At 43.2% G+C, this 144,179-nt stretch overlaps 1 protein-coding gene and 1 pseudogene across 1 annotated transcript; one reads left to right on the forward strand and one right to left on the reverse strand.

Moving 5' to 3' along the window:
• Positions 1-1,574: 1,574 nt before the first annotated feature.
• Positions 1,575-105,482, reverse strand: LOC124775225 (diuretic hormone 45). The gene is made up of 4 exons (XM_047250063.1): positions 105,252-105,482; positions 37,147-37,406; positions 3,491-3,570; positions 1,575-2,616 (listed from the first exon to the last, which is right to left on the reverse strand). Exons 1-3 carry the CDS (start codon positions 105,480-105,482, stop codon positions 3,492-3,494), a joined length of 570 nt encoding a protein of 189 aa, XP_047106019.1. The 3' UTR covers positions 1,575-2,616; position 3,491.
• Positions 63,330-63,447, forward strand: LOC124778563 (annotated as a pseudogene).
• Positions 105,483-144,179: the final 38,697 nt, after the last annotated feature.

Genomic DNA, 144,179 nt, shown 5'->3' on the forward strand with positions numbered 1-144,179 from the left:
CAGGTTGTCTAAGGCATGAAGCCTGACCGGGTTGCCTCCAAACACGTCTCTGACAATTATCTGGTTGAAGGCATATGCGACACTCACTGGCGAAGAGAACAAGCTGCCAATCCTGAGCGGTCCATTTGTTGAGCCCATCTGTACCACACTGCATGGTGTCATGGTTGCAAAAATGGACCTCGCCACGGATGTCGGGAGTGAAGTTGCACATCAAGCAGCCTGTTGCCCACAGTTTGAGTCATAACATGACATCCTCTGGCTGCACGAAAAGCATTATTCAAGATGGCGACGTTGCTGTCAGGGTTCCTCTGAACCATAATTCGTTGGTAGCGGTCATCCACTGCAATAGTAGCCCATTGGCAGCCTGAGTGAGGCATGTCATCGACAGTTCCTGTCTCTCTGTATCTCCTCCATCTGAACAAAATCACTTTGGTACACTCTGAGATGCCTGGACACTTCCCTTGTTGAGAGCCCTTCCTGGCATGAAGCAACAATGCGGATGTGTTTGAACTGCGATATTGACCATCTCAGAATGGCTGAACTACAGACAACATGAGCTGTGTACCTCATTCCTGGTGGAATGACTGGAATTGATTGGCTGTCCGACCCCCTCCATCTAATAGGCACCGCTCATGCATGATTGTTTATGTCTTTGGGCAGATTTAATGACATCTCTGAACCGTCAAACGGATTGTGTCTGTGATACGATATCCACAGTCAACATCTATCTTCAGGAATTCTGGGAACCGGGGTGATGCAAAACTTTTTTTGATGTGTGTATTTATTTAAGTCATACAATAACACATGTAATATATTTAAGTTTCTCTGTTATCCAGTTTATTCTGTTTGTCTGACAGAATTTTCCAGTCATCAACATTCTAAACCTTAGACTCTGGATACTATTAAGATGTGCAAGGTACCAAATATATGCTGGTACTTGATGAGTTACATGCGTATATTACTTTGCTCGTAATTTTATAGGAATCGCTACTAAGGCGAAGTTCCAATACAGCAGCAGAATTTGTATGATTAGCATATAATGAAAATTGTCTGTTTTTAGTGTCAGTTACTGGAACTGTAGTGCAATAGTTCCAGACATGAATTTAAATCTGCCAATTACTAAGTATTCCTTTATTGAATAATTTGTTCATTTATTATTATAGATACAGAATTTGTACAGACTGAGATTTCAGTATTTGCAATGTGCATTACTAACTTAAATAAAGATTATCAAAAACAAAGTATACTACTTTAACTAAACAGATGTAAATTTGTAGTATAACATATACAGTTACAGAAAATTTTCCTTAAAATGTCATTGCTCAGTCATTCAGAGAAGTCATATTATGCAAGTTAACCAATATCTGTGTGCATTATTTCAATTATTGTCCATTATTAATTCAATAGTATTGATAGAAACAAGAAATGAAAACCTCTTCATGGAAAACATCAATTAATAAGAACAACATTGCATACTGAGCTGGGTCCTTTCAGGAAACTGAAATGAACAATTTTGAAATGTATTTAAAGGAATATGGTGGAAGAAGGAATTTGTAAAATAAATAAACTGATGGTTGTGATGAAGACAAATAATTTTTATTTGAATTAGAAGACTTTTAGTTTCTTTGCATATGCTATAGTACCTGCATTTCTATTCTGTCAGACATCCAATCTCCAGATATTAAAACTATGTGAGGTACAGTAGGTGAATACTGAAGTTAACATTTCACTTACATTACTAACATTATTTGACACAAGTAATTTACAGGTACTGTGAACTGTACACTTTGACTGCAACTTTGCTTTGCCTATTATATTTCTGTGGAATGTTTCACTAATTTTGAATGAGGAATGTGGATCAATAGGAGATCTAGCTGATAAGCACACTACTTTTCTTGTCTGTAAACTAAATAGTGTGAAAGAACTGTACAAGTATAATTGTTGGTACTTTTTCATGTTAAAGTTACTTTCAACAGAGTTCTGTAACAAGAACATACCTATACATTTGATACTAAAATAGAACATTTTACAGTATATTATACATCTTAATGCAAATTAAGTTACATCTTTATAGCAAAAAACATCTACGGAGGGTGTTTCTGCCTGATTTATGCTGTTGATAAGTGAACTGGAAAAAATAAGACCAATCAAACCTATTGAAATAAAATATTGTAGGCCAAATTCAGTTGTAGCTCATAATTTGCATAGATTTTCATTGACAAAATGCAACATAGAATTTTTCTTTTGAATGGGATCTACAAAGCTACTTATGTAGTATATGTAATTAACTTCTTCACAACATACATGTTTTACAGTGTTAATACATGCAAGGCTTACGTACAATAATGCCAAAATGTTGAACTACAGGTATTTATTTACATTTTTCCCATTACAATGCTACCATGGCAGAATGATTTTTTTTTTTTTTTTTTTTTTTTTTAAGTGAAGCATGTTACTGCAAGAAAACACCCTCACAGTAGTGCCTGAAATACTGCTTGTAAGAAGTAGCTCCAGCAGTTAGGGCAATGAAGTAGCAAATTTTATGAGATCCGAGTTGACTAGCTGAAAACATGAAAGAACATCCAGCAATCCCATCTGTGGCAGATTTCAAGAATGCTGTAAAATTCAGACTGATATAAATATTGTTGTTAGAACATACACATTTTAAATAGTCACAAAAATTTTATACTGAAAGAAAATATTACTTGAATATATTACAAATGAACATAAAAACTGAATATTAATGTTAATAGTGGAGAGAAGAATCTGATTGCCGATGCTGGAACTCAGGCATCTGAAGTAGAGCTACTACAGGTAAATTAAATAACATGGTTGAATGTTTAGGCTCCAGGATTCAACACAGAAAATTATCCTCACAAAAGATAATAATAGGAAAGAGTTACATCTAAATTGCACCACATGAAATTAACTATATTCACTGTTGCTTTAAATCATTTGTGTCAGTTAGAGATTCAACTTTTTATGTCTTTCATTATTTTTTTATTTTTTTTTTGGGCATCCTGGCAACTAGAGATTCTTCTCCCATGTGATTTATTTTAAAATTTTCTTCACATAAACAGACAATATCATCTTTATATTAGAAGGTGTATCATAGATTTTGATTCATTTGATTCTCTGTTTTTAATGTTGAAAATATTACGTGAAGTTCGTTTTTTACTTTTTTTTCTAAAGCAGGAATTGAGAGTAGAAATTTTTCACAAGTGATTTCCTTATAATGAACTGTCCAAAATTTTTCACCATTTCTTGGAATATATTTGTTTATTCACAAGTTAACTTAATTTAAAAATTATTTCACACAGATGTATCAGTTCAGAATATTTATTAGTTAAATGTGGCACGTCATTTTAAAAATAAAAACTCTAGTCAGATTAATGCTATTGAAATTATAAAATTATAAAATTACAATTACAAACCATTATTCTGATACACATCTTACTGAGTAAACTGAAGAAAGTTGCTATAAACCCACCTTACGACTGGCGCACTGTGAATTGGTTGTTCCAGCGCGAATCTGAACTGGCCCAGTCCTTCGAAATATCAGATGCAGATCTGTAACATATATCATAAGTCTGTTCTAGTACATATTTTACAGTGCTGTGAATACATTGGACATTACAAACACTATGAAAGTATTTATGTCATCAATGTTATTATACCTTAATATTCTTTGAATCATGTGAATTAGTGATGCAAAAGTGTAGTGACAGTGCCACGACATTTAACAGTGCCGCCACGACAGTACGCGCAAACGGTGATAGAGACGCTCCACAGCTCGGCTGAGCGCAGGAGTGCCACCTAGCTACGAATGGCACTGGCCGCATCTCACGGCACGGCAGTCGAATGAGAGATACTGAGTTGTTATCATGTAACCAGCTATTGTTTCTAAGTGAGTGTGTTTGAATAACCATGCAATTATTGGAGATTAAAGGTTATAACAGTTTTTGGCGCCGAGGTCGGATATTTTCACTGTGTTGTGGATTTGTGTGTTCATGATGGGGCAGACATGGAACAGCTTATGCAAGCGCTCATTGAACAACAAACACAGCTGACGGCTGCTATTCAGGCGTTGTCGACGTCGCTTACTCATCGTCTGGCTTCCTCTTCTCCGCCTCCATTCCCTTCTTACAACGAGGCCGCTGAACACTGGGAGGATTATGAGAAGCATTTGCGGCAACACTTCTTGGCTTTCGGCATTGTCAATGCTCCTATGTGTAAGTCGTTATTTCCATCTTGGATTTCCCCACGGATCTATCAGCTGCTATCTCAGTTAGCCCCTCTGCAGGAACCTGCCTCTCTGTCCTTCCAAGAAATGTGTGACTTATTGTTTAACTATTACCGAAAAAACACCCACGTCGTTGCCGCCCGCGTGGCGTTCTACCAGTGTTGTAAACAGCCCCATCAATCTTACCGGGCTTGGGCGGCAGAACTACACGGTCTGAGTAGGAAATGTCAGTTTGTCATGGACACTCATCATGAGTCTTATGCTGATTTAATGGTTAGGGATGCTATTCTACGGCATGCTCCTGATAAAGAAGTTCTAAGCATCGCTCAATCCTTTGAAGTGTCTCATGCTGCTGGCACACAAATAGACGCGTGGTGTGATGTAGGTGCAGTACAGTCAACTTTCGCCACGGACAATTTGCCTGTTTCACAGGAGAATGAAGATGTGGTGGCGGTTCACATGCGTAAACAACGTTGCGTTGGGCCACAATGCTCGCAGCGACAACAGCAACCACAGAAGCAGGTTCGTTCCGCACTTCTTGTCCACGTTGTTTCGTACAGCATGACAGGGCCGCGTGTCCAAAACGTTGGGCCACATGTAATTCATGTAGGAAAAAAGGCCACATTGCTTCTGTGTGTCAGTCCCCTAAAGTTCCTGTCGATGAGGACGAGGCATTGGACATGGATGTTAACTGTGTGCTTTCTCAAACAAATAAGTTGTTTGTTACTGTTTGTGTTCTGGATAAAGACATTCGCATGCAAGTGGACACTGGCTCTGCAGTAACTCTCATTAATTCTCGCACTTATTTGGAGTTGGGCTCCCCTCCCTTGTCTCCAGTTATGCAAAATCTGAGAACTTATACTAAACAGAAAATTCCTATCATTGGCCAGTTTGATGCTTCCACTGCCTACAAGTCTGTTGTTAGGCACCTCACGTTTTATGTGATGGATCATGCGGGCACTGAAAACCTGTTCGGTTATGATGCTTTCCAGTTGTTCGGGTTCTCCATTGATGATGATGTGCACCTCATATCTGAGGATATTCCGTATCAACAGCTGGACGGATTGTGTTCTGAATTTTCATCCGTGTTCTCTGCTGGTCCGGGATATGCCAAGGATTTTGAAGCCCACATTACTCTTAAACCTACAGCTCGCCCTAAGTTTTTCTGGGCACGCCCTATTCCGGTAGTGTTGCGTGCACCTGTCAAGGCTGAGATAGACAGGTTAACAGCTTCAGGGATTCTCCTTCCTGTTACCTCCAGCGAATGGGCATCGCCAATTGTGGTGGTTTCTAAACCAAACGGGAGTCTGCGATTGTGTGGTGATTTTAAAGCCACTGTCAATGCTCAGAGCCTCATTGACACTTATCCTCTTTTCCGTCCTGAGGAGTTATTTACCAAGCTTGCTGGGGGCCAGTTCTTTTCCAAACTTGACTTATCAGAGGCGTACCATCAGTTGCCGTTCGATGCTTCTTACAAGGATTTTCTCGTCATCAACACTCTTTGTGGGTTGTATCAGTACCAGTGATTACCATTTGGCGTCGCTAGCGCACCGGCCATTTTTCAGCAGTTTTTGGAACAGCTCACGGCTTCCGTTCCCGGCTACATAAACTATCTGGATGACATTGTTGTCACGGGGGCCTCCACTGAGGAGCACCTTCGCAATTTGCGTTCACTGTTTCGGGTTTTGCATTCGGCTGGGTTGAGGTGCAATCTGGACAAGTCACAGTTCTTCCAACCCTCCATTGTGTATCTTGGTTTCCACTTGTCCCGTGAGGGTATACGTCCTCTACATCAGCACATTGCGGCCATTAACGCTCTACCCCAGCCGTCTACGGTCAAAGAACTTGAGGCGTTTCTAGGCAAGATTGCTTATTATCACAAATTCATTCCATCCGCTGCGGCGGTAGCTCATCCTCTGCATCACCTGTTACGAAAAAACGTCCCTTTCTGTTGGTCCGACAAGTGTGAGCAGGCTTTTGTCCACCTGAAGGCTCATTTGCAGTCGGCGCCTTGTCTTGCCACATTCCGTCCGGGTCAGCACTTGGTTCTGGCGACTGACGCGTCACAGTATGGCCTAGGGGCTGTTCTCGCCCATCGGTATGAGGATGGGTCGGAATGACCCATCGCCTATGCTTCCAAGACCCTTAACGATGCGCAACGGCATTACTCTGAAATCGAAAAGGAGGCGCTCACTATCATTTATGCTCTAAAAAAGTTCAGCGTTTTTTTGTATGGTTCTAAGTTTCACCTCATCACCGACCACAAGCCGCTGGTCTCTCTGTTCAGCCCATCGGCGTCGCTTCCGGATAAGGCAGCTCACTGCCTGCTACATTGGGCCTTATACTTGTCTCATTTTCAGTATGAGATTCACTATCGCCCCACGGCCCAGCACGCCAACGTTGACGCATTGTCGCGATTGCCGATCGTGATGAACTACTCTGTTTCCACATTGATGAGGAAGAACGTCGTGCGGTTGAGGGTTTTCCACTTACAGGTTCGCAGGTCATGTCGGCTACTGTGCGGGACCTGGTCCTGAGTCAGGTGATCGGTTTTGTTCAACGGGGTTGGCCGGACAGGACCCAGGGCCGGGCATCTGATCCCCTTTGCAACTACCATGCCTTGCGCCTTCGTCTGTCTGTTCATGATGGTGTTACTCTTCTGGCAACGGATGGTGCATCTACACGGGTCGTGGTGCCAGCCTCTCTTCGCAAAGATGTTCTCAAACTGTTGCATGAAGGCCATTGGGGGATTTCTCGGACTAAGTCCCTGGCCTGCAGGCACGTTTATTGGCCCGGTATTGATTCGGACATCGCCCACATGGTTGCTGCGTGTGGTCAGTGTGCTCAACAACTGGCTGCACCTCGTACAATGCCCTTTCCGTGGCCTGATCCGGCTCAGCTATGGGAACGGGTGCACACTGACTTTGCCAGCCCCTTCCTCGGTACTTATTGGCTACTGTTGATTGACGCCTTCTCGAAGTTTCCGTTTGTTGTTCGATGTCCGTCACCCACCACTGCGTGGACGATGCTGGCTTTGTCCAAAATCTTTGCGCTAAAAGGCCTTCCATCCACGATCGTCACGGACAATGGCCCTCAGTTCTCTTTGCAGGCCTTCCGTGATTTTTATACTGGACAAGGGATTCATCATGTTACAGCACCGCCCTTCCATCCGCAATCGAATGGAGAGGCCGAGTGCCTTGTCCGCACTTTCAAAAGCCAGATGAAAAAATTCCTTAGTGATTTTTCCACAGATGATGCTCTGCTGCAATTTCTGAGTTCTTATCGCTTCACGCCTCTGGGTGATCGCAGCCCCGCTGAACTCTTGCATGGCCATCAACCGCGCACTCTACTGCACCTGCTTCACCCTGTCAGGCCTTGTGCTGTGTCCCCTAGTGCGGGAAAATACTCAGTGGGCGCTGACGTGTGGGCACGAGGGTATGGATCTCACGCTAAATGGATTCCAGGGGTGGCCAAGGCTCTTCACGACCGCCGGCTTTGTGAAATACGTACGGACGATGGCATGGTTGTTCGCCATTACGACCAGATGCACCCATGAGTGGTGGCCACGCCGGTGCCACCACCCCTTCCTTCGCCTCCACCAGCCCGAGAAGCCAGTCCTGTTGCTGCTGCCGATCTACCGTACGTGTTGATGCAGCCACCGTCGCTACCGTTTCCGAGTACGCCGGAACCGGCCCCAGTCGCGACGCCGCCTTCTCCGGGACCCATCTCGCTGGAGCACACCCCCAGGTCCACGACACCTGTGGATGCTGCTCCGGAGTTTTCACCCATCATCTGGTCCAGGAGGCATGTTCCACGCACGAGCATCCGTCCTGGACATTGTCGACCATACTCTCGTGTCTCTCCGCGGGATCTTCTCGGGGCCTCACAAGAGGCCATGGATGTCTCCGCACTGTCCATGTCTCCAAGGAAGTGAGTGTTTTTTTTTTTCAAGGGGGGAAAAGTGTTGTGACAGTGCCACGACATTTGACAGTGCCGCCACGACAGTATGCGCAAACGGCGATAGAGGCGCTCCGCAACTCGGCTGAGCGCGGGATCGCCACCTAGCTACGAACGGCACCGGCCGCATGTCACGGCACGGCAGTCGAATAAGAGATACTGAGTTGTTATCATGTAACCACCTATTTTTTCTAAGTGGGTGTGTTTGAATATCCACGCAATTATTGGAGATTAAAGGTTATAACAGAAAATATTTGGCATAGTTCTAGTACTTCTGTTGTTGATAAGCATGAGCTGTATCAAATCTCATTGTAGTGTCATGGTTCTGATGAACAAAATACTAATTTTACCTTTATTGGTCTAAGGTATTTTAATATTTAGCAGAATGTGGTTTCTTGATGTTTGGCAGTAATAGAGTGCAACAGTTAAATGTGACAAACTAGTTGTACACTAGGGGAGGGTTTTGCAGTGTGGTGGTTGGAAGACTATGATGCTTGGAGATGATTAACAAGATACAGTTTAACTAAGGCCTGGAGAAATTCTTTGTGGAGAGCAGCAGGGTGGGACGGAATCAGTTGTAAACGACCTGGATACTGAGGCCAGGAAAATTATTTTGCTTATTTGTACTCCTACATTTCTCCAGTTTCTGTTGCTATATCTACATAGGAATTCACCCTCTTCTTTCACTTCTTTTTCCTGTGGCCCCTCTTTAGCTACAAGAGAAAGAATTGTTATGCCACTACCTTTTTAAGCTGGCTCCACAACCTGCACCCAGGCAGTTTACCAAATTGAGTTGCGGGCACTGGAAAATTTTGAGCCAGCATGGTGAAACCCTCTGCTCTGCTCCTCTGGTAAATGACAGTTATCTCCATCTGGGCTTCAGATGTGACTGGAACTGATGCCTTTTCGTAATAAAACTAATGAGCAACAGCATAAAGGCTGGCCACCCAGACCCAACCACACTACCTACATTGAGAGGCACTCCATGCCAGTTTTCAGTCAATGTGGATTATCCAGTCCCAGCTACAACTATTTGTTGTCTCTACTCTATCCGATTCCCAAATGATGGTGGTTCATGCAGGTTGAGGCACAGACAGGGAGTGCAGCACATATGCGTGCTTGTGTTTGTAAAAAGCATGTCTGCTGCAAATTATGTTTCTCACTTGCTTGTGTAGAATTTTTTGCTTACCCTCACTATCAGGAGACAATGAGCAACAAATGGAATAAGAATTCACTAAATAACTCACTACAGTCAGTTGTATTGGCTATGGTGTTCAGAATACTACTGAATAATGTGATGTAGGTGAGCAGGACAAGCCTAAACTCAACCATCATCATTCCTGACTCCAACTATAGCTGCTGGTCTCTGGGCTGGGCCTAGCTCTAATCCTGCCATGAGCTGAACTGGTGCCTCCCAGTCGGGGCCTAGTGCTGGCTGACATGAACAGACTCCAGAGCACCTTCCAGTGGGCCATTGATTCACAGTCCACTCTCAGGTGCTGCCTGCACCTGACTTTCTACCAAGCCACCACCTGCCCCCCCCTCTGCTGCCACAGACTCGCATCTGTGGGCCACTGTTGCTGTGTTCTTTGCTGGGATCCCAGGTTTAGGGCACAGTGCACCTAGTCTCCGTGATACCATATGGCACATCAAGCTTCATTCTTCAGCACATTACACAACCAGTAGTGCGACCGGCACTGGGCTGTCTGTATTGCATCAGCACCTGAGGTAACACTAATGCTGAGTGGCCCGGGTTACAACATAAGCCCATCACACTGGTGTGAATTGCCAATTGAAATTACTATGATTACCACCACACGCTGCCTTGTTTTGTGGTGTTCACTGCCACAACCCATTGTCAGCAAATGACACTGGTATACTGATTACATTGGCTGTACAGAAATCTGCTAAATTAATTGCATTAATCCGTGAAATCTTCTCGGGTGATCAGCCGAGTAAAGGCGTCGTCTTCTCGCAACGTTTCGAAGGGTTTCGTACCCATCATCTTCTTGAAGATGATCGGTACGAAACCCTTCGAAACGTTGCGAGAAGACGACGCCTTTACTCGGCTGATCACCCGAGAAGATTTCACGAATGGAATACGCCGAGAAAGTCTCAAATCACATTTAATTGCATTAATGTTTCTGCTGCCTTTGTGGTTCCACAGTGTCCAAAGACCTGGTTCTTAATACCTGCACACAATTCAACCTTCCTGCATCATCATCATTATCATGGCCTGTTATGACGTCAATAACACTTAGACCATTCTAACCATTCTAACAGTTACTGTCACCAGAAGTGCCCCATATTTTGTGTGACGGCATACAACATTGTCAGTGCAATAGGGTGAGCAGAAATAGGGTGTTTGTTTCTGAATTTTCTACATTGAAATAGTGTGCAGTGGTAAATAAATTATACTGAAGGCCTGGGTTCAAGGTCAGTGAGAAATAATGAGGGCATAGTTGTGTACAAATAGAAAAGTAACACATGGGAAGAGAGTGGGTTTGTATTCTGGTATATGAATTCAGTGTAATTTATTGTGTCTTAGTGCCTCTCATACACAGTCATCTCCTGTAACATATCTTACATGTGGCAGATACAGACATTATGCCAGGCAGTTCGACAAGTGAGCATGGTTGGTGCTTGAGTTGTGTTACAGTAGTTCTAGAATTAAGTATCTTTGTGTTTAACCAATTGTTTTTATCCTATTGTTTGTTCTAGTGTGTTAGGCAAAGGCTTCACAATGAATGAATCAACATGTGTGGTTGCCACTCTGGAAATGGACCATAAGCAGTGAGATGCTGTGAAGGAGGATGGAGTCTTGTCTAATTTGTTCTACATGCAACTAATGCTAGCTTAGTTGACTATTTTTCAGAAAAAAACAGGAGAAGATGTACACTGCCTGACAGAAAGAATGAAGCACTCAGAAGACATTCTCAGTTGTCAATGTAACTTGGTAAACATACACGCAATGGGCAGGAACTTAAATGATTAGAATTGCAATTCTTTGTGCAAGGTAGAATGACCACCAGAGTCATTAGACTAGTTTGTGTTTAGTGGTGTTACCAGGTGTGGTAGAGTATAAAATACCCATGAATGGTGTCAGATATTGAGGGTCATTGTGAAGGACACTGGGATACCATGTTCTCATATGAGACAGTGATATCAGCAGCTGAGTGAGCTTAAAAGCAGACTCATTGTGGGTCTTTGTTTCAAAGGTAGATCGTTTTGTGTAATATTCGGAGGTGACATTGACCCATTGTTGGACAATTTGGGAATGTGAGAGCTTGTATACTCATGAAGTTTACAGTTGACCACATTTGACCAACACAAGAGAGGATCACTGTATTGTGCAGCAAGCACATCATGCACATCACAACACCTTCACATCCACATCCTCCATATGAGAACAAGTAATGGACTCCATGCAATATTCTGCACCGTATTGCACTATAGGTTGGAGACTATCAGCAACTGTCCATTGGCCACAGTTAACACTATAATACAAATAGCTGTGCTTGGAATGGTGCTATGACCAAGTGGTTATCATGAATTGCTATGAGAAGGGGTGACCTAAGGGTGCAGAATGGTTGAAGTCGCAAGGTAGTGGTATATTGATAAACGGTGCAACTTATGACATTTTGGGACCAACTTTTCAGCTCTCAGCAACTATAACAGGGGTACAATCCTAAACATAACACATGTGATACTGTACCTGACTAACAGACCTTTGGATTTTCTATCTACCCAAAACCTGACCTTCCTGAACAATTTCTTGGATCCAGCCTACTTATCTCTCTGGATGAGTTGATAGTAGTGCAAAAGGGTCATATTAGCATGGAGCAAATGATACAGCATGTGTGACAATATCACAGAAATTACCACCACAAAATTGCAGTGATTATTTTCTTGATTTTGAGTACCATTGTAATTTTTGTTCTCATTTGTGCATCCTAAATGTACAGTGCAAAACCACCCATTATCTGGAAATCCTTGCTCACCATACAGCAACTGAGTGGGTCATTTGAGAAAGCACATATTTCTTAAGCACAGCAGCCATCAGACATCATAATCAGGACTGGGTTAGTGTAAGAACAGTTGGAATGAGAGAAAGGAAATTGTAAAAGTGTAAAGTTTAAATGATTTACAGAGGTAATACCAGACTGAAATCCAGTGGACTGGGCCTTCTGAAGAAGGGAGAACTCTTATGTGACTACCTTCCTAACTCAACTCTGCAACCTGTGACCTGGCAAGCCAGCAGGCTGCTTACCAAATTCCACTGCTTGTGCCAAATGATGCTGAACTGGCATGGCAAAAGCCTCCGGTCTCACACTTTGGTGAGAACAGGTTACCACATGCTGGTCTCTGACCCTATTACTAGTCCTTGAGCGTGACTGGAAGCAGTGAGTTTTTGTAATAAATCGAACACATGCCAGTACAAATGCTGGTCAGCCAGACCCAATGGCATCTGTCATTGACTTTTGTGTACACCAAGAAGTACTCTGAGTCAGCCATCAACGTAACATGGTTCAGCCAGTCGCAGCTACAACTAGACACTGCCTCTGCTAGCTGCTGGTCTTTGTATAGCCCTACTGCTGCTGGGAGCCTCCCAGGTCAGGCCTACTGCTGTCTGACATCAACAGACTCCAGGGCACCTTCTGGAGGCCATTGGTTTGCAGCCCACACTCAGGTGCTGAAATGCTGTCTGCCCCCATTCCACTTCTGCAGACTCACATCTGTGGGTCGGTTTGCTGTGGTTCCTGGTTCAGGGTGGGGTATGCCTAGTCCCCGTGCTATCACCTAACATCATGGGCTGCATCTGCCAGCAGTTGACATTGCCACTAGTGGAGGCAGTCCTGGGCAGGGTGTATTGCATCAGCCATAGGGACATAGTTTCCAAATTTTGCAGCTCACTTTTGGAGAGTAAAGTAGCATGACAACCAAAAGCCTCAGAAATGGCAAGAAATTCTTGAAATTACAAGGTATGTTTTATGCATGACAGTTTTCAGTTGCTTGTGGCAGAGTGTGCCCATGTGGGTGGGCTTACAATCTGACCAGTAACTTTCTCAGGTTGACCATATCTGCTATCAAAAACAAACCTTTCATGGTTTTTGTTCTGATATTAATTGCATGGCACATCTTTTGAAATTTTTGAATGAAATACTTTTCAAATACTCTATTTCTCTTAACTGCGAATTTCTTGGATGGTTTGCTAAAGCAACATATGAAGTATGAATGTAGACAAATAATAATAATAATAATAATTTAATTTTCTTACTGACCAATTAGGGTCATGTAACAACTTCAATTCCTCTTCTTTCTTTGTTGCTGTTTCTTATATTTCCAGTACTCCCTCATTCTCTCCACACATCATTGTTCTCGATTTCTTATTTCTTCTTCATTGAGAGCCTTCTAAATTTAGTATCTTTTTTTTAGAGATGTTTCTGTCTATTTTTTTTGCAATTCTTTGGTGTTGTTTCTTTCTAGTTCTTCCTGATTTTTGTAATCAATGCTATTGTTGATTTCTTCTTCCAGAAATACAGGAATATTTGTTTCATTAGCCTGATCTCATTAATTTGGTAGAGGTGTCCAAATAAGATTAGTCTTCTTTTAGCCATTACATCAGATATTTTCCCTTATATTTTTGTAGATCTCTCTGTTCCTTCTCATTTTCCAGCTATCTGTAGTTTGTATTGTACCAATTATTTTCTAATAATCTGTCTTTCAAGTCCCTCTGTTCTGTTAATAACAATAATAACACCAAGAAAAGCAAAGAGATGGATATCTCTGAATATAATTCTAGGGAGTTCCATATGGATCACATGGCTATTTCTCAAACCAGTATTAAAGAAACTATGAATGTAAAAGTAGAAAAGAAACAGGGAATTTGATTCTGATAATTAACTGACTAAAATTAAATAGAAATGTCTCCCTAATAAAAACCAAAAGAGACAGCAAAAATTGATTAAACATAACACAGACAGGCCGACATCACAAAAGAGGCAATAAAACAGTTTCAAGAGAAATTAAAATAGCTAAATCAAAGAAACAGGAAGAATTATTCAAAGAAATCAACAGGACAGCAAAGAATGTATTTGGATCAACAGAAATGAAGAAGAAAGTCTGGTGAAATTAAAGCTGTGAAAAAGCAATTGCAAAAAGAACAAAACAGTGGAAGAAATAGAAATGTTCTGGGAATGATGAGTGCCTTGATGAATTTAAAATGAAAAGGAAAGCAACAGTATGAATAATAAAGAGTGGTAAATGATCTTCCAAGAAGTCACAGCTTCTTAATATACAAAACAGCTTTGTTAAAACTAACAGCTGGAATTCCTATCAGATGTTTAAAAATCATCTAAAGGGCTACCAAGCTCCAAGTATTTACTTCAAAGATGAAAATGGTAAATTAAGCCTAAGCAGTATCCAGAACTGTATAACACTTAGAAATTACTTTGAACAACTCTTGAACTGTCAAGAAGTGAACTGTAAGCTACAATTTCCAGATATTTATGACAGCACAGAGGCAGATCTTCCACCTACAGTTGAAGAAATTAAAAAGCAATAAATACCCTGAAAAACAATGAAGCCAGTGGAGAAGACTGTGTTACAGCTGAACTTATAAAATGGTCTCAGCCAAAGATTATAACTAACCTTAAAGTCATGTTTGAACAAATATGAGAAACTGAAAAGATGTCAGAAGGCTAGAAAGTGGTTCTTATCCTCCTGCACACTAGAAAAGTGACAATCATGATGTATATAACTACAGAGATATATCTTAGTTGTCATTGGGTTACAAAATATTTTCAACAATATTACTAAACAGGACAGAAGAAACATTTGATAGCCATTTGGGCAAATATCAGAGTGGATTTAGAAAGGACAGATCTTGCTCAGAATAGATTTTCAACCTTAAGTCCATAATCTGCCACAGACTCACAAACTCTAAAGATATAGTTGTAATATTTGTAGATTTTAAGAAGGCATTTGATTCAGTTGAGAGGGAAATACTACATAAAGTGATCTGAGAATTTGGCATTAATCTTAACTAGCAGACCTTATTCATGAAATACTCACAGACACCAAATCAAAAGTAAAGTTTTGGGATGATATATCTAAGGTATTCAAAATAAAAACAGGTGTAAGGCAAGGTGATGGCCTGTCTCCACTCCTCTCCTGTGTCCTAGAGAAAGTAAGAGAATGGAAACAAAAACTCAAAGAACATTAGCAATCACCAGTAAGACTGGCGACTAAGAACAAAGGCACTGAAATTCACTGTCCAGTATTTGTAATCATTTGCAGTACCACCATGTACCAGCAGTGGTGCAGCATGCTATGAGTGGTTTTCATGAGCAATAAGAAGGGTGGATATGATGTTTATGTTGATCTCTATTCAAATTTTCTGTATGGGTTCCGGAACTCTCGGAACTGAGGTGATGCAAAACTTTTTTTGATGTGTGTGTTTACTGGACAGATACAGGCTATCCATTGGCTCTCAAAGACAAGCCCTGTATATAAGTGTCACTGCCTACTACTATAACCTGGGTAAAAAATTTAATATCTCAGTTCCTTAAACCTTGTGAGGGCTATAACACGTGTTTATGTTAACTGCTTCCGTGGGTGGAACTCGGTTAGATGCACAATGATCTGGGCAGGTGCCCGGTAAACTTATTAACTTACTTTGATTTTAGGCAAGTCCCATTAAAGGTTTCCTAATGCCTTCTAATTTAAATTTTGCTTACTGCTTGGAATTTTTGATGATCTTTCCTTGAATATTGTTAATGGCCTTGCTACAGTGGTAGCACCAGTTTCCATCAGATCACCAATGTTAAGTGCTGTTGGGCTTGACTAGCACTTTGAAGAGTTACTGTCTGGTCTGAAAAGTGCTATTGGCAAGTGGGGTGCACTCAGCCGTTTTGAGTCAAACTGAGGAGCTACTTGACTGAGAAGTAGGGGCTCTGGTCACGAAAGCTGACAATGGCAGGGAGAGCGGCTTGCTGACCACATGCCCCTCCATTTCCACATCCAGTGATGCCTATAGGCTTAGGATTACACAGTGCCATTAGGGTCTTCCAAGGCCTGTTTGGACAGAGGTTAGAGTGAGTTTAGTTTCTCTGAATATTAATGGATTGGTCTTGGGGGCTGTACGTGTGTTAATGTTAGTTAAAGACTAGAAATTCAAAAGGGGCAAAGTACAATTTTTTGAAAACTGAAATTTTGCTGTTGATAGGCGGTCTGCATCAAGGCCATTACCTGACAAGAGCTGTGATGTCCGTACATGCTCTAGTTAGTTTTCTGTGGCCGTTCGTTGATGGCGTTCAACCCATGAGGAATGTTGTCAGGCGCTAAGTCTACGTTCTATCACTGGTGCTCTGCTGTTCACCAATTGACATTATTTTGTTAATGAGTATGGCTGAGGTTATGATGAGTTGTGAGTCTGAATACTGTAGTGGTCCAAAAGCAATGAAGAGACATTGTGAAAGTGAATAATAAAAGAGTGTCTTATCATACAAGACAGGAAAAGAAAGATGTCCCAAGCAACAGCCAAGCATGCAGGTATGGGATCAATACATCAAATGTCAATGCTCCACAATAAGAATATCTAAGTGAGGCACTTATGATTGCAAACAAATTACATAATATTGCAATATTGTAAATTGTCCCACTATTTGGTTTTAGGTTACCGGCAAATGTGAGTATTATTGTCACTCCTTGTCAGAGGAACATAGACAAACTTGTTTATGACACTCTATCAGCAAGATGAGCAAGCACAACATATGTTCTTAATGGGGCTAATGGACGTTATTCCAGTAGAATGCCGACAAAATGGAAAGGACGCCCACAGAAAGTCGCCGCCAGTGTACATTGATTTTCATGGTTCCTGATGATGAGGGTGCACATAAACAGGCATGTAGGAAGACATTTATGGATGTTTTCAATAGTTCAAAGAAGAAAAAATAGAGATCATGGCACCGAAGAAAAAGATCAGTGACAATGTTTTCGAAGACAAAAGAGGTGGAGCATTTAACAGAAAATACACAGATGAAGATCAGCATATTGTTTGGGCCCACATTCACATGTTGCCTAGAGATGTGAGTCACTGCAGTAGAAATCAAATAAAGAAGGTATGCTTAAGAGCTGATCTCACTGCGTTCAAAGTAAAATATCCCAATAGTACTGTGACATATAAATCTTAAAGAAAAGTTTTCCTTGAGGATTTTCCGAATGTAACCTTCAGAAAGACACAATCAGATACATGCCAAACATGTGATCGAATAGTTCTAGAAGGTAAGGCAAACCACCAGAATGCTGACAATGCTAAGCAAGAACTTGAAATGCACCATCGCAAAGCAGAAAAGCCACAGTACAGTTAAGAACTGACACATTTGTTGCAACATTACCAAACAGTGATACTTGCACGCTATCCATGTATCCTCCAACATTATGTTGGAAGCTTTCCTTACACGTTCAGATACATTCTATCTGATGCAACTCTCATGTTACAGTTTTGGTATATGTACGCATGACACTGGTGTTGCAACAATGTGTATGTGGAACGAGACGGAAGGTGGGAAGGAGTCAATGAAATCGCATCCCTGTTTAACTTTATTTCTAAATCAAATACCTAGCGTCACAATGGAAAAAAAATTTGCGTATGGAGTGTTCACCTGCTTAGCTGGGTGGTAACGTGCTTGGCTCCCATGCAAGCAGGCCTGGGTTTGATTCCCAGCTGGGTTGGAAAATTCTCTGCTCGTGGACTGGGTGTTGTGTTGTCCTCATCATCATTTCATCCTTGTCACCAGCGCACAAATCACACAATGTGGCGTCGAATGAAATAAGACTTGCACTTGATGACCAAACTTCCCCGAATGGGGCCTCCCGGCCAACGATGCCATACGCTCATTTCATTTTTGCATGGACTGACAACTGCTGTGTGCAAAATAAAAACAAAATTCTTCTTTTCATGTATGTCTTCTAGTGTCTAGTGGAATGTTTGAATGTGTAAATCATATAATCTCATTTCTGAACATAGCTTTCCGGGAAGCGATCGAGATTTTGCAACCACTAAAAAGAGAAAGAAGACAGTGAGCTGATGAAGTTAGTGCCTTCATCACATCATGCAAAGACATTTGAAGTTCTGGAAATAGATGACTCACACTTGCTTGACGTTTACACAGCAGCAAAAGACTTGATCACAACCAACAGACTCTCGATATCAACTGCATCTGGGTTTGAATAAGTGCTCCTGCAGAGATCAAAATACGAAGAATCCTTAACGAGGTGGAAGAGTAGACAGTGTTCAATGTCTTGAAGAAGGGCAAACCAGTCTCTGATTTCCAAAATATGGAACTAAAGTAAGTTGACAACCACTGGTGCTTATCATGAGGGAAGAAGGACCTGTTAAGTATGATACCATATTTACCCAAAGAACACAAGAAGTTTTACCAGGACAATTGTGGTTAAATGTGTTTAAAATGTCACAAGGTTGTATTTAGTACTCTTATTCCACATCGTCTTGCTATAGTAATTGTTGCACAAACAACCGAAGAACAATGGACTTAGCCCTTTTACCAAATTGTCATTTTCTTTGTGATAGGGGAAGAGTGGGAACAGTGAGACAGTGGGAACAATGAGACATTAGTTTTATCTCTGGAATTTTGGTTTCAGTTGTTGGTACCTGCTGTGAATGTGGTAACCATTATTATTTAGTCTATGGATTTCCATGTTTCGTACTTGACATTCTTGTTGTGATTTCATTGTTGGTATATTTGTGCTCAGAGGTAAGAAAAAGTATCTTTTTATTAAATTTACGTAGCTGGTTTCTTAGTAGACCATTGGTATTTTCAAATAATTTCATTAGTCACTCAAAACTATGGTTTTTTCCAAGACATATAAATCCCCTTTATTGAAATGTTGCTTTAAGCTGAATGTGTTTGGAGCCATTTCTAAAAATGTTTGCAACTGGGAACAGTGAGACATGAATAATGAGGGTACAGTGAGACATGTCTCACTGTTCCCAGTGCTTGTTCATAGTGTCTGAAAATGCATGCTTGCTGTATAAAACAGGGATTTCTGTAGATTTTAATGTGCAAACTTTTCTTTTAGGTTATAAAATGCACAGGAGAAAGAAGACTGATAAGGAAATAGGAAGGTTTTCAGAATCTTCAGTGACGGAAGCTGTCATGCTGGTAATCAAAAATAAAATGAGCTTCAGGAGTGCATCTAAGCTGAAAGGCTTATCCTTTCAAACAGTTAGTCAATACGTTAAGAAATATCGTGAGGATAACACTTCAAACATGTGTACCAACTAATCAGTGAACCACTTTTTTCCACCAGAATTGGAGCTTAGTTTGTGTGAATATCTAGTTATGTGTTCTAAAATGTTTTTTGGACTTACTATGAACGACTGCCGTACCTTAGCTTATGAATTAGGTATTAAAAATAACATTGTTTTACCCAAAACCTGGACTGAAAGTGAGAAAGCATTGATCGACTGGATGAAAGGTTTTCGACAGAGATTCCCTCAACTCTTTCTTCGTACCCCGGAAGTGGGCAGCTTAACTAGAGCTACAGGCTTTAATAAATTTAATATGTCAAATTTCTTTGATAACTGGAAGAAGTAATCAAACATCATCCAAATTTTGCTGTTGGATCACGTTTTTTCAGTCTTGATGAAACTGGAACAACGGTCCAGAAGTCACAGAAGATTTTGGCCTTAAAGGGCATGAAACAAGTTAACAAGGCAACCAGTGCAAATGTGGAACACTGGTTATGACATGTTGTATTATAAATGCTCTCAGTAACAGCCTACCATCCTACTATGATATTTCCACGTGTGAATTTTAAAGATCATATGATATTAGGAGCACCTGCTGGCGCATTAGGTCTTGCTGTTAACGGCAGGTGGATGAACTCAGAATGTTTTGTGAAGGTCATTCATCACTTCATCAAGTTCTCTGCCAGCTCTAAAGAAAATCCATCTCTGTTACTGATGGATAATCAGAGAGCCACCTCTCAATAGAGGCAATAGATCTGTACAAAGAGAATGGGATAATGATTCTGACAATTCCACCTCACTGCACCAATTAACTGCAGCCTCTTGATGTCAGTGTCATGAAACCTTTCCATACATTTTATGATGCTGCTGTAGATACATGGATGATGTCTTACCCAGGTGAAACATTTTCTATTTACAATCTTGCTCACTGCATGGGGATAGCATATCCCCGAGGAATGACTCCTGTCAACATCATCGCCGGATTTAAGAAGACAGGAATATTTCCTTTAGATCGCCATTTGTTCAATGAGGATGATTTTCTTCCATCCTCTGTTATTGACAGACATCTAAATGAAAGCCTGGAAACACACATATCACCCGAAAAAGACCTTAAACCCGAAACTGATGTGGGACACCCATCATATGATGAAAGTGAAGCACAGTCTGTAGCATCCAGTTCTTCACAACTACATGGAAAATCTGCACCAATGTCTTATCTCTCTCCAGAAGACATATGTGGTTTCCCAAAGGCAAAACCAAAAAAAAGTTGCAGTCGCCGACGGCCTAAAGGAAGAATGATGATTGCAACTGACACACCAGAAAGGAATGAACTACAAATGAAAAGGAAACGAAAAGACGTTAAGGGACCTAAAGCAAAGCGAGCTTTATTCCTGGTTAATGAAACTGATGCTGACGAAAGTGAATTAATTTTGCAAGATTCTTCAGATGATGAGACCTTTGATCAGACACAACTGATTCTATAACCGGAAATGGTTAACTTTGAAAACTTACAACGCTCATCCAAAGTGGGTGGCTTTGTTTTAGTAGAGTTTGGGGCAAAAAAGAAAATATATTATGTAGGAAAATTTCTTTTCATTGTAGAAGAGTCATCTGAGTGCAAAGTTACATTTCTTAGGAAAAGTTTGAAACTAGAGAACAAATTTGTGATGCCTGTAGTTCCAGATATTTCGCTCGTTGACACAAAATGCATAAAAAATGTTATTGCCTAACCCTACTACAACACATAGCAAGACAAAAAGATAACAATCTGCTGTTTCATTTGAGATTAACTTTGCTTCTTATGATGTTCGTTAGAATTTAAGGCACTGTTACACTGTATCCACCATTAAAAATTCATGGGTACAGTGACACACTTTCACGATTAATTTTTTTTTAAGGAAAAGACAGTACATTAAAATACTATTGTACCACTTTGAACATACTTAAGCACAGTGTTCATGGTTACCATAAGATATTAAACCAATAAAGATTTTCTTAAAAGTGTAATTTGGATTCCAATTTTTGCGTCTCACTGTTCCCACTCTTCCCCTACTACGGGGGTACCAAAGTGTGCGTCATTTATGACGGCGGAAAGTTTAGGTTCGTTCTGTGCATCTGACGTCACAAAACACAGTCAGCCAATGAACACAGAACGACTTTGCCAGAGCTCGACAGCAGTACAGAGCACGGGCGAGTGTCTTCAGTTTTAGAAACGTTCAGTCATAAATAAAGTAACTGAACAAAAGCAATATCTTGATAGCAGAATTTCTTTTATAGAAAGTTTGGAAAAAGCATTCTTTATACCAATTGCTTCATATTCTATTAATTAAACCAAACAAGCAATAAGCCTCCTAATTCAGGCGATAGCAAGGAAAGGTGTTTGTATCATTCTCACTACCCGCTTTTTCGCAATAAAGAGCAGCGGTAATTGTTTATTTTCTAGTGTACTTCGACGAAACGTGAGTAATTCATAGTCATGCCGGCCGGAGTGGCCGTGCGGTTCTAGGCGCTACAGTCTGGAACTGAGCGACCGCTACGGTCGCAGGTTCGAATCCTGCCTCGGGCATGGATGTGTGTGATGTCCTTAGGTTAGTTAGGTTTAATTAGTTCTAAGTTCTAGGCGACTGATGACCTCAGAAGTTAAGTCGCATAGTGCTCAGAGCCATTTGAACCAATTCATAGTCATACCAACAGTGTTTGTCGGTATTTTGCGTCCTCGTTTAAAGTCCTCCAGGAACTATATCGAATGATGAGCTCCGTTAGTAGTTCCGTTTCAGCCGCGCTCGCGAGTGGCCGCTGTTAACTGTTGCGCTGTACTTCAGTGTTTACATCTCTGTACTTGTGCTTCGCCGAGTGCCGTCCGTCCGTTAATCTCCGTGTTCGTTCCTGTTCCTTGTGATCTGATCGCTCTTTCTGGTCTTGCTGCTGCTACTTGGAATTTCGATTGTTTAACCGAAATTGCCTCGCTGGATTAACCATGGCAACAAACCTCAGGAAGAATACTCTGGTATTTGCTTTTGACAAGGAATCCCGTCCTGTTCAGCCGACATCCCTGGAAATAGATGACTGGATTACACAGGTAATTGGTCTAAATTCTGAAACCGTTCATACCTGGCAACTGGATCAGGAAAAATACTGTGTTTTTGTCAAGTTAATCAGTGATTCGACTGTTGATAAAGTGTTACGAAAGTGGGGCTATGAAGTAGATTTTGTGCATAGAAATGGTTATAAAAGTAAGGTTTCCATCTATAGAGCGGACATTCATTACAAAACCGTTCGTGTCTTGAATCTTCCCATTGAAATTGAAAATGATAAGATTAAGGAAGCTCTTTCAAACTACGGAGACGTTAAATCAATTGCAAATGAAAGATGGTCGCCTCGCTTTAAACTGCAGTGTTTTAACGGGGTCCGCTGTGTAGAGATGGACGTTACAAGACGAATATTCCGTCTCACATAACTGTTTGTGGGTATAAGGCACAAATTGTTTATACAGGTCAGGAAGCTACATGTCATATATGTAACGAAACCGGCCACTTCAGACAGGAATGTCCGCGGCGAACTGTTGTTCTTAAAAGTAATTTGATACAGCGTCAGAAGCTTACCTTAAATGATCTGTTACCAAAGAATAGCCCGGAACAACTGGTTGAGGATGTTAACGCAGCCAAGCTGATGTCTCCCTTCACGATAACAGTCGATTTCCCCCGTTAACAACAAAAGGAAACCCTGTTGCCACTACTCGTGAAACTGAAACGCAACCGAAAAAACGACCTCTGGAGATAACTGATAGTTGTTCAGAGGACGAGCTGTCTTGTCCCACTCCCTCACTTCGCAAGCAAAAACAGTGCGATGAGGAGGCAGAGGAACCTGAAGGCAAAAAGCGAATGGAAACTAATGAACAGAAAGATAATACACATACGGTACCAGAAAATGAAGGGGGTGTAAGCAGCATTAATTTGCAAGAAACAACAGGTGCAGTTGCCGATTGCAAAGATCAGAATTTATCTGTTAATAAACAAATTCAGGGAGAGGTTGCAAAACTGCAGTCTCCATTTGTTTCCCTCGATCAGAAAGTGAGTGAAATTAATAAAGAACGAAGTGGTGGCCAAACTGAAATCACGGTCAACACCTCAGGGCAGGCGCCGGCAACCGAAATTGCGAAAGCGTCTGCTGCTGCTCCAGATAAGCCGCGAAGTAAAATACCGACGCAACCAAATGAGAATGTAGCTCGTAACCAAGGGAAGGGAAAATCTGGTAGGGGGCGACCCAAGCTCAAAGAATGTTCAGTCCGAAACGGTCGTACACGAATCAATGGAGGAAAAATCAGAAAGTTTACCAGGAAATCAGTCTGCTTGCGTTACAAGAGAAAACATCAGAAGTAGAAAAAAACGAGACAGTAACTAATAAACTGATTAAAGTGTTATCCCATGTTCAGCCTTCCGAGAAAACTGTTACAGCTTAACTGAATCCTGAACCACAGGAAACTAAATTAGTTCATCAAAACAACTACATAGTGACAGCACAATGACGCAGTCTTATTCTGTCACCACTATAAACATAAATAAAATCACGACCGGTTTGAAATTATCGGCCCTTAAGGAATTTTTGTACGAATCCGCGACTGATATTGCCCTGTTACAAGAAGTTCTAATTTCGGATTTGGTAATTCCTGGTTTTGTCAGTTACATAAATGTGTCTCCCGAAACAAGTGTTGGAACAGCTATTTTGGTGAGGGAAGGGATTACAGTAAGCGAGGTAGAACGACTGGAATCCGGAAGGGGAATAGGACTAAATATCTATGTCACTATCATCAACTTGTACGCCCCTTCAGGAAGTTCTCATCGAGCTGACAGGGCACGTTTCTTCAAAGATGACCTGATATACTTAAGGAAATCGCCAAGACTTGGAGGTGATTTTAATTGTGTTTTAAATCGAAAAGATCAGTTACCTAATTTTAATTTCTCAAGTGAACTAAAACAACTAGTTACTGGTTTAGAATTAAAGGATATATGGGAAATCAAATACCCCTCCACTGTCGAGTTCACTTATGTCACGGCAACATCATGTAGCAGAATTGATAGACTATATATTTCTAAAAATCTTGAAACTTCCGTGACAAAAGTAGAAACCATTCCTACGTACTTTTCAGACCATTCAAGTGTCTTAGCTTGGATAAATCTATCAAGACAGCCGGTTCGCCGATTCAAGAATCAGTGGAATTTGAACACTTCATTGTTAGTAAATCATGATTTAGAAGATCTGGTTAAAGAAACATGGGCAATATGCCTGCGAGCCCGTAGTAGATATGCCACTGCTATTGACTGGTGGGTTAAAATAGCAAAGCCAAAGTTGAGGAAAGTTCTTATTCAATACAGTGCCCAGAGCGCAAGGGAAATGAAATGCACTATAGAGTATTACTATTCTGTTTTGAGAGATCTATATGATCAAGTCTCTGCAGGTTCCTCACTTCGGATAGCAGACATCAAAAAAGTCAAAGCCAAGTTACTTAATATCAAGAGAAGTCAAATGGAAGGGTTGAAAATAAAATCGAAGGCAAATTCGGTGTCAGAAGATGAAACTACTTCCCTATATCATTTAGTGAAGCATACGAAAAACGGGAGAAGGATTTTTATTGATGAAATTCGAACAAAACAAGGTACGATTCTCAGAACCCAGCAGGATATCATGGACGAGATTTATCGCTATTATTGCGAGCTATATTCTGTACATCAAAGTAGAGATGCTTCCTTGGAAGAATTCCTTGACATCCTAGCCCCACAGATGACAGAAGATGACAACGAAAATTTTCTCGAGGTTGTCAGTAAAGAAGACGTGTATGAGACTGTGCGCCTCACCACCAAAAAAATCCCCAGGACCGGATGGTCTGCCAGCAGAGTTTTACATCCATTACTGGCCAATAGTAGGTGCGAAAATCACGGACATTGTAAATGAGGTTATTCAGGGTAAAATGATTCCGGCTGAGTTTAAGGAGAGTAAAATTGTTCTGGTGCCAAAAAATAATGGAAACAAAGATTTAAATAATTTTCGTCCAATTTCACTGCTAAATTCTGATTATAAATTAATAGCTAGAATAATAAACAAGGGAATTTCATGCCTTACAGATAAAATTATTAGTCAACATCAGAACTGTGCGCAAGGCAGAACCATTTTTCAAAATCTAGCGGAATTCAGAGATATCATTGCAATAACTTCTGTAACAAATATACAGTGTTCCTTATTGTTTTTAGATTTTTATAAAGCTTTCGATGTAGTAAATCATGAATACCTTCTACAGACATTGAAGAAAATAGGTTTCAATGATAGGGTCATACAGTTGATTAAGAACATAGCAACTGGAATAAATGCTAAAATAGCGGTGAATTGTCAACAATCCAGGCCGATGCAAATACAACGAGGTGTTCCTCAAGGAAGTTCTCTGTCCATGTCGCTCTTCGCCATTTCGCTGGAACCTTTCCTCCGACATGTCCATGCTAGATTAAAAGGCTTAACATTATCAGGAAATAAAACAGTTATAAGAGCCTATGCTGACGATATAGGGGTCATTATAAGGAATAATGACGATGTAACCACGCTAGCAACAGTGATTGATTTGTACTGTAGAGCATCTGGAGCCAATGCAAACGAAAAAAAAGTAAGATTTTAAATCTCAGAGGTTTTGATAATATCAACGTCGAGTGGGCAAAATTAGTCCGACAACATAAAACACTTGGGATCACCCTGACAGCATGCCCTATGAAAATGACGGCTTTAAATTGGAAAGTTGCAGCAGATAAAGTGCAAGGAGCCATTGTAGAGAATTTAACTAGATATATGAACCAAGTTCAAAGAACACAGTATATCAACTCATGCATCCTTGCTAAGGCTTATTATACTGCCCAACTGTTCCCAATACCGAGAATGATAGCGAGGAGAATAATGTCCAAAATCACCAACTTTTTGTGGAGAGGTGAAGTGTTCAGAGTACCTGCTAAAGTAGCCACTTTAGATCCTAAAAATGGTGGACTAGGATTAACTGATATAACTGATAAAGCCTCTGCTCTTTTTATCAAAAGGCAAGTTAATTTAATAAGAGACTTGCGAGAAAGCATAACCAGCCAACTTTTCGAGATCATTAAACCTCCAAGCCTGCTTCCCCCGATTGACGTGCAGAATATCAACACTCGCTTACAGCACGTGAGGATTTTCTATGTTGAGTTTCGTTATGTCAGTGTCGCACTCAGGCAGTCCCGACACTTAAAATCGAGAGCCATAATGCGGGAACGAAAGAAAAGCGAAGGAAGAAACAAAATAAAACAACGGTTTCCAAACATTGAGTGGACTGAGATTTGGAAAAACATTAGTTCTAATGTGCTCACGTGTAATATAAAAACGTCATGGTACAAGACAGTTAACAACATAGTTGGCACCAATGAAAGACTGCACGCAATCGGACTCTGTGAAACAAATTTATGTCAACAATGCCATCTAGTTGACACAGTAATTCACAGATATACTTGCAGTGGTCACATGAATAGTTGGAGGTGGATCTGGGAGCAAATAGCTCTGATTACAAGAACATCCCCTGAGTATATATCGCTGTCATTGATACACAGGCCTGAAGCACGCTATTTCCCAGAAGAAGAAAAAAATAACGCTGTGTACTGGTTGCTGGGAAATTTTGGTAACTACGTCCTTAACAAATTAGGATCCGATAACATCATAGAGTTCAAGGTACACATGCTGTGTGAGTTCCACAAAATTAGAAGCTATTCGAATCATAAGAAAAAGTTCGGCAATATGTTAAAAATTGTATTTGACAGTGTTGACAGTGATGTATTGTAGTTACCTTAAGGATACTACTTAAGATTTTACAGTATATTTATGATGTATGCCTTTTCTACTTCAGAGAGTAGTTTTTGAAATATATAAGCTAATGTACAGAACTTATGTGACATTGAGGTTGAGTGTCTAATAGTGTCAAAACACAAAACATTAAAGGTGCATTATTGGCTCATACTAGAAATTTGGAAATAGACAGTTTTTATGGAAATGTCCTTGTCGATTGGTTAAAACCGTAAGATTCTATTTGATAAACGTAATATTCAATGGCTGGCACATTGCCCTGTTCATTTTTGCACTGTGATGTGTAAGTCAGTTTCGCAGTGAAAGACTGATTATATAGATCTGATCACTTCAGATACTTAAGATTCAATTAATGTCCAGAAAGTGTAGTTGGAAGGCTAGTCAACTTTATTATACACTCCTGGAAATTGAAATAAGAACACCGTGAATTCATTGTCCCAGGAAGGGGAAACTTTATTGACACATTCCTGGGGTCAGATACATCACATGATCACACTGACAGAACCACAGGCACATAGACACAGGCAACAGAGCATGCACAATGTCGGCACTAGTACAGTGTATATCCACCTTTCGCAGCAATGCAGGCTGCTATTCTCCCATGGAGACGATCGTAGAGATGCTGGATGTAGTCCTGTGGAACGGCTTGCCATGCTATTTCCACCTGGCGCCTCAGTTGGACCAGCGTTCGTGCTGGACGTGCAGACCGCGTGAGACGACGCTTCATCCAGTCCCAAACATGCTCAATGGGGGCAGATCCGGAGATCTTGCTGACCAGGGTAGTTGACTTACACCTTCTAGAGCACGTTGGGTGGCACGGGATACATGCGGACGTGCATTGTCCTGTTGAAACATCAAGTTCCCTTGCCGGTCTAGGAATGGTAGAACGATGGGTTCGATGACAGTTTGGATGTACCGTGCACTAATCAGTGTCCCCTCGACGATCACCAGTGGTGTACGGCCAGTGTAGGAGATCGCTCCCCACACCATGATGCCGGGTGTTGGCCCTGTGTGCCTCGGTCGTATGCAGTCCTGATTGTGGCGCTCACCTGCACGGCGCCAAACACGCATACGACCATCATTGGCACCAAGGCAGAAGCGACTCTCATCGCTGAAGACGACACGTCTCCATTCGTCCCTCCATTCACGCCTGTCGCGACACCACTGGAGGCGGGCTGCACGATGTTGGGGCGTGAGCGGAAGACGGCCTAACGGTGTGCGGGACCGTAGCCCAGCTTCATGGAGACGGTTGCGAATGGTCCTCGCCGATACCCCAGGAGCAACAGTGTCCCTAATTTGCTGGGAAGTGGCGGTGCGGTCCCCTACGGCACTGCGTAGGATCCTACGGTCTTGGCGTGCATCCGTGCGTCGCTGCGGTCCGGTCCCAGGTCGACGGGCACGTGCACCTTCCACCGACCACTGGCGACAACATCGATGTACTGTGGAGACCTCACGCCCCACGTGTTGAGCAATTCGGCGGTACGTCCACCCGGCCTCCCGCATGCCCACTATACGCCCTCGCTCAAAGTCCGTCAACTGCACATACGGTTCACGTCCACGCTGTCGCGGCATGCTACCAGTGTTAAAGACTGCGATGGAACTCCGTATGCCACGGCAAACTGGCTGACACTGACGGCGGCGGTGCACAAATGCTGCGCAGCTAGCGCCATTCGACGGCCAACACCGCGGTTCCTGGTGTGTCCGCTGTGCCGTGCGTGTGATCATTGCTTGTACAGCCCTCTCGCAGTGTCCGGAGCAAGTATGGTGGGTCTGACACACCGGTGTCAATGTGTTCTTTTTTCCATTTCCAGGAGTGTATATCTCCTTTCTGCCATTCTCAAGTATTTCAGAAATTGTCTAATATGATTATTAAATTGTTTTATATTTAAAATTATCCCACCAACTTGCTGATATCCATCATAAAGAAATTATGCTTCTGTAAAGATTGCAGTTCATATAATTCAAAGTGCAGATTTTACTTCTTCAGGTTGAAGATTGAATGTCTTTAAAAATTTTTTTCTTGATGTTTAACTTAATTCTTTTTGGTAATTAGTCAGTAACACAATCTTCTGTTATCTTTCCTTAACGTCAGCGTAATTGAAATGATCAAACCGTTTTTTTTAAAATAACTTCATGTATGTATAACTTAGTATGTCTCTGGAATGTGTAACATTGTTTTTTTTAATAAATGTTTTATTAAAAAAAAAGTTAGCGCAATGGTTAAAGTGTTTGGCTGATGAGCGAAAAGTAGCGAGTTCAAACCTTCTTCTGTGCTTAATAATTTCTTTATTTAAAAACAATATCGAAGTGTCTTACTTCAAAAATTTTATTCGTTTGAATGTAATTTTTTGAAATTTCTAGTGGCAACTGAAATCAACCATACGGAAAATATATGCTATGGACTTTAACCTCTGCAAACTCTTCAAAATTTCGTGCAGTGATTTACTACATTTAATGCTGTACAATAACTGCGTTGAACATCGAAACAAAATTAAGTCATTTATGGGAGAAAGGTATCAGTCAAGAAGGGTGTAAAAATCAAATTTTTGAGCCAAATAGTTTTTGTGAAATCGAATGATAAGTGTGTCAAAGCAGTCGCAACACCATGTGTCTGAACAGGCGAGCAGAGCAGTGGTGACAAAATCCAGACAGCGCGGAATGCGAGGAGCACGTCTCTGTAGCAGCGAAAGGGTCAATGCGGCCATGGTGGCTTTACTTCATGAATTAAGCGCCCCCTAAACGTAAGTTTGCTTGGCTTGTGCAACTGGCAACGCAGCGATCTCCCGCGTCTGGGCGGGCATACGCGAACCGCCAAGATAAAAGAATTGAACTGTAGTCGTTCAGTTAAGTCTCTGTGTTACGTACCAGACCATAGTGGTCTACATTTTGACTTACTAACGTATTATTTGCAGCAAGCCACTCTACATGGGATAAATTGTTTTTTTTTTTCAGTATCTCAAAACATTCAGTTGTTCATGTGGGCACAAGCCCAGTGGGTGCGACCAACTGTCGTTTGGTTATTAAAAAAAAGTTCAGGAGTTAGATTAAGTTTCTGACTGCTGAAAAGGCAAGGCCCGACAAAGTTTCCTAATTGCTAACCTAAATGTTTGAGGGCAGAAGCTCGGTAACTTGTTAAAAATACTGGCAAGCTGCGAGTAGGACTCGCACTCTGAGCTTCCGTATTAGCTTGCTTATGTACACAAACAGTTCACACGTCCCAGGAGTAGAGAAGCTCTACGACTTTTACCTGGTATCGACAATGATACTTGCAAGATACCGGCCCTGAGAATTCCAAGATTTCCGAGAATGTTGGAAGTTTGAGGACGAGTGACAAATGACAAAAAGAAAACTTTTTTCGTGTTATATAATTACAAATTGACTCTTTCCAGATCCCCCCCCCCCCCCCCCCTACTTTTACTTTTAAACCTTGCTGCTTGTCAAATTTCATGATTCTAGCTCAACAGGAAGTGACCTACAACCATTGATAATTGGGTTTGCGAATATCAAAATATGTGACATAAATGGCCATATCTTTTGATTGCACTTACTTAGAAGCTTCAATTTCTTACAACGCCAAGAGACCATAAATCTTAGTACGTGTCATAAAATTGAACATGATTCGTGTAGCTGTCCCTGGGGAAAAGAGTTTTTAACAGTCGGAAAGACAGACAGGCAGGCATACTGACTGGGCTAGAGACCTCCGAGTGTCTTTTTTAATTGTTGCGTTAATAAAAGTGAAAAGCTGATGTTTAAAAAAAAAAGTTCAGTGGCTTTCCACTTAAGGGGGGTAGGACGTCAAACGGGCCGAAATGGAGCAGGGGAGGCACTACAGAACATTTTAATTTCCACTGTCTATACTTTTACAAATAAACTCTTAAAACTTTGTCGGTATGACCAGGAAGGATTCGGGATTCACACTCATAGCAGCGGAAGTTCGAAAACATCACAAAATAAATTTCTTTTACATGTGAAATTTCATCGTTTTTTCCACTTACTATTGGCTGCATTTGTTGCTACAGGTACACTTTTCTTCATAAGTAAGAGTGATTCCTTGACGAATTTTGCACAGCATACAAACCATACTTACAGGTGTATGAAACTCTAGAATTTATTTATGAAAAAATAGATGAGCTGTTACATTTGAAATAAAAACTCGAATTTTATAGTTACTTATCTGAATGTTTACCATAGTTTTTAAGAGATTTGGAAAATTCTAGGGTTTTGTACACCCGTAAGTATGGTTTGTATGCTGTGCAAAATTCATCAAAGAATCTCTCTTACTGATGAAGGAAAGTGTATCTATAGCAACAAATGCAGCTAACAGTAAGTGAAAAAAATGATGAAATTTCACATGTAAAAAAAATATTTTGTCTTATTTTTGAACTTTCACTGCTATGAGTGTGAATCGTGAATCTTTCCCGGTGATGCTGACAATGTTTTATGAATTTATTTGTAAAAGTATAGACAGTGGAAATTAAAATATTCTGTGGTGCCACTCCTGCTTCAAATCGGCCTGTTTGACGTCCTACCTTCCTTAAGGATCATTGTATCCAAGCAAACCCACTCTATGGTTAATCCTTTATCATCATTTTCACCTCATACGCTGATGGCACGTACCTCTGCTTCCATATTGTCAACTGACAAAAGTGTCATCCATGTATCACAACCGACAGCACTGGTGGGTTTGCTCAGAATATCGCACGAACAATCTGCCATTCATCCGCCTTTCTCTCTCCTAACAGTATTTGTATCTTGGGTGAATAAAATCAAAGGAATGTGGCTTCGCTGGTCTTATGACCCCATTAGAATTGCAATATATAGAAGGAAGCACTCTCCATTTGAATCAGTCTACATTCTGAGGAAGGCACCTGCAACGCGGCCGAAATGTCTGTTACTGTTAGTATTTTATAATTTTAATATTTTACGCTGCATGACAATAGTTAATGGAAACTGGCACTTGCTATGGAACAATCGACAATTGGAACCGATTAGTGTGACATTCTGTATTGTATGTTAACGTATCTACGAGGTATCATTTGAGTGATTACGATTTTGGACGAGGAATTCGACAACTCGAAGCCGGTTAAAGTTTCATTCTCGTAGCCACAGTAATATGAACTGCGACAATAAAGTAATGAAAGTGATTTTTTTTGCAAGATGTGGCAACCGTGCAGGCTTGTGTAGGCACAATATCTTTGACCTTGATCTATAAGCTGCTTTTAGTCCAAGCGGCACATCAATGCAACTGCTTAGTCATGAGCTGTGCTGTAGTAAATTAACACGTGTTTGTGTCTCACGTCACAGAAATGGAATCGCATAATGTTGTGCAATGGTATGCCATTTCTTTTTGCGTTAAATTGGGCGAAAACGCTATGACAACTTACGGTAAGCTTCAGAAGGCTTTTGGAGAGGAGGTTATGTCAAGACCTCAAGTTTTTCGTTGGCGTAGAATGTTTAGTGAAGGCAGAACGAATGTTGAAGATGAAGACCGCAGTGGACGACCATCAACCTCATGGACAGATGTCAACTTGGCCAGGGTGCGTGAACTCGTACGATCTGATCGAAGATTATCCGTGAAAATGATTGCAGAAGAACTGATCATCAGTCGAGAAACAGTTCATCTAATGATACTGAAGATCTTGGTATCAGAAAGATTTGTGTAAAAATGGCCCCCAAAATCCTCACACCACAACTGTGAGAAACACAGAAAAATGTGGCAGCCGATCTGTTAGAGCAAACGGAAATCAATCCAGAATTGTTGAGCCGTGTTATCACTGGTGATGAAAGTTGTTTTTTTCAGTACGATCCAGAGACAAAACGCCAAAATTCGCAGTGGTGCTCAAAGGGATGACCTAGACCAAAAAAAGTCAAAAGTGAAATGCATGCTTGTGCGCTTCTTTGATTCCAAGGGAATTGTTCATAAAGTGTGGGTGCCTCCTGGACAAACAGTTAACCAATATTACTACAAAGAAATTTTAGAAAGACTTCGTAAAAGGGTTCTTTGTGTCTGTGCCAACATTGCTGATAATTGGAATCTGCACCACGATAATGCGCCATCCCATACTGCTCTGTCAGTACAGCAATTTTTAACCTCAAAATAAATTCCAGTACTACCACAGCCACCTTATTTACCAGATATAGCTCCGTGCGACTTTTTTCTATTTCCAAGAGACAAAACGGCGGTCAAGGGACACCATTTTCAAACAACACAGGATGTCCAAAAAGTTGTGACGAGGGTCTTGGAGGATATTACAGAAGATGAGTTCCAGAAATGTTACCATCAATGGAAGAAGCGCTGGAAAAAGTATGTGCAATCAGAAGGTAACTACTTTGATGGAGACAACACTAAACTTGACTAAATCGGTAAGCAATTTTTTTTTCACATCACTCTCATTACTTTATTGTCGCACCTCGTAGGTGTGTCCAAAAGGGCCAGCTCGCGATTGAAAAATGCCTTTATAGATGATATGCTATGAAAAAGAATGCTGGTGGTCGTAGACGGACCACCGCACCGCAAGCATAGTGCTAGTGGCGAAAAGTAACAGACATCTCACTCCTATAGGCAGATCTCTACAGGCATTGCAACCGCTACCGGTACATACGTCTCCGCCAGAAGCATATCACCGTAATTAAATCGCGCTGGTCTGTATGCTCGGATGCCTATTAAATGCATCACACTTCAACCACGCCATCGTCAAGAAACAGTGTGTTGGTGTAGGTCATCAGTCCCCTAGACTTAGAACTACTTAAACCTAACTAACATAAGGACATCTCACACATCCATTCCCCAGACAGGATTCGAACCTGCGACCGTAGCAGCAGCGCAGTTCCGGACTGACGCACCTAGAACCGCTCGGCCATAACGGCCGGCAGAGTGATGTTCTCCGACAAATCCCACTTCACTGTGGCAAGTAATTCTGGCAACCAGTTGGTGTGGAGAGAGAAGGGGACACGTTATACACCACAGTATGTTCATGAACGTTATCGATATGGCCTAAGCTTTATGATATGGTAGCCGTTGTGCACAATGGTCGAACACCACTGCATGTCTTTGCACGAGGTACTGTCACGTACAGCAGTATTGAAAGTGGATTATTCTGGATCATGTACGTCTGTTTCAGGGTGCGATTTGTGCTTTTACCAGTGGGGGGGGGGGGGGGGGATGTCTTAGGGGGTTGGTAGAATTAAATATGTTACTAGCTTGGACCGTGGCGTTACGCATGGTTAAACAGCATTTATAAATAGATGTTAATGCCGAAACTCACTATTGACGCGTATGCGTTATCAGAAAAGCCATCCCTTGTTATATCTTGAAAAGTACATTATAGGTAAAGCTTATTTACAAAATCATCTACATACAGGTACAGATATACGAGGGGAATTCAAAAAGTAGAGACACATTTGTGAAAAGTTGTACTTATTCTGATGATAGAAAACTGAAACATATTAATAATATTAATAGTAAGACTTATTAAAAACTTTCAGTGTTCGTCTCCACAAACTTAAATTATATGTAAAGTTTTACTCCAGTGCTTGGGAAATAAACACCCCAGGTTGGGATGCATAAACTAAAACCAGAGGAGGGGATGGTCTGATGCAGAGGGGGGGGGGGGGGAATCCCCCCCATCCCCCCCTGCAAATCGCACACTGGTCTGTTTAGTGGTGCAATAGGTCCCGACTTCCTGTTTGTGGACTACAGTGTCTGCCCACGTAGGACCGCTGAAGTGTCGGACACAGTGGAAAGAAGATGGTATGGCCTGCATACTCCCCGGCCCTAAAACCTATAGTGCATGTCTGAGTTGCGCTTGACAAACGTGTTTCTCAACGGACATCCCCTTTGCGAACCATTTAAGAAGTGAAACAGGCTTGAGAGAGGAGTGAAACATATTCTTCAAGGACTTCTCTGTTGTTTGGTAGCAAGCACGAATAACAAATCAAGATTGTCCATTAGTGCCCGAGGAGTGTAAGGGGTCCGTAGGCTCTTACTATAAATTTGCACTCGGCACAGGTCGATAGGGCGAACAATCGATTGTGTCGTGTTGCGAGAGCGAGTGTGGAGTTGAGCCAGTGCCATGTTGCGGGTAGAGGTGTGTGGAGGCCAGTTGTCGAAATACAAGGCTCTAACGGAGAAGGGGAGTCGCCATCGCCGTGGTTAGACCCCTTTGTACTAGAATAATGCCAGGAAGGTGAAGAAGTATTATTACGAAAGTGATCAGTGACATTTCTAGGACCGATATTTGGTTTCGCGTCTACCGTGCCGGCATCACCTTGGATTGCAGTGTTGGATTGCAGCGTTGGATGCAGTGATGGATTAGCGTGTGACGATAATGGAAAATGAAGAAGCCTGTGCTGAGATTAGCCGTAATTAGATATGTATGACGAAGGCAGTGGCTGTCTCCTTTTGTGTGTTTTTGAGACGAATATAGGTTCGTAATTAGTGAAACTGTGTTGGTGCTTTTCTTGTTACCAGACATTTCATTATTACAGTATTGAACAGGACGAACTGGAAAGTAACAACTTCCGTAGCAGTCAATTCCGATTACCAGCCCCATTAGGTACACGGTCATATTAATAATAAATATTGGGCTGCTATTCGATCAGATCAGGTCGGGATAAATAAACGGAGGTGTTACAGGAGGACATATTAAAATGTTTTTTATTCCAGTCTTTGATCACAATATCAATTCTTTTGACGATGACCGGTTTCAGTCAGTAATGACTATCCTCAGATCTTTTCTACTCCATGTCCTAAAGTGATAAGGCCGTAATGGCATCGTCAGAACATATAAATATACTCAGCACAGCATCGTCACATAGATCTATTCTACACCTTATTTTAGATCTATGTGACGATGCTGTGCTGAGTATATTTATATGTTTTGATTTTAGATCTATGTGACGATGCTGTGCTGAGTATATTTATATGTTTTGACGATGCCATTACGGCCTTTTCACTGTAGGACATGGTGCAAAAAAGATCTGAGGATGGTCATTACAGACAGAAACCGGTCATCGTCAAAAGAATTGATATTGTGATCAAAGACTGGAATAAAAAAAACATTTGTCAGTGTTGGATCACTGTCATATGCGCGACTATGTCGCAGCTAGTGAGGACATATTCGTCATTTTGGGAGTCTGACCTGTGTCAGACATGACATTTATGTTGTCCTGCTTTCCCATGTGGTGAAATCTGTACCATTTTTCATTATAAATATACCACTCTACCTCTTGTTACGTGTGTACTGTGTGTTTCATCTCGTGCTCCATTGTCCGTGGTTATTCCTGTGCAAAACTATCTCTATTCAAAATGGTTCTGAGCACTATGGGACTTAACTGCTGTGGTCATCAGACCCCTAGAACTTAGAACTACTTGAACCTAACTAACCTAAGGACATCACATACATCCATGCCCGAGGCAGGATTCGAATCTGCGATCGTAGCGGACACGCGGCTCCAGACTGTAGCGCTTAGAACCGCACGGCCACTCCGGCCGGCTATCTCTATTCCTTAGCAATTATTAAGCAGTGTGTAAGATGACGCCACATTACGCCCAGAACGATTTTAATAAGACGATGGTACGTTCTACACATACTCGTTAAAACTACCTGCACAAGGATGACACTAAGACACATGACATGCAAGCTGCCCAAAAGGTATCAATAAGAACCGCTTCTAACAGCTCCTGAACCACACTAGGCTATCACCATAAGCAGTGCGAATACATCCAACAGTTTCAAGCTTGTCGTACCTGCATGTGCGCAACTGAGAGAATTTCACAGCGAGAACCGTGCCGCGCTGTACGTGCGCTCACCTCTCTGCAGCGGCTCGCAGGCCGAAGGGCGGGGCGTCGGCGTCTGCGTCGTTGGCGGCACCTCCTGCGTGCGGAGAGCGCTTGCCGATCTGCTGCAGGAAGTCCTTGTTGGCCTTGATCTGTTCCTCGGCGTCACGCAGCCGCCGGCGGGCGATCTCGAGCAGCAGCCGCTGGCGCAGCACGTCCATGGGGTTCACGATGGACAGCGACGGGCCCATTCCCATGCGCTTCACACGTCGTGCACCGTCCTCCTCTTCATCCTGAAACCCCATTGGTGCGTTATTACACGTCTGCATGCCACTGTCCCATACAACCGTCCGCAACGTAGGGAAAATAACACTGCACAAAAAAAGAATAACCACCTTCAAACACCATTAGGATACATAACGCCAATACCGTGTAGAAATCACGTCTAGCTTTTAAAACTGCCTCAATTTGGCGAAGAAGAGAGTCCAAAAATTTCTTCAAGTATGCCACATCAAGTCGTGGTTCCAAAATGCTGACAACAATTCTTTACGGTCCAATGAAAAACTGGTAGAAGCCTGTGGTATTTTAGCACGATACCACTCTTACTAGCGTCTCACAGTTAGTAATGGAAATGCAGCTTTCCAATAGACGCCGAATGCAATTGCGCAGGGCCTGACGGATCCAATGATGCGCGCCCGCTAAGCCACTTTTAGTGACTTCGACTACGAGCGCTCTCTGCCGCTCTGATATGGGATGGACTGTGGCACCTACGCGGCCCATACTTCGTCGCAGTCTTCGACAGCGTCCAGTTTTAATCAGCCTTCGACTGTTCGCTCATGCATTACTATTGGGAGCCTCACACTCTTGTAATAGCTGGACTTTATTACTGTTTGCTCTTTGTTTTCTTTGCAACACTTGGAGAAAACTACAAGTGAAACGTCTGTTTACTGTGTTCGCTAATGATTTCTGCTCCTGTCCAACTTTCCTACGACGATAGCTGCTGCACCACTCTGTAGCTAACTCACTTAACCATAGTGTACGAAGTAATACACAACAAACCGATCTCTGGGAACATCAGCTTCCCTGGATTCGCTAATTCCGTGCAACAATCACTTAAAGCTTGGATACCGGAGAAAAGTGGGAACACTTAAAGGTAATACTGACTCTACCACTTCTCTTGGAAGATGGGTTAAGAAAGGCAAACCTACATTTATAGTGTTTGTAGATTTAGAGAAAGCTTTTGGCAATGTTACAGGAATACTCTTCGAATTTCTGAAGGTAGCAGGGGTCAAATATAGGGAGAGAAAGGCTATTTATAACCTGTACAGAAACCAGACGGCAGTTATAAAGAGTTGAGGGGGATGAAAGGGAAGCAGTGACTGAGAAGGAAGTGAGAGAGGATTGTAGCCTATCCCCGATGTTATTTAGTCTGTACATTGAGCATGCAGTAAAGGAAACCAAAAAAATTTGCGGTAGAAATTAAAGTTCAGAGAGCAGAAATAAAAACTTTGAAGTTTGCCACTGACCTTACAATTCTATCAGAGACAACAAAGTACTTGGGAGAGCAATTGATTGGAATGCACAGTGTCTTGAAAGGACGATATTAAATGAACATCAACAAAAAAAGGATAACAAAATGTAGTCGAATTAAATCAGATGATGCTGAGGGGTTTAGATTAGGAAGACACCTAAAGTAGTAGATGAATTTTGCTATTTGGCGGCAAAATAACTGATGATGGCCGAAGCAGCATACAAAATGTAGACTGGCAATGGCAAGAAAAACGTTCCTGAAAAAGAGAAATTTGCTAACTTTAAATATAGATAAGTGTTAGACAGTCTTTTCTGAAGGCAATTGTGTGGAGTGTAGCCGTGTATGGAAGTGAAACATGGATGAGACACAGTTCAGACAAAAAGACAACAAAAGCTTTCGAAATGTGCTGCTACAGAAGGATGTTGAACATTAGATGGGTAGATCACGTAACTAATGAGATGGTACTGAACAGATGTGGGAGAACAGAAACTTGTGGCACAGCCTAACCAGAAGAAGGGATCGGTTGACAGGACTTATTCTGAGACATCAAGGGATCGCCAGTTAAGTACTGGAAGGAAGTACTGGGGGAGGGGGGGGGGGAGAAGGGGGGGGGAGGGGTAAAATTTTAGAGGGAGATCAAGAGATGAATACAGTAAGCAGATTCAGAAGATTTTAGGTTGCAATAGTTGATCGGATATGAAGAGGTTTGCACAGGATAGAGCAGCTTAAAATAAAAAAAGAGCTGCATCGAACCAGTCTTCAGACTGAATATCACAACAACAACAGGGATATCGAGCTGAAGCCACGCATGTACATCTCTGTCCCATTCGTGATTGAGGCCTGAGAAGAATGACTGTGGGTAAACTTCTGTATGAGCTCTAATTTAGCTGAACTGTTTCTTCGTGTTCATTTTGCGACACAAATGCGGGATGAAGTCATACGTTGCCCAGTTCTCCTTCGGACGTACGCTGTCGGAATTTGAACAGTAACCTTGTACGTGATACACAATGCATTCTTGTAGAGATTGCCACTGGAATTCCATCTCATGAAGAAACGTGCCGCTCTTCTTTAGATCTTCTCATCTCTTCCGTTAGCCCTACTTTTAATGGTTCCAGCCTGCCAAAGAGTAGTCAGTAAAGTCGAACAAGTATTTTGTAAGCAACTTTGTGTGTGGATGAATTATATTTCGGTAAGATTCTTCCCATGGATCTCAGCCTAATATCTACTTTTCTGCAATATGTTTTCTTGGTCATTCCACTGTAGATCGCTACAGGCGGTTACTCCTAGATATTTCACAGTTGTTACTGTTTCCAGTGATTTACCACCAATAGCGTAATTGCTTATTTACGTGCAATACGTTACATTTATTTACGTTCAGGGTCACCTGCGAGTCCCTGCACCATTAGCGATCGTCTGCATGTCAATCGGTACTTCCTTATAGTCTTCTGGCATTGGTACCTTGCTGTAGACAAAGACATCGTCTGCGAAAAGTCTTATACAGTTTCCGAAGTTGTTTAATAAATCAGTTATACAGTATGTGGGGTGTCTCTCCTAAGAATCGTGAGACACATTTTCTCTGATGTTTCGGTAGACATTTTCTATTTCGTTTCTGTAATGTTTAGTTGGAGTCGTCTCATACAAATACTGCTGTTGAAGTCTATCGTGCTACATCTGCGTTCGACGGAAAGCGTCAGTTTGTTTCTCGTTACGAACAAAATGATTTGTAAAAGGGAATTTTACGTACCCAATAGACAGAGCGGTTCCAAGGTAGTCTAGTGCGGTAATCGTTTTACCGGCAAGCATGAACAGGGACAGTAAAACACGAATAATAACCAGTACTTCATCAGCAACTGAGCAGTGCTTCTGAAGGTCGGTAGCAAGCAGCGCGGGCCAGGGCGGTGTTGTCGCTGCTGAAGTATTACACTGAAGCGCCACAGAAGCTGGTGTAGGCATGCATATTCAAATACGAAAATATGTGAAGAGGCAGAATACGGCGTTGCGTTTGGCAACGCCTATAGAAGATATCAAGCGTCTGACGCGGTTGTTAGATCGGTTACTGCTGCTACAATGGCAGGTTATCAAGATTTAAGTGAGTTTGAACGTGGTGTTACAGTCGGCGCACTAGCGACAGGACACAGCATCTCCGAGGCAGCTATGAAGTGGGGATTGTCCCGTACGACCATTTCACGAGCGTACCATGAATATCAGGAATCCGGTAAAACATCAAATCTCCGATGTCGCTGCGCCCGGAAAAAGATCCTGTAAGAACAGGACCAACGACGACTGAAGAGAATCGTTCAATGTGACAGAAGTGTAACCCTTCCGCAAGTTGCTGCAGATTTCAATGCTGGGCCATCAACAAGTGTCAGCGTGCGAACCATTGTTCAAATGTGTGTGAATTCCTAAGGGACCAAACTGCTGAGGTCATCGTTCCCTAGACTTACACACTACTTAAACTAACTTATACTAACAACAACACATAGACACACACCCATGCCCGAGGGAGGAATCGAACGTCCAGCGGGAGACGCCGCGCAATCCATGACATGGCACCCAAGACCACGCGGCCACTCCGCGCGGCGAGAACCATTCAACGTAACATCATCGATATGGGCTGTCGGAGCCCAAGACCCACTCGTTTACCCTTGATTAGCGCATGACGCCCATCAACACCGACTTTGGACTGTTGATGACTGGGACATGTTGCCTGGTCGGACGAGTATCGTTTCATATTGTACGAGCGGATGGACGTGTACGGATATGGAGACAACCTCATGAATCCATGGACCCTGCATGTCAGCAGGGCCTGTTCAAACTGGTGCATGCACTGTAATGGCGTGGAGCGTGTGCAGTTAGAATGATAAGTCTAGATACGACTCTGACAGGCGATTAGTACCTGAGCATCCTGTCCATTGTGCATTCCGACGGACTTGTCAATTACAGTAGAACAATGCAACACCTCACACGTCCACAGTTGCTACAGAGTGGCTCCAGGAACACTCTTCTGAGTTTAAACACTTCCGCTGGCCACCAAACTCTCCAGACATGAATATTATTGAGCATATCTGGGCTGCCTTGCAACGCGCTGTTCAGAAGAGATCTCCACCCATTTGTACTCTTACGGATATGTGGAGAGCCCTATAAGATTCATAGTGTCAGTTCCCTCCAGCACTACTTCAGACATTAGTCGAGTCCATGCCATGTCGTGTTGCGGCACTTCTGCGCGCTCGCGGGGGCTCTCCAGTTTCTTTGGCTTTTGAGTGTAGTTACTCTTCGTTTGGCGTCAATGTGTCTTCTGTCGGGGGCTATTGGAGGAATGGATTTGTGTCAAATTCAGAAAGAGTTGACCACGTGCTTAAATGTCCATTTGTATGAAATTTCGTGTTGTTATTCTCCTTTGTATTCTCTGCCAACAGCTTTTTAATTGTATTTCTCACGACACACTGTGCAAGTACTCAACCGTTAATTAAATGTGGCGGAATAGTTTGCACCTCGGTAACGGTTTTATCGTAAATCACTTTGTCGCTGCACATCACGTACTGTAAGGTCACAGATTCCAAAATTCGAAAAGTTATCGTCACCGAATGACGCTGAAAACCAGGGTACCGTAAAATATTGCAGTACAATGTCTGAGACGCTGCGTTGACGGTCAGCAGTCGCATTAAATTAATGATTGACTCGCCAGTCGTGGTTTGGTTCCTCGTCAGCTGTAGAATATTTCAGAACAAATGGAAATTTGTGCTGGACAGGGACTGGAAAACGGATTTCTCAAGGGAAACATTGCTTGCAGAAAAATCCGAGAAAGTCACGACGTCAGTTGACTGTGCAAGTGGGAAATAAATTATCGCCGTGTCAAATCATTGCCAAAAAGCGCCTGTGACTTTGTCCTTACAAATTTTCGGCGGCGTGTGATCTGCTGTTTCAGATCCAACCAGCTCGTGGTCAGCTCCTGTGGTGTTTTTTGAAAGAAATCGGAAAAGTTGGATCCTCAGTTTTTCATTTCTTCAGATGAGACGTGGTTCAGCGAAGTCCAGGCATGTAACCACGCAGAACATGTATCATAATGCATCACCGAACGCTCGTTACTACATTGAATAGCCATTGGAGAATGTTAAAATGGCGCAATTCCCGGGCCAGTTTTATTTCGACCACCCTGTGTAATTGTCTGAAAGAATTAATGGCTATTAGAATCTAGCATCTCATAGAGGACGACGAATGTTCAGCAAAAACGAAAATAACATTCAGTTTGCCCTAAAAAAAATGAGAGGATGGTGCTCTCGTCAATAAATGTAAAGAGTTTATTGTGTAGTATCAGTAGCGCCAGAAATACTGTCAGATTGGTAGGAGATGATGCTGTTGTCTATAAGAAAATATCGTTTCTACGATATTGTAGTGCTAGTGTTGTTCAGAAATACGATGCAATCGAAGGAACAGGCACTGCGGCGACTACAGCCGTTACGAAATACATGAAAAGTATTCGCAGTTGCGAATAACGGCAACCATGAGCTATATAATGGAGTGACGACAATGAAAATTTGTGCCGGACAGGGACTCGAACCCGGATTTCCCGCTTATCGCGAGCGGCCACCTTATCATTTGTTTTTCTTTTCATTTTGTTCGATATAGTTCGTTGCGTTTGGTCTGGGCGGACGTCATAAGACATCCGTTGAAGTTGATCGTTGATTCCTTGGCTGTTGTTTTTTATTACAGAGAGCACGCAGCCCTCTATCATTAGGCTATCTGAGCATGTTTAACGGCCAGATACAAACTTCAAAAAAATGGTTCAAATGGCTCTGAGCACTATGGGACTCAACTGCTGAGGTCATTAGTCCCCTAGAACTTAGAACTAGTTAAACCTAAGGACATCACAATCATCCATGCCCGAGGCAGGATTCGAACCCGCGACCGTAGCGGTCTTGCGGTTCCAGACTGCAGCGCCTTTAACCGCACGGCCACTTCGGCCGGCATACAAACTTCCATAGGTCCTCAACCATGTGTCTGCAATGGATGTACGACTGCAGGATGCAGACATGGTTGACGATAAACGAAGTTTGGATCTGGCCGCGAAACGTGGTCGGATAGGTAAGACGACCGCTCTTGATCCGCGTTCAACTCCAGGTACGGCACACATTGTCATTGTCATCATCCCGTTACACAACTGATGATTGTTAATATTCGCAACTAAGAATAAATTTCATGTGTAACATCGTTTGTAGATTATAAAGAAATGCATGAAGACATTAGGTTATATTTTCATTCAATGTCCGGAGCGACAGCTCTCTTTAAATGTGAATAACTGGCAAACAGTGCTCATTAACAAGAAAAAGAAACCTAGTAAAACATCAGCTGTACATTTTTGTCTTGTCATACCGTATAAATACTTAAGGGTAGTAGTAAGAACCGATGAAGCGACATAAAAAAAGCCAAAACGTTAAATATGCACTAGAGCATGCAAGTGGAAAACTCAGATTTGAGGGGTAGATTCAGAAAAAATGCGGCAAACCTGTTAAAGATACGGTGTGCGTGATCTCGTTTTTATGTACTTTAAGGCTTTGCTCGAGTATAATGGGTCCTCTTCTAGCGAATCTGACAGCTGACGTCAAACGATAAGTGAAGCACTGCTAGTATTTTAACAGATTAGTATAACACACGGAAGTGCAACAGAAATACTCAAAAAACGTAAATAGAAATCGTTGCAAGAAAGCGGCGAAATACTGTTTGGTAATTAGGACAGGTAACGGTTAATGTTTATATGAAGTGGCCTCCGCAACGCCGTATAAAGAGACTTGCAAAGCAAATCTGTAGATCCAAAGTTTGATGAGGTCATTAAAGGGATTGTAACAAATTCTGCACGTCTCTTTGACAGAATGGCTTCTCTCTTGCCAAACAGCATGGATTCCATAAACGTCGATCGTGCGATATCCTCTCGCTTTTGTCACATGACGTCCCGAAAACCGTGGATGGAGGCAGTTAAATGACGCAATATTTCTTGACTTTAAGAAAGCATTTGATTCAGTACCACACCACTGTGACTGGATTGAGAATTTGTGATAGGGAGGACGCATCACGTTATTCTAGACGGAGAGTTTTCAATACATGTAGAAGTAACCTCAAGCGTGCCCCAGGGTAGTATGTTGGGATCATTGTGTTCATGCTGTATATTAATGACCTGACAGCAATATTGAAAGTAAGGTCAGACTTTTTGCAAGTGAAGCAGTTATCTGTAATGAAGTAGCCTACTGTCTGGAGAAAGGACTACAAGCATCTTGTCAGATCTAAAAAAAATTTAGAAGTGGCGAGAACATTGGCAACTTGCTTTAAATGGTCAGAACTGTGAACTTCACAAAAATTCAAAAATGTAGTGGCTTGTGACTACGATATCAATGGCAGTGCTCACATAGTCTCAGCTGTCGGGAGAGTACATGGCAGACTACAGTTTATTGGTAGGATTCTGGGAAAATGCAAACATCTACAGTGCAAAATATTTACACTGGTGCGACCCATCCTAGGTGACAAAAGTCATGGCATTCCTCCTACTGCCGTGTCGGACCTCCTTTTTCCCAGCTAAGTGCAGCAACTCGACGTGACGTGGGAATCAACAAGCCGTTGGAAGTCCTCTGCAGAGATAATGAGCCATGCTACCTCTGTAGCAGTCCATAATGGCGAAAGTGTTGCTAAAGCAAGATTTTGTGCACGAGCTGACCTCTCGATTACGTTCCATAAATGTCTGTTGGGATTCATGTCGGGCGGTCTGGGTGGCCAAGTCATTCGCTCGAATTGTCCAGAATATTTTTCAAAGCAACCGTAATGGCAAAGCAATGGCGCAGTAACAGTTTCATCGTCGTTTGGGAACATGAAGTCCATGAATAAGAGCAAGGGGCCTCAAGGTAGTCGAATATAACCATTTCCAGTGAATTATCGGTTCAGTAGGACTAGAGGACCCAGTTTGTTCCAAGCAAACACAGCCCACACCTTCACGGAGGCACCACCAGCTTGTCGGTGCCGTGTTGACAAGTTGGGTCCATTGCTTCGTGGGGTCTGCGCCACACTCGAACCCTACCATCAGCTCTTACCAACTGAAATATGGTCTCATCTGACCAGCCCACTGTTTTGCAGTCGTCTAGGTTCCATCCGTTATCGTCACCAGCCCCGGAGAGGCGCTGCAGCCGATGTCGTGCTGTTGGCAAAGACACTCCAGTCGGTCATCCGCCACCATAGCCCATTGACGCCACATTTCTTCGCACTGTTCTAACGGTTACGTTCGTCGTACGTACCGCATTGATCTCTGCGGTTATTTCACCCAGTGTTGCCTCTCTATTAGCGCTGACAGCTCTACGCAAAAGCCGTTACTCTCGGTCGTTAAGTGGGAGCCGTCGGTCACTGCGCTGTCCGTCGTAAGAGGTAACGCCTGAAACTTGGTATTCTTGGCACACTGTTGATACTGCGGATCTCGGAATATTGAAAGATTTCTGAAACGGGATCCTCCATGCGTCTCGGTCCAACTACCATTCCGCCTTCAAAGTCTGTTAATTCCCGTCGTGCGTCCATAATCACGTCGACAACCTTTTTCACATGAATCATCTGAGAACAAAAGACAGCTCCGCCAATGCACTGCTCGGTTATACCTTGTGTAGAGGATATTACCGCCATCTGTGAGTATGCATATCGCAATCTCGTGACTTTTGTCGTGTGTTGTATTGCTCAAATGTGTGGGACCAATACCAAATAGAGGTAACGTGGAAAACTGAACATGCCCAAAGAAGGTCAGCAGGCACAATTAAAGGTTCGTTTGACGCGCGAAAGAGCCTTACTGGAATGCTGAGGACCTGAAATAGAAGACACCTGTTAAGACGTCAACGCACGAAACGCAGGTTTCGTGGTGTCGGGAACCATTATTAAGTAAGGAATCTACGAATATAATGCGATCGCATATGTATCGTTCCCGTAGGTACACTGAAGACTGTTTTAAACTAATCACAACGGGCACAGAGGTATTCAAGCAATTGTTCTACAGGCGCTGCATAAACGGATGGAACGAAAAAAAAAAAAAGGTTGAGATAGCATGCAAGTACCCTCTGGCACGAACTTCACAGAGGTCTGAAGATAATGGAAGTAGATGTAAATGTAGCCCGCCCGGTCAGACGAGCAGTCTAAAGCACGGCTGTCCAGATAGGGAAGGAGCGCCTGGTCCCTGGCGCGAATCCGCCCAGCGGACTTGTGTCGAGGTCTGGTGAGCCAGCCAGTCTGTGGATGGTTTTTAGGTGGTTTTCCATCTGCCTCGGCAAATGCGGGCTGGTTCCCCTTATTCCGCCTCAGCTACACTATGTCGGCGATTGCTGTGCAAACAAGTTCTCCACGTATGCGTGCACTACCATTACTCTACCATGCAAACATAAGGGTTACACTCGTCTGGCGTGAGACGTACCCTGGGGGGGGGGGGGGGGGGGAGGGGGTTACACCGGGGGCCGAACCGCACAATAACCCTGAAAGAGTGGTTTGGTGTGGGGCGGCGGAGGGGTGAAGTGGACTGTGGTAGTCGTCGTGGGGTTGTGGAGCACTGCGGCTGCGGCGGGGACGGAGCCTCTCCGTCGTTTCTAGGCCCCCCGGTTAAAATAAAGAAAGAAGATGTAAATGTAGATACAAAAATGAGTGGTGAGGTTCGCGATGCCCTGTTTGAAGAGCGGCTGCCTTGGTGACTGTGTAAATGTGATAACGATGATAAGCTTAAGGAAGGCGACAGATGAAGCGAAGTGCTTTTGCGCTAACCTCTCGTTAATATTTCCAGCCCGGGCGGAATCACCACAGGACAATAATCTACTTCCGAGTAACTGAAAATCTTATACGTTATAAGAAGGGCTTTTTCATAGCAATTCGTCAATCCCGTTCTTCACCACTTTAAAAGATTTATGCGTTTTCAGAAACGCTGAAGTAAAGGGAAATAAGAACGTACTAAATTAGTAACATGTCTGATGTAACTCTCACGTTCTACAGGATAACGTATAGATAAGAAAAATAGTGCTGGTCATTTTAAAGGCTTCCGACTTTAAAACTGTACGGTTTTAGTTTTTGATCTTCCCAGCAGCGAATATGGAAAACTATCAGCTGTGCAGTGAATGACGACAAAGAAAATTTGTGCCGGATCGGGACCAGAACAAGAATTTCCCGGTTATAGCGAGCGTTCATCTTACCGTTAAGCTATCCGAGTACAACTTATGGTCAGACCCAGACTTCCATATGTCGTCGATTGTGTGCCTACAACCTACCCGTACATCTATTATGTATATTCCTGTATAAGGACGACATTTTAACTGCAAATCGCTTGCCAAATGCCGGCGGATAAATACCATATTGCAGTGCCTGTGTTATTCCGAATTACAATGCAATGTTCCTGCGGACATTGCATCGTATTTATGAACAACACAGGCACTGCAAAATCTTATTACCTTCCACGCATCCAAGAGCTGCAATGACTAGAAGTAGTCGGAGACTAACCGAGAATTGTTTTGTAGACCAGCAACCACATGTAGAACTGCTTCTGAAACTGCAGCACAGCGGCGCTAGAGACTGGGATGTGTAATTCCATGGAGCATAATGCGGGCTTACGGCTTGGTTACGTCATGGCGCAATTAGGAGCGAGGGAGCGGTGTTAGCCACTGCAAACTTACACAAGCCAACAGTTTACAGCTTCATAGGGAAGTGGAAATATCGTGGAACGTATAAAGGCCCAACGGCGCTTAGTATGCTAATTCTGAGCACACAGGCTGAAACCAGTGAATCTTCATCAGACGCGAGTTCCAGACGCCGGCGAAGTAAGGATGATCCAGTGTTCCGACTACGTAATAAGCCAGCTATGAGCACTTCTCAGTCGAATATATGTCTTTCACAGTCGCGATGGTGAATAAGTGTTCATAGCTGTTAGGGAATGCGTTTTAGAGCCCATGTTTACTGAGACATTTTTTCTTCTAGTATCGTGTACTTTCAGCTGATGCGTTTACGCGATTCATTACGATACATCCTGGACAAGTGTTATAAACAAATGTAACAGAATTATAAGCGAAATAGATCGTGAGAAGAGTGTGACTGGGAATCTAGTTACCTCAGCAGTGTGGATACCTTTCCTAACAAACTTGCAAACAATAAGGAAGTAGACACAGCAGACACAGCACAAAAAGGCGGTTTTCCCCCCCCTTCCTTTGTTCTGCGGTACAGCAGTGAGCTCAGTAATATGGAAGGGAAAATGGTTTACAAACGAAAAAAGACTGACGTTCAACAGGCTTGTCCCTTGTGTTACCCTTCATCACTACTAAAAAAACCATCTTATGGCATTGTTGGCCGGGAGGCTCCATTCGGGGGAGTTCGGCCGCCGTATTGCAAGTCCTTTTTAGGTGACGCTACATCGGCGACTTGCGAGTCAATGATGATGAAAGACACACAACACCCACAGTCCCCTGCCGGAAATCGAAACCGGGCCTCCTGCGTGGTAGGCGGTAACGCTACCGCTACGCTACAGCGACGGACTTCATCACTACTTTCTAACAGAGATTCTTCTCGTGATACATATAAACCGAAACTGGCCGTTCTTAAATTCACACTTTTTTAAAAAAAGTTTATCAATGGTGTGAAGTGGGCTTCTTCCGCGAAGTATGGCTCCTTCCTGGGTTCTGGGGGCACCCCCTCCCCCCCCCCCAATTACTCTTCCTATATCGGGAAAGTATAAACAATGATGTCTTCTATTCTAAATATAGCGCAATGTTCCATGTTCCTTAGGAAGAAAATAACGGTAAAAACCTTAAATAAACCAGACATAATAAAATTTGCAGCAAGTAGTAGGGAGCCCACAGTATTCTTATTATTTTCAATCGTTTCTCATACCAAATTTCGAATTTACCTATTCACATTTTCTTAGTGATTTATTCAAATACATTTAAGTCAATATATTTTATTATTTTCTGTCATTGTTTGCTTGAAACTCTCACCTTACTATTAATAAATGGCACATGCCATTCACGATTTTCCTTTTTTTGCCTTCTTCATCAGTACAACATACTTTTCTGTTTGGATGAATACTTTTCTTTAGGTAATTTCATATTTTCTCTATTTACATATAGCCTTCATTTTCTATGCTACTGAACGTGTTACTTAATTTAATCTGGAATGGTTTCCTCATCTTCAATAAATTCTCTTAATCTGAATTTGTGACGTCCCGCCTAATGAATACTTTACTTTCTGGCTTCGTAGCTAGTTTTAGTCATCAGTGCAAGTGTCTATGGGCACTTGAAGTACCGCTCATACACTGAGTGACACAAGTCATGGGATACTCCTAATATATCGGATCTCCTTTTGCTCGGGGTAGTGCAGCAATTCTATGTGGCCTGGACTCAACAAGTCGTTGGAAGTCCCAGGTGGAAATATTGAGTCATGCTACCGTCCATAATTGTGAAAGTGTTGACGGTGCAGGATTCTGTGCAGTCACTGACCTCTCGATTATGTCCCATGTGTGTTCGATGGGATTCATGTTGGGCGATCCGGGGTGCCAAATCATTCGCTCGAATTGTCCAGACTGTGACATAGCGAATTATCATCCATAAAAATTCCATCGTTGTTTTGGGACGTTAAGTCTATAAATGGTTGCAAATGGTCTCCCAGTAGCAGAACATGAACATTTCCTGTCAAGGATCGGTTCAGTGGGGCTTAGAAGACCCAGTATATAGTAAACACAGCCCACACCATTGTGGAGCGAAGTGCTACCAGCTTGCACAGTGCCTTGTTGACAAGCTGGGTCCATCACTTCGTGGAGTCTGTGGCACTTTCGAACCCACCGTCAGCTCTTAGCAACTGAAATCGGGACTCATTTGACCAGGCCAAGGTTTTGCAGTCATCTAGGGTCGAACTGATGTGGTCACGAGCCCAGGAGAGACGCTGCAGTCAATGTCGCTGTGTTAGCAAAGGCACTGACGTCGCTCGTCTGCTGCCACAGCCCATTAACACCAAATTTCGCCTCACTATCCTAACGCTTTCTCCGTATGTCCCCCATTGATTTCTGAGGTTATTTTACGCAGTGTTGCTCGTCTGTTAGCGCTGACAGCTCTGCGTAAACGCCGCTGCTCTCGGTCGTTAAGTGAAGGCCGACGGCCACTGCGTTGTCGGTGGTGAGAGGTAATGCCTGAAATTTGGTTTTCTCTGCACACTTTTCACACTGTGGATCTTGTAATATTGAATTCCCAAACGATTTCTCAAATGGTATGTCCCGTGCTACTCGCTGCAACTGCTATTCCGCGTTCAAAGCCTATTAATTCCCGTAGGGTGGCCATAATCACGGCGGAAAGCTCTTCACATAAATCACCAGAGTTCTAATGACAGTTCTGCCAATGGACTGCCCTTTTTACTTCGTGTACGCGATACTGCGACCATTTGTATATGTACATATCGCTGTCACAGGACTTTTGTCACTTCATTGTAGCTTCGTAGCTAGTTTTAGTCTGCATTTTAGGTGTATATGAGCACTTGAAGTACAGCATATAGTATGGTATTCTACTGGACAGTAAAATTGCAGCAAATGGTGCAAATGGTTCAAATGGCTCTGAGCACTATGGGACTTAACATCTGTGGTCATCAGTCCCCTAGAATTTAGAACTATTTAAACCTACCTAACCTAAGGACATCACACACATCCGTGCCCGAGGCAGGATTCGAACCTGTGACCGTAGCGGTCACACGGTTCCAGACTGAACTGCCTAGAACCGCACGGCCACACCGGCCGGCAAAATTGCAGCACCAGGAAGAATTTGAAACTACGGAATTTGAATTAGTGTGCATATAAAGTATAATACAAGGACTACCTTAATAAATTTGTAGGTGATTTCTAGATATACAGGGTGGGAAATTTAGTAACACATGCGTGCCACTTCTGGCAGCAACTTAGCAGTAATACGGCTGGTGATCGAGTCGAACTTGGATGATATGGATACGTTATTCCACGCTGATTCAACTCTGTGCAACAGTTCATCAGCCGTAGTGACTGGGCAGTGGCGGCGTGTTGGTCTCTCAGCAGCAAATGGCCGGATGTCTTCAGTGGGTGGGAGATGTGGAGAACTTGCCGGCCAGGGCGACAGTCGAACACCCTCTGCATCAAGGCGGGTCAGGACAGCAAGGGCAATATGTGAGCTAGCGTTATCTTGTTGAAATATAAGGTCATGGAGGCCTGGAAGATAGGACAGAGCCACCATCCTTAACAAGTCAGAAAAATAACAACTGCTGTCCAGATTACCAGCTATGCGAACTAGAGGTTGTATACCCAATGGCAACCCAAAGAGTCATACTTGTCATGGGCCTGTGTGAACGATTATGAAGGCAATGTGGAAACATTGCCTTGGAGCCTCCACACATGGATACATTCATCCCAATCCTGGTACACAGAATCACGATTTCTCTGAAAAGACGACTTTATCATACCCCGAGACGACAGTTATCACTGGGTGAACCACACACAGCGTGCCTCTCTGCTTTTGCATCAAAGTATTATACATCGACGATAATCGACACCACACCAAGGGCGTCAGAGTTGGCAGCAGAATTGCAAAAATTCAAATGGTTCAAATGGTTCTGAGCACTATGCGACTTAACTTCTGAGGTCATAAGTCGCCTAGAACTTAGAACTAATTAAACCTAACTAACTTAAGGACATCACACACATCCATGCCCGAGGCAGGATTCGAACCTGCGACCGTAGCGGTCGCTCGGCTCCAGACTGTAGCGCCCAGAACCGCACGGCCACTCCGGCCGGCGCAGAATTGCAAGTCTCCGTCAGATGCTGACAGTAGTCACAGGGAACTGGCGGACCCAATGGGGCGCATGTGCTGGGCCGCGCCTCCAGCGGCTCCCTACCAACAGCGCCCTCCGCTGCTGCGATACAGGATGGCCAGCGGCAGCCAGACACCCCACTCGCGCTCGGATCCGCTTCACAATGCAGACGCCGCCTAGTCGTGGCTCTGACAATATCGTTCGTGCTTAGTTTACAGCGTCGCAGCCTTGCTAACATTGTGACTGGTGGGCTCTGTTTCGTGCTGCATTATTTGTAGATTAGATTAGTTTTTCGTTCCATAGATCCGTGCTGAGGAGATCCTCGTGGATATGGAACATGTCATTTTTTTTACAGTACTAATAGTATGAATATATACAATACATCATTTTTGAAGCTGAAATAATAATACTAATAGTATGAGATATACATCATTTGTTTCTATTAAAATATTCGTCAATGGAGTAGAAGGAGTTGGCCACTAGTAAGTCTTTCAGGCTTCTTTTAAACTGATCTTTATTTGTAACTAAATATTTTATGTTTGCTGGCAAATTATTGAAGATGAGTGTTCCTGAGTAGTGGACCCCTTTTTGAACTAAAGCAAGTGCTTTTAAGTCCTTGTGCAGATCATTTTGTTTCCTGGTATTGTATGTATGAACTGAGCTGTTTGTTGGAAAAACACATATATTATTTAGGACAAATTTCATTAAGGAGTAAATATACTGAGAGGCAGTAGTTAGTATACCCAGTTCTTTGAAGAGGGTTCTACAGGACGTCCCTGAATTTACTCCACAAATAATATGTATTACACGCTTGTGGACTCTGAAAACTTGTTTGAATTGAAGAGTTACCCCAAAATATTTTGCCGGCCGGTGTGTCCGAGCGGTTCTTGGCGCTAATGTCTGGAACCGCGCGACCGCTACGGTTGCAGGTTCGAATCCTGCCTCGGGGATGGCTGTGTGTGATGTCCTTAGGTTAGTTAGGTTTAAGTAGTTCTAAGTTCTAGGGGACTGATGACCTCAGAAGTTAAGTCCCATAGTGCTCAGAGCCATATTATACCATATGGAATGAAAGTAGGCAAAGTATGCAACCTTTTTCATTTTTATGTCGCCTATGTCTGCTAACACTCGAATTGCAAATACAGATTTGTTAAGGCGTTTCTGCAGTTTCTGTGGTGTGCTCCTCCCAATTGAATTTATTATCAAGTTGTAATCCCAGGAATTTGAGACTGTCAACCTCTTCTATCTGCTCTTCTTCATACTTTATGCATATGCTGGGTGAAAACCACTTACAGGTTCCGAATTGCATATAATGTGTCTTTTCGAAGTTTAATGTCAGTGAGTTGGCTTTAAACCATTTATTAATATCCATGAAAATATCATTAGCAGATCTTTCTAGAACTACACTCGATATACTATTTATTGCAATACTTGTGTCATCTGCAAACAAAACTAACTCTGCTTCTGGCAGTGTAACTGATGAGAGATCATTAATGTAATCAAGAAAAAGCAATGGCCCTAAGGTGGATCTTTGTGGGACACCACATGTAATCTTGTGGGACACCACATGTAGTGAGTCTATCTACACTTGGAGGACGACAAGTTAACTAAATCTTCTGTTTACTTTTTTCAATTGTTCGCTAATCATTTCTGCTCCCGTCCAGCTTCCCTACGTCGACAGATGCCGCACCATTCTGTTGTCTACCTCTTCTTACCGTACACAACGAAGCCGTACACAACATGTGCACTCCTGCACGGCCGAGTGAACAGTGTGCCTGTCCTCTCGGGCGCTGGTCGGTGGGGATCAGTATGGCCCTTCTGAACACATCGACTTCGTATTCGTATGACAACTGTGGCCGAAGACTTCCGACATAAGAAGTCAGCCTCATTTTGCCAACGATCTTGTCAAAGAGGGCGGAGGAGCGGACAGAGGTTTAGGGCACTCTTTTGTCCTTGGGGCGACAAACTACCCCTAAAGGCGGAAGAATTAGCAATGATCAGCGGCATGAGGGTGCAGAAGGCAATGGAAACCACTGCGTTAAAGACACGTAACATGTATCCATAGGACATTTGGCCTGGAATTGAAAAAGTGTCATGATGATCTCTCCATTGGCAAAAGATTCCGGAATACTCCCTCATTCTGATCTCCGGGAGGGGACTACCAAAGGAGGTGACCATGAGAAAAAGACTGAATAACCAACGAGAGGGTAGCGTTCTACGAGTCGGGGCATGGAATGTCAGAAGCTTGAATGTGGTAGGGAGGCTAGAAAATCTGAAAAGGGAAATGCAAAGGCTCAGTCTAGATATAGTAGGGGTCAGTGAAGTGAAATGGAAAGAAGACAAGGATTTCTGGTCAGATGAGTATAGTGTAATATCAGCAGCAGCGAAAATGGCACAGCCGCGCGGGATTAGCCGAGCGGTCTACGGCGCTGCAGTCGTGGACTGTGCGGCTGGTCCCAGCGGAGATTCGAGTCCTCCCTCGGGAATGGGAGTGTGTGTTTATCCTTAGGATAATTTAGATTAAGTAGTGTGTAAGCGTAGGGACTGATCACCTTAGCAGTTAAGTCCCATAAGATTTCACACACATTTGAACACTTCTAGAAAATGGTACATCGGGAGTAGGATTCGTTACGAAGAGGAAGATAGGGTAGGGAGTGGGTTACTGTGAACAGGTCTGTAATAGGCTTATTCTTATAAGAATCGACAGCAAACCTACACCGACAGCGATAGTTCAGGTATACATGTCGACGTCGCAAGCTGAACATGAAGAGATGGAGAAACTATATGAGGATATTGAAAGGGTAATACAATATGTAAAGGGAGATGAAAACCGAATAGTCACGGTGAACTGGAATGCAGCCGTAGGGAAAGCAGTAGAAGAAAAGGTTACAGGAGAATTATGGGTTCGGGCAAGGAATGAGAAGAGAAAACCTAACTGAGTTCTGTAATAAACCTCAGCTAGTAATAGCAAAAACTCTGTTCAACAATCACAAGAGGAGGGGGTATACTTGGAAAAGGCCTGGTGATAAGGGAAGATTTCAGTTAGATTATATCATGGTCAGATAGAGATTCCGAATTCAGATTCTGCATTGTAAGGCGTACCCAGGAGCAGATATAGACTCAGATCATAATGTAGTAGTGATGAAGAGTAGGCTGAAGTTTAAGAGATTAGTCAGGAAGAACCTATTCGCAAAGAAGTGGGATACGGAAGTCCTAAGGAATGACAATATACGCGTGAAGTTCTCTAAAGTTGAAGATACAGCAATGAAAAATAATCCAGTAGGCAGTACAGTTGAAGAGGGCACTCACAGAAGCTGGAAAGAAAAACATGGGTACAAAATAGGTAACTGCAAGTATACCATAGATAACAGAGGGAATGCATCAGCTGATAGATGAAGAAAGGAATTACAAAAATGTTCAGAGAAATTCAGGAATACAGAAGTGCGAGTCGCATAAGAATGAAATAAACAGGAAGTGCAGGGAAGCTAAGACGAAATGGCTGCATGAAAAATGGGAAGAAATCGAAAAAGGAATGATAGTCGGAAGGACTGACTCAGCATTTAGGAAAGTCAAAACAACCTTCGGTGAAATTAAAAGCAAGGGTAGTAACATTAAGAGTGCAACTGGAATTCCATTGTTAAACGCAGAGGAGAGAGTCCATAGGTGGAAAGAGTACATTGAAGGCCTCTATGAGGGGGGAGATTTGTCTGGTGTGATAGACGAAGAAATAGGAGTCGATTTAGAAGAGATAGGGGATCCAGTATTAGAATCAGTATTTAGGAGACCTTTGGAGGACTTAAGATCAAATAAGGTAGAAGGGATCGATAACATTCCATCAGAATTTTTAAAATTGTTAGGAGAAGTGGCAACGAAACGACTAATCACGTATTCACGTGTAGCATGTAGGGGCTGGTAATATGCCCTCTGATTTTTGGAAAATTATTATCCACAAAATTCCGTAGACTACAAGAGCTGACAAATGCGAGAATTATCGCGCAATCAGCTTAACAGCTCATGCAGCAAAGTCGCTGACAAGAATAATATGTAGAAGAATGGAAAAGAGAATTGAGGATGTGTTAGATGACGATCAGTGTGACTTTAGGAAAGGCAAAGGCATCAGAGGGGCAATTCTGACGTTGCGGTTGATATTGAAGCAAGACTAAAGAAAAATCAAGACACGTTCATAGAATTTGACGACCTAGGAAAAGGTTTTGCCAAAGTAAAATGGTGCAAGATTTTGGAAATTCTGAGAAAAGTAGGGGTAAGCTGTAGGGAAAGACGGGTAATATACAATATGTACAAGAACGAAATGGGAATAATAAGAGTGGACGACCAGGAACGAAATGCTCGGATTAAAAAGGTTCTGAGACAGGGATGTAGTCTTTTGCTCCTACTGTTGAATCTGTACATCGAAGAAGCAATGATAGAAATAAAAGAAAGCTTCAGGAGTGGAATTAAATTCAAGGTGAAAGGGTAACAATGATACGATTCGCTAATGACATTGCTATCCTGAATGAAAGTGAAGAAGAATTACATGATCTGCTGAACGGAATGGACAGTTTAATGAGTACAGATTATGGATTGAGAGTAAATCGAAGAAAGACGAAAGTAATGAGAAGTAGCAGAAATGAGAACAGCGAGAAACTTAACATCAGGATTGATGCTCACAAAGCAGATGAAGTTAAGGAATTCTGCTACCTATGCAGCAAAATAAACAATGACGGACGGAGCAAGAGGGACACCAAAAGTAGACCAGCATTGGAAAAAAGGGCACTGCTGGCTAAGAGAAGTCTACTAGTATCAAACATAGGCCTTAGTTTGAGGAAGAAATTTTTAAGAATATACGTTTTGTAGTACAACTTTGTATGGTAGTGAAACATAGACCGTGGGAAAACCGGAACAGAAGAGAATCGAGGCATTTGAGATGTGGTGCATCAAACGAATGATTAAAATTAGGTGGACTGATAAGGCAAGAAATGAGGAAGTTCTGCGCAGAATCGGAGATGAAATGAATCTGTGGAAAACACTGAAAAGAAGAAGGGACAGGATGATAGGACATCTATTAAGATGTGAGGGACTGACTTCCATGGTACTAGAGGGAACTGTAGAGGGCAAAAACTGAAGAGGACGACAGAGATTGGAATACATCCAGCAGATAATTGAGGACGTAAGTTGCAACTGCTTCTCTGAGATGAAGAGGTTGGCACAGGAGAGAAATTCGTGGAGGGCCCCATCAAACCAGTCATAAGACTGATGACTCAAAAAAAATGACTATTGTGGTTCCAGACCAAAGCGATCAGAAACATCGGGGAACGATAAGTCGCAGTCCCGACACGTCACGGCCACTATGCTGCCGCTGGTAGACGCTTCTACTTCTTACACAAGGTGTAAGACGATCTTCTTACTAACGACAACATTGACATGCGATTTCACAATGGCTAACCCGTTGTGTATAGAACGGGCTATTACGCTGAAATGCTAATTATGTCGATATCCAGGCGTACTATACACTTTATACCAAATTTGAAGTTTTTTGCATGCCATGTTCATGTTGCTGCGTTTTTAATAGCCGGCAGCATAAATTCTCTAAGTAATATAACCCTTACGAGTATAAATTGACGTTTTTTCGAGGAAAATTAAACATGATTGTAAATATAATCTAAACAAGAACCACGCTTTTGTATGAAGGCAACAAACATCAGTCTGACTCTAGATAGTTTATTAAAACTGTGGTGTCACCGCCAGACAACACACTTGCTAGGTGGTAGATTAAATCGGCTGCGGTCCATTTAGTACATGTCGGACCCGCGTGTCGCCACTGTGTGATCGCAGACCTAGCGCCACCACAAGGCAGGTCTCGTGATACTAACAAGCACTCGCCCCAGTTGTACGGACGACCTAGCTAGCGACTAGATGTACGAAGCCTTTCTCTCTCATTAGCCGAGAGACAGAATAGCCTTCAGCTAAGTTAATGGCTACGTACTAGCAAGGCGCCATTAGCCTTACAGTGATTGTAATTAAAGTCTCCTGTATATAGTCAAGAGCGATGTACCACAATGATTGATTAAAGATAAGTATTAATCCAGCTACGTACTTTTCTTCATAGCATTAATTACGTAGCCTGTTCCAGTACTTCACGCCTGTCTGCGTTAGTCTAGCGTGCATTTTCAGCCATCTCGATCTACAAGGTGTTGGCCCAGCTGCCGACACATCACATGGCGACGATTTAAAGAGGTTCTTTCTGATTGCTTACATTTACTTGTGTCATGGCTTCGCCAGATGTACTGTCCGAATTTTATCGCTTGCAGAATCAGCAGACGCAGGCGTTATTGGATGCCCTTGGACAGCTCGTCCAGGGTCAACGTGCCATTCAAACCGATGCGGCCGCCGCCGCTTCACCGGTACCGCAGCCACAACCTGCCGTTGCACCACCATTTCGAAGTTTTGATGAAACCCACGAGACTTGGCGGGAATGGTCCCGCCAGTTTGCCTTCCACCTCGCCGCCTACAGAATTCAAGGTAATGAGTGGCAGCCGTTTTTGCTTTCTTGTGTCGGTGTGTCCACCTACCGTGTGATAGTGAAATTGTTTCCCCGACGCGACGTAGCAACTCTGTCCTACGAGGAAATTTTGTCTGCTTTAGATGCCTATTTCAAAGAAACAGTTAATGTGGTTGCAAAACGGTATACATTTTTTCGTACAAAACGTACGGCCGGTCAAACTAATAGGGAGTGGGTAGCGACATTGCAAGGACTTACTAGGGACTGTGCCTTTGACTGTGACTGTGGTCTTTCTTATTCAGATACAATGGTCCGTGATGCAATTGCACAGAACGTTTCTGATGTTCGCATACGGGAGCAAATTTTGAAACTAGTTAATCCCCCCCTTCAACAAGTGATAGACATACTGGATAGACAAGACACACTTGACTGTGCTCAGGAATCTTTTGAAACTTCGCCAGCAGTGTGTAACATTAACCGGCCCGCCGGGCGAGCTGCGCGGCCCGGTCAACTGCCATCGCACAAACAAACGCAGCTGCCGCCGCGCTCTAAACCAGGTGTGCCGCGCCAGCCCACAAATGCAGTGAAATCATGCCCGCGGTGTGCTACTAGACATTCGCGTGAACATTGCCCGTCACGCCAAGCTATTTGCTTTTTCTGTAATAGGAAAGGACATGTTCAAAGTGTTTGCCAGAAAAAGCTCCGATCAGACAATCACAATCATTCCAGGCCCTTTGCTTCGCGCCGGAATCGAACCAAGGACACTCGGGATCGTGGACCTTCGCCCATGGACATTCATGTAGTTAATTCCGATTCGTCCAGTGCCACTTTCTCTAACAGTGACTGTGTTCGTCCCACAAAAACTGTGCGTCGACGTCGCCGGAAATCACGTCAATTAGCAAGTGATTCTGTACCAGTGTCTATTCAACTTGCACAAAACAGTCGCTCTTGTCGTCAGCAGGACAATAAACTTTTTGTGGACTTAGACTTTGAAGGCAAAGTGATACCATTCCAGCTCGATACCGGAGCTGCAGTTTCATTGCTCAATCACGACACGTACAAACAACTGGGCGCACCTCCGTTGCGTGCCGCAAATGTTCAGTTAAAACGTTATTCCGGACAGACAATTCCTGTGTTAGGACAGTGCACTCTTTTTGCAACATTTAAAGGACAAACAAAACTTGTGTCGTTTTACGTTCTTCGTTCTTCTACTGCAGTGAACTTGTTTGGTTTAGATTTGTTTCAGTTGTTTAACATGTCTATTGTAAATCAGGTGCTATCAGTGAATCAAACTGTACCTACGGACAGTGTTTCTAGAGTATGTGAAGAATTTGCAGACATTATTGCACCGGGCTTAGGTTGCGCTAAAAACTGTGAAGCACAATTGGAACTGAAGGTCAACGCGCAACCGAACTTTTTCAGAGCGCGCAATGTTCCTCACGCATTGCGTCGTGAGGTCGCAAGAACATTCCACGATTTAGAATCACAAGGTGTGAGTGAATGTGCGCAATGCCTCTTCTCTTTCAGCTCCGCTTCATCGCTTACGCCGTGCAGGTGTTCTGTTTCTCTGGACGACAGAATGCGAACGCGCCTTTCGCCAGTTGAAATCGACGTTGCTTTCTAATACTTGCCTCACGCCCTTCGATCCCCAGAAACCCCTTTTGTTGATGGTAGATGCATCGGATTTCGGGATCGGTGCTGTGCTTGCGCACAAAGTTGGCTCCCATGATCGCCCTATTGCCTTTGCGTCAAAATTGCTCTCATCTGCGCAAAGAAATTATTCCCAGATAGAGAAAGAAGCTTTGGCTCTCGTGTTTGGTGTTACTAAGTTCCATGATTTCTTGTATGGTCGTCCCTTTACCATCATCACAGACCACAAACCTTTGACATCGCTTTTTCATCCGACCAAGCCTGTACCTCCGCGTACAGCGCAGAAATTCATTCGCTGGTCTATTTTCCTCTCGCAGTACCACTACGATATCTTGTACCGGTCCACTGCTAAGCACGGAAACGCCGATGCGTTGTCCCGTTTGCCTGTTGCTGAGGATAAAGCATTCGATTCTTCCGAACTTGCTTGCATGTTCATTGATTCGGAAACTGATGACGTGGTCGAATCGTTTCCGATTGATTTTCGTCGTGTAGCTACAGCCACAGCTGCTGACCCTGTCCTTGCTACTGTTTTGCGTTTTGTTGCTACGCAATGGCCTTTGTCAAAGTCTCGGATCGAGGATCCGTTGGTTCGCCGATTTTTTGCTCACAGGGAGAGACTTTTTGTTCGACGTGGTGTTTTGTTGTTGCGTTCTGATAATGATCAGTCCCGCGTCGTGGTCCCACGTTCGTTACAGTCCTCTGTTTTACGGCTTCTTCACCAAGGACATTGGGGTATAGTGCGAACGAAACAACTTGCTCGTCTGCACTGTACTTGGTTCGGAATCGATGCTGCGATTACGAATATGTGTTCTTCTTGCATGGCGTGTGCCGAACACCAATCCGCACTGCCGCGGAAAATCTTTGCATGGCCAAAAGCCACTTCCCCTTGGCAACGCTTGCACATTGATTTTGCTGGTCCATTCTGGAATGCTCGGTGGTTGGTTCTGGTCGACGCCTTCAGTAATTTTCCTTTTGTTGTCCGGATGTCTTCCACGACGTCCTCCGCCACCATCGAAGCGTTGTCTGCTATCTTTTGCATTGAAGGTCTTCCGCAGACTATTGTTTCCGACAATGGCCCACAATTCATGTCCGCAGAATTTCAGTCATTCTGCCAGGCCAATGGTATTCAACATCTGACATCCGCGCCGTTTTCGCCTCAGTCAAACGGTGCCGCTGAACGATTGGTCCGGACTTTCAAGTCACAGATGTTGAAGTTGAAAGAGTCGCATTCTCGGGAGGACGCATTGTTGCTCTTTTCGTCTTCGTATCGCTCTCAGCCCCGAGATGGTCGCTCGCCGGCTGAGTTGCTCCATGGTCGTCCTCATCGAACCTTGATGTCTTTGCTGCATCCGCCGCATCAGGTTCCTTTGCAGCGGCAGACTCCTGCTTTTGTTCCTGGCGACGTTGTATTTTATCGCAACTATCGAGGTTCACGGCGTTGGCTCGCAGGGCGCATTCTTCGCTGCCTCGGCCGCGCGATGTATTTGGTTTTGGGGGCCTCTGGTGAGGTGCGTCGGCATCTCAATCAGCTGCGCCTCTGTCGTCGCACGGGATCTGCCGCTCCCCGTCTGCTTTCAGCGACGGTGCCGTCCGGTCAGCGCTCTGGGAACCCATCTACTGGCTCGCCTCATCCCCAGGTGTTACCGACGATGCCTTCCATTTTGCCCCATGGCGACGCGCCGCCGCAGCAGCCGCCGCCGCCGCCGCCGCCGCCGCCGCCGCAGCCGCCGGTACTCCGGCCGGCGCCGCCCGCATTCGACGCTTCGCTGCAGCCGCCAAGCGCCTCCCAGGGTCACGCGCCGCCGATCGCTTCCCGTGACCAGCTGTCCTCCGCCATGGAACTCCCGCCCGCTCCGGACCACATGACGTCATCGCGCGTCGGCTACCCCGACGCAATGGAGGTCGACCCTTCGGCCTCTCCTGTCTCTTTACAGGCGCATACACCGCATGTTGACGTGCACCCTGGACTAGGTTTTCAGGCGTTTCCTAGCTCCCCTCGGACCGAATGGCCGGGTGCGGGTGGCACCGCCTCGCCTGTTGTTAGGCTCCCCACCTCATCGCATACGTCAACATGGGGTCCTCCCCACGGCGGGCGGAAGCCTTATCTCACGACCGTTCGCCGATTTGCGGGGGAGGAATGTGGTGTCACCGCCAGACACCACACTTGCTAGGTGGTAGATTAAATCGGCCGCGGTCCGTTTAGTACATGTCGGACCCGCGTGTCGCCACTGTGTGATCGCAGACCTAGCGCCACCACAAGGCAGGTCTCGTGATACGAACAAGCACTCGCCCCAGTTGTACGGACGACCTAGCTAGCGACTAGATGTACGAAGCCTTTCTCTCTCATTAGCCGAGAGACAGAATAGCCTTCAGCTAAGTTAATGGCTACGAACTAGCAAGGCGCCATTAGCCTTACAGTGATTGTAATTAAAGTCTCCTATGTATAGTCAAGAGCGATGTACCACAATGATTGATTAAAGATAAGTATTAATCCAGCTACGTACTTTTCTTCATAGCATTAATTATGTAGCCTGTTCCAGTACTTCACGCCCATCTGCGTTAGTCTAGCGTGCATTTTCAGCCATCTCGATCTACAAGGCGTTGGCCCAGCTGCCGACACATCAAAAACCACGACCAGTTCCACACCGGTTTAGGCGCACCCTCAGCTGATCTAAACAGGGACCAAAAAGGAAGTATTTTACAATTTTTTCTTTTTTACACAGGCTTAATGGTTACTGCGCCAACGGCCTTGCCGCAGTGGTAACACGGGTTCCCGTCAGATCACCGAAGTTAAGCGCTGTCGGGCTGGGCTAGCACTTGGGTGGGTGACCATCCGGTCTGCCGAGCGCTGTTGGCAAGCGGTCTCCACTCAGCCCTTGTGAGGCAAACTGAGGAGCTACTTGATAATAGCGGCTCCCGTCTCGTAAAGTGACATACGGCCTGGAGAGCGTTCTGCTGACCACATGCCCCTCCAAATCCGCATCCAGTGACGTCTATGGTGTGAGGATGACACGGCAGCCGGTCTCTTGTTTGGTTGTAGGAAATCAAAGAAAACCGCATCTGGCGACACTGTCTCTGGCGAGCCGCATGAATTTGCAGGCGCGACGACTTGATTGGCTAACTTCAATGCTAATTAACTCGAAAACAGCGTAACGTATCGAATTCTTTTCCTTCCAATTATTTCTTAGCACAGCCTACCCTGTAACTCCCTTATAAGCTTTTCAGACTGTTTCTGACCATCCTGTATGTGAGAGGAAGCGATTCATTGGTTTATTTTTCTAGGAATATACACTGTCGCAACTTTAATAATAAACCAAGTGATGCTCTGAGGTGAAAAGTTTGGCACAAAATAGTAATATCTGACAGATCGCATCAGACCAGCCAGAAGACTGACGACTAAAAACGACAATGTGACTGAAACAATTAAAAAATCAACTGTGATGGATAATTTAAAGTCTTGACTAATGTTTATTATGTTAGTCATACCGTGGTTCCAAAATCAAGGTGCATGGCATCTGTTCGTGCCTAAAGGAAGGACACAAAATTTTGTCAGACAATACGTTCACATATTATTTGGAAGTAAAGTACAGTTTGTGATCGAAAGTATCCGGACACCTGGTTGAAAATGACTTACAAGTTCGTGTGGCGCCCTCCATCGGTAATGCTGGAATTCAGTACGGTGTTGGCCCACCCTTAACCTTGATGACAGATTCTACTATCGCAGGCATACGTTCTATCAGGTGCTGGAAGGTTTCTTGGGGAATGGCAGCCGGAGTGCTGCACTGAGGGAAGCTATCGATGTCGGTCGGTGAGGCCTGGCACGAACTGGGCGTTCCGAAACATCCCAAAGCTGTTCTATTGGATTCAGGTTAGGACTTTGTGCAGGCCAGTCCATTACAGGGATGTTACTGTTGTGTAACCATTCCGCCACAGGCCGTGCATTATGAACAGGTGTTCGATCGTGTTGAAAGATGCAGTCGCCATCCCCGAATTGCTCTTCAACAGTGGGAAGCAAGAAGGTGCTTAAATCATCAATGTAGACCTGTGCTGTGATAGTGCCACGCAAAACAACAAGGGGTGCAAGCCCCCTCCATGAAAAACATGGCAACACCATAACACCACCGCCTCCGAATTTTACTGTTGGCACTACACATGCTGGCAGATTACGTTCACCGGGCATTTGCCATATTGCCAACGGATCGCCACATTGTGTACCGTGATTCGTCACTCCACACAACTATTTTCCACTGTTCAATCGTCCAACGTTTAAGCTCCTTACACCAAGCGAGGCGACGTTTGGCATTTATTGGCATGATGTGTGGCTTATGAGCAGCCGCTCGACCATGAATTCCAAGTTTCCTCACCTCCCGCCTAACTGTCATAGTACTTGCAGTGGATCCTGAAGCAGTGTGTGACGGTCTGGTTAGATGTCTGCCTATTACACATTTCGACCCTCTTCAACAGTTGGCGGTCTCTGTCAGCCAACAGAATAGGTCGGTTTGTACGCTTTTGTTCTGTACGTGTCCCTTCACGTTTCCACTTCACTATTACATCGGAAACAGTGGACCTAGGAATGTTTAGGAGTGTGGAAATCTCGCGTACAGACGTATGACACAAGTGATACCCAATCACCTGACCTCGTACGACGTCCGTGAGTTACGCGGAGCGCCCCATTCTGTTCTCTCACGATGTCTAATGACTGCTGAGGTCGCTGATATGGTTGGTGGTAGCACAATGCACCTAACATGAAAAAAGTATGTTTTTGGTGATATAAGGATACTTTTGATCACATAGTGTAATACAGTTAAAAAAATATGAATACAGTTAACAAACTCGGGCCCCAAAGTGCACCAGTGCTACGGGCCTCATGCGACTTTTAACCAGCCACGAATGGAACGCAGAAGATGCGTCCTTCTCGCGCACTGCTCAGACAAAATTTGAACCGTACTCATTTGCTTGCGTCCCTTTGAGATTGCGTTCTGGGTAGGGGCGCTCTCCTGCAGAATGCTGCAACTTGCGTTGCGAGCCTTGCAGCCAAAGACTCGACCCGGCCTCCTTCGCTGCTGCCTTTCGACGGCCCATTACCCATGCGCCGCTCTTCTCCGTGCCAAAGAGCAATGCTTTTCAGCGCTTGCGGCGTTTTCAACTTCTCTTATTCTCGTCTCACTGGTTTTCCTCGTCGACTACCCAGGCATTCGGAACCTGACCTCATACACTCTTGTCGTTTCCTGCTGACCGACACGGTCTAGAATTCAGTGCTTCGTATGTTTTTCTGCTTTTGATATGTGTACTGATGAACATTAAGACCCCGGGATTGGTGATTTTTATATATTTTACATTTCATGGAGAGTGGTCTGTAGTATGTGGAAAGAAGTCAAGGATGTGTACTCCATTTAATTTGAGCGTAATGCAGTGAAATGACAATGAAAAGACTGTGTTACAATGCTAATTTTAATTATCAGATACCCTAAAACACTAAATTTCAGAGTTTCTATGAGAAAACTCTTCTATGGGGTACAAGAGGTTACCTAATAGAAAGGTCTTTAATTCAGTCTAAAACTCCATCACATTATCTTCATGATATTTAATGTGGTCTAGCAGGTTCTTGAATACACGATTAGTCGTATAACTGACTCCTTTCTGTACCATTGCTAACCCCTTGAAATCGTTGTTGGTATTTTTGTTCCTAGTTCACTATTCTGTGTGAAAAGAGAAATTGTATATTAGCTGTCAAAATACCCGGTTTTTTGAAGAGGACACTGCAGAATGTTCTAGAGTCAGCAACAGATTTTGTAATACTTATATCCACATACATATGGTGCATGGTGGAAGGTACCTTGCACCACTGTTAATACTGTGTATTTCTCTTGAAAATTATTCTACACTTCATTAGTGGAAGGGAATATGCAAAATATCTAGTTTCTTCGTTTTCAGATCACCTGTTGTGCTGATCAAGCGTACTGAAAGCATAACTGAATTAAGGAACGTGATTAATTCGAGCCAGTAGTTTTTCCAATTAAGTATAGTCTTTTTACAGTCTAAAAATGTGACTCCACTTGCTGCATTTCATTGTCTGAAAAAATTATTCTTATGCCTTGTGGAGAACTGTGAAAAGTACTGAATGCGTGTTTTCAATCTTGTCGGAAATCAATGACAATCTGTTCGCAATGAACCATCTGTTGATGTTTTCGAGTATTCCATCAACTGCCTATTCAGAACAGGGACTGGTGCTACTTTTTACTCTCGTATTTGTATCATCTGCAAAAGAGACTAAATTTGTGTCTACTGAAACTGGAAGAGGGACATATTTACATATATCAGGAACAACACAGGACCCAAAATCGAACATCGTGGTACATCATGCATGATTGTTTCTAATTCTCAGTGCCTATTGTTACATGTTTGACATGGAACTGATACTTATTGCTTTCTGTCATTCATATGAGATAAAAACCATGAACCTTCTGAGCCTTCTGTTCTGTAATGTTTACAATTTTGCATTATGGTATCATGGTGCACACTGTCAAAAGCATTAGCTCGATGGTATTGTGGCAGCACGTCCAAGTGAACGGTGTGCAATTGTGTCATGTTGTCGTGTGGAGGAAACAGATGAAACAGAGGAGTACAGGAAAAGAATGTGCATCGCCTACCTTTTTTCAAAACTTTTGCTGTGTATGCTATGAAATGTACGATTCCGTGTTGTTTAATACTGTTAATCGACCACTGCCATAATATGAATTGTACATGTTCCATAATCCATTTTAGGTTAGACATGCAGGGAAAGAAAGTGCTACTCTGTCTGTCTATAAGGAACAAATGTGCTTAGTCCAGTGTTGTGCGTTCAGTTTTAGATTGCTGGTGGGTTGGTGAACAGCGTTAAAGAAGCAACAGAAAAAAAACAACAGAGAATTTTCCTTTATTGCTTATTTTAGGTACTTGTGAAAACCGTTGCTTCAGTTTGAGCATTTTGTTTATCAGTGCAGGTGTTGTGTGTGATACACTACAGGCTTGATAGTTTACTATCTAAAATAAATAATGAGTACTTCATCTGACGATGAAAGACAGAGATTTTATCATTCTAAGTGTGTTACGAAAAGGCAAGTACGAGGGCGAATGGGTACATTCATAAAGAAATTAAGGGTTCGCTCTCACGAACTAGGAGAAAACTACCGCTGTAAGTAAAGGTGTTTTGAGCAAGCACGTGCTGAAGAAACATCAAATATTGTAAGAAAATTTAACGATGTGGTAGACTGGAATGAACTATCATTGCATGTAACAGGCCTCAGTTTACAGAAGGGGATTAACGAAGAGTGAAGATGAAGTACAGCTTCGAGAGTGTAATTTAACTACAGTGTGAGACTGAAATGTGACAACACTGAGCATGAAATTCCCATATGCAGAAAATCCTTCGTAGCAGTACAAGGAATAACAAAGCGACGATAATTGACAATTCAGAAACTTACGAAGTTGGGCGAGTCTCCTAGCGATGGATAGGGTAAGCATGAAAATAGGCCATGGAAAGTTAAGGAAGAAGTAGGAAATGCAGTTTATGATCACACTGATTCATGTAAGGGTAGATCAAGCCATTTAAGCAATGACTAGGCCAGAAGTTGTATCTCCGAGAGGAACTTTTGGTGAAAAAAATGAAATGTTCCAGGAAAAATAGCCGAACTTTGATATTTCATATGAAACGTGCAGAACAGTCTTCAGCATCAAATTAAATATACCTTTTGGATATCCAAGAAGTGATACATGCTAAACCTGTGACGTGTACACCACTGAAAACAATGTGCTGAATGCAAAATATTGTGAAAATTTAGATGATGACATGAAGACACAAGTATTGAAAAAAATTTGAGGTCACCAGTGACCACAAGGTACACAAAGTCAAAGCTGAAACTTTTATTTTAGAAAGAGAAATGCTCGTTCAAGAATACGAAAGTCTAATGGAATAGAAGCAATCTACATGGACTACCAAAGAAATTTATGCTTACCAAACTTAAGTACTAATGTTGTTTAGTACAAAAGGCACTTGCCTGTTTACTTTTTCAATATTCGTTAGCTTTCAAATGCAGCTTCGGTGTTCTATACTTACAGTGAAAGACTGGAAGAAAAGGGGTCAATGAAGTTATTTCCTTTTTAAATCTGTTTGCGACAAAATTATTGGACAAGAGAGTCAAACTTCTTTAAGTTTTTTATGATTCGTGTTCAGACCAGAACGGTTATTACACTGTCTAGGGGATCTTAGTTATGTTGTGAGTGAATCGAAAGTTTTAGAGGCAGTAAGAGTAACTTACTCTGTTAAATGGCACTCTTATGGAGTGTGACAAGTGAGTGATCTACGCAGAAGCAGTAACAGAAATTGTAATGGACTGAGTATGGTTCATGGTTGCAGGTCGATGTAAACCTAAGTCTTTGATATTATGATGGTCAGTCAAGATACGATTCAAAACTGAGAGTCATTTTTGGAAAAGGAATATTTGAGGAAATGAACATTCCTAACAAGACCCATCAGAGAGAAAATCATAAAAAAACATCCCTGCCTCATTAAACATCGAGAAACTTATGATGGAGACTGGATTCCATTGGTGGTGAGAGTTTCTTAGCAAGAGAGCAAAATTATGGAGTATACCCATCTCCTGCATACAGAGATAATTAAATATTATTTTAGAATATTTTCATAAAATGCTAATAATAACAATAATTATAATTATTATAATAATAGTAATAGTCTTTACAGGTCCTCTGGCAATATCGAAAAAGAAATATCAGCAGCTCCATGTTTTGAAGGTTTATTGTGAATAAGAAGCTAGAGTGTTTTACACAAATCTTCTACACTAAGCTGAGAAGTGCATGTTGGAACAAAGTGAGATTATATTTTATTCTCAGTGCCACATTATCAGATAAATTTAAAAACGACAAATTATCTAACAAGATGTATCTTTATCATTTCAAACAAAGTTTTTCACTAGAAAATATTCTGATACGTAATGTTTAACAAAAAATACAGTTCTATTTGCAATAACTTCCATTCCGCTATATACAGTAGCATGTTTTTCCCTTGTAATGCATAACGTTACTTTAAATATCAGACCAATAAACTACAATTGAAATATTTAAGATGTCAATTTATATTAAATTTAATCCTTGTAACATGTCCTTACATATGACTTAGTATTCATTAATTTTATCCATTAGTACCTATGAAATTCGGTTTTAAACCTTAAAATTGCTCGCCTGAACATTTTGACAATGTGGAAAAGCACGTTTTTGTCCCTACGCTCATCTGGCGATGAACAATTTGCTGGCCCCTGCAATAGGAAGCTGTATTATTTGATGACCGATTTTGTTTTGATATCTACCTTTGGGAGATGATTTACGTTAATTGCATTTGTTAATTATAGATAGTGCAAGTAACTGTGGCAAATTTCAAACAAAGAGACTAAGTAAAGCAATTCCTTTAAGCTGAAATTAAATGAACGAAATAGCTGTACCTGCCGGGAAATTGTAGTTAACCATATAGCGAATGTTCTTATTTCTGTAATATTCATTTGGTTAAGTTTACTGTTAAATTTATGATGATTCTCTTTTAATAAATTACTTCTTTTACTAAATTACTTACGAATGTTTAAGGAAAACGTATTTCTACCACACACTAAGATTTAAAAACAGTACTATGCCCTTTTAATAATCGGTGATCACAGGGTCACTTTCATGGTGTTAGTTATTAAGGACCCTGAGACAAAGTGACGATTGGCAGGTAGGCGTTTACTGGTGTGCTTTAGCGAGCTTAATTACTCTGTGGTATGCTACATTCAAGCGACTTGTGGGTTTCACGCTGCAGGTATGAAAGTACAGGTAACAGAAGTGTGTGTGTGTGTGTGTGTGTGTGTGTGTGTGTGTGTGTGTGTGTGTGTGTGTGTGAGTGTGTGCGTGGCTGGCTGTGGCCCAACTGTGCTGGACCAAGCATGTAACTCTGTTTGTCGTTTCTTAGGCTTACGACCAAAACCAGTTTCCTGATTCAAGGTACATGGCGTCGCTGAAGGATCCTGCTCTGCCGAGCAAACAAGACGTCTGCACTCTCAGGTGCTAGTCGCATGGAGCCGTTGAAATCCGCCCGGAAATTGAGTGTGGTCGTTCTGAAGCCATCGATTTCATATTCGCATTAGTTTCGAGAGACCCCAAACAATACGAGCAGAAACATCGTGGAACAGTGAACTGCAGTCTCGATAGGACACAAAACTGCTACTGTCTAATTTCAACACTTGCTGATATACGTATTTCCTGAAGAAAGTCACTAACAACTACTTGTTTATAGGAGAGCTACCAAAGCGACAACAAACCGAAGCACGAGTCTGCTCACACCTATTGTCCTGTGCACAGTTGACACATCGCTCTGCTATCTCAGCAGCTGGCTACCAGTGACCTCCACGCGACAATTGCGGTCTATAACATAATTGTTGTGATTTGTTCTGATGCGCTTTCTCCATGCGGTGTTTTTCTTTTATGCTATATGTGAAATTAAGTATAGAATTACCTAATGAGAGTGATAACACTGTTATGATCTTACAAAGCTATCTCAACACTCCATGTTAAGGGCAAACGTACAAACGTACTCAGCACGGAAATGCACGGCTGCTGTTACCGTAACCATATTGCGCTTGCGTGAAACGACGATTCAGTGACATCGCCCCCTCCCCCCTTTCCATACTCAACTGTCTATTAGTTCGTTATTCTGATGCAAGTACAGTACATATCATGCCAATCTGACTTGTGTTGCAAGCCACCTTCATGGTGTTGCAGTTTTTGTCGGTAGATGGGTAGCAGTGTATTTACATACTTCAATGAATAATGAAAACAGCTATAATTAATAATGTATATTCAGTATTCAGTAAATAGCATTTATTTGCACCACATAATTAAGAACTTAGTAAATTCCTTTTGTAATAGTTGTTGAACTACTGGATTCATCATAATTATAATCTCAATATTTATTTTATTAAAACACAGGCGCTACGAGTGATTGTGTGATTGTGGTAGAGGAATGGGACGCTTCTACCCAGCTCATATTAAATAATAAATATGACCCAGAAGGTACCCAGACACTGAGGTAGGGAGAGGGAAACTCATGTTACTTTCGTGGTGAATGACGAAATAGTTTTGAGATTTTAGGGCTAATGTGCACTTGCTACTAGCCACTGCCCATTGAATGTTCTGGCATGGTTAAAATTATAGTGAGGTAATACGTCCGTCTATTTGGTGGAGCAGGATGAGATTTCTGTTAGATTTTTTCTCCCCTAGGGATGGCACCTTTTCTCCCGTCTCCTTGTTCTGTAATTCTTGAAAATGACTAATTAGTCACATCTCGCGTGGTAACAAAGATAGGCGTGATTCCTGGATTTTCAGAGAGCAGTATTCCAACGACCCAGCTCTTTCCACGTTGTTTGTTAATGCCTAGGAGGATATTACTAGCTGAAAGCTCATCCTGTTCACATGCTAGAGATATGTCCGCGGATGTTTTATGCGAAACTTTTTTCGGAAATGTCCAGCCAGCTAATGACAAAATATTTCAAACTGTTAAAATTGGTATTGGATCTAAATGTTGGCAACTTCAGGAAAAATTAAAAAAAAGAAAAATTTCTGCAGCTTTTGACAGTCGAGTTTTGGACCCGCAGTATCAAGTCATACAAAACTTTTGGGTGTAATAAACACAGGGCACTATCCCTTGTAATCAGTCATGGGTGGATCAAATGGCTCGCTTCGATACATCAGTAGGGTAGTGGGAAACTAAAAGTACTAGGAAAGTAAAAGTAGTAGGTATGAAACTGTTTATCAGATGTTTCTATTATGAATTTTTCACTTTAGTTGCAGACTGTGCGCTGCTTGAAGCTTACTGACAGGTTAAAACTGTGTGGAGCAAAGGACTCGAACCCGGAAGGGTATGTGTTGACTGGATATATTACTGTGCTTTTCATAATTCCCGGATTGTATCTCTTTAATATTTTTGTTAAAAATATAGATCTCTTTTAGTTTTCATTCGTTGTGTGTCTTCTGCGATCTGAATCTCACGTTCAGTGATTATGTGTGGGATCTATTTATGTCCGCTTGCCCTCCAGTTTTCATAATTTCTTGATAATGTCTACGATTATTCTTAGCAAACAGAGTGCGTTTTTAGTTTTTATTTATTTCTTGTCTTCTGCGATCTTAACATTACATTCAGTGAATATCTGTGTGGTGTATATATTCTCGCGGTTACGTCCGCGTGCCGTCTGAAAGTTAGCTGCCCAGCTCATCGGAGGAATTTTCCAGCTCGCGTACAGCAAGGTAGCAGGACCCTGCTTGATAACATTTTTTTAGACAATGTTGAAATTTCTCATACTTAGAGTTTGGAAGGAGCGATATGTATTTACTTTTAAGACACTTTTAATAGCCAAGACCGCATTCAGTACTATTTATAAATGCTGTGTATATGACAGATTTCAAGTGTTTTAGACCGTCATTTTCTGATCTCACAAGAAACTTGTTATGGGTCCTGTTCCATTAGGACTGTATCACACATGTCATACTGACATTATAGTGGGATAGTGTGAACCACATTTCACACTGATTTGCTATGAATAAAAACAGGTTTGTCAAACAATATAATTGAAAAGCACCTTGTGTGATATCCAAATATTAATTTATCAGTCAGTCAGCTGAACTGTATACTTCAAAGAGTGTAGAGCCATGATGTATTTAACTCGTCATGTAAACTTTCAGATGTGCACAAATGTGCACTGTTACCCTATTCGACGTCCAACAAGCATCAGTGGAAGGCGTGTGTGGTACAGTCACGTTTATTGGGTTAGAGCCGGGATAGAGACAAACAGTCTTGAAAGAAATTATAACAAAACAGGAATTTAGCACATGTAAGAGTTCATAGAAAAATATAATTAGTTTTAGGGGGCTGATAACCAAGATATATGAGTCTCTTCCAAGTCTAGGAGGTGTGGAAAATTCTGAAATGAGATGTCCTGTGACTTTCTGAATATGATGCAACCACAGTGGTAGAAAAGATAAATATCAGGGTTTATAAACTAACATCATTTTCGTGTGGGGCTAACATGGAAGATATGTAAGACCTGTATACATTCCAAAATACTGATACAAGGAGTTTTCTGTGGATCGGCACCAAGAAGCACGTGCTTGTGACTTATGACTACAGAATACTCCCTCTAGCCAACTTTCAGCTATTTATGAGAAATCTAGATGCATTATCGAGCAAACTGCTAGATAATAAAGAACAGTCAATAGGTTGTGGAGATTTGAGTGTAGATTTCTTAAAAGATTCTGTCGGAAAACATGAAATCGAATCTTTATTTGGTTGTTCCAATCCGAATTCAGTACTGAATTTTCCAGCTCGCGTACAGCAAGATAGACAATGCTCAGGCTGAAATAGTTGTACCAAATTGTTAATGATGCACAACTAATGATAATAAACAATGTAGCGCCTTACAGCTAAAAGGCATGTTTGTACAAAGCAGTGAGGCTTATTAATGAGAAAGTATTCACTGTTTCAAGAATAAGTTAAAAGAGGTGGCACTGATGAGGTATACATAAAAAGAGGTACCAATGTAAAATTCAATATTTTCTACAGTAAATTTATGTCTGCATTTGAAAGCAAACTTCTTAAAACGTCACCCAGAAAATCCATTAGAAAAAACAAGTAAGCCATGGATAGATGAAGGGATTAAAATCGCACGTAAGAGGAAAAGGAAATTTATATAAAGGCTAGAATAAGTCAAGATCCAACAACACCTGCATTCTATGAAAAATACAGTAATATTTTAAGGAAAGTCATTAAGATGTCGAGAAATACGGATGTCCAGACAGAAGTCAATAATACAGATAATAAGATAAAAACTATGTGGGACATTGTGAAGCGGGATACAGGACAACTATAATTCCCAAGTTGTGAGTATATTTAACAATCACTTCCTAAATGTAACAGCAAAAATAGGCTTAAATGGTTTAATTGAACAAACAAGAGAACATATTGAAAGTGTCATTCCCAAAACGTTAAGCAACAAGAAGTAGCAGTAACTCTGAAAAACAACAGGTCATACGGTGTTGATGGAATTTCAGACAGAACTCTGAGAAGTTGTTCTTGCATCACTGGCACAGTTAATCTTTACAGACAGATTACAACATGCAATTGTTAAAGTTCTTCAGTTTCTTTCCTGACATCTTTTTCCAGAATATTCGAAATAGTAATGCACTCAAGAGTAGTCTCACATTTCAACAGAAACAATTGACTTAGCATATCACAATCTGGATTCAAGAAGGGTTGCTCGACTGAAAACGCTATTTATACATTCAATCACCAAGTGTTAAAATCTTAAATATTAAAATATAGCCAGTTAGTGTTTTTGTGACCTTCCTAACCCGTTTTTATTGTGTAGATTATGTTACTATCTTAGAAAACACAAGTTTTACAGACTTCTGGATTTTCAGGAAACTGGTTTGAATCATACTTAAACAGAATGTAAACAGTTGTTCTGAATTGTAGATATAATATTGGAAAAGCAGAAAATATTAGTGACCATGGAGAAATCGCAAAGGGAAACCCAAAAGTTTCGATATAACATTCCACTTTACATTAATCAAGCAGAATTGGTACTTTCTGCGGGCAATAACAGTGTCATAATAAATCCCATTAGAGAGAAAGCAGTGGAAGAGATTGTTAATGATGTTTTCCAAAGAATTTTAAGTGGTTCTCTGTGAATGTACGCTCCCTTCATTTCGAGAAAAGACGCTATATTCTCTTTTGTACAGTAAACAGACTCATACCAACAATTAATGTAGTACATGAAGAGCAGTCACTAATGAGGGTAGATTTCTCCAAATTTTGGAATATACACACTGATAATACTGACCTGCTCAAATAATTACGTTCAAATACTTTTTCTCTTAGTGTAATTGCTAGTTTTCGAATCAACCTCCTGACGTATTTTGCACATCTCCACTCAGTAACGTCTTATGGAATAATTTTATGCGGTAACTCATCGCTTAGAAAGAAGGTATTGATTGCATAAACCGTGTAGTAAGAATAACATATGATATTCAACCGCGGTCGTCGTATAGGAATGTCTTCAAGGGGGCAGGCATTTAAGTGCGCCATCACAATACATACAGTCGTCAATGACATCCGTCATAAATAATTCACCACAATTTGAGAAGAATAGTGATATCCATACCTACAAAATTAGAGGAAGAATGACCTTTAATGTCCATGACTAAAGCTGTCAGTTGCTCAGAAAGGACTTCAATAAGCAGCAACAAAAATTTTGGCCATTTACCCAACAACATAAAATGTCTAGCAGGTGGTAAAGTTAGTTTTAAATCTAATCTAAAAGCATTTCTTCTACACAAATTCTTCTCGAGGGACGATTTTTTAGTTAAAATCGGGTAGCCTGAAACTAGAACCCTACTCCTTAAGTGTACCTGCATGAGTGCATATGTAGGATTAGGAAATAATATTTTCATTAACATTAACACTAATGATGTATACATATCCCGTAAACAGTCTCGTTCCGTATCATTTCGATAACAGAATCGTTCAAACGATGTTTGGAACACCGCGGAAGATCAGTTTTTTTTTCAACCAGAAAACAGACCTTTAAAATTCTGTAAGGATAAAGCCTGCTTGTACATTCCGATACCCTATGACCTGTGAAGAAAGAATTAGACTATTAACAACTCGAACAGCTGCATAAAATCAAAGATTATATAATAGCTGCTGCCTTGAATGTGAATGGAAGGATACTTAAGCCACAATAAAAATTAACCTTTGGCGCGTACTTTTTGTTTTTGTAAGTGTATAATATAAATTCAGGCGTTTACGTAGATTCGATTACGTGAAGTGGAACTCGCTGCAAGAATTCGTTTTGCTCCTCTGCCACAGCGGCGGATGGAGTCAATCTTCACACAAGGGAAAACTCAATTTCTGTCTCTTGTGGAAGACTGTGTCTCACTAATGAATTACAAATGGTTACACGTTGTATGACTACATGAACGCGTCCCACGAGAACGATTCTATTTTTGTCGGAAACCGCCTCTCACGCGATCCTGTAGTTAACGGAGCCATCATGGCTATCTTCCACCATTTTCCTTTTTGTTTTATGACGTCACGCTTCTGTGGGGAAATTAAGGAGAACCGTTCTTACACAACATGAAAATTTGCACGAATCACGAAAGCGCTGTCCCTGAGACATTAATGACAGCAGTGTATTGTACAGGAAGAAAAGCATTAGTTATTCTGTTCTGTGACGGGTATCGTACGTCCGGCGACTGCTTTGCACAGCACATACTTTTCCGTCGTCCACAATCTCGCGTCATCGTCTTTAAGTCTGCGTATCTATTTTGAACAACAATTACATAATAGTAATCTCTTATTCATATTTTATTCATTTTCGTTAGTTTCTTCTTTTGTTTTTCACTTTCAGCACATTTAAAATTTGTTGAGCCTTGATGCCAAGTAAATCACCCCACGTTTTCCCTCTCTTTTTGTTTTAAGCCCTTGCTCATCAGCCTTGTTACTGGTTTGATACTGTCCGCCACGATATTTTATCCTCTACGAACCTCTTTATCTGAAAGTAAGACCTACATCCGATGCTCTCGGTTATTTGTTGGAATGTTGGAAGTTAAGTGGACCGATAAGGTAAGGAATGGGGAGGTTCTGGGCAGAATCGAAGAGGAAAGGACTATATGCAAAACACTGACAAGAAGAAGGGACAGGGTGATAGGACGTCTGTTAAGACATCAGGGAATAACTTCGATAGTACTAGAGGAAGCTGTAAAGGGTAAAGAGTGTAGAGGAAGACAGATATTGGAATGCATTCAGGAAATAATTGAGGATGTAAGTTGCAAGTGCTACTCTGAGATGAAAAGTTTACACAGGGAGAAATTCGTGGCGTGCCGCATCAAACCGGTCGGAAGACCGAACTGTCTTCCCCTACAGTTTTTGCCTTCTGAGGCTCCCTCTAGTAGCATGGAAGTTATTCAATGATGTCTTAACACATGGCCGACCTTCTTGCCCCTTCGTCTCCTTCTTCTCAGTGTTTTCCACAGGGTCCTTTCTTCACCGATTCTGCGGAGAACTCCCTCATTCCTTATCTTCTCAATCAACCTAATTTTCGACATTTTTCTGTAGCACCACATATCAAACGCTTGGATTCTGTTTCGTTCCGGTTTTGCCACTGCCCATGCTTCACAGCCATACAGTACTGTGCTCCAAATGATCATTCCCAGAAATTTCTTCCTCAAATTAAGCCCTATGCTAGAAGCCAAAAGATTTACTTCGTCGAGGTATTCTCTCTTTACCTGTGTTAATCTGCTTCTTAGACCCCCTTTGCTTCGTCCGTAATGTGTTATTTAGCTTCAAAATGGTTCAAATGGCTCTGAGCACTATGGGACTTATATCGGAGGTCATCAGTCCCCTAGAACTTAGAACTACTTAAACCTAACTAACTTAAGGACATCACACAGATCCATGCCCGAGGAAGGATTCGAACCTGCGACCGTAGCGGTCTCACGGTTCCAGACTGAAGCGCCTAGAACCGCTCGGCCACACAGGTCGGCATTTAGCTTCAGAAGTAACATTATTGCTTCACTTGGTCTAGTATGAGAGCTCCAGAAAGAACTTATTCAAGGTATTCCTCATTGTGTTAATTATTTGGACGACATCATTGTCACGGGTGGAGCACCGCAGGAACTGCAAATCCCTCTTCAGACGGCTCCAGGAAAAAGGCTTATACTGTCAGTAGAGAAAGTGCAGTATCTTCACCCAAGTGTCAGTTATCTGGGGTACATTCTTAGTCACAGTATCACGTCAACATGTGGCAACACTGACGCAATCACAAGTATGCAAACCTTTACTAACCTTAATCAGTTGCAGTCGTTCCAGGGTAAAATCACGTACTGTGCCAAGTCTATTCCCTAGTGGCGCTAATGGCACACCGCACAAGTTAGCTGCTCAGGTAGGGCATCAGATTTGTGTGGTTCGCCGCCTGTAAACAGGCTTCCATTGCCTTAAGGATGGTCTCAAGGTGGCACCATGTCTGGTTACATACGCACTGTGTCTGCCGTTGACACTCGTGACGGATACGTCCCAGTATGGAACTGCGGCGATTTTGTCCCACATGTTGTCAGGTGGTTCTGAACAGCCGATCGTTTTCGTCTCCAAAATGCTGACTCTAGCGCAGATCGAGAGTTCACAAAGTTACAAGAAATATCATGTGTATTTGTATGGCAGTAAATTCCACTTGTGACGGGCCACAAACCCTTGATTTCGTTGTTCGACCGTCGTTCTAAGATCCCAGAAAAGAAGGTACAGCGTCTGTAGCGCTGGACGCTGTTTTTAAGTGGGCCCCACAATAAAATCCACTTTCGCCTCACTGCTCAACATGCCAATACAGATGCCACCATCATCTCTGCTAATCTTAACGAGGACGTGGAATTGGATCACCAGGAAAGGGTTTGTTTCGTTCTGGATCAATATCTGCAACAAACTCTGAACGAATTCCCACTGACCATGCATAGTGTGGCCACAGCATCGTCCCTTGACCCGGTCCTGTAGAAAGTTCTGTCTGCAGTACAGAAGAGTTGGTTAGAGCATCTTTCCAGTCAGACCGACTCAGTCTTTACTCATAATTTCGGGTTTCGGTATCGACTCAGTGACACACGGGGTGTCTTAACGTCGGTCACAGAAGACTCTTCATGCTGGGCCATTATTTCGCCACCTCATCTCGCTCTGGCCCCACATCCTTCAGCCCCATCATTCTTCACAATGGGGGATCACATGCACGGAGGCACTGTCCCAGCAAAACGTATCCAGGCCTGTTGTCAACGCCGACAGTGAACATGCATGCCACTCCTGTCGTGCTGCTTCTTCAGTCAGGTGGCCTCTGCTTATTACTACTCACCATGGCCCCACCCTCAACACCCAAGAGACAGCTGTCCGCGTTGATTTTTCCAGTTCGTTAGCAGTGTGGCTATTAGTGCTGGACAACTTCTCTCGGTTTCGTGTACGTGGTGCAGATTGCGCCCACTACCATCTATGCCGTCTTGCTGATATTGCCATCGAGGGACTGCCATGAACCCTGGTATAAGTTATCGTAGTTCCAGGTCTTCTGTCGCCGTAACGGCGTCAAACACCTATCCATTGTCCCCTTTCAACCTGCCTCTAATGCAGAGACTGAGTGGATTGTTCGTACATCCAGAACACAGGTGCAGATCTTGTAAACGTTATCAACCTAGAGTATCCCACTCAGTTTTCTCGCAAAGTATCAGTCCATCCTCATCAATGGGGCCAAAATGCTGCAAAGGTGCTGTCATAACACCATTTTCTACCACCTACATCCCAGCAGCATGTCTAGTTTGCGCACAGGCTCACCTATTCGCCTGTGCCTGGACATGCAATTTCGTCTGGTGTATGGGGTGGAACCGGGGGCCAAGGATTCGTCGTCAGCCACAGAAAGCTCCAGCTATTTGTCACAGCTGGGTGAACCCATTTGACCAACCACCACAAAAAGCACCAGCCACGACACAGTTTCGGACAGTATACCTGCTGCCACCATCTCCTCTGGCTCCCAGGCTGGGGTTATCACCAGCCATGCCTCTCGATCTCGTCCCATGCCTCCTGTGGCTCAGTACAACCTATGCCCCTGCAATCCCATTTGACAGAGGTCTGATAACAGGAACATGGTGTTGAAGCCAATCGAGATGGAACCTTTCTCTCCTCGCTGACGTTCCCTATCCCTATTTTACTGGTGAAGTCTGCTGCTTTCAGTGCACTGCCAAATTCGATCGCCCCCTCTCTCCACCCTCCACTGCTCAGGGTGACCAGCACCAAGCCTGTGGTATTGGGTTCCTCTTTGGTGGGGTTTTCTGCACCGCTCGATCTCCCCCCCCCCCCCCCCTCTTCCAGCATAGGCCGGCAACATTTCAGAGGAGAAGCATTTAATATACCCATCAACGGCTAATACTGATAGTGGGTCTTAGGCACTCACTACAGATAGCAGTGGACGAAGGCCATCAGGGTCGTGAACGACATGAACACAGCAACGGGCAAGGAAGGTAGCTGTTATTTCAGGCTTTTGCAGTCAGTTGCATGAGCTGCTATCCTCAAGTCATTCTCCTTCATAGGTTTCATTCCATGTTCTGCTCTCAACGAGCATGGTTTTGTTTACAGATCCCACCTTCATATTGGGAGCCGACAGAAACTCTGCAAGGGGGCGAAGCTGCCTGTTTACGTGATAGAAGAAGAAATGAAAACCGATTTGGGAGAAACTTGGGATCCAGTTTTACAGTCAGTATTTTACAGGTCTTTGGAAGATCGGATATTAAACAAGGCAGAAGCACAGATAACATTCCTTTGGAATTTCTAAAATAAAGGGAAAAGGGAAAGCAAATGATTATTCAGGTTAGTGTGTAGGATCGATGAGAGTAGACAGATACCACCAGACTGCCGGACTAATGTCAGCCACACAATCCCACAGATATCAAAGGCAGATAAACGCGAAAAGTATTGCACAATCAACGTAACAGCTGACAAGAATGGAAAAGAAAAGTGAGGATCTGATAGGTGACGCTCAGCTTGAGTTTACGAAGGTTAAAGGTGCTAGAGAGGCAGTTTCGACATTAGTCTTCATTATGGAAGCAAGAGTTTTAAGGAAAATCGATGTTCTTTCAAAAGATATGTCAACCTAGAAAGAAGAAGTTTGGAAAGATAAAACGGAGTGCCGGTCAGAGTGGCCGAGCGGTTCTAAGCGCTTCAGTCTGGAAACGCGCGACCGCTACGGTCGCAGGTTCGAATCCTGCCTCGGGCATGGATGTGTGTGATGTCATTAGGTTAGTTAGGTTTAAGTAGTTCTAAGTTCTAGAGGACTGATGACCTCAGCTGTTAAGTCCCATAGTGCTCAAAGCCATTTGAACCATTTTTTTAAAACGGAGCATGATGACTGCAATCCATCAGAAACACCAGCGACCCAGTCTTTTTACTCTAGTGTTTAATCTGTATATCGAAAAAGCAATGTAAAAAACTAAACAAATTATTATTAATGATGAAAGGATATCAGAGATAAGATTCACAGGTGATATAGTTATCAGTGAACGTGAGGAAGAAGCGCAGGATCTTTTGAATGGAATGAAATGTCTAATGGGCACAGAGTTTGGGTTGAGAGTAACTGAGAAAGGATAAAAATAATGAATATTAGCAGTTCAGTCACAGTGGCCGCTCACACACTATTGATCATTGGGTAAATGACGCCTTAGTCGTGAAGCAGTACGAGTTTCATTTTAAGAGGCCATCTAACCGCAAACCGTAGCCGGGCGAGTTCGACAAAAAAAATTTAGCACCACTGAAGGCTTCATAGAGATGTGAGCAGTAAAATTCCACGCACATTGGTGCGTTGGTTCAAAACTATTCCCACCCTCGTCAAGGTCAGAAAAAGGCACCGTTTCGGTTACTAAATTGAGTTGGTGCACTACCTTGAAACCAGCAATGGCTAAAGTGTCTAAGCCTACAATTTTATCATTGGCACGGGAGAGCACAACTAAGGAGGTTAGTACGCGTTCGACACGTTTTTGCACTTAGCTGCCAGCGGCAGTTATTTGAGGAGAGGAGTGGTCTGTGGCCGTAAGACATGACCCGCTCCAGGATCTTTACAGCGAAGGAGAGACGAGCCACCAATACGTGTCCTCGTTGATTAATGATACAGCAGCGCTGGTGTCCAGCTGGAATTTTACGGAGCGGCTTGAGAGTGTCGAGTCTACGTAAGCTTCAGCGGCGGCAGTTGAGCAGCCTGCTCTGCAGCTGTGACGGTATGGACAGATGCGATGCCACGGAGCCGGAGCTGAGTTCGCGGTCGTTGGGCCACTTGTTGAGACACTGGATGGAGGTGGCTCCACTTGCTGCCGGTCCAAAAGTACGCTCCGCGGTGCAGGCAGCTGCTTCTGGAACGCAGGCTGCAGCAGTCAGGCTAGGATTGGAGTTTCTTCGAGTTGTGTGAAGTACCTCACAATACCATCTGAACTACCCAAGCACGACTCACGCCCCGTCCTCACAGCTTTACTTCTGGCAGCACCTCGTCTCCTACCTTCCAAACTTTACAGAAGCTCTCCTGCGAACCTTGCAGAATTAGCACTCCTGAAAGAAAGGATATTTCGGAGACATGGCTTAGCCACAGCCTGGGGGATGTTTCCAGAATGAGATTTTCACTCTGCAGTGGAGTGTGCGCTGATGTGAAACTCAGATGGTAGAGCACGTGCCCGCGAAACGCAAAGGTCCCGAGTTCGAGTCTCGGTCTGGCATACAGTTTTAATCTGCCAGGAAGTTTAAAAAAAAAAAAATGGTTGTTGGACATCATGGAATATGGCTGATGGAATATTGCTGATTCAGCCCCTGTAGTTCCATGAAGTTCCGATAGGTGGCGGCGCTATTCGTAGCTTTCAAAATGGCGTCTGTAACGGAGGTGCGTTCCAAGCAGGTAGCTGTCATTGAGTTCCTTTTGGCGGAAATCCAGAACATTACAGAATTTATAGGCGATTATAGAACATCTACAGAGACCTGGCAGTGAACAAAAGCACGGTGATTCGTTGGGGGAGGCATCTGTCATCATCACAACAAAGTCGCGGAAACGTGTTCGATCTCCAGCGTGCCAGCCGGCCTCACGCAGCTACCACTCCCGCAACGCTGGAACGTGCGGACACTCTCTTTCGAGGTTATCATCGTATCAGAATGAAACACTTCTCTGAACCACTGGACGTCTCTGTTGGTAGTGCTGACACACTCGTCCACCAGCTGGGGTACTCAAAGATGTGTGCCAGTTGGGCTCCGCGACGACCAACTGAAGAGAATAGAGAGCAACGAAGGACAATTTGTGTGGAATTGCATGTGCGTAACGAGGGAGGTTATTGAGGTAGCAGCCGGCCGGAGTGGCCGAGCGGTTCTAGGCACCTCAGTCTGGAACCGCACGACCGCTACGGTCGCCGGTTCGAATCCGGCCTCGGGCATGGATGTATGTGATGTCCTTAGGCTCGTTCGGTTTAAATAGTTCTAAGTTCTAGGGGGACTGATGACCTCTGATGTTAAGTCCCATAGTGCTCAGAGCCGTTTTAGCCGTATTGAGGCAGCAAGACATTGGCTGCTACGTCGACCAGTAGAATGGTACAATTCGGGCGGTTAGGCGCTCCTAGTAAGGTGGCGAAGGCCGTCGCATTGAACGGAGGTTATGATTAAAAAAAAAGGGTTTCGTAGCCAAAAGAGTGGGAAATAATATGGTGCATTGAAATCCTGAATAAAACCAACCTGCTTTCAGAAAAAGTGTGTAGCTTTACTTATTGAACGACTCTTGTACATTACAAAAAAGGTCATTCGACGCTGAGGAGAGAACAGAATGACCTACGTACTCATGGGACGTTGGTCATTAGGATAATTGTGAACTCTAGTGAGACATAGCAGGCAGAAAAGGAGAGGTGGAATCGTCAGCTGAATGCTATTCGCGATGGCGAGGAATAACTGTTGACTCATGAATTTCATTTGTGAAAGCATACTGAGCTTCAGAAGGAACCCAAAAGATGTAACAATTCGAAGCACTTCATCAAGACTAAGTTCGGACGTGGCCGAAGGTTTTGCTGTAACCTCCGTTTCGGGGCAAGGGGCGCTATCAGATGCTGAATCGATGATTACATAATCCGAAAGTGATAGTTCTGTCATGAGAAACTACACTTGCGTACGAGACTCTGCAAGTCGGTAGCACTTGATGCGTACGTTTGTCCATGTTGTCTACGACACATATTAAACTGTAGCTTAGCCGCACCAAGGTGCCTCTCTTGACATATTTGGTTAACAGGATACAGTAGTCAACGGAAGACAAAGCAGTAGGGTTCGGTAGTGGTTGCACTTTCTGCACCACTTCGTATAAACGACTGCTAGGAGACAAGAGCAATGCAGTTAATGCCTGTCAGGAATGCCATAAGCAAATCAGTACAGTTGAAAACGACGAAGGTCGACCTCCCAGCTCTCCTAGGACATGTAAAAGGCAGCGGATGTCGATGGACGCGTTGCTGTGACCGCTGACTGACGTCGTCGCTGCTGAGGTACGAGCTGCACTTATTATACAAGGACTGGGTCCGCACTTTTCTGTCAGTTCCCGAGATGAAGGTTGAATCTATAAACAAAACCAAGTCTGTCGAGACCAGAACATGGAACGAAACCCAATGACGAGAACAAGAAAACCCAGGTACGATGGTGGGTGGAAATCGAGTAAGCAGAACGGAGTGATGGATAGTGTCTGCCGGCCGCTGTGGCCGAGCGGTTCTAGGCGCTTCAGTCCGGAACCGTGCCGCTGCTACGGTCGCAGGTTCGAATCCTGCCTCGGGCATGGATGTGTGTGATGTTCTTAGGTAAGTTAGGTTTAAATAGTTCTAAGTCTAGGGGACTGATGTTAAGTCCCACAGGGCTTAGAGCCATTTGAACCATTTGATAGCGGCTCTTGCAATGGACTGTAAGAAACTGAAATCACGGCTGCCTGCTCGGCTCTGTTGCTGCGAGTGGCCCGGCCCACGCGACATATCATGCATATCCCTGGTGGAGTCGGTCAACCAGGATCAGTAGCGCTTCTGAGTCGCTATCGATATCGGCCATTGGTGGGGATATTGAAGTAGAGACGGTCAGTTCACTCCATCTCAGTCTCTCCTTCATGATTATCAGTGGAATTCTTTCTGTGTTGACGCCTTTGCTTTTAATTACATCGAAAGTTATTTTGACTTTGCTACAAGCTGAAACAGTTGTTCCTACGGCCTTTTCCTTTTAGACTTCTTCACATTTTTGTTTTTAGTATTGGGATTTGGCCATCGCCATATAGCCATCCATTACATTTACAAAGTGCCTTTCTTAGTGGTTATTCTACAATACACTTCGTTAATTGCCATTTACAAAAAAATTTGGGGTATTAATAAGTCATTGATGTACGTCACAACTATAAATCACTCATGACGTGATTATATGACAATAATCAAAAAAGAAACATAACATACAAAAATCCACACGTCATGTCCATTCTGTGTCTAGACAGTAAGGTCGCATACATTTAAGTGGTTGAACATCACATTTAGAACTAGTGCACTCTTTTGGGCTGACAACAGCACTGTAGCCGATGTTCGATGAGGAGGAGCCTTTGCGTTAACCAATGTGCTGATAAAGGATTTTTTGTGTGTCTTGTTTCTTATACATTGTAACAGTAGGTGATTCACGTCTCCTTCTTCATTTCATAAATCACATAAAGGAGATTTCTTCAGTCCTTTTCGGAAGAGTTGGGTTGGGAATTTGCATTAAGCGCATGCGGGTAATAGTTGTTATGAATCGTCTGCCCCTATTCCAATCAGTAAACCAAGGGGATAACACTATTCTAGGCTGCATCTGGGCATAATGGACTCTTTTTTATATCTTAGTCGAATCCCATTGCGTCTGCCAGTCGTTTCTCGCTTTTTCATTGATTAAGCTCAGCAGTTTTTGGTAAGGAAGTCGCTCATGTAAGCTTTCACCTAAGTTCATGCTCGCTTCTCTTCACATTTTTTCTACAGCCATTTTCTTAAAGTTCCCTGCACTTTCTACTGATTATATTCCCAGGTCAATGCGTTACTTTACTTATTCCTTTTCCAGACATTTTTGTATTTGCTTCTCTTGTAGCTCAGTTGAGGCATTTATTCTAGCAGACGCGATTTCTTCACATTTATCTTCCTTTTGTCTTAAATACTATCTTGCGACAGAGGAAATGAGACTACTCACTTTACTAAGCAACCATCTGTCATATCATAGTAGAGAGTGACTGATTTTCAGCTTTGAGCTGTATCCTTACGCTGTGAGATGTGGCATTTATTGTAGATCGGTTGCCTCTGTTCTTGGTCTTTGTCGCAATATTTCGTACACTACATCACCACGCAAAAAGAACGAGAGCTATGCTGCACATATACGTACCTACCAAATATAAGGGGCACTCAAATTAAAACGAGACATGTAAAAAGTAATGAAATTGTATGTTCGGTTATAACAGATTTTAACAGCTGTTGCGGAAGACGGCCACGCAAACAAACATTAATTGTATGTTACTTCAAAAGTAATCGCTGTAACTGTTGACACATTTATCACACTCAGTGTCTGGGGTGGACCCACAAGCTGTTTCGACTATGCTGCAGGTATTTCGCTGGGAAGCGATCTCTCCCCACGCGATTTCCATTTGTTTGTAGCCCTGAAGAGACATTCGTGGCCTTCGATTTGCTTCGGAGGAGGTGCACGCCTGGACGCAATCAAGGTTCCGTAGGAAATCACAAACATTTTACCAAGAAGTCATTGACCATCTTGTCTCACAGTGGAATAAATGTATTAACAGTTATAGCGATTATTTTGGAACAGTGACGTTTACTTACTTTTTTCCCTCTTTCTCGTTTTTCATTTGACTATTCGTTATAAGTTGAGTCTGATCACATTTGCACTTGTTACTTCCACGGCTCCAAACGTTTCAATATCTTCTCCTTGAGATGGAACAGCAGAACACAATGTTTGTGCCTTTCGAGGAAAGCTTGAACACATCTGTAGTAAAGCGCCTGTCCATTGTCACTGAACTATCGGTTTTGATTAAACTTATCCCACAAAACGGAGCCAGTTAAGGTCGGGAAACAACGGCGTCCTAATGCATTCCTTTTCTTAGCATTAAGAGCAGTCGCGATTTTTTTGTATCGGTATAGCGTACGCCATTGTTGTTTTCAAGCAGTTAATAATTGCCAAAGAAGCCAAATATCGTTACATTGGTACTGTGCGGATACATTAGACGGATCTCTTTCTGGAACCGACTACTGCAATAAAATTCTCGATATTGCATCTTGGTTTACGAATCATAATACTGCAAGGCACCTTAGACCGCGCAGCAGACGATAAAAAAAGCCATTATTTAGGCTCTGTAAACCAGTAAGTTACTGCATAATAAGCTTAACAACGTTTCGAATTGTCTACTATGAAGTTCAACGGCCTTCTGTTACTACGAGATGTTCGATCGTACTCAGCGCAAAGCTAAAAAAAGGGCTACTACTTTTGCTACAGATCAACCGTCTCTAGTGAGAATGAGCTCTTATCTGAGATGAAAGATATATTGTGGTTGAAGGAGACTAAGTTACGCGTCCAGTCGGGCAGTTTCTTGACTGCAGAGTGAGATCTTTTAATTCTTGGCGTGACTGTCAAACAAGCGGCTGTTTTTCTTAGGCAGCGACAATTGTAAGCTATATTTACTGTGCGTGTTAAAGTGCAATGCATGGGGAAGAATAAGTCATTCACGTTCCTGTTGCATTCACGCGTTATTAAATACAGTCTCTTCTTTTTACCTTTAAGATCCACAAGCGATATTTATCACAGTAACAATTTATCTGAAATAATGATTAACTTAATCACTGAAAAGGTGGTCATGACAATAATGCCACCTTATTTGAATAATATCAACTTTTTCTTAGAAAAGTCGCCGAACCACTATAGTGTCGACTAGACCAACCGCTTACATAACTCTTACTAATCTCGGTATTCCTTTGACATCTTCCTTTTGGTCAAGCTGGTTAGGATCTCAAACTTGGGATCAGTGTTGTAAGGTGGGCTGCGGGAGTGTGTTGGAAGAAGACTCCTTAACAGATGCTATACACTTCCCACGATTCTCCAAGCAGGTCAACGAACTTTTTGCAACTGAATATCTCTCTCTTTAAACATCTCTGTTTTTATCCACCCCAGACTGTTTGAACTCGACGTATCACGCATATTCTGTGGATTCTACAATGAACAATAACGTGAATTATGAATCGAGAGCTACACTTGTGTTATTACATTTGTAATGATCACGAGCGGTAAAAGGCTTCGCCCAGTCACTTCGTGAGAGGTGAAACACACATTGCTATCACTCACACACGTATATTGTGACTAATTCTATCTATGTTTCTGTTGCTCGAACAGTTCATGGGTGTACTGCCGGTCCATAGTGTCCAACGGGCACAATATTTCGGCGATCAGACATGTCGCCATCACCAGGTGCGCTGACGAACTGAGCTCCTGAGGATGGGCGGCCATCTTTAATCCCTTTTCCCTGTGAGGCGTTCTCTCCGCGGGTCGCGCCCACGGCCACGCGTCGGCGGTGGCTGAGGCGTTGGCGTCGGCATCGACGTCTGTGGTGGCGTCGGTGTAACTGTCTCGTCCGCCCTGGGCGCCCATTCGTTTTCTTTGCTGAGCGTCTTTTTAATTAGACTCAGTGCTGGTTCCCATGCCTTTCTGAGGTTATAGCAGCAATCTCGGTTGATCAGTACGTCCCTGGCACGAATTTCGATAGCCTCTCTAATGACGCTGTCCCAGTATTTAGACGTCTGTGCCAAGACTCTGGTATGTTGGTAGTCCATTTCGTGATTTTCGTACACACAGTGCTCTGCGATCGCCGACTTGTTGGGGTACCTAAGTCGCGTGTGCCGTTGATATTCTCGGCAACGATCTTCGATGTCGCGCACTGTCTGTCCGATGTAAGTCTTCCCACACTGGCACGGAATCTGGTATGAATTTCTTCTTTTGTGGTAAATGAGGATGATGCTACTCCATGGAAATCTAGTGGTCAGCTGTGAACATTCGTAGAACCCATCGAGAGTCTCGATCATTGCAGACGCACTTACAATGCTGACCGACAACTGTAGAGCTAATTGGCGAGTTGTGTTACGCCGGTCGGCACGAATAATGGCCTCCACACGATTTAGCATGTCTGGAGCAGTGGCTGTGACAGGACGCCCGAGCGTGACTGATCATGGAGCTCTGTTTCTGCTTTTCCTGAAGTTTTAACTTTCTTTACACACCGCACAACTATACTCCTATCAACTGCAGCATCGCCATACACTGCACACAAACGTTTATAGATGTTCACAACGGTTTGATTTTCTGCACACAAGAATTCAGTAACAGCACGCTGCTTGTAACGTGAGTCGTACGTAGACGCCATTTTGACGCCGTATTACAGTTCTGCCATTCGCCAGAACGGTTCGAAACTTCACTGGCGCACGGAACAAACATCAAATGTGAAGCACCAACAAGGATGTTTGTCTATGTATATCAATGGCCTTTAAAGAAATCTGGGGCATTACTTGTTTAACGACCCTCGTATATTTATTAAGTGTGAGAGCACAGCCAACTTCAGTGGTGAACAATGCAATAGAGGCGTTCTCCGTCACTGGGTGGTTTACTGTTCAAGTTCCGAGAGCATGCTGCTAGAAGTGTCAACCAATATACTGATTCTTCCTACGTATATCTCAGGGATAGACAGTGAAAGTAAATTTAGAGAGATTCGAGCCCACACGGAGACATATCGCAATCGTTCTACCCGAGAACCATTCACCACTGTAACACGAAAAGCAAGAAGTGATAGCTGTACACAGAGTACCCTCTACCACACGCCATAAAGTGGCTTGCGGAGATTGATGTAGATGGAGATATTGTAGATGTGATGGCCGTGGTAATGCTCTGTTTTAATTACGACAATGTTGAACTTATCGAAAGTGAAACTTCCTGGCAGATTAAAACTGTGTGCCGGACCGAGACACGAACTCGGGACCTTTGCCTTTCGCGAGCAAGTGCTCTACTAACTGAGCTACCGAAGCACGACTCACGACCGGGCCTCACAGCTTCAGTTCCGCCAGTACCTCGTCTCCTACCTTCCAAACTTCAAAGAAGCTCTCCTGCGAACCTTGCAGAACTAGCACTCCTGGAAGAAATGATATTGCGGAGACATGACTTAGCCACAGCCTGGGGTTGTTTCTAGAATGAAATTTTCACTCTGCAGCGGAGTGTGCGCTGATATAAAACTTCCTGGCAGATTAAAACTGTGTGCCGGACCGAGACTCGAGAACTGTGAGGAGACTGAAGACGTGGCGTGAGTCGTGCTTGGGTAGCCTCAGTTCGTAGAGCACTTGCCCGCAAAAGGCAAAGGTCCCGAGTTCGAGTCTCGGTCCGGCACACAGTTTAGAATCTGCCACGAAGTTTCATATCAGCGCACACTCCGCTGTAGAGTGAAAATTTCACTATCAAATGTGGGAAGAAATCATGCACTGACGGATGAGTGAAAGCTATCTATAGGCGGCATATGTTGCTTGGATCCAGTGCGCATGCAAGCCATCGATTTATTTTTAGGTTCTCATAGACGTTGGAATATCGTTGTGGCCCTCTTCCTCGATGAAAAAAATTGCCAATCACAACTAAACCAGAAACGTCGTGCAGTATGTTTGCTTTTTAGCTTTCACAAAAATTGAACTGATAAAAGTCGTGGGATAGCGATATACATATATAGAAATGGCGGTAGTATTGCATACATAGGGTATAAAAGGACAATGCACTGACGGAGCAGTCATTTGTACTCAGGTGATTCATGAGAAGAGGTTTCCGACGTGATTCTGGTAGCACGACGGGAATAAATAGACCTTGAACGCGGAATGGTAGTTGGAGCTAGATGCATGGGACATTCCATTTCGGAAATCGTTAGGGAATGAATATTCCGAGATCCACAGCGTCAAGAGTGTGCCGAGAATGCCAAATTACATCTCACTACAGTCAACGCAATGGCCGACGGCCTTCACTTAACGACCGACAGCAGCAGCTTTTGTGACGAGTTGTCGGTGCTAACAGACAAGCAATACTGCGTGAAATAACAGCAGAAATCAGTGTGGGACGTACGATGACCGTATCCGTTAGGGCAGTGCGGCGAAATTTGGCGTTAATGGGCTATGGCAGCAGACGACCGACGCCAATGCCTTTACTAACAACACAACATCGTCTGCAACGCCCCTTCTGGGCTCGTGACCATCTGTTTGGACCATAGACGACTGGAAAACCGTGGTCTGGTCAGATTAACCCTGATTTCATTTGGTAAGAGCAGATGGTAGAGTTCGAGTGTGGCACAGATCCCACGAAGTCATGGACCCAAGTTCTCAACTAGGCACTGCGTAGGCTGATGATGGTCCCTAATAGTGTGGGCAGTGTTTACATAGTCTGGGCCCTCTGCTCCTACTGAACCGATCATTAACTGGAAATGGTTATGTTCGGCTACTTGGAGGCAGTTTGAAGCATCTCGTGGACTATATGTCCCCAAACAACGACGGAATTTTTATGAATGACAATGCGCCGTGTTACCGGGCCTCATTTGTTGGCGACTGGTTTGAAGAACATTCTGGAAAATTCGAGTGAATGCCACTTGACACGAATCCCGCCGATCATTTACAGGAGATATGGAGAAGTCATTTCGTGCACAAAATCCTACGCTGGCAACAATTATGGACGGCTATAGAGGCAGCATGGCTCAGTATTTCTTCAGGATACTTTCGACGACTTGTTAAGTCCACGCCACGTCGAGGTCCTGCAGTACGCCGGGCGAAAGGATGTCCGACACGATATTAAGTGGTATCCCATGTCTTTTGTCACCTCAGTGTGCTGTCTCAGTAAAAACGATCTCGGATCTACATATCGGGTCGTTATCACTATCGACTTTTCTACATCTACATCCACACTCCGCAAGCCACATGACGGTGTGTGGCGGAGGGTACTTTGAATACCTCTATCGGTTTTTCCTTCTATTCCAGTCTCGTATTGTTCTGTGTGGGCTCTAATCTCTCTGATTTTATCCTCATGGTCTCTTCTCGAGATATACATAGGAGGGAGCAATATAGTGCTAGAGACCACGATGATGGTATGTTCTCGAAACTTCAACAAAAGCCTGTACTGAGCTACTGAACGTCTCTCCTGCAGAGTCTTCCACTGGAGTTTATCTATCATCTCCGTAACGCTTTCGCGGTTACTAAATGATCCTGTAACGAAGCGCGCTGCTCTCCATTGGATCTTCTCTCTCTCTTCTATCAACCCTATCTGGTACGGATCCCACACTGCTGAGCAGTATTCAAGCAGTGGGCGAACAAGCGTACTGTAACCTACTTCCTTTGTTTTCGGATTTCATTTCCTTAGGATTCTTCCAATGAATCTCAGTCTGGCGTCTGCTTTACCGACGATCAACTTTAAATGATCATTCCATTTTAAATCACTCCTAATGCGTTCTCCCAGATAATTTATGGAATTAACTGTTTCCAGTTGCTGAACTGCTATATTGTAGCTAAATGATAAAGGATCTTTCTTTCTATGTATTCGCAGCACATTACACTTGTCTACATTGAGAGTCAACTGCCATTCCCTGCATCATGCGTCAATTCGTTGCAGATCCTCCTTTTCCAGACAAATTCGCTTGATAACTCATTATTGCCTCCAGAAACCCATATTCTACTGGGGACTGGCGATTAATTTCGCACATAAAACCTGGAGTTTTAGCTGGTTATTTCACTGCAGGCTGTGTACCGGTTATAATTGCTATCTTGGTCTCTGCAATAAACCTGCTTTCTACAGAATCCGTAGGAAAACAATTCGACTGTATTTTTTCCAAAAATTAAACTATCACGTCCTTGTGTCTTGTATCGCGGAGGTGTTTGCTCCACCTGCAGATTGACATTCCTAGAACAACATGTCTTTCTGACTGGGATGTTAATGGCCATTGAACTTTAAAAAGCTTTGTTTACGTCCATATTCAACCACACAACAGCTACAATCAGCCGGTGACATCACTGGGTTCACCAATAAGAGCAATTTTTGACTTTTGCAATGGAATGTCCTTATGTGTCAGAGTTGCATCTTCAGATGAATCTGCCCGCCTAATGTAATTACACTAGATAGTGCTTTTGTAAGTTGATCTGCGGAGCAGATGTTGATGATGAAAAAAGTAGGTTTTTAATGTACTTGGAGACAGCTAAACGATGACGTTTTTAGTATTTACGTTAAACTCGTGTCTGTGTATTTCACGACGCAGGTTACAAATCGCTGTCTACGATGCTGGCGGACTCACACCGAATCCAGCGCTTGGCCAGTGAACAGGGCATGCGCAAAAGGCTGCTCGTTGGCACGAAATATTCCGACACGTTGTGAACAAGCTGAGCCGCAAATGCCACGAATACCCGCGGCTTCCGCACTGGCGATAATTGTTTTTGCTGCACTGAGCTGTAGAGATATGCAACCCCGGCTTGAATTCGTTTTCCCTGGTTAATTCCGCTGTCGGTGATTTATGATATTGCTTGTTGGAAAAACGAATGGTGCGGTATTTAAATATTGCTTTTATTTCTGTAGCCGAGGTATTTATAATGGTTCGCGAAATATGAACGAGCGGTAACGGAGTAAATGGAAAGTGTAGATTCAGTTTTTAGCTACTCTGTGGGTATAACGTATCTAGGTTTTACGTAATTATTTTTCATAGGAACTGAAGACTATGCTGTTCTGTACTATAAACGTCAGAGTCACTCCTCAAAAATACTTCGTTGCTGGCTCAGTATGAAAGCTATAGTAAGTACCAGCAACCGAGGAGTTACAACACTGGACAAACATAGTACTAGTTTTTGGACGATCAATCTCTTCGAAGAGTTTGTTAAAATAAATACCTGGAGAGTCATCCTTACGATTGTACCCACTCGAAAGTCTGCAGTTATAAGGAGTTTTAGATAACTACTGTAATAATAAAATGTTTGAATACGTAATGTGTCTTTTGTCATCAACGGTACAAAGCTGCATGTTTCAAGAACTATGTAATATTTCCCAGGATTTCTCACAATTTGGGATTACCATACATCTGCCTGTGAATACCACATTGGAGCAGTTTACTGCGCATATAACGTTTCTTTTTAATGTGATTTAGAAGAAGGATATCCCATAAATCAAATATGATGTAAATAAACTACTATGTGGAGTTTATAAATTTTTGTGGAATCAAAGGAAACAGAAATTTAATGATGATTGTTAATTTTCAGCAGTATGATACACAGACGACTGAAAAATTTGCTTTGAATTGCTTTTTCGGCGGGATCCACGAGGTAACATTTTCTGTCTTCTCTGTTTTGTGCAGTGCTTCATTCCGCGTTATTTTCGTCCTCATTCATCAGGAAATGATTTAATAGGCAGACGAACAGATTTGCCAGCTATATTCACGAGAATCGATAATAATTATTAAGGTCTTAATCCACTTTCCTGATGCTGCTGAAGTGAGTCTTGCTTGGACGGAGAGTAAACCATAAAATTTCGCTTGAATCACTGCTTGTATTCCGATTTGATAACATTTCGTCAAACTTTGTATGGAACAATGAATCATAAGTCTCGTTTTATATCGTGAGAAAAACCTCGCAACGTGTAAATCTGTACATCGTTAGGAATCTAAGTGCTAGTTACAGCCAGCCAGTGTGGCCGAGCGGTTCTAGGCGCTTCAGTCTCGAACCGCGCGACCGCTACGGTCGCAGGTTCGAATCCTGCCTCGGGTATGGATGTGTGTGATGTCTTTAGGTTAGTTAGGTTTAAGTAGTTCTAAGTTCTAGGGGACTGATGACCTCAGAGCCATTTGAACCATTTTTGCTAGTTACAGGCAACACTGAGTGTTAAACCACAGGAAGGCAAATCAGTTTCTCTCTACTTACTTTTGCCCGAATTGCCTATTTGTACACCAAGCGGAATAATGAAGGCGCAATTTTATGTTGTAACGTTGGTTCTGAATCGAAATATATGGCTCTGAGCACTATGGGACTTAACTTCTGAGGTCATCAGTCCCCTAGAGCATCACACACATCCATGCCCGAGGCAGGTTTCGAACCTGCGACCGAAGCGGTAGCGCGGTCACAGACTGTAGCGCCTAGAACCGCTCGCTCACTCCAGTCGGCGAAGTTATCAAAAACTGAGTGAGGGGGAGTGAGGGGGAGTGGGGGGGGGGGGAGGAGAGTATCGTCAGTGAACTTACTGAAGGTTTCCTTTAAGTGATTTAGTGAACCCATGGCAGGCCTAAATTAATATTGTCGGGCGATGATAAGTCGCTACTCCAATATACCAGTATACTGTATTACTTAAATACAGCCAACTTGTTCGGTGGGATTTATAACCTATGAACAATGTGATAATAATCAGTGATATGTCTGACCTCTGTGTTCAATGCGGAGGGAGAATATTTTAATTGTGAACGATTGTCAAAGTTGGAGAACGATCCCTTATACAATGCAAAGGGGGCTTGAGGCATCTACTTCTACATCTACAAGCCACCTTACGGTGTGTGGCGGAGGATACTTCGTGTACCAGAGTCAGTTCTACCTTTTCTCGTTGCAGTCGCAAATGGTTCGCGGGAAGAACGATTGTCGGTAAGCCTCCGAGTGGGCTCAGATCTCTATAACTTCACCTACATAGTCTTTTCGTGAGATACATAGGAGGAAGCAATATATCGGCTGACACTCCTTCTAAGAAAGTACGGTCTCGGAACTGTAACAGCAGACCATAACTTGACGCAGAATGCCTCTCTCGCAGCGTCTGCCAAAAGAGTTATGTGAACATCTCCGTAACGCTGTCCCGGTTACCACGTGACTATGTAACGAAACGCCCTGCTCTTCGTTGGATCTCTCTATGTCCTCTATCAGTCCTGTCTTGTAACGATCATGTACTGACGAGAAGTTTTGCAGTATTGGTCGAACGAGAGCTTAGCAGGCTACATCCGTTGTTGATGCGCTACATTTCCTGTGCATTCTTCCAATGAATCTCTGGCATCTATCTGATTCGCGAATAATCTTATGTGGGCTTTCCATTTCAAATCGCTCTGTACGCATACTTTTACATGTTTCAGCTGCTTTCCGTGATTGTTCTGTAATGTCGTAATCGTACAATAAAGGATCCTTCTGCCACGTCTTCAAAATGCGTTACAGATGATTATGTCGAGGGCCACTTGCCACTCCCTGCGCACAGAGTCGATCCACTGTAGGTCTTCCTGCATTGCATTACAATTTCCTAGGCTCGCGACTTCTCTGTATACAAAAGCATCCTCCGGGAACAGCTTCATGGAACTTCCTGTGCTATCCACCAGGTCATTTACAAATACTGTCAAAAGCAATCTCCTGTAACACTTCCCCGGAGCACGCCCGAAATTATTTACGTCTGAAATACTCTTTCCGTTCTTTTCTGTTTGCTAGAAACTTTCAGTCCAGTCACACAGTTGATCTGATATTCCGTATGCTCGTATTTTGTTCATTACGCGGAAGTATGGAACTGTATCGAACATCTTCCGGAAGGCAAGGAACACAGAATCTACCTGGGCGCCTGCATCTACCGCTTTCTGTATCTCGTGAACGAACAGAGAGAACTAGGTTTCACTCGATCATTATTTTCAGGACCCATATTGGTCCCTACAGAGGGGATTTTCGAACTCTAGGAAATGTTATAATAAGCGAGCATATACAGGTAACTCGTTCCAAAATTCAACAACAAACCGAAGTTACAGATATAGGCCTATAGTTTTGTGCGTCTGTTCGACGACCTTTCTTGATAACAGGAATGAGCTGTGCTTTTTTTCCAATAATTAGGAACGATTTGCTCCTCTAGAGATCTACAGTACACTGCTGCTGGAAGAGGGACAAGTTCCTTCGCGTACTCTGCGTAGATGATGATGATGTTTGGTTGTTTGGGGCGCTCAACTGCGCGGTTATCAGCGTCCGTACAAATTCCCCACTTTTGCTCAGTACAGACTCGCCACTTTCATGAATGATGATGAAATAATGAGGACAACACCTCATCTCGAGGCAGGTGAAAATCCCTGACACCGCCGGGAATCGAACCCGGGACCTCGTGCTCGGGAAGCGAGAACGCGAACGCGAGACCACGAGCTGCGGACACTCTGCGTAGAATGTAATTGGTATTGTGTCAAGTGCAATGACCTTTCGTCCATTGACCGATCTCAGTTGCATTTGCATTCCTAGGTCACTTATTTCGATACCTGTCATTTTTTCGTTCGTGCGACGATTTAAAGGAGAAAGCACAGTGTGATTTTCCTCTGTGAAACAGATTTCGCAAAACATATTTAGCTCTCGGCTTATTCTGTGTTATTCTCTGCCTCAGTCACAGAATGTCTAGATAAAAGGCTTCGATCCGTTTACTGATTTAACATAAGACCATAACTTCCTAGAATTTTCTGTCAAATTGATACATAGAGCTCTGCTTTCGTATTCGTTCAACGCTTCAAGCATAGCCCTCCTTACGCTAATTTTGGCTTCCTTAAGTTTTTGTTTGTCTGTGAGGTTTTGGCTACGTTTAAATTTAAAGCTTTCCTAGCAGCTTCCTAACACGTTTGCTATAAAACGGTGGGTCTTTTCCATTCCACATAATTCTGCTCGGTACAAACTTGCCTAAACCGTGTTGTACAGTGCTCTAGAACTTTGTCCATTGATGCTCAACAATGTCAGTGCTGGACATGAAATTTTCATGAATTGCCTAATAATCTGCAATCTGTTTGTTGTTGCTCTTGCTAAACAGAAAGATATTCTTGTCTTTTTTTTGTTTTTCTATAGGCAGCCGTATTCAGTGATGCTGTAACGGCCTTATGGTCAATGATTCCCTGTTCCAAGCTGTGTTCAGGTCTTTGTGTCACCAGTAGGTCTAAGACGTTATCGAAACTTTGAGAAATGCTACTAGATTCATTAAAAACTCTGTCAGAAAATCCCACGTTCACGAAAGTAAAAGCTACCTGGCTCCCGGACTCTGCACCTTTCAGGGTGTAGCAAACGGTATTGAGTGAAAGACGAATCTGTGGCGACATAGTACTGGGACTTCTCGACCAGGGGAGAAATCTCTGATAGAAAATCAAGTGCTCCAGTGAAGTGGTGTTTTTGTAGGAGTGGCAACAATGTGCAACATCACAAACGAATGTACGGATCTTACGGAACAAACTGTCAGAGCTAACTGAAATCAGAGAAGAAACGAAATGACTCACACTCGTAATTATTATGAGAAAAAGAAAGAGGAAACAAAAATGAGCTATGGTAACATCTTCACGATTTATAACGGAAATGAATAAACTGGAAGAGTAAGCAATGCAATGGTGGTATTTGTTAAAAATAAACTGGTAACATGAGTAAGAAACGACAAAATTTTTTAATAAACTAAATGTAGATAATCAGCTGTAATTACTCGAGTCTGTACTCCAGAAAAGCGTGACCTTGTTACAGATAATGAAGAAATAGTCGTTTCCTATAAAAGCTGCAGAAAGTAATAAACTCTTAAATAAAAACGACTAGGTGATACTAATATGTTATTTTAACGTAAGCGTCAGCGATTTATCTATTCTAAGACCTGTAGAAATCCTTCGAGAAAACATGACTAGCTACGCTGACCACAATGTAGTCGTATCGGCAAATACCGTGGAAAAGAACTAACTCGACATGTGAATGAAAGCAAGAAAAGTGCAAATTTCAAAACGTGCTTCCTGGAAGAACTGCGTACTACGTAAACCCTCTAATTTTGACGTAAGGGATAACGTAGAAGCGGTACGGGAAAACCTGTAAATTTTTTAAAATGAGGCTACTTATTAAGTTACTGGAACAAAGGTATGTGCTACAGATAGAAATCTCTAAAGATTTTTTTTTGTTATGGTTTTAGGGCGCAAAACTGCTACGGTCATTAACGCCAATCTCTAAAGATGTGACGTATACAGATTAGACTAGTACTCAATATCAACTAAACATGAAGTTTATAAGAAACTGCTAACAAACAACTCTCTGCATAATCAAGCCACGTAAGGGCAAGAAGTCACGCCAATGTTATTATACTACTGTCACAACAAGTGTTACTGGATACAATTTGTAATATTCGAAAAATCGATCTAGAGAGTACATCGGAGTCGATGGAAGCAGCATATCGATGATCTCTATGGTCTTAAGGCAGAGCTTCTTTTGTTCTAAAGCGAAGATCGTGGGTTTGGAAGGACGGCAACATTGGTTGTTGAACTATTGGCCAGAAGCGGATAACTTTTTTTTTTTACTTCATTCATTTTTTACTTGCGACAATGGATCATACCACCGCAGTAATAACAGAGATGGAGAAGCAGAGGTCAGTGTAACATTTGTATGTATGTGTGAGGTGGATGGATGCCTCGTATAGTTGGATCATAGAGGTTGGGCTAATCCCCATATTTTAGTCTACCACGAGCTTTCGTTTAGTTGATTAAAATGTGGGGATTGCCGGTTAGTTTTTAGTCAAAAATTGACACTACGTACATTTTTTTGAGAGTAGAAACACTATGGCATTAACAAGTTAGAAATTATCGTGAACATGGAGATTTCCGTTAAACCAAATATTTGTGTGATAAAGCCTACATCTAGCGCAGGGCTACACCTGCGGAGCGAAGCTGGCAATAAAAAGTCTCCAGATTCCTAGAGAGGTCCTTTCAGGACTAGCTACAATGGCCGAGTTAGATTGGTCACAAAAAGTAGTGTCACACTTGTCAGTCGTCAGTTTTTTTCAGAGCCGAATGATCTACACAGGACCCGAGAAGAGCAGTTACTCTCACTTTTTAGGTGGTCTTCGAGAGCACGAGACATGCGTTCGCGATGTCTGTAGTCAGCACCCGGACCACTCGGACCTGCAGCTTAGGTACCATGTCTGCAGAATTTCGGCTGCGGGTTGAAGTCTCAGAAACTTAAGCAAAGCTACTGGGTTTCAAAGAGTAAACATTTTAATTATTTGATTTCTCACTAGATGTTATAATTCGTGTAGCTAAATTATCTATGATAACTTGAAAATACGATTGTCACCAAGCAATGAGGTCATCCATGCTGCCACTCAGAAACTACAAATGTTATAATGTGGCTGTACAGTTATTTATCATTATTTGACGGCCTCTCTCTAGTTCGCTTTTGTCATATAGTGTGGCAGCAACCTCCCTGCTGAGAAGTTACTTATGACATTGAACGAGAAAGGAGAAGGGCTTGCATTTGTTAATTTTTTTATATGCTACTTGGGTTTAAACTACCAATTTTCAGATTGCCCTTCTAACAGCTATCGAAACCGCGTCTCCTACTTACAGAAAATGTTTATGCGAATTGTAAATTAGATCATGCTAGTTATCATTCTGACCATGGGTGCAAGAGATCTCATACCAAAAATACTTGTATGGACACCAACAAATTTATTGAGGAATTTAGTAGCGATCATATTGGGTGGAGAAACTAGCACATCAGAACCATGTGCAACAGTGGAATGATTCATCTAGCGGTGTGAACAAGAGTGCATTGATTTAAGGTACAGCATGATTTAATAACTTCAACATACTAAAGATCAATTTAACAGAGAGAACACTTCTTCGGAGCACCTTGCCAAATGCCTTTCGTAAGCTTAGATGCTGCATCATGCGTCATTGATGGATTACAATGACGAGTCGGGCTAACCTAATCGTGGATACATTCATTCGGTAATCCTCGAACGTAACATATAGCGCGCACGTCCCCTTGTAACGAAACAGCGTTACATTTACATTTAAGCAATGTGTTGCCAGTTTCTGATATAATTTATTAATGATTATTTAAAGAGGAATCTGGTAAGAGAGATGTTGTAATGATTATAAAAGTGTATTGTGATTAGTAATACAACATTTTACTCGTATTTCATTGTTTTATACTTAAAGATTTAAAACAATCATATTTGTAAAATCTGTTCTCTTACTGAGGATTCTACTCTACAGTGTGCTTACACTGCGCAGCCGGCCGCTGTAGAGTGAAAGGATTTATATTCAGCACACGAAATGGATAAGCCATTTGGCCTGAGGACTGCTAAGTGTTTTACTTTCTCTTTCCATTGCTTCAACCTTTTATCAACGAGAGAAAATACGCATAGGCTGACCCAGAGGGCAGTGTTGGCAGGTGGGTCATGTCGTTTCCGTTTCTGGAACGCCTTTTCTATGGAACGAGGCATGCAGCAGACGGACTGAACTGGAGAAGGTAGTCAGCTAGCAGTGGTCGAGGGAGGTTACATGATGGTGCGCTCTTCAGATTTTAATACTCTGTGTTAACAGTGAGGTAATTTATGGAGATAGGCAATAATAACTTGTTTCATGTAAATTATAGCTTTAGATGCAAGACATTTCCAGGATAAACAAAATGTGGTGTTGCAAGAATTACATCTTCTTACTTCAAGAATGGTTCCAAAACGTAGACAATATTGTGTGTTTGGTCTATGTAAATAATACGAGACAAGAAGAATCTACGGAAGCGTTTCTGCGCCATATTCTTACCTGCACTGCTTTTAATAAGGTAAGCTACCGACAGTTTAATTAGCAATAGAATTTGTCATTATTCTTCTAAAGAAAAGGGACACTAGTGTTAAACTGTGAAGAGAAGTTCTTTTGCCTAAATATATTGCCAGTCTGAGAAGTGCTTTTGCTTTAATATATTGTCAGTTACTTCTAAAAAGTATTACCATCTTATTACCGGCCGTTGTGGCCGAGCGGTTCAAGGCGCTTCAGTCTGGAACCGCGCGACCTCTAAGGTAGCAGGTTCGAATCCTGCCTCGTGCATGGATGTGTGTGATGTCCTTAGGTTACTTAGGTTTAAGTAGTTCTAAGTTCTAGGGGAATTATGACCTCCGATGTTAAGTCCCATGGTGCTCAGAGCCATTTGAACCATTTGAACCACCTTATTTCAAGTACCTGTAAGTTACTTTGCTTGAATTTTATCTTAAAATTATTGTTTGTTAAGTGGAAACGTAACTACATTTAACGTGACGATGGCGTGGTTCATTAACGTAAGAAAGTGGAACACCATTTGCCGAAACTCTCAAGACTAAAATAAACTCAGTCTGATGACAATAACTAAATTAATTTTTCTTTGCGAATAGTGTAAAGTATTGTTTGACGAGGAATTAATTTAAGATCTTTTTAGTTTCATTCTGATACTTAAATCAAAAATTATATTTGTTAAAAAATAAAATCATTAACTATTCCAAGTTTAATCAACAGACTTACTTTCAAAACTAATCGTCTTATGACTGAGGATCGGTACTAGAAGGCAGAATTATTGATTTTCGGGAGGAAAGTTCTCAAGATGCTCAGGGGTAAGTACTGATATTGTGCTTTAGTGGTAAACATTAATTATCTAAACGATAATTAAAAGTAAGATATGTAGTAAAGTTTGTACTTTTATTTTGGATACAATGATCTCCTAGTTTACTACGAAAATCTGCGGAAGAAGCATTAAAGACTGAAGTGTGGCTGTAATCTGCCAACGCACCTCTTGCAAACAGCGTGACACAAATTGAAGATTTCAATATTTCTGTTGATCTGAGTCTTAATACGACTTATATGAGTAGTTTTGGAAGCTCCTGACCTGTCCTTTATTCTAATAGTATCTTTTATCATGTTAATTTTGATTACGCCTGCCAGTAGGAAATGAAAGCTGATGCCTACTTCACGTTCAGAAAAAGGAAACAACTGCGAAGAATTATATAGTATTGTTCCCGTGTTCTGAGTGTTTATCAAGTAGGCAGTATTACAGGCATCTAACGAATTCAGAAGCGTACTGCTAGAATGCTTACAGGCCGATGTAGCCCGTACTAAAGTGTAACAGAAGTACTCGGGAGGTTGGAAATAGAATTCCTCCGAAGAAAAATCCTTTTGGATAAATTTAGAAAATCTTTATTGTAGGAAGTCCGTGCGACCGTTATGCTGCGGCTCTCGTTCATGTCGCATAGGGATCATGATAACAAGGCTTGGACAGAGACATACAGATAATCATCTCTACTTCGCGAATGGAAGACGAAAAAAAAATCGGTAATATTCGTACGAGGTACCCTCCGCCACGTACTGTACAGTGGCTTGTGGAGCGCGTAAGTTGATGTAGATACAGAGAATTACCCATTTAGCAAGACCTGATACGACAGGGAGAAAAATACTGATGTTTAAGGACCATAGCGAGTCCTACTTTTTGACGGTACTTTTTGGAGTGCACCTAAGGATGAATGGACAGTTGTGACTTGTTATATTCTGGCATGCAAAACGTAAGTATGAAAGAAACTTCCGCAAGATGTGTCATTTCCAAGAAACCTACCTCGATAAAACTTAAACTGTACTTAGGAAGAACTGCTACAGCGTAGTACAGAAGGTAAGTGAAAGAAATACGGAATGAGACGAGCAGAAATGTTTTTACGCGAGGACAGTAATTACACTGAACTCACTTCGATTTATGATGGCCCCCGGGCATTACAAACGGCTGGATATAGTCTTCAATAAACTGTGACCTAACCGCGGACATCAGCGAAAGTTCTGCAACGTGCTGGCACGCTGGCCATAACGTTTGTAAGGAGTTCTCGTGATAGGGTGTTCCATTCTCCCACCAGCGCGGTTAACATCTGCTGAATGATCATTGTGCACGTGGACGTGCATAGATACGTCTCCCCACAATCTCGATAGGATTTAAGTTGGGGAAACAGCCAGGCCATTTCATTCGCCGAATATCCTCTCGTTACAAGAGCTGCTCTACCTGCACTGTTCGATACGGTTGAGCATTGTCATCCATAAAAAATGGAATCAGGGCCGAATGCACGCCTGAAAAGACGCACATGCGGAAGGAGAACAGCGTCACAACAATGATGACCGTTGATTGTACAGCGTTCAAAGACTTGCTTCTCAGTGCGCCTATGCAACAGTATGCCACCCCACATTATTACACTTGGACCGCAAAAGGATCATGTTCGACAATGTACCCGGGTGCACTACGTGTTTCCACTTTTTGCCATATGACGGGCACGTTCAGAATCACTACTCGGACTGAATCTGCTCTCATCCGAAAAGAGCTCGCGACCCCACACCTCACTGCTACAGTCCCTACGCTCTCGACACCATCGCCGATGTACGGTTGTCATCGGAACACAAGGTACAGGGACATCCCCCCCCCCTTTCCCTCCCTCCCCACAGTAGCTGTGTCATTGAAGAGCGTGAAATTATGTGGCTTAGAAGTCCTGTTCAACGTTTTTGCAACTGCAGCAGTTATTTGACGTGGGTCCGTTGTGGACTATTGCACTATATAGCTGTTATCTGCTGCTGTATTTGACTTTTTCGGGCAGCTGTGCCTGTGTCTCAGAAGCCTTCCCATACGTGTGAAACAATGCTGTGAGCTTGCCGAACTCCTGGCTACACTCGTAACACCTCTTCCACTTCCCAGAAGGTTCTTTTCCGTGTGTAGCCTCCCAAATGTTGTCTCTGGGCCATTTTGGAACGAAGACCACTACCACCGTACATCGTAACAGCTCGCTGGTTGACACACGATGTGTTTTCCCGTTCCGTAAACTGCCTCGTGCTGCGGGCCCAGCCCCATTTGTCGCTACAGTCACGCTGCCCTCGCACCATGTGAAGTCCAACTTACTGTGCACAACGGGAGACATCTGGCAACATGCTCCCGTACCTTCATCCATTGCCAACGAGTAACGTTTGTTATTTTATCTAGCTCATCCGTAAGTTATTCGGAGCAATGTATTTTGGAACCAGAATGCTTGGGTGGTTTTATCAGTAAGTGACAGGCACGTGATGATCACTTGTTGTTCGGGATGCGGGAAGGCGTCTTCACCATCCTCGTTGCGGAGGATTGGACACTGAAGAATCTTCAAGGTATTACCCCGGGAAAGCCTGGCATACATTATGAATTACAGGGTGTAGACATAACACGTAGGAAGTGTTGGACAGAGTATCTGCCGTCACGCACCTGGTACTGAGCGTCTGCGGCGGCCGCTGCTGCTGCGGCGAACTCGTCGATGGCCTGTCGCCGCTGCTGGTGGGGCCAGGAGGCGGCGGCGGCGGGGGCGGCGGCGGCGGCGGCGGGGGCGGCTTGTAGCAGCAGGCGCTGGCCGTCCGGGGGTGCCTCGTAGTAGGCAGAGCAGCCGCCCCCGCAGGACACGGCCAGCAGCGCTGCCACCAGCACTCTCACCGGCGACATTCTTCTGCAAGCACACACCGAAAGATATCAGTGATGGAAATTTTCCTATTTCGGTACTTAATTTTCACCTAAAAGAGACAAGAACAACTTGAAACACTCCCACAGCGGTCACGCTAATTTGCACGTTTTCCGGTCTGTCTCCGTTCTGTACAGGGTATAAGAAAAAGGTATGGCCAGACTTTCAGTAAACATTCCTCACGCATTCAGGGTGTTTCACAATTCATGCTACACTCTTCTAGAGGCTGTAGAGGGGACTTAGTAGATGAAGTTTTACGCAGCAACCCGTGTCCGGTAACGGTTCGTTTCCATGTTACAAGGAAAAGATGAGCTACTCGATCGCGCGCTTGATGTTTCTTAAGCAGTTCGCCTGTTACGGTAGGCTACCCACATTCATGGATAGTTTTCTAACAGACATGGAGCAGTATGTCGTCCTGAACGGGGTGACTTCAACAGAAACAAGCGTAATTTCAGGTGTGCCCCAGGGCAGCGTAATAGGTCCGCTGCTTTTTACGATTTACATAAACGATCTGGTTGATGGTAATGACAGCGGCGTTACACTATTTACCGATGATGCTGTAGTCTACAGGATAGTATCACACGAAAGTTGTGAACAAATCAGTGAGGATTTGCAAAAAATAAATGCGTAGTGTAATGACTGGCAGTTATCTCTCAATATTAGTAAGTGTAACTTACTGTGTATAACAAGGCGAAAATCCCCATTAACGTACGAGTAAAAAATAAATGCCCAGTCTTTGGAAGCGGTAACATCCGTCAAGTATCTGGGTGTGACTATTCGAAATGATCTCAAATGGAATAATCAGATTACACAAGTAACGGGCAAGGCGAACTCTAGATTGCGGTTTATTGGTAGAATCCTGAAGCGATGCAGTCCTTTAACAAAGGAAATGACTTACAATACGTTAGTACGTCCAGTCTTAGAGTATTGGTCGTCTGTGTGGGACCCTTACCAGTTGGGCCTCATTCAAGAGACTGAGAAGGTCCAAAGAAGAGCGGCAAGATTCGTGACTGGTACATTTAGCCATCGCGAGAGCGTCACAAATCTCATAGAAAGTTTGAAGTGGGACACACTTGCAAATAGACGGCACGCTAAGCGGCAGGGGCTGCTCACTAAATTCCGAAATTCAGTCTTCGCCGAGGATGTAGAGCATATATTATTACCACCAACTTTCAAATCGCGCAATGATCACCATTCAAAGATAAGGGAAATTAGAGCTCGTACTGAGGCGTTTAGACATTCGTTTTTCCCTCGCGCGATTCGCGAGTGGAACAGACCGGAGGAAATATTACTTTGGCTCGAATAGTGCCCTCCGCCACACACCGCTTGGTGGCTAGCGGAGTATATATGTAGTTGTAGAATGGTACGATGAGGCGATGTCACGCGATACCCTCTGTTTCCATCTGCTTTGTTTTCATGCTTCCTGGTGATCCGTCAGTCGACATTACGGTGACTAGTACTGCGGTAACAGGATGCCTGAGTACACGTTCGCAGAGTACGCCGATATGTCGTCAGTTTACAGTGAAGCTCGCCGTAATGGAAGAAAAGCTCAACGTCTCTACCGTGAGTACTTTCCATATCGTCTGACTTCATCTCATCCCATGTTTGCCAGAGTAGAACAACGGAAAGCGGGAAATTCACAAGCGGTAGAGCAAACTGTGGTGCTCCAAGAAGGTGGTGCACTGGAAGAGGAAATGCTTCATCTACTTGAAGAGAACCGCTCGAGGAGTACTCGAGTCATTGCAAGTGACGCGCATGTGTGTCATTCGTCTGTCTGTCTGGCGTGTCCTGCTGAACAGCAATTTCACTCATATGACCCTCAGAAGGCACGCACCAAGTTCCCGTAGGATTTTGGGCCACCTTTAAATTCCTGTACTTGGTTTTTACACTATTTGTGGATTTTCCTTAGTTTCCAAAGCGAATTTTCTTCACCAACGAAGCGCATTTCAACGGGGAAGGAGTTTTGAACGCTCGAAATGGCCTCATTTAGGATTTAAAAAAACCCAAAGCCACCTGTACACGAAGATTTGATTACAAATTCAGCACCAGTGTCTGCGCAGTTATCTGGGACGATCGTGTGATTGGATCGTACATTTTGTGGCGGTGTTCGTAGCGACAAACACTTGGCTGTAGAAATGGCTTACGAAGTCACCGCCACACTTTTAATAGCGGGCCGACCGGTCCGCTGGAACAGTAAACAGAAAGATGAAAAACCAAACACTCTGATTAAATAAAAGTCGGTACTTATCTTTATTGATAAAGATACAGAAACACAATAGGAAACTCCGTGTCTACAGAGATCTGTCTAGTTCGAGTCGGAGCGGCTAGGTCAGCGTCGGCTGACGACAAACAACAACTCGGCTGCGATGAACACACAACTGACTAACAAGTACACAATTCGGTGGCGAGTATACAACTGAACGGCGAATACAGAACTGTCCTAGCGCTCGCGACTCCAGCGCTTAAGAAGCCAGAAGCCAGCGGTGACGCGCGCAGACTTGCGGCGATTTCCTGTATCGCTGGCGCTGCTTATGCGGACGGCGTCCGAACTTTGATGCTGCCAACCTTTTGGCAGCGGGCTCGGGTGGCATTACTGGCTAGGATACAACAGTACATCCTTCCTCCCACCCCCACCGAACGGGTGCCACGTAGTTGATATTCCTGCAACAGGTGCCGGCGGAGGTTTTGGAAGGTGTGCCACTGGACGTTCGGGACGAATTGTGGTTCCAGGATGATAGTACGGCAGTGTATTTTGTATTGTGCGTCAGAAACTATCTGAACGTAGCCTATAGGCACAGGTAGATCGACCGAGGTGGACCACGTGCTTGGCCACCAAGATCTCCAAATTTAACACCTTTAGATTTTTTCTTGTGGGGACACATTGAAGAGTCTTGTTTACGAGACCCCTGTCCAGTCGGAGGAAGATCGCTTTGCTTGGATCATGGTTGCAGCAGAGGTAATTGACGATGCAGCACGCATGTTGGACAGAGTTTATTCGAACTTACTGCGCAGATGCGCTGTGTGCACCGAGCTTGGTGGCCATCATATCGAACAGCTGTTGTAACACCACAGTAAACAACAGTGAATCTGTACATCTTGTTTTCCTTCTAACATGGAAACGGATATTTGTGGACAAAACTTGATCTACTAAGTCCCCTCTACAACCTCTAGGAGTCTATAAATTTGAATTGTGGAACACTCTGTAGAGGGTTAAATTGTGTTATACGGACATGGATACGAAAACGCGTTGTTTCCATGTTAGAGCTCACTTTATACTTCTCTTCATAGCCACAGTAATCGTGGGAAACACAAATTGTTGAAATCATACTTAACAAACAACGCAAAAAGTTGTACTGAACAATTCAATGTTCGAAGGAGAAAAATGCTAGTGATAAGGGACAAATCAAGAAAGATGTCATTCAAGGTCAAATTTTAGGTCCTCTTCTATTCCTTATTAAGAGATGCGGAAAATCTTCATGGAATTATGCTGTCAAGTCACCAACATGATTTTCTGTCAACGGTTGTTGGCACGGGCCTGCAACATACCGTCGTGCATTATCCTGCTGAAATGTAGGGTTTCCACCTAGGCTCACCGGAGAAACGTACCATGCCTTCTTAGAGAATACTCTATTTGTGGTTCTAAAACGTGTGCCTTTACGACTGCGACAAAAAAAAAAATGTTCTACATGCACGATCGAGCGGCTCCTCATTTCATTCTTAATTTTGGTAGGCTTATAAGTGACAGATTTAGTGATAGATGGATAGGTAGAGGTGGGCCAATTCCTTGCCTTCCACGCTCCCCGGACCTAAACTCACTAGCTTTGTTTGTGGAGATATTTGAGAGCTCATCTATACGGAACTCCGGTACAATATGTTCAAAGTCTTCATGTCCGTATTGTGGAAGGCTGTGAAACACTATGCAGTTCTCCAAGGACACATCAGCGATTCAATGCGACGGAGTCTTGTTGCATGTATCCTTGCTAACGGACGGCATTTTGAACATTTCATTTCGGAAAGTGTTTCGTACTATGCTTTTCCTATGCGTCTCAGATGAGTAATATGTTGAGGAGTTGTAGAAACTGAGCTCTAACAAGGAAATAAAGGGCTTCTAAAATCATATCCATATAAAAATATTTTCATCCTTTACGAACGAGCGAGATGGTGCAGTGATTAGCATCCTGGACTCGCATTCGGGAGGACGACTTTTCAAACCTGCGTCTGGCCATTCTGATTTAGTTTTTCCGTGATTTTCCTAAATCGTGTCAGTCTGGGATGGTTCTTTTGAAAGGAGACGGCCGACTTCCTTCCCCATCCTCCACTAACCCGATGGGACCGATGACCTCGCTGTTTGGTACCTTCCCCCGAATCAACCAACCAATCATCTTCCTTTACGTGTGAGGAATGTTTCCTGAAGCTTTGGCAACACCTTCTTGTTGTACCCTGGATAAGACGGCGGTGGACGTTGCAAATAAGAAGACGATGATTACCATAGCGTGTATTGCTGATTTGAGTCTTCCCTGAATTTCGGCTGGATGATCGTGTCTGACTGGCAACATAGTTCATCGACATACGTCGTCGACATCATCAGATGCTCTTTATATACTGAGCTGTCGTTAAAGGGGCGACTGATGTCAAGCTGGAGGGATGGTTGTGTGGTGGGGGGAGGCTTGTCAGGAGGGACGCTGAATATCAACCCAGAAATGCATGCGACTCCTTGTTGAAATCGCTGAAGGAACAACGGAATCTACAAGCAGTGAACAAAGTCTGTGACCGTGGAAATGAAATTAGTTCTTCCTCGGCGCTGACTCCGATGGCAGTGGAGGTATCACACACTCAGGCAGCGAGCGATCGCGAGCGCGGACGAAGGCACCGACGTCTTGATGATACATCGTCGACTAGTCCACAGGTGTCAGAGGTGCGGTGGGGGACAGGTATAGGGTTGGACGCGGCTCTCGCGACAGATCCGTACTTCTGAAGCAGCAAACGATGCCGGGAAAGTTGTTGTTGTTGTTGTGGTCTTCAGTCTAGAGACTGGTTTGATGCAGCTCTCCATGCTACTCTATCCTGTGCAAGCTTCATAATCTCCCAGTACCTACTGCAACCTACATCCTTTTGAATCTGTTTAGTGTATTCATCTCTTTGTCTCCCTCTACAATTTTTACCCTCCGCGCTGCCCTCCAATACTAAATTGGTGATCCCTTGATGCCTCAGAATATGTCCTACCAACCGACCCCTTCTTCTAGTCAAGTTACAAATTTCTCTTCTCCCCAGTTCTATTCAATACCTCCTCATTAGCTATGAGATCTACCCATTTAATCTTCAGCATTCTTCTCTAGCACCAAATTTCGAAAGCTTCTATTCTCTTCTTGTCTAAACTATTTATCGTCCATGTTTCACTTCCATACATGGCTGCACTCCATACAAATACTTTCAGAAATGACGTCATTACACTTAAATCTATACTCGATGTTAACAAATTTCTCTTCTTCAGAAACGCTTTCCTTGCCATTGCCAGGCTACATTTTATATCCTCTCTACTTCCACCATCTTCAGTTATTTTGCTCCCCAAATGGCAAAACTCATTTACTACTTTAAGCGTCTCATTTCCCAATCTAATTCCCTCAGCATCACCCGATTTAATTCGACTACATTCCATCACCATCGTTTTCCTTTTGTTGATGTTCATTTTATATCCTCCTTTCAAGACACTGTCCATTCCGTTCAACTGCTCTTCCAAGTCCTTTTCTGTCTCTGACAGAATTACAATGTCATCGGCGAACCTCAAAGTTTTTATGTCTTCTCCATGGATTTTAATTCCTACTCCGAATTTTTTCTTTTGTTTCCTTTACTGCTTGCTCAATATACAGATTGAATAACATCGGGGATATGCTACAACCCTGTCCCTCTCCCTTCCCAACCACTGCTTCCCTTTCATGCCCCTCGATTCTTGTAACTGCCATCTGGTTTCTGTAAAAATTGTAAATAGCCTTTCGCTCGCTGTATTTTACCCATGCCACCTTCAGAATTTGAAAGAGAGTATTCCAGTCAACATTGTCAAAAGCTTTCTCTAAGTCTACAAATGCTAGAAACGTATGTTTGCCTTTCCTTAATCTATTTTCTAAGATACGTCGTAGGGTCAGTATTGCCTGATGTGTTCCAACATTTCTACGGAATCCAAACTGATCTTCCCCGAGGTCGGTTTCTACCAGTTTTTCCATTCGTCTGTAAAGAATTCGTGTTATTATTTTGCAGCTGTGGCTTATTAAACTGATAGTTTGGTAATGTTCACATCTGTCAACCCCTGCTTTCTTTGGGATTGGAATTATTATATTCTTCTTGAAGTCTGAGGGTATTTCGTCTGTCTCATATATCTTGCTCACCAGATGGTAGCGTTTTGTCAGGGCTGGCTCACCCAAGGCTATCAGTAGTTCTAATGGAAAGTTGTCTACTCCCGGGGCCTTGTTTCGACTGGGGGCTATTTTACCTCCGGAATATTTTACTCAAGAGGACGCCATCATCATTTAACCATACAGTAAAGCTGCATGCCCTCGGGAAAAATTACGGCTGTAGTTTCCCTTTGCTTTCAGCCGTTCGCAGTACCAGCACAGCAAGGCCGTTTTGGTTAGTGTTAAAAGGCCAGATCAGTCAATCATCTAGACTATTGCCCCTACAACTATTGAAAAGGCTGCTGCCCCTCTTCAGGAGCCACACGTTTGTCTGGTCTCTCAACACATACCCCTCCGTTGTAGTTGCACCTACGGTACGGTACGGCTATCTGTATCGCTGAGGCACGCAAGCTTCCCCACCAGCGGCAAGGTCCATGGTTCATGGGGGGGGGGGGGGGGGTTATGTTACTGCCACTGTGATTTAAGCGTTACACACAATCACTAGTGTATGTCGGTTGGCTTTGCCTCACTTACACGCGTCAGTGAAAATACACTCCTGGAAATGGAAAAAAGAACACATTGACACCGGTGTGTCAGACCCACCATACTTGCTCCGGACACTGCAAGAGGGCTGTACAAGCAATGATCACACGCACGGCACAGCGGACACACCAGGAACCGCGGTGTTGGCCGTCGAATGGCGCTAGCTGCGCAGCATTTGTGCACCGCCGCCGTCAGTGTCAGCCAGTTTGCCGTGGCATACGGAGCTCCATCGCAGTCTTTAACACTGGTAGCATGCCGCGACAGCGTGACGTGAACCGTATGTGCAGTTGACGGACTTTGAGCGAGGGCGTATAGTGGGCATGCGGGAGGCCGGGTGGACGTACCGCCGAATTGTTCAACACGTGGGACGTGAGGTCTCCACAGTACATCGATGTTGTCGCCAGTGGTCGGCGGAAGGTGCACGTGCCCGTCGACCTTTGGACCGGACCGCAGCGACGCACGGATGCACGCCAAGACCGTAGGATCCTACGCAGTGCCGTAGGGGACCGCACCGCCACTTCCCAGCAAATTAGGGACACTGTTGCTCCTGGGGTATCGGCGAGGACCATTCGCAACCGTCTCCATGAAGCTGGGCTACGGTCCCGCACACCGTTAGGCCGTCTTCCGCTCACGCCCCAACATCGTGCAGCCCGCCTCCAGTGGTGTCGCGACAGGCGCGAAAGGAGGGACGAATGGAGACGTGTCGTCTTCAGCGATGAGAGTCGCTTCTGCCTTGGTGCCAATGATGGTCGTATACGTGTTTGGCGCCGTGCAGGTGAGCGCCACAATCAGGACTGCATACGACCGAGGCACACAGGGCCAACACCCGGCATCATGGTGTGGGGAGCGATCTCCTACACTGGCCGTACACCACTGGTGATCGTCGAGGGGACACTGAATAGTGCACGGTACATCCAAACCGTCATCGAACCCATCGTTCTACCATTCCTAGACCGGCAAGGGAACTTGCTGTTCCAACAGGACAATGCACGTCCGCATGTATCCTGTGCCACCTAACGTGCTCTAGAAGGTGTAAGTCAACTACCCTGGCCAGCAAGATCTCCGGATCTGTCCCCCATTGAGCATGTTTGGGACTGGATGAAGCGTCGTCTCACGCGGTCTGCACGTCCAGCACGAACGCTGGTCCAACTGAGGCGCCAGGTGGAAATGGCATGGCAAGCCGTTCCACAGGACTACATCCAGCATCTCTACGATCGTCTCCATGGGAGAATAGCAGCCTGCATTGCTGCGAAAGGTGGATATACACTGTACTAGTGCCGACATTGTGCATGCTCTGTTGCCTGTGTCTATGTGCCTGTGGTTCTGTCAGTGTGATCATGTGATGTATCTGACCCCAGGAATGTGTCAATAAAGTTTCCCCTTCCTGGGACAATGAATTCACGGTGTTCCTATTTCAATTTCCAGGAGTGTACATCTCTTATCATTTGTGTGTACTTGAAGTATTCTTTTCCTTCATTCTGTGTGACTCAGTTCTGATCATCTTTGCCTGTACCTCAATGCTTGGCAGTGTTGGTCCTTTCTAAGTGGATTGTAGGGCAAAATTTAATATCTAATAACGTGTTGACCACGCCGCTTTACAATCTATCCCGCATAGTAATTGATGTAAGCCTGGATAAAAGGTGCATTCTATGACTCTCAAATTTGCCTAGAAGAGATGTCTATGATACACGAGTTGTGCTCTGAATAACAAATTTTGCTTACATATTTATTTAGATTGCAGGAATACTTAACAATTATTATTCCTTATTGGCGTTTCAAATGCATAGTACATTTTTTTTTCTTCCTACGTGGAAGCAGGGCTATTTGTTCGCATATCACGTAACTGTTTGTGACCTACATTACGTTTTATGCTTTATAGGGATTAATCTCTCTCGCCCCGACAAAACTCTACCATCTGGTGAGCAAGATATATGAGACAGGCGAAATACCCTCAGATTTCAATAAGAATATAATAATTCCAATCCCACAGAAAGCAGGGGTTGACAGATGTGAATATTACCGAACTATCAGTTTAATAAGCCGCAGCTGCAAAATACTAACACGAATTCTGTACAGACGAATGGAAAAACTGGTAGAAACCGACCTCGGGGAAGATCTTAGAAAATAGATTAAGGGAAGGCAAACTTACGTTTCTAGCAAACTTACGTTTCTAGCATTTGTAGACTTAGAGAAAGCTTTTGACAATGTTGACTGGAATACTCTGTCTCAAATTCTGAAAGTGGCAGGGGTAAAACACAGGGAGCGAAAGGCTATTTACAATTTTTACAGAAACCAGATGCCAGTTACAAGAATCGAGGGGCATGAAAGGGAAGCAGTGGTTGGGAAGGGAGTGAGACAGGGTTGTAGCCTATCCACGATGTTATTTAATCAGTATATTGAGCAAGCAGTAAAGGAAACAAAAGAACACATTTCGGAGTTGGAATTAAAATCCATGGAGAAGAAATAAAAAGTTTGATGTTTGCCGATGACATTGTAATTCTGTCAGAGACAGCAAAGGACTTGGAAGAGCAGCTGAACGGAATGGATAATGTCTTGAAAGAAGGTTACAAGATGAACATCAACAAAAGCAAAACCAGGATAATGGAATGCAGTCGAATTAAATCGAGTGATGCTGAGGGAATTAGATTAGGAAATGAGACGCTGAAAGTAGTAAATGAGTTTTGCTATTTAGGGAGCAAAATAACTGATGATGGTCGAAGTAGAGGGGATATAAAATGTAGCCTGGCAATGGCAAGGAAAGCGTTTGTGAAGAAGAGAAATTTGTTAACATCGAGTATAGACTTAAGCGTCAGGAAGTCGTTTCTGAAAGTATTTGTATGGAGTGTAACCATGTATGAAAGTGAAACATGGCTGATAAATAGGCTAGACAAGAAGAGAATAGAAGCTTTCGAAATGTGGTGCTAGAGAAGAATGCTGAAGATCAGATGAGTAGATCACATAACTAATGAGGAGGTGCTGAATAGAATTGGGGAGAAGAGAAATTTGTGGCACAACTTGATTAGAAGAAGGGATCGCTTGGTAGGACATATTCTGAGGCATCAAGGAACCACCAATTTAGCATTGGAGGGCAGTGCGGAGGGTAAAAATCGTAGAGGGAGACCAAGAGATGAATACACTAAACAGATTCAGAAGGATGTAGGATGCAGTAGGTACTGGGAGATGATGAAGCTTGCACAGGATAGAGTAGCATGAAGAGCTGTATCAAACCAGTCTCTGGACTGAAGACCAAAACAACAAACAGTAAGAATCATTATATGTAATCTACATGGGATTGGACAAAGATAAGGAAACACCAGAAACACATCACCATGTCTGATACAGTGTAGGGACTCCCTGGCATTCAAAACAGCATCCAGTCGTCTCGAAATGGATAAATAAAAGCCCTGTATGGTCTTCAAGATCTACCTGAAAAATAGTAGCAAGGTCAGGTGAGGATGATGTAGGTAGATAGTGATCATACACCCTACTCTCCAAATTAGGCCACAAAGACTCAATAATATTGATATTTTGTGTCTATGGTGGCCAGGGAACATCCGACATTTCTTCCTCGTGCTCACAAAACTAGTCCCGTACGATGCGAGCTGTGTAAACAGGGCCCTGTTGTCTTGGATCACAGAATCCTCACTGGGGAAGAAACATTGTACCATGGGATGGACCAGATCAGCTAAAATGATCACATAATCCTTGGCAGTAAAGTTGTTTTGCAGAGTAATCACGGGATACATGGAATATCACGGTGTGGTTGCCCAAATCATCACCAAACCCTCGTCGTGTATCAATGTTGGTACGTGAACTCGGCCCTAGGTTGGAAACAATGTGACTCATACGACCAAATAAGTTTCTTTCATTGCTCCATTGTCCAGGTTTTATGGCTTCTGGACCACGTTTCCTGTTAACGGACATTTGCATGACTGCCATTCTCTGCTTTTGGAGTTCCCTTAGTGTTGTTTTGGTCTGACAGTGTGAGGGAGTGCGACATTCAATTGTACAGTGATTTTTGCAGCTGACGTTCTTTACTTTTTCGTCACAATCTTCTTCAACGAACATTTGACACGAAGACACTTAGCACACATTTTTGTCCGTTTGTGACTTAGCTGATGATCTTTTCCCGCTTTCCGTGTATGCGGCATAAATCTTCGATTCGGTGCCTTTTGAAACACCTGACACATTGGTTACGTTGGTTACAGGAGTACCCACCATACAAGCAGCAACAATCTGCCCAAGTTGGAATTCACTTTGGTCCGACATAATGCATTCGTAATTACACGCAATACTGCCCTGACCGCCACTGACACTTGCAACGTATTGAGGACGCTGTAAACGTGCCGTTCGTCGTAAATTACAACAGTTGAACTTGCAGGCTTGGCTAGCATCTGTGCTTATGTTCAAGCTTTCATTTCTCGCAGTGTTTCAACACCTTTATCCAAACTCGTATATATTGTGTAATACACCTAAAAGGTCTACAATTTATACGTCACTAGCTGGCGTACCCGCTTAATTCAGGAAGTTGATATGAGGTTATGTGGTAGTTGGAATAGAAGGACAAACTTTAAAGTATAAGAGGTAAATTTTTTTTATTTGAAACATATTCTAACTATTTACAACCCTTGTTTATGAACAACATTTTTCATTTTGTTATTCGGGGTATATAGACAGTCATGAGAAATCATTCGGTCTAGTGCTGTTTTGAATATGCGAATCATTGATTGTATTCCTGTAAGATCCTCTGTACATCTCGGCCTGCTTCTCGTCTCAATCCACTGATACATGTGCATCGTTGATCAATTTCTGTTTCTTCATTCCCGATTAAATTACTTGCAGAAATTTATGGTCTTTGTTAGGTAGTGAAGGTAATGATCTCACGTCATGATAGATTACAACGTGTCTGTGTTTGTTATATTCTTTCATCGGGTTGTAGTGGAATCCCTCATTTGTTTGGTTGTACTGTTTACTTGTCCGCGCTTCTCTTAGAGTGATATTTTCGTGGCTGGCTTGAGTTCGCAGTCTTTTGTTATAACATTGTGACGCAATTCTTGATTCTCCAATCCGTTCATTTCGTTGTTCTTCGGTTTCTCTGTTTCTCACGGTGCTCATACTCATTCGTTGGGGACTTAAACGTGCTTCGCGCTCTTCGTATGTTTCGTTTTTTGCTGTTACTTTTGTTTCCGCCGTTTTGCTTTAGAACTGGCAATATCTCCTCCTCCTCTTTTACGTTGGGGCATTGTCTAAAATATAAATCAAATCAACTATTTAATAACAAATATACCAAGTACACTTTCCCACTTTTCACACTTTATTTTTGACTTATATTCAGTCACTGTATCACTTTGTCTACTCACACTTCACTGTTTGTTTTTATTCGCTCACTGCACTGCTTCTTCCGTTCCTCCTTTCGTCACTGTGAAACTCACGTTCGAACCTGGCGACGGATCTTGCTTTATATACCCCTACCAATGGACAGCCCCACCAGTGGCGAATTCCAGAACATACCAAAACGGCTTCGAATAGTCCACAATCCTCCAAAACATTTCACAACATTCGACAGTGTTCTGGAATGTTCCACAATGATCTAGGATGTTCCTGGATGTTCCCGAACATTATGGTATCTCCCTGAAAGTTCCAGACTATTCCCGAACATTTCAAAACACCCATAATCATTTTGGAACATTCCGGAACATTCTGGAAAAAACGGGAACCTTCTTCATGGAAGGGGATAGAGGCCTACAACACCATACAACTCCCTTGATCGTACCGGGACTCGTTTCTGAGTTTTAGCGGCATGCACATTGCACACTTTTCTAATATATATTGATTAGAATACTCGGAAATATTACGCATTTCACGTGGATTTAGTTTTGAGCAACCAGGAAGATACCCAGTAAGATCGTCGTAGATGTATTGCGTTTGTGTGCTTTTGCATTTTCCTGCTGAAGGAATCGTAGGTCTTTTCGTTAGTTGCAGTTCTCCGAATGCAGGCTGCAGTGTGGTGTTCTGCTGTCTGTCACAAGTTTCGATTTGGTGGAGAAGCATCAGTCTAACGAACTGTTTTGCACTCGCTGCACACGACAGTCCTGATATCACATAATTCAGAGGCTTCTGGTGTGACTGACGAGGAATTTATGAACACCTGTGTCTTTTGTAGTGTTAATTCTCATGTCACGATAAATGGCAGCTATAGTGAGGTGCCCTGCTAAACCCGCAGGACAGGATAGGTAGTTTAAGTTGTGGAAAGGGGCCAAAATAGGCGGCTGTCAGTTACACTCGAACATACAACCTTTTATTTTGATCAAACGTTACAAGAGCCAAGAAAAATTAAAAGAAAGACACAGATTTATTTTTGGAACTTAATTAGCGGCTGAATGGGCTGTACAATCTCATGCATTAAGATCAAGACCACTTTAATTTAAAAACGGCTGAAAGCCAATGACTTAAAGCTCAACGAAAATCAGAAATTTAAAAGGCAAAGCCTTATCTTAATTAGGATGAAGGCCCAAGAATCTGACGCTTTAAGAGCAAACAACTTAAATTTAAAATCGGCTGAAGGCCCAACACTTAAGACTCAATAACATTAATTAAAAAAAATGCGAAAGCCTTTACGTAAAACAGTTCTTAAATTAGGCTGAAGGCCCAAACCATCTGATGCCTTAATGGCAAAACAACCTGAATCTAAAAATCGGCTAGAAGCCATTCAAGTACAAACAACAAGAACAAACAAGAAAAGGCAGCACACACACGGATGTTCAGAAGTTCCGAGGGTCGGTCTGGAATTCAAAGACTAACGCTCGCATAGGTGAGACAGGCAGTCGGCCCAACCATTGTCGATCTGATGGCAACCCAACCGAGAGACAGTCAACGGACCCACCGACAAGATAACCTCTGCTTCACCCGACCAGCACACAACAGGGAGTTCAATGGAACAACGTAGAAGGTATTGGCGCCCACAACAAATTATTCATTGAACTGTCAAACTACACACCGTGCTGGACAGCGACAACACGATGAGGAAAATGCACTGCCTGAATTTATGTCAACGGTCAGGGCAGGTAAGCAGAACGTTAACGGCCACAAGGCAGGAGATTCGCTGGTGCACTTCAATTCAAATAACAAAGTACAGTTAAACTCCACTGCAGGGTGGCTAAAATTTGCCAACTTGAAAACGCATGTTGTAGCTCGTGGGAATATCCCAACAGCCGACAACGAATTCCAAACGACACAGTGTTAACAGTCGTGACTTGTTGGTAGATTAAGTCAAAACTCAACCTTCATGTCCAGGATCGGTGAGCCACGAACCTCGTAGCAATGGGAACAGCACCACACACTCCGACACTGCATCGTGGCCGCCAGTGGGCCCGGTCAAACTACGTTCCACGGAGATTTCCTCACTGCTCCACGCCAATCGACCAACTGCACAGGCTCCGAAACGGTGAAAGGACCAAATATATGTCAGCCGATGAGACGAGCAACCGAATGACCAACCAACGGTCGTCCGGCTCCAATCTCCGTCCGTCGGACAGTTTGTGTGTGTCGCCAGCGGTCGGCGAGCACTGGCTGTCGGTGCCTCACCGGCACTCCATCCCCCGACTTCACTGCTGCTGGGCCCCGACCCGACTGCACCGCTGGTCCGTCCCAAACTGACTGCCAGACACACGACGACCCGGAAATACAGAGATAAATGTAGATATAGTATGACAGTGCACTTATCGATACGCGCTGCTGTTACCGCACACGGGCAAGCAAGGCAGGAAGTTAGTGACGCCAGTAAATGGAATAAGAAAACGAGGCGGCAGTACCGTAATAGAAAATGACAAACAATAAATGGGATAAACGCGAGCCGTGCAAGGCTCACGTACTTCAGCAGAAAAAGAGAACTCTTCAGAAGCCAATTTATTCATCACGTAGAGAATGGAATAGCCAATTGCAGTACTGAAGTCTAGCGACAGTATCTGTACTGGTTAGCCTATACACTACCGTAGCGTTTTAAGGTTTCAGTCTGAATTTTTTTCACAGCTCTGTGCGTAGGCTCTATTGACACGGCAATCTGAAGTGCCGAGTAGTGTGACGATTTTCTCCTTTTTAGGCCGCTCTTAACTAGTCTGTTCTCGATTTTTAGAAAACTTTTTCTATCCGACAACGGATCCAGTTTTCTCTAATCTGTTTATCAACGGATCACTAGAAATTCGTACACCGGGACGTTTCACAGAGGGCAAGCCGGCATTTTACGTAGGTCTGTATTGTTATACAGGGTGGTAAAAAAAATCGAATCTCTCCTGTTAACTCGTTCACTTGCTTTAGTTGATAGCAAACAAAAGGAAACTCAATTGAAATGCACGCTGGTCATTTAGTCAACTGTCTTCAGTTGAAAGTGTGTGTGTGTGTGTGTGTGTGTGTGTAAGAGAGAGAGAGAGAGAGAGAGTACAATTTTCAATATGGATACATATAGTAGTACTACGCCGTAGTACTTTGGTTGGTTGGTTTATTTGGGGAGGGGACCAAACAACGAGATCATTGGTCCCATCTGATTATGGAAGGATGGGGAAGGAAGTCGGCCGTGACACTTCAAAAGAACCATCCCGAAATTTGCCTGAAGAGATTTACGGAAGTCACGGATTACCTAATCGGGTTTGAACTGTCGTCCTTCCGAATGCGAATCTAGTGTGCTAACAACTGCACCACTTCGCCATGGAGCGATAAGGTCGTTTCGATAATCTAGTCCAGCCAGTTAGACACGTCAGTAGTACTTTACTATGGTATGTTGTGTGTAGTAAAGGCGGTCCTCGACTAAAAGCTGCACCATCATTACTTTTCCTTTATTGTGGCTGACTGAATGACCAGTTACACTGTGATACGTTTCTGAACAGGTCTTGAGGAGAGGAAATGGATTATCGAATAAAAAGCACACTGGGGGCCGAACCGCACAATAACTCTGGGTTTGGTGTGGGGCGGCGGTGGGTTGGGTGGACTGCTGTGACCTGTGTGCGGTTGTGAACCACTGAGGGCTACGGCAGGATGAAGCGTCTCCGTCGTTTCTCGGTCCCCGGTTCAAATACCCAATACGCAATACCTTCGTATCTTGGTATTGAACATTGTTACAAGAAAGCCAGTTATGCTGGTTAAATTCAACTCGGTAGCTAAACAATATTTGCTTGACACATTTTTTTACTTCGATTCTGGACAAAAAGTTATTAGCGGAATCTAGATAAGAGGGACAGACACCCTGTATAATTAAATACAAGGATCGTCTTTCATGTACACCAAAGTACGCAAAAAAGCATACTCGATCGGATAGCAAACGAAGCACAGCAATTACCACACAGTCCGAGCGACGGGGGGAGCGCCATGTGGTGACGCGAGATTGTTTCCGGGGCGAATTGCTTCTCATGCAGCAGAGGCAGCTACTGCGTTGTACGCGAAATCCTTGGCAATCTCTTTCCATTTCTGATTTTCCAAGGAGTTTTATCTGGTCAGCTTACTGCTTGAAAAATCATGTGAATTAGTCTGATAGTGACTGCAAGTGGAACCGCAGGACGGGAGTCGCGTATTGACTGCTCAGCTGCAAAACGATCTGCACGAATCCGGTAATAACGGCCGTGCGCGCAGTAACCGCCCATCTATCTATTGTGCCGGACTCTGAGCAATAAAAGTCCATGGAGCGTTCTGCATTCCGTTCGGCAAACAGTGGCGCAGTGCTGGTGCTATCGGAGGGCGGATGTTGAAAATATATCTGCGAAGGACACGGAGTGACTAATAAGTATAACGCGCTAATGCCTGTGATTTCTAACTGATGTGCTAATAAATACTGAACAGCTTTGCTGTTCAAAAGGACTAGGCAATCAATCACGGTGTAGTGATACAGCATGGAGAAAAATGTCATGTCTAGGACAGCTTGGATTACAGCATCTCGCTATTAACTGCAGTGGAGCAATAAGGCCTTTCCGATAATCTAGTCCAGCCAGTTAGTTACATGAGTAATGAATGAGGTACTATTGAAGTAATCGAGCTTAAACAGTTTATATTCTTTGGTGCGGTACTATTCATTTGGATGCGAGTAAAACTTTGCCTCAACAAAGTGATACACACGAATTTATGGTATGCAAGCTGTAAGGGGTCCGCAGGCCCTTACTACTAGGTTTGCACTCACACAGGTCGACAGGGCAACTATCGATTAGTGTGTCGGGTCGCGAGAGCGAGAGTTGAGTCAAGTCAGTGCGTGTTGTAGGTTCCCGCGAGGCGGGCAGAGCTGAGCAGAAGCCAGCAATTGATAGAAATTACCGACAAAGGGAGTGGCCATCGCCGCGGTTCAACCCCTTTGTGTTAGTATTATACGGGAAAGTGAGAAAGTATAATTAACAGAGTGATTCAGTGATATTTATGTGCCGTTATTGAGATTCCGCGTCTACCGCGCCGGCATTATTTGGATTGCAGTGTTGGATACAGTGATTGTATGTTGCGTGTGACGATTATGAATAGCGAGGAAGCCTGTGCTGAGATTAACCGTTATTAACAGTGTATTGACGAAGGCAGTGGCTGTCTCCTTATCTTTGTGGTTTTTGATAAGAATATAGGTTTTGTTTAGTGAAGCTGTGTTTGTTGTTCTTCTTGCCACCAAACAGTACATTATTACAGTATTTGCGAAGGACAAAATGGAATGTAACAACTCCGTAGCAGTCCAATCCGATTGCCAGCCCCATTAGGCACACAGTCACATTAATTAATATCTATTTGGGCTGCTATCAGATCCCGATCGAGCGGGATAAGTAAGTAGAATAAACCGGAGTGTTACACCCTTGGCTTACCGTGAAAGGACTAGTGCAATTTTCGGACGAGTAGTAGAGAACAATAGATAATTTTAACTTGCTTAACGCAAGAAAGTGTTTTTTCAATTTGGATCGAGACAGAGTAGGAACTGTAAAATCGCGACAAGGAACAGTGCATTTTTGAACAATACGAAGTAATAATATCTTACGATTGTGACTAAACTGTTTTTTCTTGCCATATTAAATAGAACAATAGTGTCAATAAACTGTGTTATAATGTGCAAATGCATAAATCCGCGCGAAAAACTGTGAAAAGTGAACGCCAAAGAAAGACACGTGTGAACAGTAAAATAGCAAAACGAGCCAAGAATTCGTCACGAAAGTTTTTAAAGAAGTGTTTAGCGGTAGTATTTTGACTGAAATTGCTTTTCGAATAGTGAAAATCGGACAGCATCGTGTGGACCCATAAACTGCTATGCGGACGACAATGTATTGTGGCGACGCAATTATTGAGTGACGTCACGCAGACCCCTGTAGCAGTTGCACCAAAGAGCTTCGATCCGCGAGGTGATTTCACACGACATCCCACCACGGAGCGGCCGGCTGAGCGACGCGACTTCGAGACACCGAGCGCAGTTCCGGCACCTAGCGGCCAAACTACAAACTACTCCCGCCTGCAGCGCCACGGAGCGGCTGACGGAGAACTATGACGACTTGCAACAGCAGCGCAACCTCACGCAGCTCCAGCGGCAGTACAGCGCCACGCCCACCTCAAACGTCAAAACATCGCGACTCGCGGTAACGTCAGTTGGTGAGTGAAGACGACTGGTTGACATAACATTAAATTGCGGTGTGCAGTCTTCGCGATAAATAAACAATTTTTAACTGATATTTACATTAGGACAAGTGCCCAATTGTAGTAATTTCCGAAAAATTTGCGAAACATACTCTGAAATATAGCATACTTATTTATGCACACTGCACTGTCTAAATGGTAATTATATAGATATGCTCATTGTTTTTGGGGATTTTACATTTATAGATTTTATGAGTGTTGTGATTATCTTGTTTAAAACATTTTTACATAAACTGTGTATGTGGAAGTTGTTATTGGAAATTGTTAGGTTTTTAGAGAGTTGTTATGTTCGATGCTCCTGCATATTGTATCAATTCAGGGATTAATTGAAAAATACTTCAGGTACTGTTTGATTAGTTTTATGGTAATTAGGAGTGTTTTGGGTTACTGGAGGTTATTTTGTATTACTTGCCTGTGCATTAAAAATAAATCAAACATGTCTACTGAGCTGGCTGTAGTGGCCGTGCGGTTAAAGGCGCTGCAGTCTGGAACCGCAAGACCGCTACGGTCGCAGGTTCGAATCCTGCCTCGGGCATGTATGTTTGTGATGTCCTTAGGTTAGTTAGGTTTAACTAGTTCTAAGTTCTAGGGGACTAATGACCTCAGCAGTTGAGTCCCATAGTGCTCAGAGCCATTTTTTTTAAACCATGTCTACTGAAGATAAGCAGGTTTGTGAGGCAGTAGTTGAAAGGAAAGGGATAGGACAGGAGGACAGAGATGATTCAGGAATCAGTGATTGTGGGTTGTCATTAGATAGCCCATTAGCACATTCAACTAATTATCCCGAGACACCGGGACAAATGACGAGAGCTAGGCCAGTTTCAGAGGATGCCGATAGGTGGTCGATGTTGGTGGACTTGATAAAAGAAGAGTACCAAAAAACCAGCGAAATATTACGAAAATTCAGAGAATCATTAGAGGGAGAATTCCAAAAAAATAACGCATCGTTAGAGAAGCGTTTACAAGAAACTAACGCATCGTTACAGAAGAGTGCACAAGAAGCTAGAGAAAGGGAAGAAATATTTCGCAAATCATTAAAGGAAGATTTACAAGAAACTATAGTACGAGAAATCAGAACATCGTACACAAAGATGGAATGTAATCTGAAGAAGGAAATGCAGGAATTACCAAAACGACTGAAGATGAACGTCGACGAGAGAGAGAGAGAGTAAGCTACAGAAAAATATAGACCAGGTCCAGGAAGACGTGGAGAAGATGGAAGGAAAGTTAACAAAGAAGATAGAAGACGATGTTGAAGAAACTAAAACCGAATTGGGAGAAAGGATCACCGAGGTGACGCAGATGCAGAAACAATGCAACGATGCGGTTAAGGAGATGGGAGATAAGCACAACCCATTGCCTGTCCATCTGAGAAATGCTGTAGCCGTGCAACGAGGAGAAGATAACCAGTGGGTTGCAATAGAAGGTGAGGCCTTCACTTGGGAAATCAAGAAGAAGAAAGGGACTACTAATTATGATCAGTTTGAAGGAGGATTCTTGAAAAACTACTGGTTTAAAGGTCATCAATGTGCAGCACTTGAGGACCTACTACACCGCAAGTCACTTACTACATGGAGAGGAATGTCGAAAGAGTTTGCCGAGCATTTGTGGGAATTGAACGAGACCTTGGAACAACCCCTGAGTGATGACGTAATGATATCTGCGATAAAAAGAAGACTGAATCAGAAGATGCAAGAAACTGTATCTGGGAGCCTAATTAAAAATAGGGAGGCCTTGATGGAGATACTGGAACAGTTGGAATCTGTTCGATCACAGGGACACAATCAAGCTAATGATCGAAACCGAGAGGGAAGTAATGACCCAAGGATTCATTTTAATCATTCGTCTGATTACAGAGGAAGAGGCGGAGGAACCGGAAAACTGAATGACACTCCAGGTGAGGTCCGGTCAAGAGTGAGGGCTACCAGGACCCGAATAAACCTGCTAAGATATATTTAGGACATTAGCTGTAAAATGGACATTTGAAAAAGGGAAAGGTTTATTTACATTGTGTTTTGTGATGTATTACAATTAGAATTGCATATTTCATGTCGAAGATTATCTAAGAATGAGTATAAAACCTATAATAACTAATTTGTAGTATAGTAATTCATATGTCCTGTGTTTAAGTAATAATTTTTGAGTGTATATGTTGTGTTTCATTCAATATTGGACTAGAGAGGATTATTGCTGGTTGATATAAAAATTGTAATTTGGACAATGCCATGTTTATGAGATGTATAACCTTTTGTAAAAATTATTGTGGAGGCAGCCCACTACCGGAGTCGAGGGATTATTTGATGAATTTGAATTTCGTTAATTATTTACACTGTGTGTTTGTTCAAATGTAGCAATGTTTCATTCCCTTGCCGATTCTTTTTCGCCTGTGGCTCTAAAGAAGTTTTCGAGGGTGGGGATGTAAGGGGTCCGCAGGCCCTTGCTACTAGGTTTGCACTCACACAGGTCGACAGGGCAACTATCGATTAGTGTGTCGGGTCGCGAGAGCGAGAGTTGAGTCAAGTCAGTGCGTGTTGTAGGTTCCCGCGAGGCGGGCAGAGCTGAGCAGAAGCCAGCAATTGATAGAAATTACCGACAAAGGGAGTGGCCATCGCCGCGGTTCAACCCCTTTGTGTTAGTATTATACGGGAAAGTGAGAAAGTATAATTAACAGAGTGTTTCAGTGATATTTATGTGCCGTTATTGAGATTCTGCGTCTACCGCGCCGGCATTATTTGGATTGCAGTGTTGGATTGCAGTGTTGGATACAGTGATTGTATGTTGCGTGTGACGATTATGAATAGCGAGGAAGCCTGTGCTGAGATTAACCGTTATTAACAGTGTATTGACGAAGGCAGTGGCTGTCTCCTTATCTTTGTGGTTTTTGATAAGAATATAGGTTCTGTTTAGTGAAGCTGTGTTTGTTGTTCTTCTTGCCACCAAACAGTACATTATTACAGTATTTGCGAAGGACAAAATGGAATGTAACAACTCCGTAGCAGTCCAATCCGATTGCCAGCCCCATTAGGCACACGGTCACATTAATTAATATCTATTTGGGCTGCTATCAGATTCTGATCGAGCGGGATAAGTAAGTAGAATAAACCGGAGTGTTACAAAGCCTTCACCAGAATAGTGGCTGGTCATTCACAGCTAGGTTTGGAAAATTGCAAGGTATGAAAATAATAAAAAAATGCCTGTTCATCATATATTTTTCTTCCATCCAATCAGACCTCTACACAGTAAGTTGTGTACTTAGGTCCTTCGTTTATATACTTGATTACTGACTGTAGTAGCCTACTTTGTGTGTACAAGACCGATGTAAATGGCTCAAATGGCTCTGAGCACTATGGGACTTAACATCTTAAGTCATCAGTCCCCTAGAACTTAGAACTACTTAAACCTAACTAACCTAAGGACATCACACACATCCATGCCCGAGGCAGGATTCGAACCTGCGACCGTAGCAGTCCCGCTGTTCTGGACTGCAGCGCCTAGAACCGCAAGACCACCGCGGCCGGCCCGATGTAAATGTTTGATGTTCTGAACAGCAGGAACGTCATTCTAACAGCGGCAGACTGGAGTAACTGATAACACATCTGAAAGAAGTAGTCCGAGAACTCAGCAGAGGACGGCTGCATGAGTCCGTCTGGAAACATAAATAACTGAGTAAAATTTGCCAAAACACCATCAAACCAAATTAACTTCATTTTAAGGAATTGTGCAATTTAATATTGTGAAAACACGACCTGTCACAATCACTAGGTGTCAGGTCAAATGTGGCAGGTCCTGTAATTCTCCCTCCCATTCACTGAGGATAACGAAGACGTCAGCGAATTTTATTGTGTGACTTCGGATAATGAGGCAAATAATGCAAGTGTGCCCTACAACCTTTTTAATCTGACCGCATTTGTCTTGATGTACCATCTGTTTCCTCTTGGTTCCTGTACGTAACATGTACTACCAGACTGTCTCAATTTTTCTGAGACTCTCGAACATCTTGTACCAGTTTACTTTGTCGTATGCTGCTTGTAGGTCGATAAATCCTATGAAGGGGTCTTTTCAACATCCTTCTACAGGACACCATCTCAAACGCTTGTTTTCTTCCTTTACTGTTTGACACAGGCCAGGATCCATTTGCGCACAATTCTCAGAAACTGTTTCCTCTTCTTAAGGCCGATGTATGATAGATAATACGAATACCCATTTTTCTACAAGGAATGACCTCTTCGCCAGTGCTTGTCTGATTTTTAAAACATCCTTTCTTCGCCCCTCACGTGTTTATTTTTACTTGCAATGTAGCAAAATTCATTCACTTCATCTACTTATGGGTCATACGTTTATCGCTAATCTCATTTCTGCTAATCGTAATTACTATTGTTGTTCTTAGTTTTATCCGCAGCTCATATTCTGTACTCGTTATAGCGTTCATTCCCTTCAACAGGGCCTGCAGTTCTTCCTCGCTCTCACTAAGCACACGAATCTCATCAGTGCCTCGAAGATTAGAATTTTAATTCCAACCTTTAAGCTTTCTTTTATTTCAGCCATTCGATGAATGGCTGGATAAGTAGTGGCGAAAGACTGCTTCAGTCATATATCCTATTTTAATCCGAGCACTTCATTCTTGGTCCTCCACTCTTACTGATTCCTTGGCTTTTGTAAATGATGCATATTACCCGTCTTTCCCTGTAGGTTGAAACTATTTTTCTAAGAATTTAACATCTGGCTACATTTTACGTTCTATAAAGCTCTTTTACGTCGACTGATTACATAGAAGTGTGTTTATTTTCGTTAAGTCTTGTGTCTTATCAAGCGCAACGTCAGAACTACCCCTTTGCTAAATCGAAACTGACAACCATCCAGTAGATCTACAACTTTGTTTTCCATTCTTATCTATATTATTTTCACTAGCAACGTAGATGCATAACCTGCGAAGATGATTGCCTGATAGTATTTGCATTTATCTGCCATTGATATTTGTCAGATTTTGTGTATGATATTCCTCCGAAAGTTTGATGACGTCTGTCTAGTCTCATGGACAGTCTCTGGAAGAATCGTTTGGCTATCACTTCCCTCATTTTTTCAGAAATTCCAAAGGAATGTTACGCGCTTTCTGCCTTGTTTGTCCGCAAGCTCTATCAACCTCTGACTCTGGTATTGAATCCTCTATGTCTTCCAAATGCGCCGTTTCCGTGGAGCGCAGTTTTGGGACGGGCAAGAAAAATGAAAGGCAGTGAAACAGAGGACGAGGGGAGGAGGGAGAAGAAGAGGAAGAAAGCAAAGGACTGGAAAGCATTAAAACGGGAAGGGGCGGAGATTTATGAAAGGCAACCGTGAGGAGATTCAGACTGGATTTTGTTGAGGGATGGACCAATACTATCTACTAGTGGTATGGAGACACTTGTTTCTTGTGTTTCGGTACTAAACTGAGCTATTCACGTTATGGCAAGTGAGCCAGCGGAAGGAGTAGATTAATTTTTGCGTCGGGCGTTTTGTTACCTACTACTTTGCATTGAATGACAATGAAAAAATGAAAATCGAATAGTGAAGTTGTTGTAAGCAACACACTGTAGGATTGTGTTGTTTGAAGTATTTAATTTTATCATCTAAAATGAATTAGCGAAGCAGATACCTTTTACTTCACTCTGAAGTCATGTTGATATCAATAAACGAATAAACAGGTTAAGTGGCGATGAGAATTTTAAAAAATGATAATGAGATTATGAGATTTTTGAGAGGGGCGGGGGGGGGGGGGGGGGATGCTCGAGGCCAACGTTTGTCCACGGCACCTGTCACGGCAGTTACTGCACTATGTTCTAATACGGGGGTTGAATGAAAAGTAATGTCTCCGCCTTCGTTAATTGGGTTTGGATGGGAATATTTTAATAAATCAAAAGCAGAAATAATCCTTAGAATGTGATCTTTAATTACCAATATTCACTCTTCCACATAATCACCAGCCAACTGGATACATCTGTGCTAACGATGAACAAGTTTTCTGAAGCCGTCACGGAAGAAGTCGACACTCTGTTTCCGCAACCACAGTCTCACAGTTCTCTCAACATCTTCATACGAAGCTTAATGATGTCCCTGTAGATCGTCTTTCATTATTGGGAATCCCGGACGCTGTGGCCGAGCGGTTCTAGGCGCTTGAGTCCAGAACCGCGCGACCGCTATGGTCGCAGATTCGAATCATGCCTCGGGCATGGATGTGTGTGATGTGCTTGGGTTAGTTAGGTTTCAGTAGTTCTAAGTTCTAGGGGACTGATGACCTCAGATGTTAAGTCCCATAGTGCTCAGAGCCATTTGAACCAATCATTATTGGGAACAGATGGAAGTCATACGGTGCTAAAGCTGGACTGTATGGAGGATGCCGTGCGGCGGTGAGATTCAGTCTCTGAAGTTCTGCTGTGTTGGCACGTGAAGTGTGTGGTCTGGTATTGCCATGCTGCACGAAAACATTTCCCTTTTACTCTCGGACCCTTGTTAGCCGTCGTTTCAGAGTTCGCAGCGTTCTGATGTAACGCTCGGACTATATTGTTGATCCACGATCAAGGAAATCAACATCGATAACACCATCTGCGTCCCAGAACACTGCGGCTATGATTTTTCCAGCCGAGGGCTACGCCTTGAATTTCTTTTTCTAGGGCGAGTCTTTGTGTCGATATTCCAGAGACGGACGTTTCGTCTACAGGTCGTAACGGTGTACCCACGTTTCGTCTGCTGTCACAATTGAATGGAAAAAGGCGTCACCTCCATTCTCGTAACGCAAGAGGAGTTCCTGGCAAATTTCAAGTCTGTGCGCTTTTATTTCAGGAGTCAGCATCCGGGGTACCCATCGTGCACAGATCTTCCGATAGCCAAGCAAACCAATAATGTGACCCACACGTTCTTGTGAAATGCCGATTGTGCTTGTAGTGTCTCTCGGAGTGATACGACGATCGTCCTGAATCAATCTGTCAACACTTTGCTTGTGAAACTCGGTGGTTGCTGTCATAGGACGTCCAACTCTGTTTGTCACGCAGGTCAGATATTCCTTCCTCAACATCTTTAAACTTACTCGCAGAACGACGCACAGTACTCACATCATCATGATCACCAGAAACTGCTTTCATTCTTTGATGAATCCCCTTTGTCCTGTCAAGAATTCAGTGACTGCTCGTTGCTTAAATCGCATTGACCGACCGTCTGCGCAGGGTTCCTTACTTTACACTGTAACAACACAACCGTTCAATGCTAAGGCTTCGGGCCAATTGGAGCTGTAGAGAAGAGGCTACTGAACAAGCCAGTATCTGCCGCATACCAATGCTTCTAACTGTTGAGTTACGAAGGTGGAGGCATTACTTTTCAGTCAAACCTCGTACATAAGCCCTGCCACGCGCTGTACAATAATTCGAATTTTTTGGCAAGTCATTAATGTAAAGTAGTTAATTTTCATGTTGTACCACGCAGAGAACCAATAATATTTATTTGTATTATGATGGATTTGGCTATTTATGTTCAGTTGTTGTGCAGCACAAATCTCCTCTTGACTAAGAATACACCAACCGTCTAAAAAGTTTCGAGAATCATCTTAATCCTGGCGTACAAGCGACGTTAGCGCAGTAACTCCGGTGGCGGCTTGAACTAATGACTGGACGAGAGATGTACATTCGACCAGTCAGTTGTGAGAAGGCAGTGTTAGGCAGTGGACGAGTGACGTTAATGTGTCAACGTTTACGAGTCACAGATCTCACTGTAGCAACATCTCTAAATCAAGTGTTAAAGACATTCTGCAGAACATTTTGAAAAAGAAAGAGGCGACTGCAAAGTTTGTGCAGCACACCTTGAATCTCGAACGAAAGTGATGACACGAGGATGCCTGACTTTAGAGAAACACAAAAAACTGACAGTTCTCTTCTGGAAAAAGATCATGGGTGACGAGACTTGGTGTTATCAATACAATTCACCAATTTTGATTCCATGAGGAACCATTGTACACAGCGACCGTAGACTATAAGGGAGCAGAGGCACACAGTCACAATCCCATTACCTTCTATTATACTTGAAAATCTACATTTCGGCTATAAATAACCTTCTTCAGCGCATTTGCGTTATATTTGAACAGACTCGCAGCAGTTCATGTCACCATACATTCTTACAGGCGTGTGGGCAGGAGGACACTGAGGCGGCTATAGACTAAATCTAGATTTGCAGGAGTAATAGAAGGTAATAGGATTGCGACTGAGAGCCGTGTGCCTCTCCTTTCTTCGTTATCAATAGAAAACTACTACAGAACGACGAAGTGTAAAAATTCACATATAGGGTCAACGCCTTGACGATGTAAATGATAATCAAGCCAGTGTGACAAGCGAGTTGAACAACGTCCCAAACAAGGACTTTTCTGATAGTTCCACATGGTTGTACGCATGTTCTGAGCGTTTTACTCAAGTGAGAGAAGACTATGTAGAGCATCTAAAGTATTAACACCACCATATCGACTTTCTCAATTTTTTTCTTTATTAATTTTGAAACATTTTGAATAAACGTGGTTTGTTCGGCTGAAGGGAAGTGTTCGTTATATTTTCTTCTCGTCAAGTAAGTTGTAATCGAGCAGTAATCAATAAATCTGCGTTACATCTTTTACTAGTTGTAAGGTACACAACACTGCTGACGAAACTCTCTGGATGTTGGCCCAGCGTGTTGAAGAATTGCCTAATGGCTCAGAGAAGAGTGACTAAGAGTGCACGTCTTTGGTGGGTGACGTTATTAGCAACACGTCGATGCTGTCTCGGCTTATTGCTGTCCTTTTCTCGCCGCCTGCAGGGTAAATTGGTTTCCGCCTTCGCACAGGGAGCGGTCTGACGTTCTCCTACGGTGCATGTGGAATGAGGGCGCGTTCTTGCAGAGGGCTTAAGGCTGTATCCTTCGCTGCATGTACGAAAAGAAAGAAGGCACGGGTTTAACGTCGCGTCGCACTGAAGTCATTAGAGAGAAGAACCAGCTAAGATGCGCAAAACTGTGGAAAGTCAAAATATTCAAATGTGTGTGAACTCCTAAGGGACCAAACTGCTGTCATCAGTCCCTAGACTTACACACTACTTAAACTAACTGATGCTAAGAACAACACACACACCCATGCTCGAGGGAGGACTCGAACCTCCGGCGGGAGGGGCCGCGCAATCCGTGACACTGCGTCTCAAACCGCTCGGCCACTCCGCGTGACTGTGGAAAGTCACTTTCCTCGATTGTGGTCCAGTGTGGCGCACAAATGTACACTGCTGGCCACTAAAATGACAATACCATGAAGGCGATGGTACAGTTTATTTCGCTGTATCATTATGAATCTGATCGCAGCAATGGCATGTGTTAAGTTCCAGTAAAATGATGGTTTTCTTTAAGTAGCGTTAAAATTTTATAGAAAACTGCACCATGTGTGTATTTGTTTTTTGTTTCACGAAGGGTGCAGCAACTAAGTGGCAGCCGAAGACGATCTTAAACGGTATACGAGATGCTGGCGTCACAGTACTTACAAGGGGAGGCCATGGTGTTGATATCACGGATTTACATCAAACTTTGTACACCTTTATGAGGCCATTAACGCAATATAATGTGCAAGTACTACGGTGCAATACTCTGGCAATTTCGAGGAAATCGCAAGATAAGTTTTGCGCGTCTATTACGTAACTGATGTATTTGGGCGAAGGCACCACCTGCAAGAAGTCATTTTGTTTAAGTGGTTAGGGTTCGCGCTTAGAGAGAAGATTGTGGACGAGGCAACAATTCGAATCTTACTTTTAATCTATATTTTTTATCATGGTCACATTTTTTTATTTTTATGACATTTGAGAGCTAATATAATGAAAGAAACCCACGTGCACTTTCATGAAGCTGTAGTGAATTTCATATGTTATTTTACTATTTACTATTTGTAATTAAATTTTCAAGGACGAGGGACAGGCTTGGAAAGCCTGACACAAACCTCGATAAATAATGATGCGAAAGACGTTACTCACAATTAGTATTACAGTAAGTCACAATGTGCCAGACCACAAGAGTAATGTACAGTTACTCGTCGGATGTGCTGTCGACATCCCATTTTGCAGGTGGTGTTTGTCATATAGAAATGGAAAACATAAACTGAAACTTCATGCAAATACACGTGATTTTTTTTCATTACGAGTATATTGCCTCTCAAATGTATAAATTAAGTAATATGACAAGTGATGGATGAAAAGATTAATACTTAGATTAGAGCCTCATACATGTGCGTCTTACGAACCTTGAACACTAATCGCTTGACCACCACGAACTCTAACGGCAGGCACCTTCACATAAATACATTAGGCACATTATACTCACGTAAAACTTCTCTTGCGATTTTCTGGGAATTTCCAGAGTAGTGCACCTTATTACTTGCATATTGTGTTGTTGTAATGGCCTACTGAAGGTGTACAAAGTTTGAAGTACGCCTGTGATTCCAACGTCGTAGTCTCCCCTTGTCAGTTTTTAACGAACTGCGGGAAAGAAGATTGTGTCGGAGTTACATTTATTAGCTACGTCCACTGTTTTTAACATTGTAAAGTTTTTTTCTCCTTTATTGCATTTGAAATTCCCCATCTGGGACGGGCTGGCAACAGCATAGGCGCTGCTCTTCAGGCAAGAGACATTAGAAGTAGACAGGAAGAAATTCAAAACAATGTAAGGAAGACAACATGACGGAACATAGAAAAAAGGAGGAACGTAAGAGAAGAAAGCATACAAAAAGCGGCGACTGTAAAACGAAGGTACAAATCAAAAAAGTATTTACACAAAAAACACACACACTGTAAGGATTAAAAGGCACCAGGCAAAGTACGGCCGGAGCAATAAAAAGTCGCAGAACGATTAAAACAGCTGTGTGACGGACGGCGTAGCACGGAACGATCATGGACTATATATCTACATCTACATCCATACTCCGCAAGCCACCTGACGGTGTGTGGCGGAGGGTACCCTGAGTAGGGTACCCTGAGTACCTCTATCGGTTCTCCCTTCTATTCCAGTCTCGTATTGTTCGTGGAAAGAAGGATTGTCGGTATGCTTCTGTGTGGGCTCTAATCTCTCTGATTTTATCCTCATGGTCTCTTCGCGAGATATACGTAGGAGTGAGCAGTATACTGCTTGACTCCTCGGTGAAGGTAAGTTCTCGAAACTTTAACAAAAGACCGTACCGAGCTACTGAGCGTCTCTCCTGCAGAGTCTTCCACTGCAATTTATCTATCATCTCTGTAACGCTTTCGCGATTACTAAATGATCCTGTAACGAAGCGCGCTGTTCTCCGTTGGATCCTCTCTATCTCTTCTATCAACCCTATCTGGTACGGATCCCACACTGCTGAGCAGTATTCAAGCAGTGGGCGAACAAGCGTACTGTAACCTACTTCCATTGTTTTCGGATTGCATTTCCTTAGGATTCTTCCAATGAATCTCAGTCTGGCATCTGCTTTACCAACGATCAACTTTATATGATCATTCCGTTTTAAATCACTCCTAATGTGTACTCCCAGATAATTTATGGAATTAACTGCTTCCAGTTGCTGACCTGCTATTTTGTAGCTAAATGATAAGGGATCTATCTTTCTATGTATTCGCAGCACATTACACTTGTCTACATTGAGATTCAATTGCCATTCCCTGCACCACGCGTCAATTCGCTGCAGATCCTCCTGCATTTCAGTACAGTTTTCCATTGTTACAACCTCTCGATACACCACAGCATCATCTGCAAAAAGCCTCAGTGAACTTCCGATGTCATCCACAAGGTCATTTATGTATATTGTGAATAGCAACGGTCCTATGACACTCCCCTGCGGTACACTTGAAATCACTCTTACTTCGGAAGACTTCTCTCCATTGAGAATGACATGCTGCGTTCTGTTATCTAGGAACTCTTCAATCCAATCACACAATTGGTCTGATAGTCAATACGCTCTTACTTTGTTCATTAAACGACTGTGGGGCCGAGCAAACAATTAAAACCACATCACTTGATGACACTGTATAACGGTACCTAACACAACACTAACGCAACACACTTGGTAGTGAATAATACCTGGGAGTACCTGCCAGGGGGGGGAGGAGACAAGGGAGAAGGGAAAAGGAGGCGAGAAGGGTGGCCGGGGAGGGAAGGGGCGGTAGAGGAAAACAGCCGAGGAGGGGGTGCAGGGACTCAGAGGGGGAAGGAGGAAAATCCTCTCTGGCAGGAGGAGGAGAGAGGAAAAGGGCGACCCTGGGGAGGGAGGGGAGACAAGGCCAGGCTACACTTGGTAGGAAGGGTAGATGTCATGGCGAAGTTCAACACCTGGGAGGGGGAGGTGCTGGAAATCGCCCTGATCAAGGAGATGGAGGGAGTGGAGATGGAGAGAAGAAGGGATACAGCGATAGAGGCGCAGCAAAAGAGGGACAGAGAGAAAGGAGAAAACCAGAGGGTGGGTGGGATCAACCCTGTGTACAATGTAAAGCATATTGTAAAGTTGTGAGGAAAATTTTATATGGAACGATGAATTCTCACTACTTATTGAGCTTTGCATCGATGAATATTTGTATTAGCCACAAATACTTCAATATACCAGATAACTGAGTTCAGGTTTTACGTGAAAAAGATAATGTTTTCAGTAATAAAACTGCTGAAAATGTTTAAACGAACGTAAACTTTCGAGGCATAGCGTTTAATATCACGCCTATGTTAAGTAAGGCTACGTTCAAGTGGCACCGACAACGGTCGTGAGACACTGTCGTTGGAAGTCGCCTGATAACTTCGGCCGACAGCGTGGTCATAGTGTGTCCGACCTCCTTCGTCAGTCTTAGCGTGCAGTGGATACCACGACGCCTCTGTGCTTCGATACGAGAGCTGCATAGCAGCTCCTGCTATTAAAGAGACGCCGTAGGCAAGTGAAAGAGCTTTCCTGTCACATAAAGAACGAAGCAAGTACTATGCAATGTGTTCTTAGTTATCAGAATAACCAGATAAGTTTTACGAATATATGAGATGACGGGAGAAACGTTCTGTTACATACCAGTGATAATTTGTGGTGACCTTGAAAAGCAAGTTTAAACACTCTATTTCGCTGTATTTAATTAAAGGTAGGCAGACGTACTTCAATTAAACTTTAATGACTGTCATTTAGCACACCAGTGCATAAAGTGTAGCATAAAATGTAGCATAAAATACTCTGCAAACCTAACGCACTTAAAAGTGGAAATACATACCGTACATCACATTTACAAACCACTTCATGTTAACAGAGTCACTACCCTACTGACATAAAACGCCAGTAAGCAGTAATAATAATTTGTAGACAACTAAAGACAACCTGCCACAAAAAACGATCCGGTATTGTAGCTATAAGCATATAAGATACAACACCCTTTTCACTTGAACAAATTATTTTTTGAGGTTATAAGCTGGGATTAAAATCCAATAAACACTTTGCCCACTTGAAGTTTCAAACTAACCTGCGACTTCAGTCCTTAAATTCCTAATTACATCCCGATTGTGATATTTTCATCCCCAGGATGCCACAAACTCAATATTTCTTGGCCTAAGCGTATCAGTTTCTCAGGCTCCACATTTCGTGTGCGTAGAAGCCAATCAATTTGACGGTAGAAAACAAACTGATATGAATTTCACCGATTGTCGTCCGAAGTCTGTACGTTCGGGAGATGAATCGTCTATAGTGTGAGCACGCAAGTAGTGGCATACTGATTTGAAAAGATCGGCCGTCTCCGGCCGATGTCGGTCGTCGGCGGAATGCATCTATATCAGAGCCACTGCGGCCGCAGCCTAAGTGACGGTAGGGGGCAGACAGCTTCAGACACTGAGTCATGGTTATCGCATGACAGATGCGCTGTGATCCAGAGGATAACTGCAAATACTTACGACTGTAGCCGAAAGTGGTCAGCTTCTTACGGACTGAAATTATCAAGTAGTTGAAACACATTTTGGAAACAAAACTGCAGCTATTGTGATTATTACGACTGTCATTAATTATTGATAATTTATTATTAATGTGAATGATGTTGTGAATGGTTCAAATGGCTCTGAGCACCATGGGACTTAACTTCGAGGTCATCAGTCCCCTAGAACTTAGAACTACTTGAACGTAACTAACCTAAGGACATCACACACATCCATGCCCGAGGCAGCATTCGAACCTGCGACCGTAGCGGTCGCCCGGTTCCAGACGATGTTGTGAATGGAAAGTAGGATTCAGCATGTGTTCTTAAACAATGATCGTATGGAACCCAGCTCACTCTTGTCGTCTATAAGACCCAGAAGCCGCGTTCCTTGTCTTCCGTGAGCTATTCAATACAGTTCTACGGTGACGCCTAATGAACAAAATACGAGCCTGCTTAATATCAGACCGATTGGGTGATTGGATTGAAGAGCTTCTAGCAAACGGAAGACAGCATGTTATTTACAATGGAGAGAAGTTTTCAGACATGAAAGTGACATTGGGCGTACCCCAAGGGAGTGTTATAGATCCATTACTTTTCACAATATATACACTGAAGAGCCAGAGAAACAGGTGCACCAGCATAATATCGTGTAGGGGACCCCGAGCATGCAGAAGCGCCACAACACGACGTGGCATGGACTCGTCTAATGTCTGAAGTAGTGTTGGAGGGAAGTGACACCGTGAATCCTGCAGGGCTGTCCATAAATCCGTAGGAGTGCGAGGGGGTGGAGATCTCTTCTGAATAGCACACCGGATGGTATCCCGGATATGCTCAATAATGTTCATGTCTGGGGAGTTTGGTGGCCAGCGGAAGTGAGAGTGTTCGTAAAGCCACACTGTAGCAACTCTGGACGTTTGGGGTATCGTATTGTACTGCTGGAATTGCCGAAGTCTGTAGGAGTGCACAGTGGACAAGACTGGATGCAGGTGATCAGACAGAATGCTTACGTACGAGTCACCCGTCAGAGTCGTATCTACACGTATCAGGGGTGCCATACCACTTCTACTGCAGGCGCCCCACACCATTACAGAACCTCCACTAGCTTGAACAGTCCCCTGCTGACATGCAGGATCCATGGATTCATGAGGTTGTCTCGATACCCGTACATGTCCATCCGCTCCATAGAATTTGAAACGAGACTCGTCCGACCAGGCAACATGCTTCCGGTCATCAACAGTCCAGTATCAATGTTGACGGGCCCAGGCGAGGCTTAGAGCTTTGTGTCGTGCAGTTGTCAAGGGTACACTAGTGGGCCTTCGGCTCCGAAAGCACATATCGATGATGTTTCGTCGAATGGTTCGCACGCTGACACTTGTTGATGGCTCAGCATTGAAATTTGCAGCAATTTGTGGAAGGATTGCACTTCTGTTATGTTGAACGATTCTCTTCAGTCGTTGTTAGTCCCGTTCTTGCAGAATCTTTTTCCGGCCGCAGCGATGTCGGAGATTTGATGTTTTACCACATTCCTGTTATTCACGATACACTCGTGAAATGGCCGTACGGGAAAATCCCCACTTCAACGCTACATCGGAAATGCTGTATCCCACAGCTTGTGTGCAACACCACGTTCAAACTCACTTGAATCTTGATAACCTGCCATTGTAGCAGCAGTAAACGCTCTAACAACTGCGCCAGACACTTGTCTTATATAGGCGTAGCCGACCGCACCGCCGTATTCTGCTTGTTTACATATCTCTGTATTTGAATACGCATGTTATACCAGTTTCGTAGGCGCTTCAGTGTGTATAAATGACGCGTATACAACATCGGAAGTTCCATGGGGCTTTTTATGGACGATGCTGTTGTATACAGAGAAGCTGTAACGATAGAAAATTGTAGTGAAATGCAGGAAGACTTGCAGAGGATCGACACTTGGTGCAAGAAGTGGCAATTGACCCATAAAATAAGCAAATATATTGAAATGCGCATACATAGACAGAAATAACGATTATTGTGTGATTACACGGGTGCAGAGCAATCACTGGAAGCAATTATTTTCATAAATACCTAGGAGTATGTGTACAGGTCGATTTTATGTGGAACAACCACATAAAACTAACCGCAGGAAAGGCAGATGCCAGACAGTTTCATTGGAAGAATCATTAGAAATGTAGTCCGTCAACAAAGAAGGTAACTGAAGGGTCCGGATGGTGAACGGTGGTGGCGACGGCCAAGTTTTAACACTGTTGATAACAAATGTCTTTTTTAGTTTCGGTACATATTGCAAACACACCTCTCCTCGTTGACCCCGGCTGGCAGTGATGTATGGGCGGCGGTGACAACTCGGAATGCTGTGTCGGCACCCAGCCATGTTGACGGAAGGCATGTGGACAGTCGGCAGCCTCAAGGCCATGGAGGTGACGTCAGCGGCGCACTGCTTTTCCGCGACCGTGGGTTTTCTGCCGGATTTCGCGACAGAATTTCGTTGCGGAAATTATTAAAAACATCTAGCATTGAAGTACACGCTGTATTTCGAACTTCTGCAAAACTTGCCAGTCTTGGGATTTTGCTTTCTTTTAAATTTGGCATGCTTTTTTCGCTGTTTCTGCAGCAGCGATCTGACCCGTTTTGTGTACCATGGGGGATCAGTACCATCACTTATTAATTTATGTGGTATATATCTCTGTCGATACTAACTCTTTGAAATCCTTCCACAACTTTTCTACGCTTGCATGATCAGATCGGAAGGAGTGAAGACTGTCTCTTAAAAAAGCGTTAAGAGCATTTTTATCAGCCTTTTTATGTAGATATAATTGGCGTTTCTTTTTGATGGTTGTAAGTATTACGGTATTCATCCTAGTAGCAACTGCATTGAGGTCGCTAATCCCTATATTCGTCATGATACTCACTATTTGTCCAGGATTATTTGTTGATAAGAGGTCAAGTAAGCCTGTCGCCGGCTTTAAACGTAAAATTTTTCCAGCATATCGAGGGCAGATTGAAGTCACCACCGACAATAACTGTATGTGTGGGGTACCTATTTGAAATGAGACTCAAGTTTTCTTTGAACTGTTCAGCAACTATCTTCTGAGTTGGTGGTCGGTAAAACGATCCAATTAATCGTTTAGTCCTATTGTCCGGTATAACCAATACCCATACTATTTCGCAGCAACTATCTCCTTCAATTTCACTACAAGGCAAACTACTTTTGACAGCAACAAATACTCCACCACGAACTGTATTTAATCTATCCTTTCTGAACATTGTCAGATAGTTTGAAAAAATTTCGGCTGAACTTATTTCCGGCTTTAGCCAGCTTTCTATACCTGTAACTATTTGACCTTCAGTGCTTTCTATTAGGGCTTGGAGCTCTGGTTCTTTGCCAACACAGCTACGACAATTTACAACTACAATACCGATCGTTTCTACAACTATCTTACTGTGTTTTACCTGCCCCCTTTTAGACGGACGCCCTTTCTGTGGTTCCCTGAGACTCTCTAACCCAGAAAACCGCCCAGTCTCTTCCACACAGCCCCCACTACCCGTGTAGCCGCTTCCTGTGTGCAGTGGACTCCTGATATATTAAGTGGAACCCGGAAACCCACCACCCGATGCCGCAAGTCAAGGAATCTGCAGCCTAAACGGTCACAGAACCTCCTGAACCTCTGATTCAGACCCTCCACTCAGCTCTGCACCAAAGGACCACAGCTGGTTCTATCGACGATGCTGCAGATGGTGAGCTCCGCCTTAATCTCAGAAGCAAGAGTGGCAGTGTTTACAATTTCCGCTAGCCGCCCGAAACCAGAGAGAATATCCTATCCTCCGATCCAAAGTGATACACGTCATTGGTATCGATAAGAGTCAACACCTGCAGTTGGCTGCTACCTGTACTTTTCATGGCATCCAGAAGCACGCTTTTCACATCCGGAATGACTGCCCCCGGTATGCACACGGAGTGCACACTGGCTTCTTTCCCCTCCTTGGCAGTCATGATCCTAAGCGGCCCCATTATGCGCCTAACGCTGGAGCTCCCAACTACCAGCAAACTCATCCTCTGTAAATGCCCAGACCTTGCGGGCTGAGAAGCTTCCTCTGGAACAGGGTGGACAACTGCACCCAGCTTAGAGACATCGTCAGCCACAGATAACGCCTGAAACCTGTTCGTCAAATTAACCAGGCAGACCCTAAGATCGGCCTCTCAGAAAGTTTTTTGCTGCCTGCCAGACTTTGGAATGCTCTCCCATTTGACCAGGGGTGAGGCATTAACCTCAGTGCAGGCAGTACCTGGGGTGGTCACTGCAGTGGACCGATTGGGGGACACGTGGGACATGCTCGAGGTCCCTCACATCCCCGCATCCAACCCTCTACAGTAATGCCCATTGACAGCAGCCTCAAGCTGTGTGATGGAAGCCAACACAGCCTGGAGCTGTGAGCGAAGGGTCGCCAACCCGGATCGCATCTGTACACAGCATCACAGTTCCTCGTGCTGTTTTCTGCTGTGGTCAGCTCCTTTGGCTACACAACCTGCTTGCCTATCTGTCCTAATTGTCACCAAAATGGCAGCTCCCAGCCTTTGGTGGCTAATGTAATCCTTCTTATGGCTAACTTACTGCTTCTCATTACATTTTTCGCTAAAACTTAGACTGTGGCGCTGCACAACTTACAAAACCCTCTTTCAAGCAGTATTTGAATATTTATCGTCATTATGGAATCTGTACCAGGTAGAACTGATAGAGGAAATAGTGAAGATCCAAAGGAGAGGAGTGTGTTTCTTCACAGGTTCATTTAGTAAGTACAAAAATCAGAGAAATGATCAGTCAACTCCACTGACAGATGCAGCAAGAGAGGCGTGCTGCATTACGGTGTAGCTTCGAGAGCATAATTTTCTAGAAGGGTCAATAAATATAATGCTTCCACCTACTTATATCTCGAGGAAAGACGCGAAGAAAAAAAAAATCAAAGAGATTGAAGTCAACACAGAGGCTTGTCGGCAATCGTTTTTCCCGCGAACTAATCGCGACTGGAACAGAAAAATAGGGTAGGGACAGTGGTACACAAGGTACATCCACCACATACCGTAAGGTTGCTTGCTGAGAATAGATGTATATCTACATGTAGATGAAAGAGCTTTACAGCACTTTGAGGCAACCAGAGTCAGAGACAGCATCATCGAAACTTATTTCTTCCCCCGTGTGAGGTCCTATTTTTCCTGGTTACTAGCTGACAAACCCGGCACTGTATGGGTATTCATTTCACCAATTTTCTGTAGAAATAGATTCAAAAAATGAACTGTGTTTCTATTTCGATTTATTTCCATGTATTTGTGAAAACACCTTTCAAATTATGAAACTTCTCTGCCTGGGGACTGGGTATTTGTGATGTACTCATCATTTCATCATCATCATCATCATCATCATCATCATCATCATTGACAGCGGCTAGACTGGATTGTATGAAAATTGGAACTTTGTATGGACGCTGATGACCGCGCAGTTGAGCGCCCCACAAACCAAACATCATCATCAAATTATGAAACAGTCGTACAAAGAAATATGCATAATGTAAAAATGTGGAAGTACAATATCCAAATTAAGAACCATAGTATACAAAAGAAAACTAATGACATATTTAACTCACAATTTGATTTTAAACAATAATTGTTGCATGTCCAGCAGCTACAATGTGATATTGTTAACGACTGTAAGGTAATGCCTCTTTATAGATCTGTAGACGGCTATTGTTTTCGCATACAGCAATTTGCAGTTCGCAGGGGAAAGGTGCTGTCAGGTGTAAGGAATTTCCGTAAGTTGACTCGACTGTGGTAGTCTCTTGGAAGTAAAGAATAAATGTTTTAAAACTTCATGCATGATGCTGCATTTTTCACGCATCTCAATGTTTATGGCGTCATATCCCATGAACTGTGATAGGTAGATGTTTCTGACCTATACAGGGATTGTTGCCTGACAGTAAGGGATATATGTACCAAGTTTGGTTTAAATCCGCCCAGTGGTTTAAGAGGAGATGTGGAACATACGCACATACTTTCATCTATTTTTGTATTATGTATGGATTAGGTGCTGTAGGCCACAAATGTTAAACTCATTTGTCTTGCACAAACTGAATCTCTGAGGCTCAATTTATTACATTTAGAGTTACTATAGTACTTTGCGGTCAGAGTCCCCGGTCTTCACCACCGCTTCTTTTT

This window comes from Schistocerca piceifrons, chromosome 2, assembly GCF_021461385.2.
Source record: "Schistocerca piceifrons isolate TAMUIC-IGC-003096 chromosome 2, iqSchPice1.1, whole genome shotgun sequence".
NCBI lineage: Eukaryota > Metazoa > Arthropoda > Insecta > Orthoptera > Acrididae > Schistocerca > Schistocerca piceifrons.

Coding starts and splice junctions, on each gene's coding strand:
- LOC124775225 (XM_047250063.1), bottom strand. CDS start 105,482: ATGTCGCCGGTGAGAGTGCTGGTGGCAGCGCTGCTGGCCGTGTCCTGC. Junction 37,407..105,251: donor CCGCAGACGCTCAGTACCAG/GTGCGTGACGGC, acceptor ATGGGGTTTCAG/GATGAAGAGGAGGACGGTGC. Junction 3,571..37,146: donor CTGCGAGCCGCTGCAGAGAG/GTGAGCGCACGT, acceptor TATATGTTACAG/ATCTGCATCTGATATTTCGA.